The 144,179-nt window shown below is 37.7% G+C and overlaps 3 protein-coding genes and 3 long non-coding RNA genes across 6 annotated transcripts; 2 read left to right on the top strand and 4 right to left on the bottom strand.

Annotated features, from left to right (window-relative positions):
• Positions 1-11,070: 11,070 nt before the first annotated feature.
• LOC139128550 (uncharacterized) lies at positions 11,071-16,138 on the bottom strand. The gene is made up of 3 exons (XR_011551333.1): positions 15,959-16,138; positions 13,001-13,065; positions 11,071-12,691 (listed from the first exon to the last, which is right to left on the bottom strand). It is a non-coding gene; the product is annotated as an uncharacterized lncRNA (long non-coding RNA).
• Positions 16,139-31,156: 15,018 nt separating this feature from the next.
• Positions 31,157-31,994, top strand: LOC139128538 (zinc finger protein 426-like). Its single transcript, XM_070694302.1, has one exon. It carries the CDS (start codon positions 31,164-31,166, stop codon positions 31,992-31,994), a length of 831 nt encoding a protein of 276 aa, XP_070550403.1. The 5' UTR covers positions 31,157-31,163.
• A 23,831-nt stretch (positions 31,995-55,825) lies between these two features.
• On the bottom strand, positions 55,826-77,497 carry LOC139128546 (uncharacterized). The gene is made up of 7 exons (XM_070694310.1): positions 77,316-77,497; positions 74,188-74,457; positions 70,602-70,973; positions 68,791-69,162; positions 64,739-67,433; positions 62,512-62,676; positions 55,826-59,655 (listed from the first exon to the last, which is right to left on the bottom strand). The coding sequence occupies exons 1-7, from the start codon at positions 77,376-77,378 to the stop codon at positions 59,432-59,434; spliced, it is 4,161 nt and encodes a 1,386-aa protein (XP_070550411.1). The 5' UTR covers positions 77,379-77,497; the 3' UTR covers positions 55,826-59,431.
• Positions 77,498-78,092: 595 nt separating this feature from the next.
• LOC139128536 (uncharacterized) lies at positions 78,093-107,074 on the bottom strand. Its single transcript, XM_070694301.1, has 8 exons — positions 106,706-107,074; positions 98,674-98,746; positions 88,064-88,229; positions 86,495-86,687; positions 82,372-82,468; positions 81,567-81,604; positions 78,759-79,245; positions 78,093-78,301 (listed from the first exon to the last, which is right to left on the bottom strand). The coding sequence occupies exons 3-8, from the start codon at positions 88,180-88,182 to the stop codon at positions 78,093-78,095; spliced, it is 1,143 nt and encodes a 380-aa protein (XP_070550402.1). The 5' UTR covers positions 88,183-88,229; positions 98,674-98,746; positions 106,706-107,074.
• On the top strand, positions 94,128-97,987 carry LOC139128525 (uncharacterized). Its single transcript, XR_011551328.1, has 2 exons — positions 94,128-96,312; positions 96,770-97,987. It is a non-coding gene; the product is annotated as an uncharacterized lncRNA (long non-coding RNA).
• Positions 107,075-126,152: 19,078 nt separating the features above from the next.
• LOC139128549 (uncharacterized) lies at positions 126,153-131,209 on the bottom strand. The gene is made up of 5 exons (XR_011551332.1): positions 130,689-131,209; positions 129,707-129,780; positions 129,126-129,264; positions 128,791-128,863; positions 126,153-126,646 (listed from the first exon to the last, which is right to left on the bottom strand). It is a non-coding gene; the product is annotated as an uncharacterized lncRNA (long non-coding RNA).
• Between the last annotated feature and the right edge of the window lie 12,970 nt (positions 131,210-144,179).

The raw sequence follows: 144,179 nt of genomic DNA, 5'->3' as shown, positions 1-144,179 counted from the left end.
GACCAGGAAATCTGAACATATTACCCCTGTCCTTAGGCAACTTCACTGGCTTCCGGCATCCTATCGCATTGTCTTCAAGCTTTTGCTCCTAACCTATAAAGCCCTAAATGGACTCTCCCCACTATACATCAGGAATTTAATCACGCCTCATTCTTCATCACGCATTCTCCGTTCATCTGATCAATTTCTTCTGCACACACCTAGATGGAAGATGACTTCTTACGGTCGCCGCTCCTTTTCTTCAGCAGCTCCAGTTCTTTGGAATTCTCTACCCATTGACATTAAAACCTCCGCTAACATTAACATTTTCAAAAGACGCTTAAAAAGTTACATGTTTCAGAGAGCCTTTTTATGAACTCTTAGCGCCACTGAGCATTGGTATTTACCTTTGGATATTTGGCGCTTTATAAATTTGTTAGATAGATAGATAGATAGATAGATAGATAGAAGTATGTGGTACGTAAGAGGTTTGCACAGTGTGTACATCTAAATGTTCACATCAGGACACATAGTGATACAAATGAAATGCTATTTGTCTTCAAAGTATGTGGGAAGGGTTTTGCAATTAATGGCTATCTAAACGTTCACATCAGGACACATACAAATGAAAATCATGTACGTGTATTAGAATAGGACGTCCCGATAGCCGGCTCAGTTCGAAAACAGGAAAAGTGATTTCTCTGCAAGTTTTGTAAAAAGGGGGCAGAACCTTTACAGAACAACCTCACTGAACGCGGCACCTTACACAATACACAATATGGTGATTTTTTGTAGAAAACAGACAAAATATTTACGGCCGCTACCACTGCTGTTGCTGTCGGCCATCTTGTTTTATGTTCAAAGCTATCGTTTTAGATGACCAAGCTTACGGATTCTATTCCAGCAGCTATCATTGCTCTACCCAAGCTATCCTGCACGGTGTCAAGGCTGTGATTTTCATTTAAAAGCTACACTTTCTTAGGTACCCCTGAGGATGCACTATCCCAATAAGAAGAGTACATATCAAGTAGTGCGACTGTGGGAATTGTGCAGCTTATATGATTGTAGGTGTAGCATGGCTTCCGTTGTCTGTTGTCTTTTATCTCTCATCCTTTGTCAACTATATTCTCCTTCAAAGAAACTATAATTAATGGTAATTTACGTAATGAATTTATGCACCACACACTATCTCAAGGATTACTCCCAAATTTGCTATGCTAATCATGCTAAAAATTCGGTTCATGTGGTCGATATATATGCATGCATGCATGTAGGTAGGTAGGTAGGTTGGTAGGTAGGTAGGTAGGTAGGTAGTAGGTAGGTATGCTTACAAGCTTGTCTATTTGTGTATATAAATGTATGTTTTTATGTCCACAAGATCTCAGACCGCCCTGTGTGCACTGCATCTGTATTTTGGTGTAATCTTGCCACTGGTCAGATCGCAATGACATTTCTTTCGTAGTTTAGTTGATAGTTGATTTGTATTTTATGTGGATTTTGTTAAGTTTCTAGCAATGTTAAATTTTGAACTTTTAGGATACATTTTTTCTATTTGCCATCGTAATGAAACATTGTGTGACACCATCCGCTAAAGTATTCTTTTGAGGTTTCTACTGATGTTTTTATATTTATAATTTAATATATTTTTTTAAAAAATTCGTAATGAATAAGCAATTAGTACTGTAATGTTTATTATATCTGGCATTAAACATACTGTTAAATTCATTTATAAGTCATTGCAATTATTTAAAGTTTTCATGAAGGCTCCATTGAAGAGATTCATTGATTTTATTTACATATTTACATATCAAATTAGGATTTTTTTGATTTTTTGTTTTATTCACATGATTGTGATTATACTTTTATGTCCTTAAACTATGGGTACATAACTTTCGTTATTGAATACCAATACGACATTGGAACATAAGCATTTAGCATATGATGTACACACCTCCCAGGTTTGTGAAAACAAAGAATTTGGGAAAGAATCATAGAGTTTCCAGCTCAGTGAATTCAGTACATGTTCAATTGGATGACCTCAACACAACATTAGCGCACCCAGTCACCTAACGCCGACATCACAGTCAAATCCGTTCGGCCAAACCCCCTACCTTTGAAAAAGAATTCATGTGATTCAATAACCAAACAAAGTTGTTACTATTATTCTTACTGCGACCCATCAACAAACTAGATTTCATGAAGCACTTGCACAAACATACTTGCTATTACACATCGCAAACAAACTTGATCAAAACGATGACTACATTTTAACAGGAGAAACAGATTCCCTTGCTGCCTTTGTGTAATGCACTGAGAAACTTAACCATCTCAACTTTTAATACCTTTAAACTTAGTCAATCGTAAAATTCACTCGGTTTTCTTCTAAGCTCTGAAAACGATGGCTAGATGAATGAGGTAAGATGCTGCAATTTTTACCTTAACTCCTCTTAATTAGGGATAAGAGGGGTTTAACCTCAGAAAATGTGTTGCACGCATTATAAGACTCTAATTGAGATGATGAAGAAATAAAGACGGTGGGCTTAGATTCACTTTGACCACTTTGACCTTCACGTTTTCTTTTCAATTTGAAACAATCTGACATTAAATGGCCGTCTTTCTTACAATAATTACAAGAAAGTGTACCAAACTGTTTGCAAGAACGAGATTGAGACTTGGGATATGATGATTTGGGAGTGTTACTTGAACTCTATGAACTGTTGTCATTTGATTTTCTACTCTCCTTTTAATAATTCTTGGATGGAAAGGAGGAGTTAAATTTCCCTGCATTGTAACGATATGAAAAGGACTGGGATGGTTTGCTGAAAAATGAAGTTTTGTGGGTCAATGAATAATCATCAGCCAAACGTGCAGCAACTTCTAATTTATCTGCCTTTTGTTCATTGATAAATGTCTTGATGCCACTCCGAATGCACCATTGACCATGGACAATGGACCTGGTAATATGTTACCTTGAATGGAAATGATTATTGGACCAGTTTAATGTCATATTTTAAATTCCTCAATCATTAATGTCATATTTTAAATTCCTCAATCAAAACAAGTTGTCGTAATTTTTCGTATTTCTGACAGACCTTCACAGAAGAACACCAACGACCAAACAGTTGTTCTTTTGTTCGAGCAAATTCAACATAAGTTGATCTTTCGCCTTCTCACAATCCCTAAATTTCTGACGGTAAGCTTCAGGCACCAACTCATAGCCCTTGAGAATTAATTCCTTCACAAAATCATAATCTGAAGCCTGCTCTACTGACACCTGAATGTAAATGTCTCTGGCTTTACCCACCAAAGCACTCTACAAAAGCATAGACCAGGACTCCCTAGGCCAATTCAGACTCCGAGCAATTTTCTCAAAATGAGGAAAATATTTGTCAACATCCTTTTTTGAAAGGGGGAACCAACCTGAAGTGCTTTGTGATGTCAAAATTGTCTAAAGGGAAGAAATTCCCTTCCTGTCCAAGCTCTGAACGTTTCATTTCTAACTGTAGTCGATGTTCTGCCAATTGTCGTTCCTTTTCTTTTTCCTCTCTATCTTTCTCTCTTTGTCTATTTTCCATTTCTAATCTTTCCTGCCTATCTTTCTCTCTCTGTCTTTCTTCCATTTGTAATTCTATTTTCTTAAGTTCCAAATTTGCTTGTATTTCTAATTCCGATTTTCTGAGTTCAAAAGGTAGACTTGGGCTCGTAATTTTTCAAGGTGGATTCCTCAAATTGGCCTAAATGAACTAAATGTTTCGCAATATTGTACTGTATTTCCCTCTTGCACATAGACCTTTGGACTTCTACTTTCAGAAAATCGGCCAGTGCAATTAGGTCGTCTTTTCTCAGGGAATCAAATGCGTCCTGATCAAGGTCCTCAATTTCGTCTGGTTTGAATTCCGCCATGATTAATTTCGCTGAGTTCACAATATACAGTAGTTTGGAAAAGGCTGGCAAAATGCTGTAAAATGGCTCAAAATGTTCGTCTCCAGGACGAGCCCCCAATTTTGTTACCTGACAAAAAACGAACAAAAGGTGAACTCAGCAGTTTCCGTGTAAAACGACATTTATTGCGAAAATTAAAACAAACTGCTAAGTCAGGGATAGAATACAAACTTGAAACTGTAAAAGTGTACAGGCTACTTATCTCAGCTGGGACGGCAAAGCTCCAGTCTCAGAGTTGTAACAGTCAGTCGGAGAATGAACAGTCCTTTGGCTTGCAGGCTTGAAGTCCACAGTATAAATCCAGCGTGGCAGTGAAGATCTTGAAAAGTCTTGAAATTAATACTGCTGGAGTTTCCAAAGACTTGAAGTAACACGCAGGAGACACGATCCCGAAATGTCTGACTGCAAGCCTGCTGTCCCAGTGTTTATACTCATGTGGTTATATAAGAGCATACAAGAACAATCTAGAACTTTTATTGACATGCTAATTACTGTTCTAAAATTATCTCTCTCACACAACTAACTAAATTTCCAGAACATTCCAAACATGACTAATCGAATTCAAGTCCGTGAGGTCATGAAGGACAGTGACCTTGAGAATGTTCCAGACTAATTAATCACAGGTCATGAGTGTGGGGGAAATGACCTACATAACAATGGGGAAAAAAACGAAATTATAGATTTTTAAACAACAAACAAACCCTAAAACGGTGAAATGAGCATCTGAGTGCAAGTTTGAGAGTCCGAATATCTGTTCCCGATGCACATTCCACTGACAGTTTTCGCAAAAAGTTAAAAGTCTTCCAATTGCTTAAGGGCAAACACTCTAAGTAGTATTAGTGTATATTCACTATTGAGACGGAGGTTTACTGATAGTGAACACGGAGGGTGCAATGAAATAAATCGTGGTGTGTAAGTGGTTTGCTTTATCTTGTACGTTTGACCACGGTCCCTCTATCATAGAGGGACCGTGGTTTGACTGACGAAAAAGTCCGTTTTTTTATTGTGTTGGTTTATCGTGTCGCATAACGGATGGTGTAAGCTTGTACTCCAGTTTGACTGAATATACTGAAAACGAGAACTAAACTTGTCACTCAAATCCGAAAAAGGAGCGATGCTGAGTCTGAAACCGATCTCTTCAGCGGTGCCACTGTATCCCTCTCTGGACGAATAAAATCAGCAGAGGTACCAAACAAGATGTAGCAAGCCTAGACTTCTGACTCTAGTACCCTTCCCTAACCTCTCCTAGAATCGCGGTGTTCGACCTGAAAGCACGGAAATCAAAACATAAGCGACTGTTTTTGTGTCCACAGGACACAAAAAGAGTTCAGGGCAGAGTAACGTATACGTAAAAGAAAAGTACTGTTCTTTTCCGCATCTACCATATTGCCAACTATAACTCCAAGTACCTGTATTAGTTCATCACTTTGTGGGGTCATATGCGGACTGGCAGACTTACACTACATTACACTACCAATCAAGCGTCTTACGTTGTACAGATCAAATACCTGTCAAGTCATCGTTTTTGTACCAGCTTTGGGCAGATATGAACGCTGAAAATTGCAGTTAATTTGAAAAAAAATAACATAGAGCGGGGGGCGAACGGGCGTTGAGTCTCCACTTCAATAATGTTTTGAACGTTATCAATCGATTCCTTTATCGGAAATTGATACATTGATGTGTTACTCACTCGCATGTCCTCCTCAGCTCATAGTAGCACCAAACTTGGCCAAAGTGCGCAAAATATGTTATAACACACCTCATTCGCAGTCTGTGTTCTAATTCGCCAATTGATAGTCACGTGGGATGCGTTCTTTTTGTGCTGATCCACGTAAACGACGTCATCAGGCATCATTTGTCCAACTGTTGCCTGTCAGGCATCAGTTCTGAAAAATGATGCCCGCTGACGTCAAAAAAACATTGGCGCATGCGCCAACTGGAATTTAAACAAAGATGTCGTCTGCGGCCGAGCGAAACGATAGTCGAGAAATTCTCGGTTTATCTTACTTTCTGAAGGAGAACCAAATGCTCTGGTTTCCAACAAGGACTCGGAACGAACGAAAACGATAATCAAAAGTGCATTGAACGTTTTGCAGAAGATTTGCGGCCCTGTTGGGAAAAACTTTTTTTGCCGAACCACTTCAACATATTACATCATTCATGCGACAAGTTTTGGGTATAGTACGTTCTTATGCATAGCTACGGATGAGGTGTGTTATAAAACACACATTGACTGGCCATGCGGGCACAGCATAGTCTTTAACCCCTCGGGCCTGTGAGTCACCCCCCAAAACAGACTGTTTCCCTCGGCCTACGGTCTCGGGAAAAAGTATATTTTTGGGGTGACTCACAGTCCCTCGGGTACAGACGTATGCTGTTGCCCTCACGGCCAGTCAATATGTGTATACTGAAATATAAAATCAATACCAAAATTGTAAAAAGTGTCGACGATTCAATTTGAAATACAAGAAACAAACGAGTACATTGACTGCTACGGTATATACGTTAATATATACGGGTTATTTTGGAAATATTCATGACGTGACCTAAACACGCGAGCGGCACGCGAGCAGATTTCGATCGATATTCTATTGAAAATAAATTGATTAGTTCGTTGTCGTCACTAGCAATCGGCCGAAAGCGCTCTCAGGTAGAAAATATGTTTCGCGGAATATGAAGCACTCAGGCATACTTTCGTCCCGCAATGTACGTAGCAGAGCTGCGATTGGGATTGGCCATATATCGTCGGCAACGCCAGTCCAGCCTTTCCTAGCCTAGCCTAACCGAACCCTATAAGCGATAAAAAAACCAAACTCATTTTCACCCTACGCAGCGTTCTGTGAAAAAGAAACCCTCTTTTCCTTATCATACTAAGTAACATCTGACCGATATACTTACAGTTGCACTCTGATTTGCAATGGTATGCTGTATGACTTCACCGATCGATATCCAATACACCACCGCTCGGGATCGTTAGCTGCACTTCCGCTCTGCGCCTGCACGACCCATAGACATGTGTCCATGAATATACACACGTCTATGGGGCGCACGGTGGTGCGTGTCACAGGCCTTTGACTCAATGCAAGCAAACCGTCACTAATGCAACCAGTATGATACAGTACATAATAGTCAATGTAGCCGTTTGTTTCTTGTACTTAAATTGAATCGTCGACACTTTTTGCAGACAAATGCAACAAGTATAATACAGTATATACTGGTTGCATGAGTGACGGTTTGGTTGCATTGAGTGGAATGCCTGTGGTGTTGTCACGGGCAAAGCAGCATAGGAGTTAAACACCCACACTTCGCTGGTGAAACGCTTGCTGTCAATGCTTCGTTAGTTTTACAGCATGATAATGGGTGTTATCGATGTGCTTCGGAAAGTTCCGTGTGAAAATGTGCTGGTAGTATGCGCCTCGAAAGTGCAGTGAAAGACTTAAACCTTTGCTCAAAATTTCCTCAAAATATCTTCCAACCATTTTCTTTCAACAACGAAAAAAAAATCGGGGGTCACCGTTGAAATTTTGATACTGGAGAAACTAATTTCCTAAGATTTACCGATACTTGAAATTCAAAATGGCCGTCATCCCTTTGTTATTTCTGTGGAGAAAAATAACATTTTCTATTTTTGAAAAACTAAGGCGGTAAAAATCTTTCTTACACAAAGAGTTTTGAAATGAGCCCCCACAAGTGGTGGATGTGGAAAAAATTGTAGAAGTTTGAGAGTCCAAATATCTGTCCCTTAGGCACATTCTACCATTAACGTTGTTTTCAAAAGACAATGTTTACTTTAGTAACGATGGTTTTACAGTACTCAAATAAGTGACCGTGCTTGCATAAATAGAAGTTTGAGGACAGAATGTAAGGTCATGGGAGTATAGCCAATTGCCGCGCTTCACAAATAAATGGAAACAACAACCTTCCTGATCTACTGATTTAATACATCAATACAAACAAATACAGCAAAATGCCTGTGTCTTAGAATATTGCTCTTCAGTCACTATTTGAAACTAATGACATTTGATAATCTTTCATTGCTACAATACAATGTTACCTCTGAGGAGGACGGTGAGCTCAGCTATGGACTTAGTCATTTGTAAATGAAAACTCATCTATTGAATTCTACAGTACTGCTGAATTCAATACTGTAATATTGGTTTTCATTCAAATCCATGACTCGTAAAAATGCTTGTACGAAAAGTAGCCATCGATCACCCCCCTCCCAACAAAAAAAAATCAAAACACCGGCCTTCGCCCTGTAATTTCTGTCCTAACCCTAATCGGAACGCGCGACTTCGAATAGGAAAGTTGTGCATCTTACAGTTCATCTGTCATACACCGACACGGATGTCAAATTTTCTTTCATATTCAGATTTCAAGTAGACTGATCATGAAAGATTCAGTCGTGTGCGGGCGCTCCGGCGCAGTGCGACCTATGACCCTTTACTACGACTGAAGGCACACTGTACTTGGCCGGGGCAAACTCAGAAGAAAAAAAGTACCGCCCACAACTAACATTACAGACTGCTCAAATATGTAAATCATGGTAGTGTAATTTGAATATTCACTACGTTGGCTATTTACGTACATATAATGACAATAATTAGTAAACAATGTGGGCGGTCTTGTTACCCTACATACTTTCAATTAACTCGTTCCTATAAATTTTGCTGGAGAACAGAATTTCAACACTGTGCCTTCAGACCAACGTAAAGTTGGCGTTATCCTCATCCTCTTCCTCAGCCTCGGGGGTGAGGATGACGCTACAGCGTCAGCTTCACCGGCGTCAGATCTGATTATTCCCGAATGCGTCTGATGGAATGGTAAGTGTGAAAACGACTTTAAAAATGTGCTCCAAGTTTCATATCACTGTAAATGTTAATCAAAACACAGTGGGGTATGTATTTCATATTATATCATACCAGTATATTGATGGTGCAAATACAGCGATCTGATTGGTCGAGACGCGACAAGAACCGTGGTATATTGGTGATATACCACGGCTGGCATGCGCACTGGCTCTCGGCTTGAGGAAAAGTCCTTTTATGACGTCCCATGCCAGAATTTCAATATACTGTTATGATATAATAGCAATAAATTACACCCAGCGACGGTATACCACTCGATTTTGACCATTTCACTTCATATATGCACTCGCTATAGCTCGTGCATATATGTCGTGAACTGGTCAAAATCTCGTGGTATACCAACGCTGGGTGTGCTTTATTGCTTAAATTTTAGTAACCTCTCCTCTAATATCCGTTTCTCACGATAACGCAACATTATAACGCAACATTCTTAGCCCTTAATTTCCTTAAAGTTCAAAGGTTGTATGTTTAATATCTTGACTTTTCAGGCCTCAAGTCATAGTTTTACCAGTTAATTGTTTTATATGTCCTTTGAATAATTAGGGCTTTTATATCGCCTGTCATGGTGGCGATTTTTACACATTTCGGACCACGTATACTTTTTTGCACCAAATTTTGGAAAGTCTTAATGCAAGAGTTGAGAGGATACCAGCAAACACATCCATGGATCCATGGACTGAAAATTACGAACATTCAAATAAACTAGTCTGTATGAGATATTCTAACGATAAAATATTACCTGCGAACCAGTTTTACGATTCAAAAGAAAGCTGAGAAAGAATAGAGTTGTTATTTTCTTAAGTTTTGGGCGAATTTTATCATTTATCCGTCATCGGGTACTTCGGCAATCTTCGGATACGACGCTGAAGCTGACGCTGAGTAAAGTCATTTTCACTGTAGACCAGTACGCGCGCACTCGGAGTATGTCATGTGGTTGCAAGCCTGTCAACCGAGTACCAGTAGGACGTTCGCCCTCTATGGTCACCTCTCTCGTCCGAACATGTTATGCAGAGTTGCATTGAACTTACAAGTATTACTGGTGAGACGGCGTGTGTTTTGCCTGAAAAAATTCAATAATTGTTCTGTTTTGGTAGAGCAATTGGGTGTGAATTTATTAGAATCTTTTTTTTTTCTCTGATGGTGAAACAAGACAGGAACAACAGTGACACAGGATCATGTTTTACTTTCCAAGATTTTATTCATTTCAACAATTCAAGATTACAACAAGTAACAACACAATTTTACATAATCAAACTTTCTAAGGTTAACAAAGGATGAAGAGTGAATAAAATTAACGTTTTCCTGTGGTAAAAATCTTACTTAGGGAGTTGTAATTATTTACGACCTTGGGGGGAGTCTGGGGAATTTCATAGTATTCTGAAATTTCGAGTAAATACCATGCCAACCCAAATGCATTTGAGTAACCCAGTCTCTAACACAGAAATTTTGACTGATCCCTCCCCTCCCCTCCCCACTTAGACCAGTTAAATACCAAGACATGTATTTGTAACATTTACAAAACTACAGCAATAATACAGACCTTTCATATCCTGCTGGAATATCATCAGTTACCTCATGACAGTTGAAAAGGTGTGACCGGCAAAAGAAAATTCAAAGTCACAATAAAATGTAGATACAAAAGCTCATGCTGTAACCACTATCCAACCATATAGTATTGTTTACCATACAGTATTATTTATATTGGATGGGTATCATGACAAGGTTTCCACTAAGATATCTGACAGGGCAGAATTTGAAAGTACAGGAGAACAGTCAGGAGGCTGGGGGGTGGGGCAGTGTCAGAGGAGTTGTACCCTCTCGTGTTGAAAATTTGAGATTGATGTGTGCAATAATGCAGTATGGTGCAATATGAGAGATGTTATCAATTTGTGTAAAACTGTTAGAACACCCAACAGGGGACAAGTGTGAGAGGCGTGTCCCTCTGCCACGTCGGAAATTTTGAGAAATTAATGAGTTCAATGATGCAGTCTGGTGCAATATTAGGTTTTTCTATTTGTTTTTACTAAGTAAAACTGTCAGAACACCCCAGGGGAGAGGAAGTGACAGGGGGTCGCATTAAGAATTTTGAGAAATTGATGAAATGGTGCAATCTGAGAGGTATTTCAATTCATTTTGTACCAAAAATTGAGCAACCCCCTTCTTTCTTTCCAATTTTGAACAACCTCCTTGTAGCTTTCAATTTTTTGAGTGACTACCCTCACATTCCTCTGACCCCCCCCCCAGGCCCTTATGTTAAATTACTCTAAAAGACCCATAAAAATATTCTTGATGGCCTTTAATTTGTGAACAACATGTACAGTAAAAGTGGTCAACTTTGATGCAGTCTTGCTGATGCATTTTATGAGGCTTGAACTCACAATATCTACATTACTAATTCGTACTAGCTTAGCAGTCATTAAAACCCCTACAAATAGGCGTTTCAACTAGCAGCGGCCTGGTATCTCATGTAGCTGTACTGTGATAATGTTCAAGAGAATCCATAGGATAGCTAGGTGTGTGCCTCAATCAGGCAAAACAACAGTTAGCAATATAACAACAGTAATAAATATCAATTTCTGCAAGTCATTTAAAATATACCACCAAGGGCACAGTATTGCTCCTATCTGACAAACAAAAAGAGGTATTCCTATTTCCACTTATTCACTCAAAATACTATTGTGTTTGCAAAGAGTTTGAACTTTCAATTTTCATGGGCAGAATTCCGTTTTAACAGCCACTTTTCAATTTTGTAGATCAACAATAAAAATTTGATGGTCCTTGCTTGAAATGTTAAGATTTACTCAGAGTCAAGTTATATACAAGTTTGTTTGTGTAAGTAAGTTTGTGTGGTGAAGTTACCTGATATTATCATTCATCACTCATCTTATTCAATCTACACATGATTTCACTCGGCTGCCTTCATCTTTGTGAAGATTTACTTAATTAAGTGATACCATGACAGGTTTTTTGTTTATGTAACATAATGTTTGGAACTGATACAAATAAACTGGAGTCTGTTTTATTGGTAAGGCGCATCTTGCCATATGCCTTCTTGTGGATTGAAATCCCTCATCAGTGTATGGGGTTTCCTCCATGAAATATTTGCTAAAGTTGATCCACTACATAAAACATAAGCTCACAACTTTTTCCTAGATCATATTTCACTACAAATTGGCATCAAATAAAACTACATTATTTTCAGTGTCTTCAAAATTGATTTACAAGGTATTCCGGTTGGAATAGGTCATTCAAGCTTGCGGACTAATATATTGGCTCCAAAAACAAAAAATCATTGGTTCCCCCAGTTTGAAAAATGATTTGGCTTAGGTAGTCTCCAGGGATTTTTATAAGAAAATGCAAAGCTATCAGATAAACACCAATGAGACAAAAGCACTTTTTGACCAAAATTGACAAAAATTGCTCCAAAAATACAAAATTTTGCATTTTCTCACTGTATAAAAATATCTGACTTAAGTCATCCTAAGGACCTGTATACTGAATATCAAAAAGTCTGACAAGGAGTTTTGAAGAAAAAAAATAGATCTACAATGACAAAAATAATCTCAAAAATACAAAGTTGCATATCTTGGCACGATTTTACAAAATCTTATTGCTGCCATCCTAAGGGACATGTATAATCAATATTAATGTGTCTGACCAGAACTTTTGAATGATATTTTTGGTTAAATATGACAATAATTGCCTTAAAATTTAAGTTTTAAAATATTTCATAACAATATGAACAAATGTCAATAAGGTTATCCCTGCAGAACAGTATCTTTAGATTTCTGTGGCAATACTAGAGTTTATTTGCTTCTTCAAGCATAACCATTCTTTTCCTTGACATAATGTAAACTTCAGCCTCCTCCAACAACACAATTGCGATGTAGTCTACAACAAACCTGGGTGAGAAAAATAGAAATATAGATATACTATTAATACATTTTTGTATATTTCAAATGCTATGCTGACAAGCTAAATATTGATTTTTTAGCAATCTTTTTGTAGTAAAATAACAACTTACAGTGGACAAATATAAATAATGAAAATAATATCAAAAGTAAGCATTACAGGCCCTCTAAATTTTTGAGAGTTGTAATATATAACTTACACAATTATCCCAAAACCATTCACAGGATACAGCTCAAGTTGTAACTACAAAATGGTACACCAATGTGAGTAGCAACATATGAACATAATACCCTACTTACATTGATGTTTCTTTCACATTCCTCTTCCATCTGTTGTTAAGGCAGTGTCATATCATTCAAAGATACTGTCAAAACAAACAGAAATCCATTATTACATCAGAATGAATAAACACTGTTAACAGACGTTTCATATTAAAAAGTATTCTTTTCTTAATACTCTCTGTTTTCAACAGACATGCCATAAACCTTCAAAAGACACAGTTTATGTTTTACTTTGCATATAAAAATGATATTAGTCTTGCAATGGTTATGTATAAGTGGAGCTGACAACAGTTGCCCCAAATGGGCAGTGACACATATGATTTGAATAAATATCACTTTTAACATGGTCGTCATTTCCTTCTTTTGGCAGGTTACATCTGAACATATTTTACAGTACATGATCCTCATACAAATTAAAATGCCTCTTATTCAAAATGTAAGAACTTTATTGCCAATCAAAAAAAGTTTTTGTTTAACAACATTTAAAGAAAATAATGTGAAAATTTCAGAAAGTTTGACCAAGTCAGTATGGAGTTAAATTTTGGAAATCTTGAAATTGGAAGAATAGTGAAGCCAGAAAATTGGGTGATTTGCAAACATTTGCAAAAATTAACACTTCTTTATCAAGCAACCTACGACTGCTTGACAGCCTTGAAGATGAACCCAAATAATAATATTTTAATCTTGGGTTAACAATTTCATTAAATTAAATGAATGTCTACAAAAAAGTGATTTTGGTGCAAAATACCCTGTGTTGGGTGCAGCGCCCCTGAATTAGCAAGTTTTATACCACTGCAAAGTCTCTGTGCAACCAGGCGACACATTCTGACTCAGCATGATCTAACAGCAGATTCCTGCATAAAATTTTGATTTGAAAACTTGAATCACTTTTTATTAGCATGAAAAGAGCAAAACATAGGAGAAACTTAGATGACAAAGCCTTATAAGGAAAGAGAGATGTACCACATGACTCCGTGCAACCAGGTGACACATTGTGACTCAGCATACTCCTAAAGCAGGCGACTGCATAAAATTTTGATTTTGAATCACTTTGTAATAGTATAAAAAGAGCAAAACCAATGAGAAAAATTAGCATTCACAGCCTTAGCACAGTAAGAGAGATGCACCAGAGTGTCCGAGCAACCAGGTGACACATGGTGACTCAGCATACTCAAAATGCAGTTCCTGCAAAAAATGTAGATTAGACAACTTAAATCAGTTGGCGATAGCATAGAAAGATGAAAACCAATGAGTAAACTTAGAAGTCACAGCCTTAGCACAGTAAGAGAGATGCACCAGAGTGTCCGTGCAACCAGGTGACACATGGTGACTCAGCATACTAAAAATGCAGTTCCTGCAAAAAATTTAGATTAAACAACTTAAATCAGTTGGCGATAGCATAGAAAGATGAAAACCAATGAGAAAACTTAGAAGTCACAGCCTTAGCACAGTAAGAGAGATGCACCAGAGTGTCCGTGCAACCAGGTGACACATGGTGACTCAGCATACTAAAAATGCAGTTCCTGCAAAATATTTAGATTAGACAACTTAAATCAGTTGGTGATAGCATAGAAAGATGAAAACCAATGAGAAAACTTAGAAGTCACAGCCTTAGCACAGTAAGAGAGATGCACCAGAGTGTCCGTGCAACCAGGTGACACATGGTGACTAGCATACTCCAAATGCAGATTCTGCAAAAAAATTTGATTAGACAACTTAAATCAGTTGGCGATAGCATAGAAAGATGAAAACCAATGAGAAAACTTAGCATTCACAGCCTTAGCACACTAAGAGAGATGCGCCAGAGTGTCCGTGCAACCAGGTGACACATGGTGACTCAGCATACTCAAAATGCAGTTCCTGCAAAAAATTTAAATTAGACAACTTAAATCAGTTGGCGATAGCATAGAAAGATGAAAACCACTGGGAAAACTTAGAAGTCACAACCATAACACAGTAAGAGAGATGCGCCGGAGTGTCCGTGCAACCAGGTGACACATGGTGACTCAGCATACTCAAAATGCAGTTCCTGCAAAAAATGTAGATTAGACAACTTAAATCAGTTGGCGATAGCATAGAAAGATGAAAACCAATGAGTAAACTTAGACGTCACAGCCTTAGCACAGTAAGAGAGATGCACCAGAGTGTCCGTGCAACCAGGTGACACATGGTGACTAGCATTCTCCAAATGCAGATTCTGCCAAAAAATTTGATTAGTCAACCTTAATCAGTTGGCAATAGCATAGAAAGATGAAAACCAATGAGAAAACTTAGAAGTCACAGCCATAGCACAGTAAGAGAGATGCACCAGAGTGTCCGTGCAACCAGGTGACACATGGTGACTAGCATACTCCAAATGCAGATTCTGCAAAAAAATTTGATTAGACAACCTTAATCAGTTGGCAATAGCATAGAAAGATGAAAACCAATGGAAAAACTTAGAAGTCACAGCCATAGCACACTAAGAGAGATGCACCAGAGTGTCCGTGCAACCAGGTGACACATGGTGACTAGCATTCTCCAAATGCAGATTCTGCCAAAAAATTTGATTAGTCAACTTAATCAGTTGGCAATAGCATAGAAAGATGAAAACCAATGAGAAAACTTAGAAGTCACAGCCATAGCACACTAAGAGAGATGCACCAGAGTGTCCGTGCAACCAGGTGACACATGGTGACTAGCATACTCCAAATGCAGATTCTGCAAAAATTTAGATTAGACAACTTAAATTAGTTGGCGATAGCATAGAAAGATGAAAACCAATGAGAAAACTTAGAAGTCACAGCCATAGCACTGTAAGAGAGATGCACCAGAGTGTCCGTGCAACCAGGTGACACATGGTGACTAGCATACTCCAAATGCAGATTCTGCAAAAAAATTGAATAGACAACCTTAGCCAGAGATATATGAGAAATCGTATCCTTGTGTTACAAGCCTACGATCAAGAATCGAACAGACTACTATACTTGTACTCACTTGCTTCGAAATGGCACAAATGAAAACGTGCTTTGACAACCAGAGCTAGCACAAGGTATCAAGAATGCAAGGAATTACCCATGCTTGGACTTTCAACTCTGATCTTTGACATCGAAACATAACCAAATATGGGTGTGTCATAGCCAACAACCACATGACATATTTACAACCAGATGACAGGACTCCAAAACGCGCGTACTCCCTCTATCCATTTTCAGCGTCAGCTGGAAAGGTCACCTGAGGCTGAGGCTGAGGCTGAGGATGACGCCAACTTTACGTTGGTGTCCTTCAGTCTTAGTGAAGGCTAGGTCGCAGTGCGCTGGAGCGCCCGCACACAACTGAATCAGGCGTCGAAGAATGGGGGATTTTTCTGGTACGTGCGTCTCCCCGACTCAGAAAAACGCCGACATTGCGGAAAAAAACTTTGTCTACTAAAAATGTCAACACAAATGCCCTGCATAAGTATAAAATGTATCATGTAAGTCATTGAAAAAAATCGATAGTTATGTGACAAATTTCACCCTTTGAAACCCTTTTCACTTCTTAAAAGTATAACATATATCCAAGAATGTAGTAATTCAACATTGCTACATGTAGATCACTGCATAGACAACAGTGACTATAGCTCTGATTTCTTGACGACTGTCGAAATCGGCAACAGAACCGAAATCTACAGCTATAGCTGCAAATCTAGGAACTTTGCGCATGTGCAGGGATGAGATTGGCAGGGAATACAAACGGTACAACACCATTACTCTGATCGGGTCAGTCATTGCACGGCAGCTGTTGTTGGAAAGGGTCACCTCGGAATTCGTACCCCGAAATGCACAGAAGATCGATTTGGACGCTAAAAGGATAGCAGGTATGAATTTAGAGATGTAGTGGTAGCCATCGATGCTGCTTTACTGAGTGAAATGTGCCTTTTTGAAAGAGAAATCCGTCTCCTAACTCACGACAGCCATTTTGTTCCCAAACTTCCTCTCTGGAGTCTCGTGGGCCGTGGACACAGCGGCCTTCGCCTTGTAACAAATCACTAGCGATTGTGAGCATGAATCTCTTGTTTAAAGCTTGCTGTGAGCCAAACCGACCAAAACGGAGCCATGTCCATCGAAACGGGATCAAAGTACAAAAGATAGACGGCAAAGACGGCGAGCCTAATTCAAGCGCCACGAGCCACATGCCGCGAGCCAAAGTTCACGATGCACGATTAGCATGTTAAGCTAGAAAAAGGTGCATTTTCACTCCAATTTAATTCATTGATTCATTTTCATGGATAAATCAACATTCGGGCTTCAACGCCGCCTTCTAAATGCATGAACTGGTGAAGCGAATGTGTGTTTACGAATTCTACATCAAGGGGCATATGCAGAAAGGGACTCGAGAGAAATTATAGGGAGGGAGGGCCAGTATTTTTTCAAAATCACACCGCGTAAAATTGTAACATTAAAAATTTATCAATCAAAATTCTGTACATTAATTTTGTAGACCATATGGTAAGGTTACTATATTTCAAATATCTAGAAGATTTTTACAATATTATTTTTTAAGAATTTATGACCTTTGACCTGCCCTATCCCCCTCTGCAACTAAGCTGAGGCTATATCTTATCATACGTAAGAGTCAAAGACGGCTGGTGTCTATTGAACTGTGACTGGTATGGGACACTGACCTTCGACACTCAAATCATCCTGTACCTCACTGATTATGCACATCTGTAAATTTTTCCAGTCCCTTACCGGACAGCACATGTTGAATTCGTGAACACACATATCGCAGGTCACCACTTCATGTACATACAGCGTGAACTATATGCCCAATTGACACTAATTGTTTTTCTCCCAAGAAAAAGTGAACAAATGTAAAATGCTCTCCGGTCGCCCGATACTGAAGAAATACTAGCTAGCAGCGTACCATCTTTAGTGGTCAAACTGTGGTACGTCACAAATAAAACAATGGGTCTTTGTCGTATCCGAATCAATCAGAGCGCTGAATTTGTAAGTGCAAACTGGTATAGTGTTATGCAGAGTATGATGTCGGCATGCTTAGATATTGAAAATGGTCCGTTATACTGCATAAGTGTTAACGTAACATTGAGAGGGCTCGAAAATTCTCGCCGCCCGACGACCCGTGACAAGTGAATTTGAGTCCGGGCAAGTGAAAACAACATTCTCCCAGCCCGACGGACAAGTGAATTTCAATGAGGCCACTGTACGTACGCGCTGCCACTCTCTACTTCTTTGAGTGTACCGCTTTCGATATGGCCGCCCGATAAAATAGCTCTGTTCTGCTTGGTTAAAAAATGGCAAAATATTGACGTCTTTGCACGATCTTATGTTTTTTTCTTTTCATGAAATCATGTCACGATGCCTCCTCAACAGAAAACTGCAGCTTACAATAAGTTGTAAGGTGTTGAAACAATTTACCCTCCTTCCTACAAAGTGTATTGAAACACTTTACTCTCCTTTCTACAAAGTTACAAATTCCCTGGTAGGTGAAGCAAACATTGTTGCTGTTCGATACTACAATCACGGTCCCTCTCACTCCCTCATGGACGGACCGTGCTACAATACATCATGGACGACCATGAATACACTGAGGCCTGGCTTTGCCTCTGTGAGTCCCGCATACCGGTTGTCCTTTTTAGTCCAAGTTTTGTCTACTTTGCTTGAATCAAAGTTTGGCCTGCAATTTCTCAGTCTGATAGTAAAACCATTGTTTCAAAGAAACTTTCACAAACAGAGTCAGACTACAAGGGAAAAGGAGAAAAACTTGAGGTTTTCTGAAAGGTCAAATCTGGGTCATCTTATGTGATGTCATGAATGAAAACCCCTTAAGTACACAATTATGGTTCAAAAGAAACCACCTAGGGAGGTCTAATAGGTACAATCTTATGATAAAAGGTAATTTCTTGGTGCTTTCCAATTTGATGGCATTTAGCTTGACTGTACGTTTTAAATTAAATTTTATTAACAGTTGTGGCAAAGGGAAATTGTCAACAGTAGTTGCAGTAAGCATATCCATTTCAAATCATCACATTAATATTTCTGCAGATTCATCCAGTTTAATGATGTAATAGTGAACATCACTAGACATTTCTTGATGATATCAAAATATCAAATGAAAATGTTCCTGGGCTACAATGTTATCATTACATTATCATTACTCTTTAAAACATTGGGAAATGAATAGAACAATATCATTGTGTCTTGTTTCAAAGGATTTTGACCTGACCCTTTTTGTCTCAAGAAAAATACTCATGCTGAAGATGCTATTGAGCCTGCTTGATCACAACTATGACACAACACCACAAAACTTGTATACTACACTGTCACTATGCTACCGAATGCTTTGTTCTGCATGGAAAATTTGTATTTGTGTGGCTAACAAAACCACTTAAGGAGCTTGTTGTGTATGTATGATAAGTTGTCATACTGTGAACACTAACTCAATGCTGCAGGAGTATTCTGTATCTGTGTTAATAAGCTTATACACTTCACATTGCTACCTGATTTTTAGAATTGCCACCTAATTATTTCTTGTGGCAAAAGTTTACCACTAGAAATGAAAAGGTATTTCAATCCCTTCAATGTCATAAAGAACACAGATAATTAATGTAATTAAAACTAAACAAATATTTCTTTAATGTTAAAACTATCATGAACAACGTACAAAACATCTTGATTTGTAAAATTAGGACTCCTGAATGCCAAGAAAGCTGTTGCTACACTTGAGATCATAAACTGTTAAAAGTTGCTCAAAGTGGCTACAAGATTTTTGATTGGGCTAATGAGTTGGTTAATCATTTTGGTGACTTTAATTGGGAACCCTGCAGTTTATGCACATACCATGTGGTAGCAGTAAACTAAATGATACTGAAAGTTTCACATGGGCACAATTTGACACAACACCGGTGGCCTATTGTATACTTACCCTTAGTGCACCTACCTGACTTGCCTATTTAACACAAGGTACCAGGTCACGATGACACACAATGATAATGTACCGGTGTTGTTTTATTGAAATACATTACATGTCCCCCAAAAATTTAATTTGTCCCCATTAAGACCTAGTATGGGTCACTGTGTCCCAATGCTAGCAAAAGCTGGCTGAAACACTGTGCATGTATACATTACATAAGATATTATTTTGATACACAGAATAAGGACACAAATTTATCAGTAAGTTACAGCTACTGTTTCTTTACAATGACATGAATAAAACCATACGCATTTACTCCTTAAATCATCTGAAATTCAAGCCAAGTGAATTTTTCTTCCGGACAAGTGAAATTAAAAATTCACTTGCCGTATGGCAAGTGAATTTTTAAAAAAAATTTCGAGCCCTGCATTGTTCACAAAATCTATTGGTGAACAGCCGATATGTTAGATATTGACACAAGGGCACAAGGCAACCAATCACAGTGCCCTGAGGTGATCACTACATGATAACGAGACCTAAAAAAGGGGTCCAACCAATCAGTGAGCTGTAAGGAGACCTTATAGGACTGCAAACACTAATCACTGCTGCTGATACATCTGTCTAGGAGAAAAATCTTAGGTCAGTTTGAAACAGGACCATTTAGACGTGCTTTATAACCAATAAGACATTCTCAGTATATGAGTATTTTCTCTGGAGTTAAACAGTATCGTACGGCGTATTCTCGCTGTTCTGCACGTCTAGTTACTGACCGGAGGATGGTGCCAGTCGATTACAAGCTTGCAAGCTCATGTAAAAGCGTTTCCAGCTCTAATGCCCATTCGATATAATTTCAACGGCCGTTGTCCGTGAATCCACATGACCAGCACTATTCCGGACCAGTGCATGCTTTGTAACCATGTAGTGACTTGCGGTCGACTACCTTCAGACCATGGAAGTGAAACTGAATGGTAGTTTGAGTACAGGACTCAGAAGTAGTTGCTCTGACGTTTTGCTCTTCTCAGGCGTATGCAGCTTGCATGCAGTTACTGGTGTTCACCTTACAACGTATCAATTTGTAATCACCTCAACACAAACGTGACAGTTTGCTGAAGTTTATTCCTACATTGTTCTCTTTTCTGACATTTCTATGCTGACAGGCTATGGGCAAGTGTAAATGGAGGTACAAATGAGACGAAAACAATTGCGCCATAGGGCCTCTCCTCGGCTTCAGGACTGTTGCAGCTTGTGGTAGGCGTTTGAAATGCCCATTACAAAATGTGCTGTGTTGCACCAAAGAATGGTATATCCAAGAGCTGGATTGGTCGTCAAGGTCTGCATGAAAAGCTTACTGTCAAAATTTAACTGGAGTAAACAGTATCAGCAGGAGTGAAAAAACTGCAACACTGCGCTCCAGATCTTTCACTTCATGTATTTTTCACACTAGGATGATTACAGTGCTTAGCACTATAGTGTGATCGCAGGTCAACACTTATCAACTTTGGGTTTAAACGAGCCCTGCCTTCACCCCCGACACAAGATTTTTAGTCCCGAAGTCCGGCGGGGACTTATAGATTGGGTCCTGTCCGTCCGTGTGTCTGTCCGTCGTCCGTGCGTCCGTCCGGAGCTGTTTCTCAGACACTGCTGAACCAATTTTGTTCAAACTTGGCACATAGGCATAGCACTATGACCTACAGATGCACATCGATTTATTGTGCGATATGATTCAATATGGCCACAAGGTGGCAATATTTTTGCAATTTTTCATGTCTTTGAACCATAACTCAAACATCCTAGAACCGATTCTGTTCAAACTTGGCACAAAGGCATAACACTATGGCCTACATATGCATGTTGAATTATATTGCGATACGATCCAATATGGGTGTGAGGCGGCCATTTTGTTTGCGATTTTTCTTGTCTTTGAACCATAATTCAAACATCCTTGAACTGATTCTGTTCAAACTTGGCACAAAGGCATAACACTATGGCCTACATATGCATGTCGAATTATATTGCGATACAATCCAATATGGGCGTGAGGCGGCCATTTTGTTTGCAATTTTTCGTGTCTTTGAACCATAACTCAGACATCCTTGAACCGATTCTGTTCAAACTTGGCACAAAGGCATAACACTATGGCCAACATATGCATGTAGAATTATATTGCGATACAATCCAATATGGGCGTGAGACGGCCATTTTGTTTGCAATTTTTCATGTCTTTGAACCATAACTCAAACATCCTTGAACAGATTCTGTTCAAACTTGGCACAAAGGCATAACACTATGGCCTACATATGCATGTCAAATTATTTTGCGATACAATCCAATATGGGCGTGAGGCGGCCATTTTGTTTGCAATTTTTCGTGTCTTTGAACCATAACTCAGACATCCTAGAACCGATTCTGTTCAAACTTGGCACAAAGGCATAACACTATGGCCTACATATGCATGTTGAATTATATTCCGATACGATCCAATATGGGCGTGAGACGGCCATTTTGTTTGCAATTTTTCATGTCTTTGAACCATTAACTCAAACATCCTTGAACCGATTCTGTTCAAACTTGGCACAAAGGCATAACACTATGGCCTACATATGCATGTCGCATTATATTGCGATATGATCCAATATGGGCATGAGGCGGCCATTTTGTTTGCGATTTTTTCATGTCTTTGAACCATAACTCAAACATCCTTGAATCGATTTGTTCAAACATGGCACAAAGGCAAAGCACTATGGCATACATATGCATAGATCAATTAACCTTGTGATAGGAGCCAATATGGCTGCAGAACTACCATTTTGATGGAATTTTGTATGTCTTTGAAGCTTAATTCAAAGGTCATTACACCGATTTTGTCCAAACTAGACACAAAGATCATGCACTATGGCATACATATTACATGTCAATGTACTTTGTGACATATTCCAATATGGTTGCCAGATTGTCATTTTTCCCCAATATCGCTGCCAGATGGTCATTTTTGGATATCTTCATGTCTTTGAGGCTTAATCATATGCAAATATTCCTTATCCAATGTTGTTGAGACTTGGTACAAAGATAAAGTACCATGGCATACATATGCATGTCTACTAATTTTGTGCTATGATCCATATGGTCAATAGACAGCCATTTGATTTCAATTTTGGTGTGATTTTTTTATGTCTTTGAAACATAAACATAGGTCACTGTCCTTCGATGGACTGATTTGTTTAAACGTGATATGGCTGCATTCTTGTGCACATTAATTTGTTTCATTATATGATCAGAAATGGCTGATTACAACAACATACCCGATCCCATACCATTTCTTAAATTCCACCAAACCATGTGCATACATAACGGTATGTGCCATCATGACACTAGAGGCAGTAAGGGCATCGTTATGTGTGATGTAATCAAACGTTCCTTCAATGGTCATTACCGGCAGAGATGGGTCAATTTTATTGACCGTTCCTCAGATTACTTTATTATACAAGGCACAGGCCTGATGCACCCGTTGCATCAATGTCATTCCACAGCTACCTAGACCACAGCTACCAAGACACCAAAGATTATAACAAAATGGACAAGCGGGGACTGTGTCATCAACGATGACTTGTTCTATACAGTGTAGGCAAATGGATGGCAGTAATCGACCGTTTCTAGACATCTTTCAATTGGTGAAACAAAACCAGCAACTGCTCATTTGCAGCAATGTTAGTGAAAAAAGGTCAAAAGATAGCAATAATGTCCCTTTAAGTGCAACTTCCCGCACTACTTTTGTCCTTATTCGGAAAAGGATTTGTTGGCTTTTCCAGGATATGGGACCCAAAAACTTGCACACTGTAAAAATCAGCCTTGGTGAACTTTACCTTTAAGCTGAAGTTGTATCGTTATTCTCAGAACCATTTTAACTCGATCCATTTACACTGAGGATGAGGATGATTCTAACTTTGTGCAGGGTCAACAGTGGACAGTTAAAATGAAATTTATTTGAACTCAATGCCTCTCTGACACACATATATTTAATGTCCTCATAATGATGCAAGTGACCTATATCTGCTGGGGGTGAACCCAGATTTGTCTTCTTAACCTTTTATTTTTGTAAGTGACATTTGTTTGTCAAACTCAGCAAAAAGAAAATATTGTACATAGTTCTAAGTCAGCTTTGAGTATGGGAGTTAATTAGCATTATACAAAATGACAGCCTACTTATCACTTTTTTGTCTCGGAGAGAGGATTCAAATAGTACATTTTGTAATTTCAGTTTTCCTTTTTCCCACCAAGAATTTCCCAAAAAAAAAAAAAAAAAAAAAAAAAAAAAAAAAAAAAAAAAATAATATATATATATATATATATATATATATATATATATATATATATATATATATATATATTATATATATATATATATCAGGGCCTGAAAAATTTAATTTTTATCCACTTGTCCCAGGACAAGTAGCCACTATTTTCCTACTTGTCCGTAGCAAAAACTCACTTGCCCTGAAATTTTCTACCGGGTGGGTATAAAAAATAATTATGCTCTTACCAAGTAGTATCACAGAAATATATCTTTCATTTATTGCAGTATAACACACCTGACACATGTTTATACATGTTTAGATGTCTATCATGTCATATAAGCTTCAATAAAGGTGTTGGTTCACTTTGCAGATTTTTCAAATTCAAAATCTGGCTGTGTATTAACACGTGGGCCAGGCAATTTGTGACCCCCTACATGTCTGGACCTCTCACAACTCACTAGCCACCTTGCTATTGCAGCATCAGGATTGAAGGATTCAAGATCTGGACCTTCTGACATTACAAAAAGTTGTCTTTGAAAATTCTCTTGATTCATGGTGGTTCTTAATTCTGTCTTGATCACATTGACTTTAGAGAAACCCCTCTCACATGCACTGGTACTGGGGGAGATAGTAAACATATAATCAAGCAGCTTTTTCATGGGGTCACCCACTATGCTGACTGACTGTAGTACAAGTGAATAAACACTGAGAAGAGAGTTGGCTCTGAACCTCCTGCAGTATAATTTGAGGGCCAACCAATCTTTACAAACAGAATCTCTTTCAAACTCCTGTGAAGTATGAAGATACACAAGTATCATACATCAAATCATGCATATCATCATTTCCATAAACATATATTTCCTCAGTACCCAGTGGCCAGTTGTGGAAATTTAGACACTGAAGTTGTTTCAGTGGTGGCTCATTCAAGTTATCAAATCGGTCACTGATATAGTTTACAGTGTTATCAATCAAATCTGTATACTCAGACACTGTGTACTCAGGTGTCAATGCTTGACCACTGATTTCTATTTCACCAAACTTTCGATCATCAACATTGTAATTTTGCAAGAAAAACTGCATGTTATTCCCAGCAACAGATTTCAGAGCATTTAATCTGACTACAGTTTGTTCAAGTTTATAAGGAAGTTCAGTTATGAGCAAATCTTCAAGTTGAAATGCTCTAGATAGATCTGATACAATGGGTAGGTAGTCAAGCAGAAAGAACATCATCTTCAGAAACCGGGTAGAAGTAATTCCTTTCAAAACCCCTTTCCACGGTTTGCATCATCAGCACAGTTTCCGGCAGTGGCGTTGTGTTGTAGATAAAGTACAACTGATCTCAGATTTCGAGATATGGCTTTGACGGCCCTTTCTTTACTCGCTAGCCAGCGAACTTGTTTGACAGACGAGAAGTGCGCTAAATCTGTCTCAAAGATTCTCGAGATCTCGGCTAGTTCTCGGCGACGTTTCGGCGAAAAATGATAGAAAGAAAAAATGCCCTTCAGTATTTCTTCAAAGTCTGTCATTATTTTCAGACGTTTCGATGCATCTAAAATGGAAACTCGAGTTTATGAGCAACACAGTGAATTCCAACTACCGACGGTATTATTCCTTTGATTTTGGTAACAACTCCAGTTTTCTTCCCCATATTTACGGACGCGCCGTCAAAATTAGCGCAGACAAGGGATGGCGTCTTTCCGCTGTCGGGGTGAAGGTCCTGCATATTCAGATCGACTTCCGCGAGGCCTGTCACCAACGCATCGAACACTCCCTGAGACTGCGCATTCTCCACTTGGACAACGCTGACTTGTCGTGTTATTGGCAATTTCTCTTTTCCTACATAACGAATGTACGTTATTTCTTGCTCAACAACGGATCTATCGGTGCTACCATCAGCTAGTGCACTGACGAAATTTGCGTCTTTAATCTCTCCAGAAATCCGCCGTTTCAATTATCGGCGATAGACTTCATAAACGTTGTGCAACCGTGCGTATTTATGTAATTGTGTCCGAGCGGTAAACCATTTTTGAGTTGAACACGGCACAAGAACTCGAAATCTGAAAATGGCTTTCCGGCCTTTATGACAGCATATGCAGTATTGAACAAATATCTCAATTTATCCTTCTGTTGTGCGTCCATTTTCGCGAACGACTTGGCAATTGGTGTGTCGAGTACACTGCACGTAGACTGAACGTCTTCCACAGACGAGCGGAAAGTTGACTGCGTATCATTATATTACCATGCCCTGCCAGTCGCATTTTGATTTGTCGAGCTGAACCACGTGACTGACCACAAATACACAGTAATGGTCTGTTTACATGCCCGTGAATATGAATAATAAGATTAACAACTCAAAGTATTGTAACTTTACAGCTCAAACGTAAATCATAATCAATCACAAAATGAAAGGGAGCACTTGTAGGTCAAGTTGAGATACTTTTTTCTGAAAACATCTCAGGATTTGCCAAATTTTTACAGCGCGCGTGACTGTTCGTCGCGTATTGCTCAGTTTTTGGGGCCCAGTTGTCGTTCGCTCCTGAAATTTTCGGAAATTTTGACGGTTTTCTTGGGTTCGCAGATAATATAATGGAAATAACAGACTCCGCTCTGACCATTAACGTTTATTTGTGGGCGCGGGCTCGAGGAAAGCCAAATTAACGGGCTCGGCAAGCCTACCATTTTTTGGCTTTCCTCTCGCCCTTGCCCACAAATAAACGTTAATGGTCAGCGCGTCGCCCGTTATTTCTATAGTTTGTTGTCGGTAATATTGGCGAGTACAGGACAAATGCTCATTTGTGATATCGTGCGATTTCAGCGCGTCGATTCTAAAACTTGAAGTACCTCTCACTAAAGCACTGTTTTTGTCAGAAATATGCGGAAACTTTCGACAATATGCACAGTACATCGTCTCGTTGCCATCGTCGTAAGTCACCCATGGCCATGACGTCACCCACTGTTTTTGAAACTTACGTACACGTTTCTCACGGTCATATTTCCGATCTTTTGAAAGTTTTTCCTCGCTCTGTGGGCTCTCTTTCTCGTCAGTTTTCTTCCTCTTATTTCCGTTATCGAAAAGTTCTTGACCGATTTCGTTGCTGCCATCTTTACGGGTAACGGTAATTCCAAATCTGAAGAGACTCATCATGGAGACACCTTTGGCTAGAGACGATGCTCTTCTGAGCAAATGTTTGGCAAACAATGCGTTGCCGCCAAAATACGGCATTTCCCCAAATTGATACAGATTGATACAAAGTTTAGAAAAGAAATGTCGCCGATTTTATTTCACTCGCAGCTTTACGGTATGTTTTGACTCGGCAAGGTCATGCGTTGCCAAGCAATTTGATCATACTATTCAAATTACATGAACTTCAAGCTGTGATAACGCACAAAGTCAGACGACACGAAACTTGATCTTCCGTCTGCCTGCGGACAAGTAAGGGTCTTTTTTGTACTAGTCCGTATCGGAAATTAGTCTGTCCCGGGCATCGGGCTAGCGTAATTTTCAGGCCCTGCATATATATATACACACTGGTATATATTATATATATATATATATATATATATTATATATATATATATATATATATATATATATATATATATATATTATGTATATATATATATATATATATATATATATATATATATATATATATATATAATATATATATTATATATATATATATATATATATATATATATATATATATATATATATATATATATATATATATATATATATTCATTTGTTTGTTATATATACACACACCGGTATATATTCTATATATATATATATATATATATATATATATATATATATATATATATATATATATATATATATATATATATATATATATATATATATATATATATATATATATATATATTCATTGTTTGTATGACAGGCTAATTTGCATGACTTCAAGATAGTCTGTATAATGAATTATTCAACATTAAAGATCCATTAGCTGTAACTTTGGTCATTTTTAGTCCGGGGGGACTTATAGGTTTGGTCATGTCCATGTGTGCGTCGTCCGTCCGTCCGTCCGTCCATTCACGCAGATATCTCAGACATGCCCATTTCAATTCAATTTCTTTCAATTTCTTTCAAACTTTGCACAAGGATAGTTCCCTACCCCATACAGATGCACGTCGATTTGTTTCACAATGCGATCAATTCTGGCCGTGTTAGAGGACTTTTAGTTTTCACCTCCATAGACTCCCATGTATAAGGCAGTCTCCATAGACTCCCATGTATAAGGCAGTCCATAGACTCCCATGTATAAGGCCAAGAAAAATAAAAATTTAGTTTCTCATCGTATTCATATTGCAAAAGGATGCAGTGACACAGTTTTTAGTCCCCACTGATGAAGTCCAGGGGGCTTATAGATTGGGTCATGTCCGTCCGTGAGTCCATCTGTGAGTCCATCTGTTCACGCAGATATCTCAGATATTTTGACAAAATGTCACATGACCTTGGTGACCTTTGACCTCAAATATATATATTTGTCCATAACTCAGTAACCACAAGTGCTACACCCTTCATATATGGTATGATGGGACAGCTTATGACGCCACATATTGTACCTCATTAATTATGCACATATCTAATTTTGAGCGAGCCAATAGAGCTAGAGGTCTGATTTTTGGTATATAGGGATAACTTAGCAATACTTTTTTTTCAAAATATCACGTGACCTCGGTGACCTTTGACCTCAAATATACATATTTGTCCATAACTCAGTAACCACAAGTGCTACACCCTTCATATATAGTATGATGGGACAGCTTATGACGCCACATATTGTACCTCATTAATTATGTGCATATCTAATTTTGAGCGAGCCAATAGAGCTAGAGGTCTGATTTTTGGTATATAGGGATAACTTAGCAATACTTTTTTTTTCAAAATATCACGTGACCTCGGTGACCTTTGACCTCAAATATACATATTTGTCCATAACTCAGTAACCACAAGTGCTACACCCTTCATATATGGTATGATGGGACAGCTTATGACGCCACATATTGTACCTCATTAATTATGCACATATCTAATTTTGAGCGAGCCAATAGAGCTCAAGGTCTGATTTTTGGTGTGGAGAACTTAGCAATACTATTTTTTTTGTCAAAATGTCACGTGACCTCAGTGACCTTTGACCTCAAATATACATATTTGTCCATAACTCAGTAACCACAAGTGCTACACCCTTGGTATGATGGGACAGCTTATGACGCCACATATTGTACCTCATTAATTATCCGCATATCTAATTTTGAGCGAGTCAATAGAGCTAGAGATCTGATTTTTGGTATATAGGGATAACTTAGCAATACAATTGTTTTGACAAAATGTCACATGACCTCGGTGACCTTTGACCTCAAATATACATATTTGTCCATAACTCAGTAACCACAAGTGGTACACCCTTCATATATGGTATGATGGGAGACTTGAAGATGCTTCATTCTGTACCTCATTAATTATGCATACATCTAATTCTGAGCAAGCCCATAGAGCTGGATGTCTGTTTTTGGGTATATAGGGATAACAATAGGATAGAAATTTTTTTACCAAATGTCATGTGACCTCGATGACCTTTGACCTGAAATATACGTTTGTGTCGATAAATACGTAACCACAAGAGCTATGTCCTTTATATTTAGTAGGGTGGGAAACCTTATGACAACACACGCTTTACCTCATTAATTATGCACACATCTAATTCTGGGCAAGCGAATAGAGCTAGAGGTCTGATTTTTGGCATATAGGGATTAATTAGCAATACAATTTTATTTCAAAATGTCACGTGACCTTATGACCTTTGACCTTGATTATACATATATATGCATAACTCAGTAACCACAAGTTCTATACCCTCCAATTCTGATAGGATATTAGACCTTAAGATGTCACACCTTGTACCTCATTATTATGCGCATATGTATTTCTTGGCTGGCCAATACAGCTATAGGTCTGATCTTTTTTCCCGATTTAGAACCATAACTTAGACATGCCTCATGTGTTTCAAATTGGGAACAACGACATAAACCTATGTGCCCATAGATCTCAACATATACACTCCAGTGATACTTCTTAATGACCACATTTCCCTGCCCCATCAAGACTAATACTCCCCTATTACAAGTTGGGACTATGTCATTGTCAATGACGTGTTAAAATTGTGTTTGTACTGTGTATCATCGCAGTTTCTGGTTTGATCCCGGACCCATGGAGAAATTGCTAACATTTAGCTCATTAATATACCCTATATGAGTATAATCTGCATTGTTATTGTTTAAGTTTTATATTCAGGTCCGGATTAGAATACATTTATCAACAATAACAATGATCATTTGACATTCACAGGCTGTGTTGGCAAGCAGAACTCAGGGCATTGGTCATGATGATCGGATTATAGTAAAATTCTGTAGTTGATACATTGAAACAGAGGTGTGAAAAATTAGTCAAAAGTTACAGCTAATGTCACTTTAAAAACTGTCTCATTCTTTATACTATTTACACATGGACGTAATATTTCTTTCACATTTATTCCATTTATTCTTATACTTCAGAATATTCAAAAACATTTGTTGCAGTAGCGTCTTGTCAGCAAGATTAACCATCAAGGGGAAGCAATGTGCCGAAAACATGAGTCAGACAGCAACCTATGTTGAAACAGGAAAATCTCTCGTTCAAGCTTATGACAAGACTTTTACACGGAGAGAACATGAAGAAAGTCATTTGGATGGTGAAGAAAGGACATTTGTTTGTGAAGAATGTGGAAAGAGTTTTACACAGAATGAAGCCATGAAATACCTCACACTGAATCATATTTGTGAACAGCCGTTTGTCTGCAAAGTATGCGGTGAAGGCTATCAAAGCAGTAACTCTCTAAAAATCCACACTGGGACACATACAGACGAAGAGCCAATTCATCTGCAAAGTATGTGGTAAGGGTTTTGCACAGACTGAAAATCTAAATGTCCACATGGGGACACATATAAATAAAAAGCCATTCATCTGCAAAGTGTGTGGGAAGGGATTTACAAGGAGTGGAAATCTAAAAGTTCACATCAGGATTCATACAAAGGAAAAACCATTCATCTGCAAAGTGTGTGGGAAGGGTTTTACACACAGTGGACATCTAAAAATTCACATCAGGACACATACAAATGAAAAGCCATTTATCTGCAAAGTGTGTGGGAATAGTTTTTCACAGACTGGAAATCTAAAATTACATATGAGGACACATACAAATGAAAAGCCATTTGTCTGCAAAATATGTGGTAAGAGTTTTGCACAGCATGGACAGCTAAAGGTTCACATCAGGACACATACAAAAGAAAAGCCGTTTGTCTGCAAAGTGTGTGGGAAGGGTTTTGCAAGGAGTGGAGATCTAAATGTTCACATGAGGACACATACAAATGAAAAACCATTTGTCTGCAAAGTGTGTGGGAAGGGTTTTGCAACAAGTGGAAAACTAAAAGTTCACATGAGGACACATACAAAGGAAAAGCCATTTATCTGCAAAATATGTTGTAAAAGTTTTGCACAGCATGGACACCTAAAAGTTCACATGAGGACACATACAAAGGAAAAGCCATTTGTCTGCAAACTGTGTGGGCAGGGTTTTGCATATTGTGGGTACATAAAAGTTCACATGAGGACACATACAAAGGAAAAGCCATTTGCCTGCAAAGTGTGTGGGAAGGATTTTACAGCGAGTGGAAAACTAAAACTTCACATGAGGACACATACAAAAGAAAAGCCATTTGTCTGCAAAGTGTGTGGGATAGGTTTTCACAGACTGGAAATCTAAAATTACATATGAGGACACATACAAATGAAAAGCCATTTGTCTGCAAAAATGTGGTAAGAGTTTTGCACAGCATGGACAGCCTAAAGGATCACATCAGGACACATACAAAGGAAAAGCCGTTTGTCTGCAAAGCGTGTGGGAAGGGTTTGTCAATGAGTGGAGATCTAAATGTTCACATGAGGACACATACAAATGAAAAACCATTTGTCTGCAAACTATGTGGGAGGGTTTTGCAACAAGTGGAAAACTAAAAGTTCACATGAGGACACATACAAAGGAAAAGCCATTTATCTGCAAAACATGTTGTAAAAGTTTGCACAGCTATGGATACCTAAAAGTTCACATGAGGACACATACAAAGGAAAAGCCATTTGTCTGCAAACTGTGTGGGAAGGGTTTTCATATTAGTGGGTACTAAAAGTTCACATGAGGACACATACAAAGGAAAAGCCATTTGTCTGCAAAGTGTGTGGGAAGGGTTTTCAACGAGTGGAAGACTAAAAGTTCACATGAGGACACATACAAATGAAAAGCCATTGTCTGCAAAGTATGTGGGAAGGGTTTTGCAAGGAGTGGAGGACTAAAAGTTCACATGAGGACACATACAAAGGAAAAGCCATTTGTCTGCAAAAAATGTGGTAAGAGTTTTGCACAGTGGAAACCTAAATGTTCACATGAGGACACATACAAAGGAAAAGCCATTTGTCTGCAAAGTGTGTGGGAAGGGTTTTTCAACGAGTGGAGGACTAAAAGTTCACTTGAGGACACATACAAATGGAAAACCATTTGTCTGCAAACTATGTGGTAAGAGTTTTGCACAGCGTGGACAGTTAAAAGTTCACATCAGACACATACAAAGAAAAGCCATTTATCTGCAAAGTTTGTGGTAAGAGTTTTGCACATTGTGGATACGTAAAAGATCCACATGAGGACACATACAAAGGAAAGCCATTTGTCTGCAAAGTGTGTGGGTAAGGGTTTTATAACTAGTGGAGATCTAAAAGTTCACATCAGGACACATAAAAGGAAAAACCATATGTCTGCAAAAGTGTGTGGGAAGGGGTTTTCAACGAATGGAGGACTAAAAGTTCACTTGAGGACACATACAAATGAAAAACCATTCTCCTGCAAACTATGTTGTAAGAGTTTTGCACAGCGTGGACAATTAAAAGTTCACATCAGGACACATACAAAGGAAAAGCCATTTGCCTGCAAAGTGTGTGGGAAGGGTTTTATAACTAGTGGAGATCTAAAAGTTCACATGATGACACATACAAAGGAAAAACCATATGTCTGCAAAGTGTGTGGGAAGGGTTTTATAACTAGTGGAGATCTAAAAGTTCACATGAGGACACATACAAAGGAAAAGCCATTTGCCTGCAAAGTGTGTGGGAAGGGTTTTATAACTAGTGGAGATCTAAAAGTTCACATGAGGACACATAAAAAGGAAAAACCATATGTCTGCAAAGTGTGTGGGAAGGGGTTTTCAACGAGTGGAGGACTAAAAGTTCACTTGAGGGCACATAAGAAGGAAAAGCAATTTGTCTGCAAAGTATGTGGTCAAAGTTTGCACAGTGTGGACATCTAAATGTTCGCACACACTAATACAACTAAACAGCCATTTGTCTGCAAAATGTGTGGAAAGGTTTTTGCAATGAGTGCTATCTAAAGATCCACACCAGGACTCATAGTAATGAAACTCCTTTTGTCTGCAAAGTATGTGGTAAGAGTTTTACACAGAGTAGAATTTTCAAAGATCACATCAGGACACATACAAGTTAAAAGCCATTTGACTACAATATGTTTAGGAAGGGTTTTACTGCGAGTCGAAACGTTTAAGTTAACAGCAGTTAGCATATAAATGATAATTCCTTTGTCTGCAAAGTTTATGGTAAAAGTTTTTCACATGGTTGAAGTCTGTCATATCACATGAGTACTCACAGAAAATGAACAATTTGTTCAAAATCTTGATGGTAAGAAGTAAAAAGTCATTTTCTGCAAAATCGTAGGTAAGAAATTGATAGAGTGGCTGTTGTAAGTGATACATTAGGATCAGGGGTACCTAAGAGGTGTAGCTTTTGAATTAGAATGACAGCCTTGACACCATGTAGGATAACTTTGATGGGGAAACGATAGCTGCTGGAATGGAATCCGTAAGCTTGGTCAACTAAAACGATAGCTTTGAACATATTTTGATGTCGAGGGCGTAAAACAAGATGGCTGGCAGCAAAAGCAGTGGTAACAGCGGTAAATATTTTACCGGTTTTCTACAAAATATTACCACGTTGTGTTGTGTAAGAGTCCATGTTCAGTGAGGTTCAGGTCCGATTGATTACACTTCTGTAAAGTTCCAGAGTTGGTAAAGGCTCATCAAGATTTCAAAGTCAGCTTCAGATAAGTTTTGGGAAGTCTTAACTCTGGAAAACAGACATTGCCTACATTAATAACGAATACGTCTTTACAATATCATATACATTCTAATCCATGTGCATGTATTAGAATAGGACGTAACGATAGCCCGTTGAGTGATTTCTCTGCAAGTTTTGTAAAATGGGGCAGAAACTTTACAGAAGTGTAATCGAACCTGAACCTCACTGAATGCGGCGTCTTACACAACACAACATGATGAATTTTTGTTGAAAACGGGTTAAATATTTACCCCCGGTACCACTGCTGTTGCTGTCAGCCATCTTGTTTTATGTTCAAAGCTATCGTTTTAGATGACCAAGCTTACGGATTCTATTCCATCAACTATCGTTTCCCTACCCTAGCTATACTGCACGGTGTCAAGGCTGTGATTTTCATTCAAAAGCTACACTTTCTTAGGTACCCCTGAAGATGCTCTTGCCCAATAAGAAGAGTACATATCTAGTAGCTCGACTGTAAGAATTGTGTAGCTTATATGATGGTCGGTGTAGCATGGCTTCCGTTATTTGTTCTTTTGTCTCTCATACTCTGTTAACTATGCTCTCCTTCATAGAAACTATAATTAATGGTAATTTGCGTATTGAATGAATTTATGTCCTACACACTATCTAAAGAATTACTCCCAAATTTAATGAAGCCACCCATACACTCGAACTGTTCCATATGCTAACCATGCTAAAAAAATCGGTGGGTGTGGTCGATATGCATTATGCATGCATGTAGGTAGGTAAGTAGGTATGCTTACAAGCTTGTCTATTTGTGTCTATGAATGTATGTTTTTATGTCCACAAAACCTCAGATAGCCCTGTGTGCACTACATCTGTATTTTGGTGTAAAATCTTGTGTTATGTGTTGAAATACTCCTACAGTTGAAATGAAAATTGGAAGTGTCAAAAAATATGTAAAGAGTTGAATAAATGTAAAAATGGTAAAATGTCTAGAACTTAGATACCACTGGTCAGATCGAAATGACCTTTCATTCGTAGTTTAGTTGATAGTTGATTTGTATTTTGTGTGGATTTTGTGACATGATCCGCTAAAGAATTTCTTTTCAGGTGTCTATTGATGTTCTCATTAATTCTTTTTACAATTCATGATAAATAGCAATTAGTATTGTAATGTTTATTATATCTGGCATTAAACATACTGTTAAATTAATTAATACCTCGTTGCAATTATTCAAACTTTGTCATGAAGGCTCCATTCAAGAGATTCAGTGAATTTATATTCATATTTACTTATAACATTAAGGTTTTTTACTGTTTCATTTTATTCACTGATGGTGATTATGCTTTTACGTCCTTAAACTATGTCTACATAACTTTTGTTACGAAATACCAATACGACATTGGAACATAAGCATTTAGCAGATGATGTACACACCTCCTAGGTTGGCGAAAATTCAGAAGTTAGGAAAGAATCATTGACTTTCCAGCTCAGTGAATTCAGTACATTTTCAACTGTATTCGAACTAACAACACATCGCACCCATTCACCTAGCTAGCGACGATATCACAGTCACATCCGTTCGGCCAAATCCCCTACCCTTAAAGAAAGGTACCAATGGTATAGTTACCAAACTAAGTTGTTACAATTATTCTGACTGCGGCCCCTCCACACACACAGTAGAGTTCATGAAGCACTTGCCCAAACATACTTGCTTATACAGATCGCAAACAAAACTCGATCAAAACGATGACTACATTTTAATACGAGGCACAGATTCCCTTGCTGCCTATGTGTAATGCACTGAGAAAATTTACCATCGGACATGAACTCTCAACTTGTAATACCTTTAAACTTAGTCAATCGTAAAAATCACTTGGTTTTCTTCTAACCTCTGAAAACGATGGTTAGATGAATGAGGTAAGATGCTGCAATGTTTACCTTAGCTCCGCTACATAAACGTAGCAGAATTCATAAGGCCGTCTAGTGTACTGAAAATTATGAAGTTTTGTAGGTTGGGCAGCATACCTTAGTGAAACCATAATATGGTCTTTTTGAACAACTGAAATGCATTTTGGGATGTGTAAAGGGAGAATTTATGCCAATAAGAATACAATGCCTGCCTTTACACGAAGAGGGTTGTGGGATAGTATATTATGCCAAGGAATATGGCAAGACCCGTGCATATGAATTTACGACTTAAGTCTTTACTCAATACGATTTAAGTCTTTACTCACATGTTTAGATGTACTTAGGTTGTTTGCATACAAATGAAATAACATTGTTTTTACCATATTAATATCTACCACTCATTATGCACATTCAGTGCCATCACGTGCACGTGGCACCAAGGCCTTCAACATGCAACTGCTGATGTCTGACCTCTATGTTGAAACAAGTGTCATTCATTACAGAGTGCATTGTCCTGTTCCAACAAAAAGCTGTGTATATACTGACTGTGCCGTATAACTCTATCCGGTTTATTTTTTGACCTTAATCAAGCACCTGTCTATTCAAGAATATACTCTCTACCCCTCACTCTATTGTATGACATTTGCTTTCGGAGACAACAGTCTCCTTCATCAGATGTACTTGCAGAATGGACAAAGAAGCAAAAGGGCACATTTGGCCTTTTGCTTCTTTGTCCATTCTACAAGTACATCTGGTGAAGGAGACTGTTGTCTCCGAAATCTAATGTCATACTAAAAAAGTTAATCTACAGTGTGCTACCCTCAACAATATTCACAAGATTTAGTCAAGATCAACACGGCTCTATTGAAACTCACTGTATTGTGTGAAATATAGTAATGTAATTACCTCTGAATTCTGGTCTATTCTTATCGTATATCACTATTGATTGCCAATGAACCCTTCAGTATTACAGACAACATCAAGTTCCGAAAGTTGATCGTCCATTAAGTTGTTGATGATGATGATGATCATTATTACCGTTCACCATCTTCCTTCGAGGAATGGTCATCGAGAGATACAGAAGATACAAAGCAGCTGCAGCGTGGAGGCTCTAAGTCTTCAAAGATAACACCGTTTATATCTTATACAAAGATGTTACATACAGCAGGTGTTGTCCCTTCTAGTCAGTGCTTGGGTTTTTAAAGACATTTCCTGTATGCTATATGTACAGTGGTTATTTATACATAATTGTCATCTCATAATTCGTGCTTCTACCTAGTAATGACATATTTATGTCCAATGTTTATTTCAATGGCGAAAATCGTAAACACCAGAACAATTGTTTACTTGTTTGATTTCTCACGGTCGGTATTACTATCGTTCATTATTCACAATTCTGAACCTGATCATTGACCTTTATGTAGAATTGACGTCATTGACGTGGTTTTGTCAAGTTGACTCTGTATATAATACAAACTGATCAAAATCTTATGATATACCTGTGAAGGGGTTTCATGCTTATTAGCGACACTTCATCATATCTGCAGGAATTTTAACTGATAATTTTTGGTTCTGACATAACAACTAAGGGAAGTTTACCCCGCGTTATTTTTTATATATGTGGTAGCTTTTGCCTTACTAGACAGGAAATATTGGTTTTACCATTTAGAACTCCCGCGCTCATTTGAAAAACGGGTATAAAAAAATATAACAGAGTTCCATGATGGGAAAAATAATGTCGTCACATACTATATAGTTGGGACCGTTTCTCCGCTAGTAAGGAATTTCAACTCGTCTACGCTCACCTCAGGCGGTGCATATTTGCAGAACATTGTTTCCACCTTGGGCTCGCGAGCTTCTGAATAAATAACGGTTACTCTACCATTGTTAGTATTTCTTGTGTTATTTACTGTCAAAAGCTGATTCTAACATAAACCATATACTCCAGTGACCCGATAGTACGGGTTCTCCGACTTGAATATGGATATCTTGGTAGTCGGAATCAATCTATGTTAGTTTGAACCATGTTATTATCCTAACAAGCAAGTAAGCACGCTTCAAGTGAATCAATGCAGACAGTAGCAGAGAAGACGACGACTATTCAGAAGTGAATGCAGCGTGACTTTTTATTGCATGCCTCGTATGTCGAACGTCGCGCCCTCCAAAGAATTCAACGGCAACTCGTCGATGACGTCGCGGGCCGCACAGTCATCATTTGACTAAAAGTGAATCGGAGCTATTTTCAACTTATCAACTTTTGGATATAAAAAAATTGAAATTTCGTATTTTGCATAGGGAATCCGATTTTAGGAAAAATTGGCATAAAAAAGATAACCCGCATAACAGTAGTTTAAATATATCTATTTTTACGGATTTTCGTCTCAGATGGAAATGAAGTATTTATTATCTTTTGCCAATAAACCTAAATATTTTGAGTGAAAGCTGTGTAAGTGAGGCATGTCATAAAATCATTATAGCCCAAACAAGGTACTATGTACTCTCGGGGCACTCCATCGAAAGGCTTCAGGAAGATGGGTTTGACCCGCTCAACGTTGCATTCCTCCAAGTCATACCCTGTATTATTCTTAGTTACGTAACGGGTTGCCATTGTCTCTGCCTGAGTCAAAAGATGAGCTGGCTCTAACCTCACAGTGCAAACAGTTTTCTCACCATATTTCGCAACCTATCGGAGATTTCTGTCTAAAAACGCTTCAGTACGGCTCTTTGGATATTATTTAAATTTTAAGGCCTGAAACGGGCAGCCGATTCTCTTTGCTTTAGCATAGCACACCAAACACACAGCGAAGCGACGGGTCTGGTCCGTAGTTCAACCTTGCTTTTGCTTTTTCGTGTCAAAGGTTCTCTGTAAAAAAGTGCCTTTCTTAATGACTAAAATATAGGCAGTTTTTTGTTCACGTGTTCACACACGTGAGCATATGTCGCAGCGATGTCTGTCTGTCTGTGTGTCTGTCTGTCTGTGTGTCTGTCTGTCGGTCTGTGTGCTCGATATCTAAAAAACGGCTCATCAGATCGGAATCAAATTTGATAAATAGATTCAGTTCGGAAATGGCAAGAACTAAAAAGTTTTTGGTGTGTGTGGCTTGCTTACTTTTTGCTCATTTTAATAATTAATGATTTAGAAAAAAACGGATATATATTGACAACGACTGCGCACAATTTGATGAGATTTGCTAAAAATGTTGATCACATCAAGATATATCAGCTGTGAAAAAATTCAGGGATAACATAGAAGATAATGTATAATTTGCATATTTAATGAACTTTCTAATTAGGGAAATATATCTGATTTTACTTGATCAAACTTGACAAAACTTGGCATCTAAGTTGAAGATACTATGATTTATGTCCAATGTCCAATGAAGTTTTATTCATGTAAAAGGCCACCGCCCATCAAACTGAAATATACAAGTTATATAAGAAAGAAAATGTGGACACGTGATGCTTAAATTCATCAAATGTACACACAACACTACTTCTGTTGACAATGACTTACAATGACTTCAAATAATTTTCTCTCACAAACATTGCCTTATATATAAAGATTGACAAATTAAATATAATGTTAGGATTCTCTGTTGAAAGTAAAGATACGACTTTTTCTCTAGTCAGATTGTTATATAAATAAAAATTCAGGTAGTTAATCCCTTCAAAGTGTTGTATAAAGTGGACAAAACGCAAGAAAGTGAATCTCATCTTCTTGGACTGAAACACTTTGCTTTTCACAAAAGAGGCAAATTCTGTTCTGAACATCAATGCCTATGATTTAACATTATTGAAAGTCATTCAGCATTTTGACTTCATCAAACTCTTAATTTACATATTTCATGAACTTTTAAATTAGGGTATTTATTTGAAATGACTTGACCAAAATTGATTAAACTTGCTATGTGTATTAAAGATACTATAATATAACATTGTTTAAAGTCATTGAGCATCATTACTTTAGCCAATTCCTTATTTGCATATTTAATAAACTTTCCTAATTAGATATATATATCTGAATTGACTTGACCAAAGTTAATGAAACTGCAATGCTATGTACATTGACGATACTATGATATAACATTATTGAAATTAGTAAGTTTTACATCAGCCAATTCCTTATTTACATATATAATGAACTTCACTAATTAGGGATATATATCTGAATTGACTCGACCGAAGTTGATGAATCTTGCTGCATATATTGAAGATACTATAAAACAACATTATTGAAAGTCATTCAACTTTTTTACTTCAGCCAATTCCTAATTTGCATATTTAGTGAACTTTCCTAATTAGGGATATTTATCTGTATTGACTAGACCAAATTTGACGAAACTTGCTATGTACATTAATTATAAAGATACTATGATACAACATTGAAAGTCATTAATCATTTTTACTTTAGCCAATTCCTAATTTGCAAATTTAATCAACTTTCGTAATTAAACATGAGGGGATTGGCCGGCACAAACCATGTATCTAAGCTAATCCCCTGAACGCGGAAAATTTCCGCGTTACCGAATTAATGGTTTATGACTCCCAAGAGAGTAAATAAACTACCGATCAAGTAGGATAAAAGATCAAAATTTTTGTGAAAATGACACCACCAGTGATATTTGTAGAGCAATCACCGATTGACAGTCAGTTCACACCTCGAGTAAGGTATTTTTTCAAATGGAAATGATTTCGAACCTACAGCGTTTGTGCCAGGGAATCTTGGCATGTAAGGATATTTATCTGTCTTGACTAGACCAATGTTGATGAATTGCTTTGTACATTGAAGATACTATGACACGACATTATTGAAAGTCATTTAACATTGTTACTTCAGCCAATTCGTAATTTGCACATTTAATGAACTTTCCTGATTTGGGATATATACTTGGATTTAGAATTAATCTCTGGTGAATATTGTTCGTTATGTTGATCATAACACTTTCAATGAAGTTTCAAACGCGGCAAAGGTTCAACTTTAAACATAACTGCAATATATATTGAGAAACACGTTAGCATTTTCAGTTCATATCTGATTGATATTAACGATTGGCATCCATTTCTGTACAGCAATTCAGGACATCTGGTTATGCATAGAAAGTTACGAGGCCAGCCAAAATTCGTGTCAAAATCGAACTCGCGCGAGTAGCACTCGAAAGACAGCGCCTGCCATGGCCGTGCAGCGCACGGAGGGAGCAGCTCTACGGCATCTACGAATGCAATGTGGATATATTATGGATATATTTGGATATATATTATAGAAATAACGGGCGACGCGCTGACCATTAACGTTTATTTGTGGGCAAGGGCGAGAGGAAAGCCAAATATTAACGGGCGAGGCTTGCCGAGCACGTTAATTTGGCCTTCCTTGAGCCCGCGCCCACAAATAAACTTTAATGGTCAGAGCGGAGCCTGTTATTTCCATTATATTATCAGCGAACCCAAGAAAACCGTCAAAATTTCCGAAAATTTCAGGAGCGAACGACAACTGGGCCCCAGAAACTGAGCAATACGCGACGCACTGCCACGCACGGTGTAAAAAATGGCAAATCCGGAAATGTTTTCAGAAAAAAGTATCTAAACTTGACCTACAAGTGCTCCATTTTATTTTGTGATTGATTATGATTTACGTTTGAGCTGTAAAGTTACGATACTTTGAGTTGTTAATCTTATTATTCATATTCACGGGCATGTAAACAAACCATTACTGTGTATTTGTGGTCAGTCACGTGGTTCAGCTCGACCAATAACAAATGCGACGGGTAGGGCATGATAATATAATCGGATATATGTGGATATATTTGTACCAGATCAGTCACCTCGAAGACTTATACATTTCTTTAGATGTTCATATGCAATATTTATCGTTCTTAGAAAAGGAATTTGTGACATGGTTAGGGAAAACGTGAAGTGAGTAGAGCGTCATAACTCTTGTGAATTGAATGTACATTTTGTTGCAGTGCGAATAAAATATTTCAAAGGTATGTACATTGCCTGCTCGTATATTCCGCTATTGACTTGCGTAAATCTAAATAGACTTGCTCAAACGACCTATACGAAAGTTTGACATTCTTAGGAGCATCTTATACTTTGTGTCCAAAACTTACACGGAACAGTATCATGACCTCTCTCAATGACTGTTTGAATATTATGTACAGTAATTCATTTGTAAACACCTTCTCTGTCGTGTATGTCATGTCAGTAATGCAGTTAGACTTCCGTGGCTTATTTATGGGCGTAAGCAATATTAATTGACACCCTCAATATTAAACTCGCCAACAACATGTTCATTTGATTGAAATAAAACATAATTGTGAAATTTCGAAAATAATTATAAATGACATTTCGGAATATATATATATATATTATATATATATATATATATATATATATATATATATATATATATATATATATATATATATATATAATATTGTATTGGATTTACCCTTCACGACCCTAACTAGCCGATATTCAAAAGATCGCCCTCTATCTTTCTTAAAGGACAGTCCACCCAAAATTTCAACAGCTGTATACAGGTGTATACTTATGTCATAAAAGCATATATCAATGCTTTTTGCACAGAAAGAGCGATTTGTTGGAGTTATACACGAAAATAAATATCAAAATCAGGCAATATGGAGCCTTTTCTAGCTTACTGTACGCGACCATATTGTCTACTTCCTCCGCAAAGCATGCCGGGAGAAATACCGAGGAAGTCCCCTCAGATATAAACATACACATGTAAGTATTACGGATGTACCAATAATCGTGAGCGAGATTTCGATCAGGCATTATGTATGATTCGAAACTCTAAGTAAAAAAGGCCTCTACAAATTGTTGCGGTAGAGGTGGCACTGACACAAGTTTCAGAACTATAGTAGGCTACTGCACAAGTTTTTGCGTATTCGAAGCCATTTCCAAGAGAAGGACTTCGTCAGCAGTTTGACGATCCATAATCAAATAGGGATTAGCAAAATACTTGAAGATGATGCTGTACCATAAAACTACACTGGAAATCAAATGCATCGATGAAAAGGAGGACATCAAGGGCGATTGAGAGAGACACTCTCCGTAACAGAACAGAAATTTATAATTCAGAATATTTATGATTTTTTGTGTCGCCGGAGAGTTTTAATGTGATCACCTTTCTTACAAAAAGTTTACTTATCATCCTTGTTATTCTGAAGACGTCGCATTTGTATTTAAACATAATAAAGTTCGCTTGATGAACTGAATCCAGAATATTTTATTTTTGCTTGGTCATGTTTAATTGCATCAACGCAACTAGCGTCCAAGCGTCACAACACCGGAAACGATCCATATGTTGAAATGCGTTATCTGGAACCAGGACATGGGTGTAAAAGAGTTTGGGAAAACTCAACAGAGGGAACTGGACCAGAACTTTCATCAATCTCGGGAAAATTACCGACATGACAAAATATATGAAGTATTTCCTTCTTTTTAAAAATATGTTGGCACCTTAAAGTGAAATTATTATCGGGCCTTTGTGTTGTACGTTGATTTTTTCCACGAGGCCACGGCAGCAAGTAGCGTCGAAAAAGTACTGAGAGATTTCGCCACGTTTAATAAACAAGTAGCAGTAAGTGAAGTTCGTTACCAGTGCGGAAGTACAAGGGATTTTTGCAGAAAAAACTAATCCCAATGGCATGTATTTCAATACTTGGCCCAAAATGAACTGGTTATAAATGAACCAACGTTTTATATGAGCACACTTCTCGACGGTCGGACAACCACGCTATGTTGGATGGAAGTGAAAACGAGGCGCTCTGTTGGAAGATGTCCAGGAATTTCCATAGGTAGAAATCAGAGCGCATTATCGTAATTCCAATTCGCCACTCAACCGCAGCAGCACATAACGTCATTGAGCTAAAGCCAGGAAACTTTCAGTTCCAGAGTGGGAAAATGGAACCAGAAATTCGATATGTGTGATCAAAAATTGTTAGCGTTTCTCTCCTCAGTCAGTCCATTCAGATTGATTAGGGAGCCTCCAGTAATTACAGGTGGTGGGTGGGCCGGGGGAATTTCGCGCACACCTGTACCTTAAAACGTGACACTCCCCCTTTCGTCCTGTCTAAAATGTGACCCTCCCCCTTGTCCGACATTCTAGAACTTGACCCCCCCCCCAAACCACTGCGGTATTCTCCCAGGATTAACTGAAACAGTATCAGCTAATTTACATAACATTGGTTCAATTGTTATGTTAGGGACAAGTTACAGAGGGGAAGTCTGGTGTTTTTGAGGAACAGTCGCAATTAATCACGCAAGAACTTTGAAGAGTATATGGTATTTCATACACTTTAGGGGAGCGTCACCATAGTTTGCACAACTATTAGAAGGCAAGATGTGGCTGATTTAGTGCTTCATCCAAAATGTCAAATCACAATACATGGAGTCTATCAGGCAAATTATTGACAATTTTCCCCCTACAAAACATGCTTTATCAGTATAGTAAATATGTTTGATAATGTATTTAAATGTAGTTTTCTTGAATTGAATTAATGTTCTTGATTAGACTAGAGTGGTTACAAGTCTATGGTTGTGTAAGAAATTTGATTTTGGAATTTCACCGAAATGTTGATTCACTATGCATGGCGGTCTATGATGAAACCATGAATATTTTGTTTTCCAATACAAAACTAGGTAAACCTGTGCATGAATGTGCACTTGATTATTTATATTAATGGTTTTGATTAAAACTAGAGTGGTTATAAGTCCATTGTTGTGCAAGAAATTTGATTTTGGAATTTCACCGAAATGTTGATTCACTATGCATGGTGGTCTATGATGAAACTATGAATAATTTTTTTTCCAATACAAAACTAGGTAAATTTGTGCATGTATGTGTGCTTGATTATTTATATAATTTTTTTTTATTAAACTAGAGTGGTTATAAGTCCATGGTTGTGCAAGAAATGTGATTTTGGAATTTCCCTAAAATGTTGATTTACTGTACATGGTAGTCTATGAGAGAACTATGCACAATTTTTTCCAATATAAAACTGACAATATTTTGCATTTATGTACATTTGGTAATGGATATACACTTTTCCGTACGTTGCATATGTTTTTGATATCTTGTCCTTTATCAGTTTTAACTGTTCAAGGTGTTTAATGAAGGATACCACTGCATCTTCTTTGCCTGTGAAACTTGTGGATAATGTGTTCGTGTTTTGTTGGTGATTTCCTATTCAGGAAATATCACACAGACAATCAAAGTTTTGGCCATAAAATCAGCTTCTGTCAAAAGTGACCCTCCCCTCAAGATAGGTTTATAAAAAGTGACCCTCCCCCTTGAACTGTTTTCTAAAAAGTGACCCTCCCCAATTCCCCCGGCCCACCCCCTGTAATTACTGAAGGCTCCCTTATATCCCAGGAATGCTTTCTCTCCACTTTGCTATCATACGTGACTTTTTAATTTTGCCATATTTTCTCTCCCGATCCGTCGATCGGTACTATTTCATTCTTTTTTTTATGTAATTTCTCCCCACAACCGGTCGCATGGTCGTGAATGTAAAGTGTTGAATTTTTGCCGACATTTTTCTCCGAGACCGCTTGTAAAGTCGTGGCTTTCAGCTTTATGACTTTTTTCATGATTTTTTCTCCAACACCGGTCGCGAAGTCGTGATTTTCAGTTTTAGACTTTTTTTCAGTAGTTTTTCTCCATGACCGTTCACCAGGTCACGGCGTTCAGCTTTTTTACTTTTTTCTGTATTTTCTTTTCACGACCGGTCGCCCTGTAGTAGCTGTAAAGTGTTGAATTTTTCCCAACATTTTTCTCCACGACAGGTCGTGAGATCGTGGCTTTCAGCTGTTCCCCCTTTTTCTGTATTTTCTTTGGCACGACCTGTTGACAGGTCGTCATGGCTGTAAAAAGATGAATTTTTCCCGACATTTTTTCCACAATAGATCGTGAGGTAGTGGCTTTCAGCCTTTTTACTTTGTTCTGTATTTTCTTTCCACGACCGGTCAACATCTCGTAGCTGTAAAGTTTTGTATTTTCCGCCTTGACCGGTCTGAGGTCGTGACTTTCCCGTTTGTGACTTTTAAAATTTTGTATTTTCTGTCCGCGGCCGGTCGCCAGGACGTGGCTGTAAAGTGTTGAATTTTCCCGACATTTTTCTCAACGACTGGTCGTGAGGTCATTGCTTTCAGATTATGACTTTTATCAGTAATTTTTTCCCAAAGACTGCACCAAGTTGACAGCAGACAAACTGCGACTCAAATCCGAGTCCGCCGTCACTCTATTCCTACCTCCATGGCGGTTTCTAATTACTGGTAGCTCACGACCAGTTCAGTTTGAGTTGTGAGTTAAAGGAAAGTTTCAGGTGTATGTTTTATGACTCACGTTGAAAGGATGAATTAAAATTTCATTTTAATAGTGCCTTGAGAACATTACAGTGTGTTTGAAGTTTACTTCAGTGCCCCGGCGAACATGAAAATGTGCTATTGTATGTTAGATGAGGAACACTCCATTTAGAGTCGGACAGATGAGCCGTTTCCGGTCGTCCGCTGTGTCTCTCCTCCTCCCCCATGGGGAACGGTGCTTGAAATTATCTCGTCATTCGTTCACTTCTTTTCTATTTGTAATAAATTTATATTAACTGAAAAACTAGCACTTTGGATTGGCATTTTTCAATAAAAGTTCTTTGTTATAAAAAAAATTCTCAATATCTTTAAACGAGCGTTGCAATGGCCATGGAGCTAGCTCCATGCAGTGGCTAAACAGGCGGAGCAATTTCGTCATCCAATTATCTTCGGGCGTTTGAAATCCAACATAGTTTGTTGTAAAGTGATAATAGCTAGCTAGCTTGCAATGCTGATCGAAATGTTTTGCCCGAAAATACACCAATTTGGGGTAAGTTAGAGTTCGTTTCGTCCGTCACCATGCGATATCGAAGATGTGTTCAGGGGTTGCAATATCTGCAAATACTCCACTAACGCCACACAATTTCAAAGTCACGTAACAAACGCTATTTACACCATCAAACAACATTACTTGCAAATCCAAAAACCTGGTTTATCTAATCACATGCAACAGATGCAAAAAACAGTACGTAGGAGAAACTAAAACAGAATTTCGCCTAAGGTTCAATAACCATCTATCAACAATAAGACCCAAAACAAACACTCCCATCGCGATTCATTTCAACGAAAATCAACACACCATTCACGACGTTTTAAATAATAGTGATTATCAAAATAAATAAACACGATGACACGCTACGCAAGAAAATAGAGTCCATCTAGATTTCAAAACTGGGCACATTGTCAGCAAACGAACTCAACATTCTAAGCCAATTGTGCTCGACAAATAATTTAAACAACAATTGCTCACAGCGCCCTCGGACAGGCACTATAAATAACCATTACCGCCGATTTTGAAATGCCATTTTCCATCTGAGCCACACATAAACGGTAAGAATTGTCATACTCTATATCTTTTGTAACCTTCTACTTTACTCTGCCTATAAAGTACGTTCAGCATCTAATGAAGATCAACACTAGCCTTACATGTTCTGTTTTTGTCTGTAATTTCCTTTTGTAGTCATCTTCAACCTGATGCAGTCCTACTTTTAGAATGAAATATTCGAACGAAAAAGAATAAACATAAATATACAACCAGATCAGTAGACGTGTGCAAATGTATTCATCCGATATATATATATATATATATATATATATATATATATATATATATATATATATATATATATATATATATATATATATATAATATATATATTATATTATATATATATATATATTCATGTATACATACATACATACATACATACATACATACATACATACATACATACATACATACATACATACATACATACATACATACATACATACATACATACATACGTGAATGCAAGGAAGAGGTGGACCCTCATTTTGACACCCTTGTAAACCCCCCTTTGTGGAACCACCCTTTCCAAGCTAGGTACGAACAAACCTTTACCAGAAACATTATTCAGACATGGTACTTATTAATTCTATCACAAAGGATACCTTCAAATGTTAGTCATTCTATAGTTCGTAATTTCTAATGAGACTGTGGGACCAAATACGTTTGAACCTAATCTTTGTGGACCATGTGTGTAAAAACATGTATTTTGTTTACTGTATTGGTGCCAGATACGGAATATACTATATGGTCAGCATATACTGGGTAAAACTCATTATATATATTTTTTTCAGAAGCTCTAATTATGTATTCAGAGAAGTGGACAAAATTACATTGTGCTGTGAGGATCTATATATTCATCAGTTAGTATACTTGAACGTTGAAGTTTATTTATTTATTTATTTATTTATTTATTTATTCGTCACATTTCTTGTAAAGTTCCATTGTCTTTACTACATACTTGTTGATGTAATTCTTTATCCTATGGAACAAAAAAAATATAAATCTTGATTTACAAAAAATACATAATAGAACAGGAAAAAAAAGGTAACAATCGTAACCATATTTTACATGCTCGTAGAGCAGAGATGTGACGGGGAGCTAGAAATCGCTTATGTGAAGCTAATGTAAATCTGGCTCCCAAAAGAACAATAACATAGTCTGAAATACAAATGAAAAAGTAAAGTGGGCAAAACTTACACGAGGAAATCACGATTTATTGATAATGAAAGATTTTAGGGCATGCTTGAATTGTTTACGATGTGAAATATTCCTAATGGAAAGTGGAAGCCTATTCCAGATTTTAGCACCGTGATAACTGAAAGAAAATAGACCAAGGCGAAGTTTACATTTTGGTAATCAGAAAGGACGAGTTAGAAACTGATCTAGTGGTATATTTGTGAGTAGGCAAGGAAAAATAGTCATTGACGCTATGGGGTAGATTACTTGACTAAAGGTCATGAATGAAAATCCCAATCTGATATTCAAACTGCTTGTAAATGTTAAAAATATATAATTCCTTAAAGATCTGTTCACTGGGAGTAGTGGGTGACTTAAAGGTAATAATTCTAACTATCTTTTTCATAAGTTTGTGGATAGGGAGTAAAGCGGAATGGTATGTGCTTCCCCATATCTCCAAACAGTATGAAATATGAGGAAGAATAAAAACATTATAGAGCATAATAAGGATGTGTTTTGGAACTAAGTGTCTGAGTTTTGCTAATAAACCAATTTTTGGACTTATATTTGTACAGACTTTATTAATGTGATGTTTCCAGGACAAGTGGCTATCAATCTCTACTCCAAAATGTGAAACATGCTCAACCTTACTAATCTCATTTGAATCGATACTAATCTGTCCGTTTCTAACGTAAGAACTATGATAAGTAGAGAAAATAACATAATTTGTTTTGTCCTGGTTGATGGTCAAACTGTTATCTGAGCACCAGTTCACAATGTTGTTAAATTCAACGTTGGTATCGTTAATATCAAGCGTGTTACTTGTGAAGGAGTGGAAAAAATTAGAGTCATCAGCGAAGAGGTTGGAAGTGAAGTACGACGTACAATCTGGGAGATCTTTAATGTTAATAAGAAAAAGAATGGGCCCTAGAATTGATCCCTGAGGAACACCGTAGCCAATGGGACTAAGAGTTGAAACATAATTGCATGCACTCACATATTGTTTTCTATTAGTCAAGTAGCTCTTGAACCAATCACAAGCTGTTCCTCGAATGCCGTACAGATGGAGTTTGTCAATAAGAATCTTGTGATCAATAGTGTCAAAAGCTTTCTTTAGGTCTAAGTAAATTCCAAGCACAATGTTGCCGTCATCAAGATTGCGTAACATATCATTAACAACATGCATGGATAAGAGCCAGTTTGGAACTGTGGTTTTTCCTAAAACCATATTGATGGGGATGTATGTAGTATTGTAGTATGACAAACATTGATTTCAATCAAACATTGATTTCAATCAATCACAAAAATTTATATAGCACCATATCCCCCAATATTTTTCACATTCCCAAACTTTAAAACATTAGCGTATTTTTCTGTCATTCTTGACGAACATTTAAAAAGACTTGAAAATTCCACCAAAGGCTTACGTTTGTCTATATTTGACCACTATGCACAAAAGTTTTGAATAATATGTATGTACAAAATGTTTCTTATTGGTACTAGCTACACGAAATCATGTTATATAAAGATATAAAGTACTAAAACCAAATACAATGCTGTAACAATTACCAGTGGGTACTCCCACAGGAAGGTGAACGGATATGTATACTACCCAGTTGGGTCATTTCCCCCCCCCCCCCGGAGGAAATTCCCTAACATTTCCTTGTGTGGTGTATCTTAACTCTCATAAATATGTTTGGTGCACCCTCAATATGTATATGCACTCCTAAAAAGATATAACTAGTGAGTCCATGTGTATCTTAAGTCAGAAAAGATGTCCATGGTGAAACCCTGTGTATGTAAACTTAAACTCTCAGAAATGTGTTTAGTGCACCCTTATGTATATGCACTCCTAAACATATCTAAATTGTGAACCATCATGTAAGTTAAGTTAGAAAACACGTTCATAGTGAATCCCAGTGTACGTAACTTAAACTCTCAGAAATGTGTTTGATGCACCCTAGACTCTCCACAGTCGCTGTGCCTTGTTTGAGTGTACCGTGCCGGTGCGCTTTGCTGGCATTCGAAGGCTGAGAAAACGCGCCGCTAGACACAGCGACTGTCAAGGATAGGAATATTTATAAGTCAAAAAATACATCCTTATTCCTCCCCTATTCAGGCACGATGAAGCAATAAATGAACTGGACTCTTTGCTAAGATTGTTTGAAAGTGACATCAGCCGTAATACAGTCTGTGATTCAGTGATTGTAAAATGTATAACTGATTGGCCGATGCATTGAGTGCTATAAAGTTCCCAGATCAGGCAGAAATCTTGTCAGACGCTTGCAAGATCGTCCAGACCCTGTGGTTCGCATCGCGTCTCTGGAGGACGCGCGCATGTTCCAGCTGATAGACAAGGGAGAATGCGAATCGCAGGGTCTCTGCCAGACTAGACATGCACCCTTACATGTCTGTATATGCACCCCAAAAAATCTAAATTGTGAACCATTGTGTATGTTAAGTCAGTAAACATGTCCATAATGAATCCCTGTGTATGTAAACTTTAACTCTCAGAAATGTGTTTGGTGCACCCTTACATGTATGTATATGCACTCCTAGAAGAGATCTAAATAGTGAGTCCATATGTATGTAAACTCTCAGAAATGTGTTTGGTGCACCCTTATGTATATGCACTCCTAAAAAAATGTCAATAGTGAGTCCATGTGTATATTAACTCTCAGAAATATGTTTGGTGCACCCTTATGTATATGCACTCCTAAAAAGATATCAATAGTGAGTCCATGTGTATGTTAACTCTCAGAAATGTAGTGTTTGGTGCTCCCTTATGTATATGCACTTACAAAAATTAAGATACATATGGTGACCCCTTGTGTATGCAACACTTAGGGAGATGTGAATTCTGAATTACCCATTTGTAAATATAACCTGTACAGATGTGAATTGTAAACCATTACTTAGTTACAAAGTGATGCAACTGGTGAATTCTATAAACTAGAAGTTTATGATACATGAAAATTTACTGTTTAAACATTTGTACTTGAATGATTTTATATTGTGGTGTCAGACTTGTTATATCAATCTGTCTCCCTCCCTCCCTTTCTCTTTCTCGAACTACATAATTAATAGTCGTGCCAGCGGCTTACTGACTACCCATCAGAAGATTCATACTATACTATGAAAAAAAATGAAGTGTCCCCTCATGAGTGCTGCCATGTTTTTTCGAGCTCTATACAGAAATAGATACAAAACATGTAAACTACTTTTTGCTTACTCGCCATTAATGAAATAAATTACTGCCATCAGCTAGCAAGTTGTACTTTTAACCATGTCATAGATACAAAACATTGTTAGCATTACCTCTAAAAAATAAAAAGAGAGAGAAATTTATGCCTATGAATGAGGACATGGGATTGAATCTTCGATGCAGACGACGGAGTCAACAATTGTGCGATGAGCCAACTATTTTTGTTTGATTTTGGCATGAGAAGGAAACCTCGGCCCGGGAAAGGATAGGCAACATTCTGCCTGAGGAAAAATTCAAATGGTGAAAGCTTCCTTCCGTGAAATTATGATTTGGATAGAATGAAAAAAACTAACATCGCCAGAATTTTATCGGACTGTCAGTTAGCTAAGCTTATGTTTGTTACCATGTAACGGTCTGAAATTCAAGCTCGCAATTCAGTCATTGTTCATAAAATAATTCAAATGAACAAATTTTCGACAGTTTCATTAGATTATTCCAACGTTGCTATTTGTCTTACATCGAATTAAAGCAGCAGTGAATTTGAATGATGAAATGAATTTATGTACACGTGTCCTGCATAGCAGGTTTTGGGATTCGTCGCGCCAGCGGAAACACCAAGACGACTGATTCGATTGTATGTCATTGTATACAGTCTGTACAGATTACGTTTCTACAAATTTATAGCATACTATCATTGACCCCGTAAGTGATATTAAACTGTGCATCTTCAGATAGAAAGAAATTTCTAATCATAACGTCTGGCGTGACAACAAGGGCTTAGCCCTATATAATATTATATAAATTATACAACACACACACACGTGCACTTCTGAATCAATGAATACTACCACTCACAACTGTCTTTCATGATATAATAAAATACAAGTACATTAACAGACTGTGTAAGATCACATGATAGTGTTTTATTCTTTGTAACTCTAATAAACTGTTCAATGTTACAACACAAATGCGGCTAGCCGGTGTTATAAATGAAACCTCCTTGAATGACTTTCAGTCATCACAGTCATGTACAGCACTCTACAGAGTTTGTTGTCTTGTCTTCTCTCAGTTCCCATTTCATGTTCTCAAATTTGATACTGGTTTTTACTGATCAGAAATTATTAAATCCTATTACTTTACAGGATAGTATGAATCCTGGGTTTGATTTCAATACTGGATACAACTGCTGACAATTTTGAGGTTCATTCTGCAAGGGCTAGAGAGTATATTCCAAAGCAAAGTCATCATGAAACACCAGAAATTTCCTGTTATTACTAAACAATAATGAAAGGGACAAAGTTGCTGTCTTTGGCCTGTTTTTTCACATCAAGAATACAGGGAATACTTGCCTAAAAGTACATAGTATGTAAAATGATGTCAATGCAAGACCTCAAAAGCGATGAAAAGTGTCAGAAATTATACCCCTTTGCTGTATGAAATGAGATTTTATATGTGACCTCTGAACTAAATGAGTGACTATTTTACAACTTTCTTTCCGTGACAAATAAACAATGTCACAGCAGTGTATACAAAAGTGGTTATCTTCACTTACATGAATGGAAAGCCTAATCAAGATCACATCATAAACCAATATGAGATCTACATATAATGTTACAGTGTCATAAAGTCATGCATATTGATAGATCATGGAGGAATGAACTTGATTTTCTGGTATGTACCAGAAATTGTTTAACAGAATGTTTTAGCATGTCTGTCTATAAGCAGGGTAGGAATTGTGCACACTTCTCCAGTATTTGAGCATGTTTCAAGCAGACAAACGACAGAAACAACTTTTCATGTTGAACAAAATTCATGAAAAATCTCTCAAAAAAACGACTTTGTCCCTTTAACAAACATGAATGTTGTAATGAAAAGTGTTTCTCACTTTCAAACTCATTGCAGATTTTTCACAAATCAATATGCATTATTAAATAAAATTTTGACAACTTGAAAACACAAGTCATTGTCAATGACATAGTCCCCACTCCTAATTTTGATATCAGTTACAACAGAAATCAACATACATATGTATGACATAGATCAATGCCCCTGTATCAACTTTGAAAGAAATAAGTTGAGACATGTTTGAGTTATGGCTTAAAACAAAAAAAATCATAAAAAAATTAGCCACCAGACGGCCATGTATGATCATATCGCAACAGAAATCAACATGCCTATGTATGACATAGATCTATGCCCTTGTACCCAATTTGAAGGAAATCGGTAGAAAAATGTATGAGTAATGGCTTGAAACACGAAAAAAAATGGCCGTCAGGCTGCAATATTGGATCGTATCACAACAAAAATTGATATGCATATGTATGACATAAATCTATGCCCGTGTACCCAATTTGAAAGAAACCAGTAGAGAAATGTCTGAGTTGTGGCTTAAAACACAAAAAAATAAAAAAATATGGCTGCCTGGCAGCCATCTTGGATCGTATCACAACAAAATTCAAGATGCATATGCATGATATAGATCTATGCCCTTGTACTCAATTGGAAAGAAATCGGTTGAGACATGCTTAAAACACTAAAAAATCGTAACAAAATGGCCGCCTGGCGGCAGTCTTTGATCATATCACGTCAAAAATTGATATGCACATGTATAACAAAGATCTATGCCCTTGTACCCAATTTGAAAGAAACCTGTTGAGACATGTTTGAGTTGTGGCTGAAAACATGGAAAAATTGTAACAAAATGGCCACTAGGTGGCCATATTGGATCGTATCACAACAAAATTCAACATGCATATGTATGACATAGATCTATGCCCTTGTACTCAATTGGAAAGAAATCGGTTGAGACGTGCCTGAGTTATGGCTTAAAACACTAAAAAATCGTAACAAAATGGCCGCCTGGCAGCAGTCTTTGATCATATCCATCAAAAATTGATACGCACATGTATGACAAAGATCTATGCCCTTGTACCCAATTTGAAAGAAACCTGTTGAGACATGTTTGAGTTGTGGCTGAAAACATGGAAAAATTGTAACAAAATGGCCACCAGGCGGCCATATTGGATCGTATCACAACAAAAATCAACATGCATATGTATGACATAAATCTATGCCCTTGTACCCAATTTGAAAGAAATCAGTTGAAAAATGTCTGAGTTGTGGCTTAAAACACAAAAAAATCATAAAAATATGGCTGCCTGGCGGCCATCTTGGATCATATCACAACAAAAATTGATTTGCGTGTTTATGACAAAGGTCTATGCCCTTGTACCCAATTTAAAAGAAATCCGTTGCGATATGCCTGAGTTGTGACTTAAAACACGGAAAAATCGTAAATAAATGGCCGCCAGGCGGCCATATTTGAATGTATCACAAAAAAATTCAACATGCATATGCATGACATAGATCTATGCCCTTGTATTCAATTGGAAAGAAATCGGTTGAGACATGCCTTAAAACACACGAGACATGGCTTAAAAACACTAAAAATAGTAACAAAATGACCGATAGGCTGCCATATTGGATCATATCACAACGAAAATTGATATGCATATGTATGACACAGATCCATGCTCTTGTACCCAATTTGACAGAAACCTGTTGAGCAATGTTTGAGTTGTGGCTGAAAACATGGAAAAATTGTAACAAAATGGCCACCAGGCGGCCATATTTGATCGTATCACAACAAAAATCAACATGCATATGTAAGACATAAATCTATGCCCTTGTACCCAATTTGAAAGAAATCAGTTGAGAAATGTCTGAGTTGTGGCTTAAAACACAAAAAAATCATAAAAATATGGCTGCCTGGCGGCCATCTTGGATCATATCACAACAAAAATTGATTTGCGTGTTTATGACAAAGGTCTATGCCCTTGTACCCAATTTAAAAGAAATCCGTTGCGATATGCCTGAGTTGTGACTTAAAACACGGAAAAATCGTAAATAAATGGCCGCCAGGCGGCCATATTTGAATGTATCACAAAAAAATTCAACATGCATATGCATGACATAGATCTATGCCCTTGTATTCAATTGGAAAGAAATCGGTTGAGACATGCCTGGTTATGGCTTAAAACACTAAAAAATAGTAACAAAATGGCCGCCTGGCGGCCATCTTTGATCATATCACATCAAAAATTGATATGCACATGTATGACAAAGATCTATGCCCTTGTACCCAATTTGTAAGAAATCGGTTGAGACAAGCCTGAGTTATGGCTGAAAACACACAAAAAGATCGTAACAAAATAGGCTGCCAGACACCATATTGGATCATATCACAACAAAAACCAACATGCATATGTATAACATAGCGCAATGCCCTTGTACCCAATTTGAAAAAAATTGGTTGAGACATGCCTTAGTTATGGCTTAAAACACAAAAAATCGTAACAAAATGGCCGCCTGGTGGCCATCTTGGATCGTATCATGTAACCAATCGACGTGCATATGTATGAGGTAGGGTACTATCCTTGTGCAAAGTTTGAAAGAAATTGACCGCTAAGAAACTGTGTCACTGCATCATTTTGCAATATGAATATGATGAGAAACTAAATTTTTATTTTTTTTGGCCTTATACATGTGAGTCTATGGAGAACTTGCTTGTACATGCGAGTCTATGGAGAACTTGCTTAAACATGCGAGTCTATGGAGAACTTGCTTATACATTTGTGTCTATGGAGAACTTGCTTTAACATGCGAGTCTATGGAGAACTTGCTTATACATGCAAGTCTATGGAGAACTTGCATATACATGGAAGTCTATGGAGAGTGAAATGAAAAAGTACTCTAACACGGCCAAATTTGATCGCAACGTGAAACAAATCGATGTGCATGACGTAGGGTACTATCCTTGTGCAAAGTTTGAAACTGACCACGGCATGCCTGAGATATCTGCATGAATGGGCGGACGCATCAACGGACATGACCCAATCTATAAGTCCTCCCAGACTCCGTCCGTCGGGACTAATCAAAGATACAGTGTGTTGTCCATGTGCCAAGTTGACATTAGTCAAAACATTTACTAGCTTTAGCCATAAAATACAGGAGGCGAAATGCCCATCAGGTGCCGATCTTTGATTGTATTGTGAAAAAAAATGGCAAACTAGCAGTGAAATGCCAGTCAGGTAGCCATCTTGAATCCTATTGTGGAAAACAAAATGGCCAACTGTTAGCCATATATTGGATCTATCACAACAAAAATGACCAGGGCATGTCTGAGATACATGCATCTGCGTGAACGGATGGATCTGGACGCCAGACGCAAGGACATGACCCAATCTATGTCTCCCCCCCCCGACTTCGTCCTAACCTTATCCTTACAACACACTACTTGTTATGTAACTGTAGAATACCATGAACAAATTATAACACAATTTCCGGGCATACTGAAAATGGCTGACCTGGAAATATCTTCAAAGTAACAACAATTTTATAACAAGACTGCAGGTGAAGCTACATGTATACCTAGCTTTATGATATAGAGTATGGTAAAAACAATCTAGCGGCTCTCCATATTTGGCATGATTGTGATAAAAACGTTACTGTATGTATTTATTTTAAAGGGGAACACTGGGCCAGAAGTGAATGGGAAGGTGACAAACAACAGAGCCAGACTACAGAGCTGTTCACTTCTGCATAATCTGCACTCGCTGGCTCATTACCAGCCAACAAATCTGTATAATGTTTGATGTTTGATTTCGTGCTTCTCATGCACAATGCAACTAATAAAGGACACTACAAAAAGTGAGGTTTACAAAAATATACATAATTTCTGGCCCGTTGTTCACTTTTACGTTTTGAACTAAGCTGCCATTTTCATGACCTCTTCATACCCTTACATGCTGATATCTCTGTTGGTATATGACCTAATATTTTGTCAGTATAGACCTATAGGTTGGGATAAAATCCCTCCAATAACTCAAATTACAGCTGTTGTCACTGAATTTGCTACAGAATTGCCAGTGTTGCCCATATAATCACTCAAAATGTAAAGCGTGAACTTTCTTGGACTAAAATGTTGAATTGAAACAACCACAACCAGCAGGACGTAAGGTAGATCATGTAGAGGTCATGAAAGTGACTAGATCACATAGCGACTGTCTGCAACCTGACCACCATCAGTTCACACTTTTACTGACAGTGTTTTTGAACCATATCCAAGGTTAAGAAAATAAAAGGTACTTGTGTGTTGAATTTCAACCAAATTTTCCCCATGAACTATTTCTGGGAAATATTACACAAAAACAATAACACATTTTACCCAAGATGTGCTTTTTAGAAAACAAACAATGATACAAAGCAAATCTACTCATGTTTTGAACAAAGCCAGGCCTCTATTCTGTGACCCAAGAAAGTAGTACCTGATAACATGTTATAACCATGCATTGATCATGCAGATGCCATGTGATGATCATGTGACCACATCATATTAATCAAATTTCACCCATTAGCCAAATTACAAGACTGAGAAGTCAGGCTGACGCATGCCAAATTTTGGAAATTACAAACTGCATACAAACAACAGCGTTTATGGTTTTTGGATCATTCATCAGAAATCTCCCAACTAGGACTTACATATCATCTTGAAACTGTTACAGTAGTAAAACTATTTCTCACTTGAGAAGACTGGTGAAGATTCATAGTTGTACCATCCTAGAATATGGTAAAAACAATCTAGCAGCCAATATAGTGGAGCTCTCCATATTTGGCATGATTGTGATAATAATGTTACTGTATTTTAAGTTCTGAACGAAGCTTCATGACATCTACATGACCTTACATGCTGATATCTTTGTTGGTATATGACCTAATATTTTGTCAGTATAGACCTATAGGTTGGGATAAAATCCCTCCAATAACTCAAATTACAGCTGTTGTCACTGAATTTGCTACAGAATTGCCAGTGTTGCCCATATAATCACTCAAAATGTAAAGCGTGAACTTTCTTGGACTAAAATGTTGAATTGAAACAACCACAACCAGCAGGACGTAAGGTAGATCATGTAGAGGTCATGAAAGTGACTAGATCACATAGCGACTGTCTGCAACCTGACCACCATCAGTTCACACTTTTACTGACAGTGTTTTTGAACCATATCCAAGGTTAAGAAAATAAAAGGTACTTGTGTGTTGAATTTCAACCAAATTTTCCCCATGAACTATTTCTGGGAAATATTACACAAAAACAATAACACATTTTACCCAAGATGTGCTTTTTAGAAAACAAACAATGATACAAAGCAAATCTACTCATGTTTTGAACAAAGCCAGGCCTCTATGTAAATACTCAATGGCAACAGAGTTTTTTTCGTCAGAAATCTCCCAACTAGGACTTACAAATACATTAAGTGTGGTGCTGAGTCTTGTTTAATTTCTAACAATCCAGTTCCGGACATGGTCCTTGATGATGCGCCATGATCGGTTACGCAGAGCAGGCTCTTTTTGAATGGCTTGTATACATTCATCTTTCAAGGGAACTTTTCTTTCAGCATAATTTTTCTTGAGAGCTCGGTGAATCGCAGATTCCTCCTCAGTAGTCCACTTTTTATGTTGTTTGGGCTTCCTAGTAGAGGCAGCTGGAACAGTTGCAGCTGAAATAAACAAGGCCATATCATGAAAATCAACATTCAGTTAGTCTGACATTAACAATCCACTGAAATTTTCTTCATGCAATCAACCCCTTCTATCCACTGGTAGAAAAATCTGTATATTTAGGGTCTCAAAATCACTTTTTGTGCAGTTTACATGTGTATGTTCCTTCTATTTTATGTAGATTTCCAAAAAGTAAAATGGCGAAGAAAACAGGCTAAACACACGATTTTCTTGTATTAATTTCATGACATTGTTCACCCCTCTGAGACAGTGAGAAATACTTTTTGACCTACACATTGTAAATGTGCCAGGATGTAAAATTTACATATGTTTCCATGGAACCGAACAGATGGTCTTGAATCTGGCTAACATTTTTTTTAATTATACATTATTTTTGACAACTCTGACTGTAAATGGAAGAGTCATCAAAACTTTGTGTACATGTGTATATATAATTATATAATTTAATGTAGCTAAGATACCGGTACACCTAAAGGTATGATCTTACAATGTCCTTGTACCAAGTGCAAATCCTGGGAGTGTACAATAGATAAATGGCTGCAACGCTTGTTGACAAAGATATGTGGCTATATATGTTGTATCATTTAGCATGTGGGAAATGTTTCTGGTACATGTAGCTGTTAATTAATTGGACTCGGTACATGAAAATACTACAAAATGACAGCCACATTTGTAGGAGGTTAAGTGAACCTGTTGGAACAGTTACATTATAGCTACAGAAAACAATGGCCTAGGAAAAGGCTCACCTATCAACATGTAACAGCTGGCTTTTGAATGTTCATCTCATAAATTAAAGGCCATCATAAATCAGAAGGCAGATTCAGATGTGAAATTAAATATGATGAAATTCAAAAAGAAAAACTTAAGTAGGAAACAAGTAAGAAAAAAAGAAAGACCTCGAAAGTCAAAACAAAAATGAAAATGCCTATACAGCAACAGCAAGGCCTTTCTTCCTGTGGTTGTTTTCTTTGGTGACATCTTTTGTGAGAAACATAAGCACCTAAAAAGACACAAATTTTCCAGAGTATCTGATAACTTTTATCGAAGAAAACTGCATGTACATACGTGTACATGTACCTATCTGACACCATAACAAACATATATATTTTAATAGTCACATTTGATGCATCTCAGCACATCAACAGCTTATCGCTAACTTTCTTGAAAATCTGGATCTTTTGTTGTTGCTGCCTCAATTTCCTAACTTACTTGCTCCTAAAATTGGGCTATAGATTCTCAGTTAACTGTATACAGCGAGAGCCTTTTTTGAATAATTGTTTCAACTTAATGCGAATTTCTAGTAATTGAAAGGACCTTATACTGTAATTACTGACAGTTGTCATGTGTGACACCAATCTGATTAAAATTTGATGTGGTGATATGCTTCTTTTGCTTTATTTACCTCTACTTCATCATCTTAGCAATCTTTTGTTTAAATTATATTTGACTTCCGGGTTTACGCTTTCACAATATCTGACCTTGTCCCCTAGTGGCTCTTGTGAGATGAGAATAATATCAATCAGAGAGCGTCTCTCTCACACATGCAACAGTAGAACACTCTCTGATCAACTGAATGAATAATTCAGCCATTATTCTTGTCTCACGACAGCCACTAAGGGTCTACATCTGTAGGTCAGATGTGGTGAGAGCGTAAAACTGGAAGTCAAATATAACAACAAAAGATTGCTAAAATGATGAAGTAGACTGAGGTAAATACTGAGAGGAAAAGCATATCACCACATCAGAAATTTAATAAGATTGGTGTGACACCTAAGCAGTGCATAACCTGATCAATAGTTTATTTAAAGTTTTAGATTACAAGAAAAAAGAAAAAGAAAAGTTCATTTTTCCACTTTTTTTAACTATTTACTGTATATCTGCTACAATTGTGGAAGTTTCTTCGTCATTTTACTAATCAACTTAGAGAAAATGCAAAAAATGCCTATCTAATATCGAAAGCAAAAGCCTGTGAGAATAACTTAACTACACAGCATAAAAAGGGACCCAGACAGTAAGAGAAAGAGCTATACTTGAAAATACCTTTTTTTTTGAAACTCTCAGCTACTTCATGGTTGCGAATGATTCAATTGAGCAAAAAAAAAAATTATCTATATGCACATTTTGGATTGCCCAGAGATCATGTGACCAGAAGTTGATATTTGGAAATGTTTCTCTTTAAGAGCTCTCAGGAAATTATGGTTTTAGGGGTCTAGGAAAATTTATCACCTAATGCTTCAAACTTTGAATGTCTGCTGAGTACTGTATAACCTTACCCCTTACCTGAATATTAGTTCAATTATATTTTAGCAGAAGGAGAAAAATATATTTTACAAGGCTAAGTATACCACTACACTTCCTCTCATGACCTCATATTAACCTTACCTGGAGAATTATGCAGCAGTCAATGTAAACCCCCACCCCCCATCCCCGGGCATAGTGGGGGTCTTGGAAATTGGTCTTGTGAAATTTGTCAAATGCCCCACCCCCTGGGGCAAGACATTCTGGAAAATCCCCAACTAAAACAAATAAATCCCCCACATTTCCCCCACCCCATTGGGTGGAGCATTTCACGTCCGTGAAAATGTCTAGAGGGGTCAAAGCAATAGCCCCACCCCCTCGGGCATAGTTTCATGGCAAATATGGTCTAATCCCCCACATTTGTCCCATATAGCCCGAGGTCGGGAGGGGTGGGGTGGGGATTTACATGACTGCTGCATTATGCACGTACTCTCAATTTTATGCATGACAAAAATTTGAAAAAAAATTGCAAGGTAATTTGAACAATTACAAACCCAGTGACTGCACTTATAATATTAAGAGGATGACAAACTTACCTGACTTTGCAAGATTGTCAGCCATATTCTCTTGATCAATGATCAGTTCACTCAACTCCTGTGCTGGGTTGGCCTCTTCTATTACCCCTGGAAGGTTGATCACGGGCAAGTTTTCCCCAGGCTCTCCAAGAATCTCTTCATCTGGAGAAGTGTCATTTACCAGAACTGTAAATGAGAACAAGAGTGGTCTATACATTTACATGCATTCAAAATTTACAAATCAGATGCTTAGTAAATGTGAATAGATAAATTGAGCTAGAAATTTGTAAGTTTCATAAATTTGTGGGACCGAACCGAACACCAGATTTAAACCAAATTACAAATTAAATATTGATCAACAATCCTGCTTTTGTCTAGGATTTCTAAACTTTTAGCTCAATAAATAAAACAAAATTATGTCATGCATAATAGGTGTATGCTCTATTAGAATTTTATGTCAAGTTTTCTTGTCACTGCAAAAATCTTTGAGAATGAATCATATCATGATGACAATACTCAATATTCTTGTCTACAATGCATTCCATTATGTACCGACAGGGCTTGCTTGCCACATTTTTTCTTCTGCAAAACCACAGGACAAAACAACAATTTTGAAAGATATCTAATAATTAAGTCATTCCGTATTTCTCATTGTAAATGTCACCTACCGGTACATGTTCATTGTATTTTTGGAAAATGATTACTGATAATCTGAGGAAATGGAAATTGTGTTGAATGACTCATTGACAGCCAAGCACAAAGGTTCAGGTTGGCAAAACGTCTTTTTTGAATGGATCTGGGGAATTAAATTTATATTCGATCTTCAAAGATAATCGCAATACAGATTATTACTATACTTCAAACAGTATGAAGCAGTATTCCCAGTACATGTACCTAACAGGCTTATCTGATCAATTGTGAATTGTTTGCAAACTGTCTTTCTAAACATACTATAGTCTTCTTTCACAGTGTACCAGGAAGGAATTTATCATTGATATTTGTAATGTGAGAGTAAACACAGATTGAAAGTTTTTATGTAGACAATATCTTTTGACACAAAGGAGGAGGAGTTTTAGGTAAAATTAACTGTATCTTAAGTTTAGATTTTCATGAGCTTGATGCTGGACAAACTTCACCTGACAGCTAAGTTATGAACCTCAGTCTAGGGTGATGCGATTTTACACAAAGCTTAGATTCTAGATGTGTTCTTATGCATGTTATGTTAACTTGCTATCAATTACGGATGACAGATATAACCAAATCAAATCCTTACTAGAGACAGCCTGTCAACAAAACAGGAGGAAAGCATTCTAGCAAAATAGATCTTGTTGCCAAAAAGTTTGCACAAACTGGTTGAAAACAAGTTAGTACATGCATGTTCCATTTTCTCCATACCTATACCCCTACTGTTTTCATTGACAGAGGTATCCTCAAATATTTGATAGTCTAATTTTCTCTTCAGATTGTGAGGGTTAAAATGTCTAATAGTTACAGTACTCAACCGAAAGTAGCCCCACCCCCAATTTGCATGTGAATGTGTTAAAAAGTAGGGGAGGAGCTTAAATTTGGACGTTCCTGATGTGACCGAACAACGGAAGTAATTTATGCTAATTTATGCACACTTTTCTCATGACCTTTCTTGGGATAAAGTTATAATAAAGAACATTTTAACAGACTGGGTGTCTGGAGATTAGTATTTTTTCCCCAACTTCTACCACACTGTTTACGTTCTAATTTTTCTTTCTACACGTACACTCCCCCAACACCACTAATACTCGCCATTACACTACGCAAAGCATTTGAACGTGAATATAAACTGCATAAAATCTAAAATCACGTCATGGCGTTTCCAAATACCTGTCAATCATTTATAAAGTACGCATGTGGGATATGCAATTCATTTCTAGGGTAGTATGTGGCATGGGTGAAACTTCTCATTTCAAGCAACACTACCATAACTTTTGTAGGATGTTCCATTTCACAATCTGGAAGTGCACCTCAAACAAAATAAATAAACAATTCTTACCACGGAAAAGTTGTTGAAATTACCCCTTTCAGTCAGACGTATTGAGATTACATTTTGTTGAATGACAATTTAAACAGTTAATTGAGGTAAAGGTGATCAGGGTTGGAGGGTACTTATAATCGGTTGTTTTGCCCTCTTGAAAAGTGGTATTTCTGAGGGGGAGGGGATTACTTTCGGTCAAGTATGGTAAATTCAATGAACAACCAATGAATGTGAGCTTACCATCTGTTCCTATTTCATCTAGTGATTTTCCCTTGAATATACATGTATTTGGATCTCCTTGCTCCAGGGACAGAAGAAGTTTACTTATTTTGCACACTTGAAGGGTTGCCTGTGGAAGGCGGTAGTATTCTCTGTGGATGTTTATATTGTGTCCAAGGAAATCAGCAAGTATGTCCAATTCATTATTGTTGAGATTGAGGAACTGTGAGACAGTTGCAACATGTTTGCGAAGATTTGTTGAGGTTAGTCGTCCTGGACTTTTAGCTCCACAGCTGGCTGCATACAGTCGAAGACACTGGCTACCACTATGGCATCCAAGCGAATCATACTGACGTGCAAATAGATAGCGGTTGTTGGGATGCACCCCAGCTTCTGACCTCATTCTGCAGAGTAAGTCTATATAGTTCTTCAACTGGGGGGTTAGCAAAATTGGCACATTGCGGCCTCTTTTACCAGGAATCTCAATTCTTGTGAATTGGTTTAATAATTGTTTCTCCAAAGGAGATAGACATTTCATCACTTCTTCATCTTGATCCACAGACTTTTCACTGCTCTCCATGTATGTGGTGAGGAGCATTTGAGATACTTCCCCTTCACGTCTTCGATTGAATAAGATGACTTGCGCTAAAGTTGCTTTGCACATTGATGCCCAGGAGCCTTGTATCAAAGTCTTTTCTTTTAAGTTCTTCGATGTATTTCTCATTATGTCATCAATCCTATTGGTCAACTTCAAGATATCTTCTGTTAATGGTAACAGATTTGGTTTGTTGCATCTCCTTGCTTGAAGGGTATGTCCAGCATGAGCCGAGACTTTCCTTTCCCACTCAAGACGATAGAGTTCCATGAATCTGTTGGCCCTTTCCTCATCTGATTTGGAGTCACATTGGATGGCCTGACTTAAGACAATTTGAGCACAATCCTTGAGATAGTACCCACTCTTCAAACCCAGGGATGGAGTTGTGTATGTTGATGCTTCTTCGTCGAAGCCCGCCAAGGATCTCACTGCATGAATGACAGAGTTAAACTTTGCAGGATATATACAGTCATCCAATTCTTTAATACTGCTGTCAATCTGTCGCATTTGGATTAGGAGTCTTCCTAAGGTTCTGATTCGTTCAGACACAAAGCTGTTGATCTTTTTCTTATGTGCATTTTGTTCATATGACCTGGCAGCAAAGGTCATTATTAGCCGGTCATTTCTTGCTGCCAGAGTGACATCATCTTGTCTCATAGAGGGCAACACTTTTTCCTTCACCTGTCTACTTGTACTGTCTGCTACAGGTAGTAGGTATGATGCTGCTTTCTGGTACCTGTGACTTCTCTGATCTACTTTACTGGTCTGTTCTTTCTGTTCTTTTGCAAACTGACACGTCCTCCAGTGTTTTCCAATTGCCTTTTTGGAGTAAAATCCAAGACATGCTTTACATGGAAGGTAGTCTGTGCCAGACTTCAAAGAACTATGGGATGGTCTTTTGAATGGAACCACTTTCCCTCGACCAGTTTTTGTAACCATGTAGTTGTGATGGAAGTTTCCTTTGTATTTTAGTTTTTTCAGCTGTTTAATTCGTTCTGAGTAGTTACTTAAACTCAAGGCATAGGCCACATCAGTTTCCTTTGAGTGAATTCGTATAAAATGACGATACAGGTTACCCATTTCTTTATGGCAATAAACACAATAGTGCTTTCTGTCCCAAATCCTCTTTCCTGTTTCTGTTTTAGCTTTAGCTTGCTTTACTCCAATGGTACAGTGACTTCCTGGCCCTGATTGTTTGTGATGTTTTGATGATCTACTGGTAGCATGTTTTCTCATTTTCATAGCTTTGGATGGCTCATCTTGCAATGATTCTGAAAAGTCACTCATGGTATCTCCGGATTCTGAATGAGAAGGCTGATAATCTGGGTCATTGACACTGTTATCATCATCCTCACTACACACATGATCATCAATACTGTGATTATCATACATGTACACATTGTTGCTACTGAGAACAGCTACACTGTCAGCCCGACTGCCATCATTGTCTTCTATCATTGGAGTAAGAAGGTGTGGTTCACCACTTGGAACATCTGATTCATCATCATATGGGTGAACAACCATTACAGCTAGACGATCTGTATCATTTACCTCATAAGACTGCATGTTTGGACATTCTGGATCAGCTGGCCTAAGTTCCTTGCTCTTCTCAGTTACTGAATCACTTTTAGGGGACCCAGTATGTGATTGTGGTGGTAGACTTTTATGATGTCCTGATTTTTTTACACTGTTTTCAGGAAGAAATGGACAGATTGGTTTGGCGACACTATCATTGCCTTCCTTGCTAGGATGCGATGAAAGAACTTTCATACCATTTTCGTCCTTCTCAGAATCACACTCTGGATCAGCTGGTCTACCAATACCTTTCTTCATACAGGCTGTCACTTCTTTTGATTGCAATGCACTGTTTGATGTGTCGGGATTAAATACAGGACAACGGTCAGGATCTGCCAAGTTGTTTTCAGTGACATCAACAACCATATCTGAACAGACTGCACTTGTGACTATGTCATCACTGTCCATTGGAGACTCTGGGAAACTTTCTAGACCGGGTAGAACATCTTTTTTTTCAGCAGCATGATGTATGCTTCCAATGCCATCAGGAAGGCTGGTTGGCTGAACACCTATTTCATGTGGCACATCACTACATGTATGCATGCCCTGAATAAAATCAAATGAGAAATCAATTAGTCATACTTGTACATGTGTCAAGAATGTGTTGTGTTAGAAATAGGATCACACATGACGCAAACAATCTTTAGTTGTCTAGCACAAAAAAACCTGTTTTAGAGCACTCGATCTAGTCATAACATTTAAGGAGTCCCTAAGTTTGAACATTTACCTGAAGTTATTAAATGTAAATATTGCTAAACCGAGAATTATCAAGCACTAGAAGACTCTAAAAATTTGTCAATGGAGCTTGAGTCATCCTCACTTTTCATGGGACAATGAACACATACCAATTTTGAATACAATCAGTCAAATCATGTGTAAGTAATGGTTATGGACAGTTGTAAAATAAATGGCCGCCAGGCATGCAGCCATCTCATATCATGAAACAAATCAACATTCATATGTATGCTTTGGTGTGTAATTGTTGTGCTAAGTCTGAAAGAATCCACTCATGTCTGAGAACTAACAGCAGATGCACAGACAGACAGATGGATGGACAGATGCAGCCTAATCTATTATTCCCCATCCCTAACTTCATCTGGCAGGGATTAAATAGTGAGGTGCATAAGCAGGTCAAGGTTAAGGTAAAATAATCAGAGTCATTAGAAAGCTGCTTTTTATTGATAATATTGGTGAAGACACTTGATTTAGGACTGTACCTGATATAGTTCAAGTGTTAAAGGCAGAGCCTCTCTTTCAAAGGGCGCCAAGGTATCGCGGCGTTAATTGTGAAAGTGGACACAAAACAGGCAACACACTCCAGAAAATGCCACTTTTTAGTTTTTCCCGGCAGCAAAAACGCAGACAGACTGCCAAGCGGTCCGCACTAAGCTGCTGCCAATCAAACTCTGTGGTTATATTCAAAGTCTAATGCGACTGGAAGACAATTTTTTAGGAAATTCGAGCATTTGTGGTGGGGAATCAATGACCGTTGGTGATTTGAACCGACCGTCAATCAAAAGCTTGCATAAACTGTTTGCAGGATTAGCAAAATGTGACAAAAGGTTGAGAACAGTTTGTGAAATCAATGTTGTAAAAATCAAACATTGTACTGGCAAAGTGTTTGACTAGGAGGAGAACTCCACTAATGTGAGAACCTGGGATTGAAAAGTGCGCCTTTAAGGTGCAAAATTGGAATGTCATCTATGGTGGTCACTATTCCATTTTTTAAGAGATTTGTAAAATGAAGTGATTTGCACACTATATATAACATCTTATGTGTACATAGTAAACTTAAATTCAGCCCATGCATGTTGGAGATACAACTGAACATGGAGAGACCAACAGCTGGACGTGATCCAATATATAAGGCCCAAGTGGGGGTTCAAAAAATATGACACCTCACCTCAGTATTTTTCTCCTCCTCCTCAGAACGCACAGCATTTCCTTCACACTCTGGATCAGCTGGTCTACCAATACCTTTCTTCATACAGGCTGTCACTTCTTTTGATTGCAATGCACTGTTTGATGTGTCAGGATTTAATACAGGACAATGGTCAGGATCTGCTAAGTAGTTTTCAGTGACATCGGCAACCATATCTGAACAGACTGCACTTGTGACTATGTCATCACTGTCCATTGGAGACTCTGGGAAACTTTCTAGACCGGGTAGAACATCTTTTTTTTCAGCAGCATGATGTATGCTTCCAATGCCATCAGGAAGGCTGGTTGGCTGAACACCTATTTCATGTGGCACATCACTACATGTATGCATGCCCTGAATAAAATCAAATGAGAAATCAATTAGTCATACTTGTACATGTGTCAAGAATGTGTTGTGTTAGAAATAGGATCACACAATATTTTTTTTATGACATACATTATGTCTATAGCACAGATACAATATACATGAACACTTCTAAAACAAGTCATTGACAATGACATAGTCCCCACTTGTAATAGGAATATTAGTCTTGATGAGGCAGGGACGTGTGGTCATTAAGAAGTATCACTGGAGTGTATATGTTGAGACCTATAGGCACATGGGTCTATGTCATTTTTCCCAATTTGAAACAAATGAGGCATGTCTAAGTTATGGTTCTAAATCGGGAGAAAAGATCAGACTTCTGGCTGTATTGGCCAGCCAAGAAATACATATGCGCATAATAAATGAGGTACAAGATGTGACATCTTAAGGTCTAATACCCTATCAAAATTGAAGGGTATAGAACTTGTGGTTACTGAATTATGCATATATATGTATAATCAAGGTTAAAGGTCATTGAGGTCACGTGACATTTTAAAAAAAACAAAATTTTACTGCTAATTAATCCCTGTATGCCAAAAATCAGACCTCTAGCTCTATTCGCTTGCCCAGAATTAGATATGTGCACAATTAATGAGGTAAAGCGTGTGTTGTCATAAGGTCTCCCATCCTACTAAATATAAAGGACATTGCACTTGTGGTTACTTATTTATTGACATAAACGTATATTTTAGGTAAAAGGTCATCGAGGTCACATGACGTTTTGTCAAAAAATTTCTATCCTACAGTTATCCCTATATACCAAAAATCAGACGTCCCGCTCTATTGGCTTGCTCAGAATTAGATATGTGCACAATTAACAAGGTAAAGTATGTGGTGTCATATGGACTCCCATCATACCAAATATGAGGGGTGTAGTACTTCTGGTTACTGAGTTATGGACAAAAATGTATATTTGAGGTTAAAGGTCACTGAGGTCACGTGACATTTTGTCAAAGAATTTGTATTGCTAAGTTATCCCTATATACCAAGTTTGAAAGAAATTGACCAGGGCATGTCTGAGATATCTGCGTGAACGGACGGACACACGGATGGACGAACATGACCTAATCTATAATTCCCTCCGGACAGACTATAAATCATCTGAAGGATGTTGTGGCACAACTACAAAGGAAGTGAGGGATTGTCGGTTTTTGGCGCAATATGATTCTATCAAATAATTAGTAATGATCTATGGAAAAGATGTGGGGTTTTTCTAATTTGAAACAATATATAAAATTTAATATTTCAGGATATTGCTGTTTAGGAGGGGTGTTTTAGACCACTTACAAACACACACACAGTCACAGCCCATGCATGTTGGAGATACAACTGAACATGGAGAGACCAACAGCTGGACGTGATCCAATATATAAGGCCCAAGTGGGGGTTCAAAAAATATGACACCTCACCTCAGTATTTTTCTCCTCCTCCTCAGAACGCACAGCATTTCCTTCACACTCTGGATCAGCTGGTCTACCAATACCTTTCTTCACACAGGCTGTCACTTCTTTTGATTGCAATGCACTGTTTGTTGTGTCGGGATTAAATACAGGACAACGGTCAGGATCTGCCAAGTTGTTTTCAGTGACATCAACAACCATATCTGAACAGACTGCACTTGTGACTATGTCATCACTGTCCATTGGAGACTCTGGGAAACTTTCTAGACCGGGTAGAACATCTTTTTTTTCAGCAGCATGATGTATGCTTCCAATGCCATCAGGAAGGCTGGTTGGCTGAACACCTATTTCATGTGGCACATCACTACATGTATGCATGCCCTGAATAAAATCAAATGAGAAATCAATTAGTCATACTTGTACATATGTCAAGAATGTGTTGTGTTAGAAATAGGATCACACAATATTTTTTTATGAAATACATTATGTCTATAGTATAGATACAATATACCGTATTCCTCCGATTCTAAAAGCCAGCCCGTTTATAACACCTCCAGGATTATTTTATCGATTTGTAATTGGCCGTTAGTTCGTTTATAACACCCCCAGGGGGGTACACCCAAATTCTGACTGGAACAATAGAGCCATTGCCATGTAATGAGACAAGGATATCCGCGACACCTACACTGCTTATCAAAGTCACAAACAAGAGCCAAAGTTAAGTATCAAACCTCAAAACAAGCACACTATTGTAACAGTTGGCGTTTGGAACGTTTCAGCCGGGAACGGTTCTATTGTTCCTGGCGATAAAATTTCACTTGGATTTTGCTACTTGAATGAACATTAAAAGAGTTGGATTTTTGAGCACCTCGATCTAGTACAATGCCGTCTTTTTGTCACTGTCACTTCGCTACTGTCAAAATTCTTGACCGCAGACATCCGGGAACTTGCGGTTTTTCACGTCATTTTTGCGTCACACTGCCGTGAGAACAAAATATTGAAGTGTGGATTTTTCAACCTTTACACCAGTATTCAAAGTTTCAACATTATGTCAATGATAAACACTAAGTTCTGTCCTTTGTCACATAATTTCTGCATTGTTCACTGTCCTGAACAGTCAAATCCCAATTCACCTCACTCGCGTGCGTGAGGTGAAAGTGACGTCACTCCGCGGTCAAGAATAAGCAGATTTTTGAACATGTTGATCAAATACGAATCGAATATTTTTGACGCCATTTGGCTACCATAACAGAACATTATGATAGTATGGTTCTTGAACGTGTCGATCAAGTATGATTCGCTCATTTCATCACGATCAAACAACCTCAATTTACACTCACACAAACAAAAACAAGTTTGGGTATCGGTAGTTCTCTTTTTGGAGACTGCTGTGGCCCTAAAAAGGGCTGTTTCATTTTTTTGGTCAACGGCATGATTTGGTCTGTTTTACTGCATATGTACAGTGAAAACAGTACCTCGGACTAATTGCTTTAGCAGAGGTACAGCCGCATCATTCCCCAAAAACCGATGTGACATTTCTGTGCCATGCCAACTCTTGGAATGGATGAATGCTTTTTTCTTTGCCTTCAAGTAGTACTTCTAATTGACTGACAAGTCACGATCGATGATATTTGAAAGTAGGCGATAGTGTAACAGATTTCAAGATTATGCATGCTTTCGAAGTCTTGCGAGGGAAAAATACCCAACTTCATAAATGGCCCTATACACTTACAGTTAGAAAAAAAACGTGCATGTTCGTACCATGATCCGAACAGTTGATCATAGATGACTGAATTCCACATCAAGAGACATTTCATTCATCGATACAAGTAATAAAAAATACCGCAATTATACGGTGTCGCTCAAATTTGATCAGAATTGGTACATACCAGTATGGGTACCAAAGATCAACAATAAATGTTGTTTATCTGTTCAGTGCAGGAAAATTCTACATTGATGTTATGACAATGATTTCTGCACAGTACAACCAGAAAAACAACAAGAAATATTTAAACCAGAAAAACAAGAATGACAAAAGTAATTAAGGTCTGAAACTTTAGGTACTGAAGGTCAACTTTAGCAACATGCATAGCAGAAAGGCAGCTAGCCCCCCCTTAGTTTGACCATAGACGGTCTTCCTCCCCTCTACTGTCTATGGTTTGAGCAGGTCTGTTAATATGTAACAGTTCATAAACAATGACAGGACATGACTCAAGTCAGTGGACTAAGATTGTTTCAAGCCTGTTTCAGAATTTCGCTTTTTCTTACCTCATTTGCACATTTTTGACACTGATGTGTTCATTTGAACAACATCACATCTCAACCCCTACATCTACCTGTACACCAAATACTAAGACAGTAGCTTTGGCGGGATGGGAGCCTTTGTGTGTGACAGACATACATCCGCACATACCCACGAATATACAGACACTTAGACTCATCATATAAGCTCTTTTTGGTATTTATATATAAAAACCAAATATGAGCTAAAAAACTTCAAAGATATATTGCCAAAAGTCCAATTCATCAAATTGTAAGCAGATTGGCGTAGCAATCTTTCGTCTTGGCCAGCAGATGCTTCAACACTTTATCAGTTCGAGCCTGCCTGTTTGTAAGATCACATTTCGTTTCGAGATACGGTTAGACTTTTTGAAACTACCATAGGAGCAAAATAATAAAACTCACAACCTGTAATTGATCGTTTATTTTGAGGAGTACGGTAATTGAAAATCATAAATAGAAAACATTGGACGGACACCATCACACTGTATGCATGTGCTGAACAGAATTTTACCCTGACCTCATGCACTGACACCTTTGACCTATTGCGCGAATTGACCAATCACAGCCAAATGAACTTTAGGGACTTTCCCTTTACTCATTGTCTGACCATTGCGGCCATGCTATGGGGAGCTAGCTGCTGCTGGGGAGCGTACTTGTTGCAATGAAGTATCGTGGTGATTATCTATACACGAAATACGAAGATTTATTGCTATCGTATTGTTTAGCAAAAGAAGGTATGGCAAATACGCTAAATTTCGGAACAGCATCAACGCAGAGTCGATATCATAAAGTATGAGTTGTCTGCAGTGCTCATGTGACAATAAGAAAACATTGGCATAAAATTTACATAACATTACTTAATTAGCATAAATTAACTACGATGTTCGATTTCGCGGTGACATCCGTTTATACGACCCAACACATCTTTTCCGCCACCTTTGGTTCTGAAAAGGGGGTTTTAGAATCGGAGGAATACGGTACATGAAGACTTCTAAAAAAATCATCTCAACGATGTTGTGGCACAACTACAAAGGAAGTGAGGGTTTGTTGGTTTTTGGCGCAATATGATTCTATCAAATAATTAGTAATGATCTATGGAAAAGATGTGGGGTTTTTCTAATTTGAAACAATATATAAAATTTAATATTTCAGGATATTGCTGTTTAGGAGGGGTGTTTTAGACCACTTACAAACACACACACAGTCACAGCCCATGCATGTTGGAGATACAACTGAACATGGAGAGACCAACAGCTGGACGTGATCCAATATATAAGGCCCAAGTGGGGGTTCAAAAAATATGACACCTCACCTCAGTATTTTTCTCCTCCTCCTCAGAACGCACAGCATTTCCTTCACACTCTGGATCAGCTGGTCTACCAATACCTTTCTTCATACAGGCTGTCACTTCTTTTGATTGCAATGCACTGTTTGATGTGTCGGGATTAAATACAGGACAGCGGTCAGGATCTGCTAAATAGTTTTCAGTGACATTGACGGCCGTATCTGAACAGACTGCACTTGTGACTATGTCATCACTGTCCACTGGAGACTCTGGGAAACTTTCTAGACCGGGTAGAATCTGTACATGTGTCAAGAATGTGTTGTGTTAGAAGTAGGATCACACAATATTTTTTTTATGACATACATTATGTCTATAGTATAGATACAACATACATGAACACTTCTAAAATCAAAGTGAGACTTAAGAGGACAACGTAGCTAATAGGCATGACCCAGGACGACCACGAGTGGCCAAGAAATGAATTCTTGTTATTATGTAAAGTAAAACCGAGAACTTGTTGGATTTTACATTTCATGGAATATGGGGTCACCATGTGAATTTTTTAAAAGAAAAAGTCATCGTTGATGACACAGTCCGCACTTGTTAATGGGTACTTTTATTACAGGTCCTCAGAGAGGATAGAGTCCTTTTCATTAGGTCTATGATAAAAAAACTTTTGAATAAATTTGCTTGATACATGTCTGAGTTATGGTTCAGGACATGAAATAATCGTTAAAAAATGGCCACAAAGCGGCCATATTGGATTGTATCACAAAACAAATCAATGTGCATATGTATGACATAGGTCAATGTCCTTGTACAAACTTTGAATAACATCTGTTGAGATATGCCTGAGTTATGGCTTTGTACATAAAACAAGTCCCAAGACTTTGTCCACTGGGACTGAAACACCATTAACAAAATGAATCAAAGTCATCTGGCAGCCATATTGGATCATATTGTTGAAATATTTTATGTGCAAATAAAAGATACAGTGTGTTGTCCATGTGCCAAGTTGACATTAGTCAAAACATTTACTAGCTTTAGCCATAAAATACAGGAGGCGAAATGCCCATCAGGTGCCGATCTTTGATTGTATTGTGAAAAAAAATGGCAAACTAGCAGTGAAATGCCAGTCAGGTTGCTATCTTGAATTGTATTATAGAAAACAAAATGTCCAACTGGTAGCCATATATTGGATCTATCACAACGAAAATCAACATTCTCATGTATGACTAAGGTCTATATGTCCTTGTACCAATTTTGAAAGAAATCAGTTGAGACATGTCTGAGTTATGGCTCAAAAAACAAAAAAAAATTGTACCAATATGGCTGCTATGACAAAGATTTGTGCCCTTGTACCCAATTTGAAGAAATCGGTTCAGACATGTCTTAGTTATGGCTTAAAACACGACAAAATCATAACAAAACATCTGCCCGGCGGCCAACTTGGATCATATTACAACAAAAATCAATATGCATATGTAAGACATAGATCAATGCCCTTGTACCAAATTTGAAAGAAATCGGTTGAGACATGCCTCAGTTATGGCTGAAAACACAAAAAACTCATAACAGAATAGCCGTCTGGCGGCCATCTTGGATCATATCATCATAACCAATGGACGTGCATCTGTACGGGGTAGGGTACTATCCTTGTGCAAAGTTTGAAAGAAATTGACCATGGCATGTCTGAGATATCTGCGTGAACGGATGGACTAACGGACGGACGGACGGACATGACCCAATCTATAAGCCCCCTGGACTTCATCCGTGGGGACTAAAAACTGTGTCACTGCATCCTTTTTGCAATATGAATACGATGAGAAACTAAATTTTTATTTTTCTTGGCCTTATACATGGGAGTCTATGGAGAACTGCCTTATATACATGGGAGTCTATGGAGGTGTAAACTAAAAAGTCCTCTAACACGGCCAAATTTGATTGCATTGTGAAACAAATTGACGTGCATCTGTATGGGGTAGGGTACTATCTTTGTGCAAAGTTTGAAAGAAATTGACCATGGCATGTCTGAGATATCTGCGTGAGCGGATGGACTTACGGATGGACGAACGGACGGACATGACCCAATCTATAAGCCCCCCAGACTTCATCTGTGGGGACTTAAAACTGTGTCACTGCATCCTTTTTGCAATATGAATACGATGAGAAACTAAATTTTTATTTTTCTTGGCCTTATACATTGGAGTCTATGGAGAACTGACTTATACATGGGAGTCTATGGAGAACTGCCTTATACATGGAAGTCTATGGAGAACTGCCTTATACATGGGAGTCTACGGAGGTGTAAACTAAAAAGTCCTCTTATACGGCCAAATTTGATCGCATTGTGAACAAATTGACGTGCATCTGTATCGGGTTGGGTACTATCCTTGTGCAAAGTTTGAAAGAAATTGATCAGGGCATGTCTGAGATATCTGCGTGAACGGACGGACGCACGGACACACGGATGGACGCACTGACATGACAAAATTAAGCTACAAACATCACTGACCGGGCCTAAGCAATCAGCCATAGGCAGGATTTAAATAACAGTCACCATACATGTATGGTGCACTATGCCGCCAAACCTCAGCCCTGTACCTCATTTAGTACTTAAGATAAATGAAAGTAGCTAAAAGGCCACAGAAACTAAGGCAAAACATTTTGTCCCATAGTTATTCCTCTCCACCAAACACCACTTTAATTTCTAGAAATTATATGTACTCCCCCCCCCCCTCCGTTAGCCTACAATGAGGTTTGCACATAATATCTATACACTATAATCTCTATACCACCATAAGATATGCACATAAATAACGAGGTATAGCAAAAGAAGGTCAAGGTCAAGAGCAATAGTATCAAAAGCACAGCAAATACTTAGAACACAAACACAGCATCATTCAGGGCCTTATAGAATAGCCAGAGTGAGTTTTATGCACATTTAATGGGGTCCATCACAAAATATATACTATCCAATATACCGGTATAAGGCCCAAGTGGGGGTTCAAAAAATATGACACCTCACCCAAAATATCTAAGTGAAGCAACAGTGCTATGTTGCTTCCAAGTTACAAGGGGGAAAAATGGAGATTTTTCTGCAAGGTATCTGCACAGTTAATTAGTTGAACACACTAAAATTTGACTGCACCTACCTTCAAGAAGATTTCAAGGCATTCTCTACTATCAGGTCTTCCACCAGGGTCAGTGCCAAGCATTTTCTCGATCAGTGTCTTGAGGTTGGGGAAAGAGGATATACAATCGATGTTGTAGCGACCTTCTATTACATTTTTTCTGAGACCATTTAAATCAACATAATACGGATACGTTGACTCAAAAGGGTGGTGTCCTCTGCTCATGATGTGAGGGTTTGTTGGTTTTTGGCGCAATATGATTCTATTAAATAAGGAATTAGTAACGATCTGTGGAAAAGACGTGGGAGTTTTCTAATTTGAAACGATATAAAAAAGGAGGGGTGTTTTTAGACCACTTACAAACAAACACACACACACACACAGTCACATACTCAAACACAAAGACCTCAGTATTACATGTACGTGTAGTGTTGATGTATTTGACAATTCTTCTGACTTAAAAATTGGTACTGCATCTGCTTAAATTTTGAAGTTAGAACTGTTGAACACTGATAAAATTTGTGAGAAAGAGACATAATAGTAGCAACAGTAGTAAACGTTCAAAGGAGAAAATTTAAACAAAATCCCGTACAAAGCAGTGGAAGACATCTTGAAAGTTTTTTTTACAGATCTGTAAAATTGGCACTTAATAATACTAAGAGACTGGCAAATACAGGATACATGTACATGTATATCGGACATTAAGGTGTCAATTACATGTACTTGAAAATTTAAATTGCATGTTCAATTAAAAGAGGTACTTCCATATATGTATCATAGCTCTTGTGTCAGTATTTCTCATATACAGAAAAGTGTAAATGTCTCAATTTTTACCTGGATGTCAGTTGATTTTTTATATTTAAAGCTGCATCCAGAGAGAAATGACTTGCATGTTTCCGGAGCCATCCATGCACAAGTCCCTGCAATTGCCGTTGTTAGTGTAGTGCTCCCAAAGTTGAGATGTTTGCTAATACCAAAATCACTGATATTTAACTTCCCAGAAGTATCTAGGGAGAGGAAAAATACATTGTCAAATATAACATATATCAAAATCAAATGAGTATCAAGGTTGTTTACTATAATTGCATTTGACTCCTTGTAGAAACTTTTGATCATTTTTTTTTTAATTGCTGTACATAATGTTCCATTTGTGCCATGAAAACCAACATTATGCTTCATAGTATTGTGAACAAGTCATTACAGTACTCTGAAAATGTTAACTACATATTAAATTAACAACTTGCTGACTCTAATGCTCACAGACTGGACCTCAAATAATAGTAGTAAATATTAAATGCTTTTGATATATTCTAAGTGTCACATTAAAACTTTTTAAACGCATCACATGTACCTGAAAAAATTAGTTTGGTTTATGTTTCTGAATTCATCCGTCTTGTACACTTACAAAAGTTAATCCTGCTAAATTATCTGTAATAATAACTAAGAGCAGCTAAGATAACTCACCTATTAGAAGATTCTCTGGCTTTATATCTCGGTGTATGATTCCCATCTTATGAAGTTCATGGAGACCAGTCAAGAAGTCCTTGCATAAAGACAGCAACCGGCTTGTGTCTAGGTCAGTGACTGGCAAATCACTTGAAATCTTGTGATTAACAAGTTCAGCCAAATTACCTTCACAAAGTGGGGTAATTAAGTAGGTGAAATCGTCATCCTCCTCTTCTCCTATCTGAGGCAGGATATTACCATAGGTAGGTTTGGGTACAGTTTTGTCAGATAGAAATCTGAATATCTTCAATTCATCATCTTGTACAACATGACTTTCAATGCGTTTTATGGCCACTGCATGTTCTTTCTTATACAGTCCAATGAAGACTTTCCCCCTTCCACTTGCGATTAAACCAGTTTTACTATTAGCATATTTAATAGTATTAACAACTTTTAAATTTGATGTATTTTGAAGCATTCTTATTTTTTCACTCCATCTTCCACCCTGAAATAAAGTAGAAGGAGCAAACACAATTATATTGATAACCGTGTATGCATGCATGCAATAGAGTTTAATAAAGTTCAGTACACTTGTAAATTCAGGATATTGTCATTGAGTGTGAAAGACTGAGAAACCAGGATGGGTATATTGGACACTTTCAAATGAGTATACCTCTACTGTGAATCAAATACAAAAGTTTAAAACTGCCAAAATTATATATTTTCCAAAAGCCTTGAAAATACCGATACGGGGAACACAATCACATCTTTGCATACGATCAAATATCAGACAGTTTGACAGGCAATCAATGACAGATCTACAAATCAGTTTTCCCATCATCTGCAAACACAGTGGACCTTGCCATCCACGATAAACACCAGCATTAACAAGTCATCAATAGATGACACAGTCCCCGCCAATTCAATGTTTTTTAAATCTTTGGAACATTGACATTATTATTTTTGATATAAAATTGAGGATTTTCAACCAAGTGGTCATTTTTTACCGTACCACAACAAAAATTCATGTGAACATGTATGTCATGACCATTAGCTCTGTGCCAAGTTTGAACCAAATTGGCTGAGGCATGTCTGAGTAACCTCAAAATATGAAATTTACATAATAAAATGGCTACCAGACGGCATATTTTATGTCATATTGAAACATAAATTCATGTGTAGATATATGTCATGATATATTAGCCTTGTGCCAAATTTGAATCAAATTGGCTGCGGTATGGCTGAGCTAGGGCTCAAAATATGAAAATTACATAATAAAACGGCTGCCAGGTGGCCATTTTGAATCATATTAAAACAAAAATTCATGTGGACAATTTTTACATATCATGATATATTAGCCATCAGTACCAGGTCTTGAAATAAACTGGCTTAGGCATGTGGGAGACACAACTCAAATTATGAAAATTACATAATAACATGGCTACCAGACCGGCATTTTGAATCATACTGCAACAAAAATTTATGTGTGCAAATATATCATAATATAATATTTTATAGGGCTCAGCCATTTGTGTCGCGCCAGGGGTTAAGATTGGCAATGTTATTTGTATTTATTCATGATAAAATAGAATTAATTGTCACTTCATATACGTTTGTGTGACAACTATGCCCCCAGTTTCCCTCTGATGAAAGCAGTTCACGTCCGTACACGACGTCAAACCCTGCAGCAGTGCAGGTATAGATTCTCTGGAATGTGTAAAAATGTTGGACAAAAATTGGCAATTTCTACCATGATAACAGCCTATTGTGTTAAACAAGGGATGTATTATGCCATCGTTACCATTGCAATGGTAGCCGCACTGCCCACCTTCCACTTGCAAGCTGAGAACTAGAGCGTTCCGTCTAAAAACTGGCAATTTTTGAATCTAGTTATTGACACGGGGCGCTTTTCTAAAATTCAATCCCAGCATTCTTTGCGTGTGCCCCCGTTCGTGTGCACGACAATTTTCTCCCATTTTCTATTTTTTATGCATGATATTAACAATATTTTGTATCAGCGACAAGGTGGATAATAACCCTAACTGCAGTGTTCTGCCAAGCTTTTGCATCAGTGGGGTCTGAGGGCCCATGGAAGCTCAAAAAGTGGGTCGCTGTTGAAAAAAGGGGGTCATTCTCAAGACAATTATACACTTTATTACGTGCCATACCCGTGTTGTTGTTTCAAAGTTCGAACTCGCAGATTCCATGAGTGCTGCGGTTTTATGGTCCTACCTACAGTCTACATGGCGAGTAAGTGTACTCGTTCGGAAATTCATGTTGTCTCAGGTCATCGTATTTCGTTTATTATTATGCTTTATGCATACTTTGCAAGTCATTTGGTTGTTTTCGGCATCATAGTGGAGCCAGCTGAAATCACATAACCTTTTTTCATGAAGACGTCGAACATGCCTCAATAAAGGCTGAGTTTCCGATGCATGGCTGCTCGATGTTTTGAGACTTGTGGTAAGAGTGTTGCTTAGAGCCAACAGGTTGTGAGTTCTAGCCCCATCGCCGCCGTTTGTGTCAGATTGGCTAAAGTCCTTGGGCAAGACTTGAACCACAATTGGTACATTGCCTCAGTACACCCGTTTGTAAAGTGGGTAACTGGCTGACGAGTGGTCTTTAACTCTGTAGCGCTACAGCTGCAGGCAGGGCTGTTTGATCCCCAGGGAGTTGATTAAATTTATTATGAGTGCTCCAAAGTCTGGTCAATGCCAGGGATAATAATACTGTGTAAAGCGTGATGATCTCTTAGGACGATTAGCGCTATATAAAATCTGATTATTATTATTATTATTATTATTATTATTATTATTATTAACTTACCCTAACAGGATATGGCCCACATGGAGTAACCTGGTAACCTGGCAAAATGGGAACAAATATACAGATGAATGATAATTCAATATCTATGACTGTACACACAAATGCAAAAAAAATGTCAGTGACAAGAAATTGATATTACAGTAACTACACTCCACAGTGGTATTTAGCTACTGTCTGGAAATATCCTGGCACCTGTAGCTCATTTTAAACTAAATAACAAACATTTTATCACCCAAAAATTTCACACTGATGGACATTACTGGACAAATATATTTAATTCAAGAATATAACAGAACCCCATGGACGCATTAGTGTAAGTGTGGCGTACTGCTGGTATTTGCACGAGTGGTTGGGTTGTGCTCTGCGGCTGTATTTTCATGAGCGCAGCGAGTGAAAATGCAGCAGTAACAACCCAATCACGAGTGCAAATACCAGCAGTACGCTACACTTGCACTATCGCGTCCATGGGGTTCTGTTTTTATTACATACATTTCATGAAATCGCATGAAAAAAGAGAAATCTGATTGACAAAACGGCAGACAACACTATATGCTTGCGCGTGCGCATAGGCCCGAATAGAACTCATTTGCATACAACTGTGTAATAATTTTGGTATTTCCACTGCTCAACAGGAAAAGTAATAATACCCAACGTACGCACGCACACAAGTGGAAGTATTCTGCAGTACGTATGTAATAATATATGGTTCCATAAATTCTTTATTTAAAAGCCAAAATTGAAAATCCCAAGTTGCAATTATGTTTACAAGAATCATACATACTGTACAGGTACATCAATCACTCACCTTTTAAATGCCAAAGCTGACACGCTTTTTTTTCATCTTCATAAGTGAACACATTGTCACAAATGTCACACCTGTGCCTTTCATCCCTTGCAGCTTGCTGATTTCATAATCAAATAAGAAAGAGACCAAAACATAATGTTAGTAAAATCAATGACAATACATGTAGCTGAGACAAATAAATTTCATCAATGTCACATAAGAAATTTCACCAAACTACCAAAGGCCCAATATTTTGGGTAAGATTTAAAGATTAGTGACCATCACTATATTGCATATGCTTTCCTGATATTTTTATGGTAACTATCTACACGCCTTTGTCAATCTATGATTAGTGTTCATCAATCACATTTCTGTGAGTTTTACCATACAGAAGGATTCACCATGGACATCTTTTCTGACTAACATACCCAACAAGATTTCATCAAAGACATTTCTGGCGAGTTTACATACACAGGGATCCACCTGCATGGACATCTTTTCTGACTTAATTATCATATATACAATGTACACAATTATTCACCACATAGTATATAACTATATTAAATATATTTTTTAGGAGTGCATGTACACAAGGGTTCATCAACACATTTCTGAGAGTTTAGTTTACATAATTTATTACCATGGACATCTTTTCTGATTTAACATACACAATGTTTTACTATTTGTATCTTTTTGGGAGTGCACATACATTAGGGTGCGGCAAACATTTCTGAGAGTTTAGATTTACAGACACAGGGATTCACTATGGACGTGTTTTCTGACTTAACATACTCAATGGTTCACTATTTAGATCTTTTTAGGAGTGCATATACAGGGCTCGAAATTAACGTTTTACCCTGGTAGTCCACTTGGGCTACCATTTTCTGAAGTTGGTAGCCCAGTGGCAATAGCTGGTAGTCCATGAATATTTTAGTTTAGGGATACTGTACTCGTCCGTGTATAAGCCCCCGGTTCAGCAACACAAAATAGAAATATAACTAGGGTCTTCTACTCGAGAAACCCCATGTTATGTGTCACGAACGCTTAATTTATGCTAATTTATGTACATTTTGAACACTTTCTATCACTTTCAAAATCGGCTCACACATCCAAAGAAATTGTAACTTGAGTAAAGAACAACAGAAAAAAAATATTCCAATGATCTTTATGAACTGGCATGCCTTGTTACAACCGAGTATCTCTATACAGAACGTAATACATTGATACTGATCGACAACCATGATTTCCAGGCTTAACTGACACATGTGTTTTATATCGCTGTTTCAAATTAAACTGATTACACAATCTCTGGATACAGAAGTGACAGTCAATAAGAAAGAGACCAAAACATAATGTTAGTAAAATCAATGACAATACATGTAGCTGAGACAAATAAATTTCATCAATGTCACATAAGAAATTTCACCAAACTACCAAAGGCCCAATATTTTGGGTAAGATTTAAAGATTAGTGACCATCACTATATTGCATATGCTTTCCTGATATTTTTATGGTAACTATCTACACGCCTTTGTCAATCTATGATTAGTGTTCATCAATCACATTTCTGTGAGTTTTACCATACAGAAGGATTCACCATGGACATCTTTTCTGACTTAACATACCCAACAAGGTTTCATCAAAGACATTTCTGCGAGTTTACATACACAGGGATCCACCTGCATGGACATCTTTTCTGACTTAATTATCATATATACAATGTACACAATTATTCACCACATAGTATATAACTATATTAAATATATTTTTTAGGAGTGCATGTACACAAGGGTTCATCAAACACATTTCTGAGAGTTTAGTTTACATAATTATATTACCATGGACATCTTTTCTGATTTAACATACACAATGTTTTACTATTTGTATCTTTTTGGGAGTGCACATACATTAGGGTGCAGCAAACATTTCTGAGAGTTTAGATTTACAGACACAGGGATTCACTATGGACGTGTTTTCTGACTTAACATACTCAATGGTTCACTATTTAGATCTTTTTAGGAGTGCATATACAGGGCTCGAAATTAACGTTTTACCCTGGTAGTCCACTTGGGCTACCATTTTCTGAAGTTGGTAGCCCAGTGGCAATAGCTGGTAGTCCATGAATATTTTAGTTTAGGGATACTGTACTCGTCCGTGTATAAGCCCCCGGTTCAGCAACACAAAATAGAAATATAACTAGGGTCTTCTACTCGAGAAACCCCATGTTATGTGTCACGAACGCTTAATTTATGCTAATTTAGGTACATTTGAACACTTTCTATCACTTTCAAAATCGGCTCACACATCCAAAGAAATTGTAACTTGAGTAAAGAACAACAGAAAAAAAATATTCCAATGATCTTTATGAACTGGCATGCCTTGTTACAACCGAGTATCTCTATACAGAACGTAATACATTGATACTGATCGACAACCATGATTTCCAGGCTTAACTGACACATGTGTTTTATATCGCTGTTTCAAATTAAACTGATTACACAATCTCTGGATACAGAAGTGACAGTTTTGTGAAATTTCAGCATCAAAACCATAAAACTTGACACAAGTACGTCTTGTATGCTGCCGATCAACAGCATAGTGTAAACTGGCATGCAAAGACTGCACACGGAAAAGCAACTCAATATTCTAATATCAAACGCTCTGCATCTTGTAAAAACAACAACATAGCAGTGAAAATTGTAATAGTCACCAGAAAAAACTCTTCACAGATGAAAGGATAATTGCTTCAAACAAATGAAACTGCATGTTGATTCATGGTCCCTCCACAAAATTGTGAAGAGACCGCGAATCAACATGCAGTTTCATTTGTTTGAAGCCGTGGTTGATTGCATTTAGCTCGTCCCACAGTTACGGACATCGCACGTCAAGTATTTCATCTCCCAGGCTTTGGTAGTCCGTGTGGGCTACCATTTCATGGACTTTGGTTGCCCCAGGGAAAAGTTGGCAGTCTGTGGACGTGGTACTACCGCTAATTTCGAGCCCTGATATACATACATGTAAGGGTGCACCAAACACATTTCTGAGAGTTTAAGTTTACATACACAGGGATTCACTATGGACGTGTTTTCTGACTTAACATACACAATGGTTCACAATGTAGATCTTTTTAGGATTGCAAATACATACATGTAAGGGTGCACCAAATACATTTCTGAGATTTTAAGTTTACATACACAGGGATTCATATGGACGTGTTTTCTGACTTAAGATACACAATGGACTCACTATTTAGATCTTTTTAGGAGTGCAAATACATACATGTAAGGGTGCACCAAACACACTTCTGAGTTTAATTTACATACACAGGGATTCACTATGGACGTGTTTTCTGACTTAAGATACACAATGGACTCACTATTTAGATCTCTTCTAGGAGTGCATATACATACATGTAAGGGTGCACCAAACACATTTCTGAGAGTTAAAGTTTACATACACAGGGATTCACTATGGACGTGTTTTCTGACTTAACATACACAATGGTTCACAATTTAGATCTTTTTAGGAGTGCATATACATTCTGTAAGGGTGCACCAAACACATTTCTGAGAGTTTAAGTTTACATACACAGGGATTCACTATATGAACCTGTTTTCTGACACAACATACACAATGGTTAAAAATTTAGATCTTTTTGGAGTGCATAATACCTACATGTAAGGCTGAACCAAACACATTTATACATACATGGGATTTACCATGGACATCTTTTCTGACTTAATATACATGAACAGATCACATTTAAACAAAGTTGGTATTTACGCTAGGACAATAGATCATTTTCAGTTAAACATTTCCCAACTGTACACCATGACTATTATGCCCCTACTAAATTATGAAAACATTCCAGCAGTTTTGGAACTTTAAGCTCTTTTTAATACATGTAACACATAGCACACACACACACACACAGACTGAACTCAGGCTTTATGATGCCTACAGCAGTTTCGTTTTGTGAAAAACTGTGATGACTTATAGTCATGCAGCAGCAATTGTGGGTACTATTGGAACAAACCGGTTAGTTTTGAACATATCAACATCACAGTTTGATTACCTTGTATCTAATTTGAGTAGAATCAGTTCAAGCCAATGATGTTTGTATGAAATCAATTTAGCAGATTACCTTTCTCCATGGCAAGTCTAATCCCTCTCCATAGTTGTATAGTACCTCCTCATTGATGAGTATGTCTCTATTTGCAAACAAACACAGATGACTGATTCCTGCTTCATCAGTAACTTTCCTTATAATGCTATTTGGAGTAACATGGTCATCATTCACAAATCTGGCCACTGAATCTGCTCTGGTTGCATCAATCCTAGGTAAAGTAAAAATAAATGTGTTAAAACTTCAATTATCTTGGACCAAAACAGAATCCTGTGGAAAAATTATTTTTCCTTCAAAGATGACCTAATGTAATCTTGAGACAAAGATAACAGGTAAGCATCGATAACACTCACAGCCCTTGTGGTAATCCTGTGTCCCAATACCAACTTTGAATGAGATGTGTTCAAGCATACATGTATGTCTGGGTTATGGCTCTGGACATGGAAAAATCACAATCAAAATGGCAGACTGGCAACCATATTGGATCATATCACTACGAAAATTGACATGCACATAGTACACTGTCCTAATACCAACTTTGAATGAGATCTGTTCAAGCATGAGTTATGGCTCTGGACATGGAAGAATCATAAATTAATTGACATGCATGCATTGTATGTATGCCATTGTGGTCCATACTGCACTTGTGCCAAGTTTGAGAAAAATCAGTCCAGGCATGTCTGAGAAATGGCTCCGGAGAGGCAGATACACGGACGGACGGACGCACGGAAGTCAATATAAGTCCCCATTCCGGACTTCGTCCAGCGGGAACTAAAAAGCAAGGTGATCATCAGCCAGCCATATTTCATTACACTGTAAAATCTATAAAATGATTGTACTCAGGTCATGAAAACTGTAAATGTATCATAAAGGCATTTGCCACAGATTTGCTAGAAATTAAATAGATACAACTTTAAGTGGCACAAGAGGAGTTATATCAAATAACTGTTACACCAGCATGAAAACCTGTGCATGTTCTTAAAATGGCCTTAGTTACAGGAAAATGTGGAAAGTGCAGCAAAAAACTGAAAAAAAAAAAAGTGATGTGACAGGTGAAAATAATTAATAATATAATATATATTATAGACCGAACATGGGAATTTATTTGGCAAGGGCGGGTGAACATATGCCCGAGGTAACGAGCATGCCTTCCCGACATTATTTTCATAATTATCGTTGCCATTTTCGTGATATCGGGAGGAGAAAAAAAAAGTTGATCAAAATACAAAGCTTAAAAGCGTATGAATATTATTTCATTTAAAGTGAAGCGGTTCCTCGGTGTTTCGCTCTGCCAGTACCAATCGGCCACTATAGACGAATGATCTGGAGGAATTTTAAGAAAACTTTGCTATTTCACTACGTTCGACGATGTTAGATAGATTAAATTTTAATGCGTTCAGAAATAAAGTATTGTAAAGCAAATGCGAAAGTCTTTTTTGTGTGGTTTCACCTCGAAAATAGTTCCGGGTCTTCTTGCAGGCCAGTGATGAATTTGCAGCCCGCTACGTCATAAAAAAGTTTCCATAGAAAGCAACGCAGCACGCTGCGAGACGTTCCATATGTGAGGCATGTAATAATGTTACTTACGCTACTGATTTGCCTTTGTCCTTGAAGAAAAAAATGTATGAACCTTCTTGTGTTTCATCATATGTTTTTTCCCTTTTAACAGCTTCTTTTTCTGAAAGCCGTTCCCCAGAGTACCACATCAAGTAGTCACCTTTCTTGAACTCTTTCGCCGCAAACACACCTTTGCCTGAAGGAAAATAAATCAGTGTTGTAGAGACTTGGCTAACCAATAAACATTTAAAATTTCAATAAAATCCTCATCTTTTGTCACAAAATGGTAAGCTTCACCATCACATAATTTAATGTAGCAATATAAATAAAGTTACATTATGGTTGAGAATAGCCATGGATATTTCCAAAATGAGAAATTTTGATAATATGTAAAATTGCCTCGCCTACGGATGCAAGTCAGACTGAGCCTGCTAACATTCATGACACTGCTTTCAAAAAGAGTTTGTAAAGAAAATATTAACATTTTGAATCCATCAACATCACAAGAGTAAATCAAAATTTTAACAGCACTCCGGAAACCTCTATCATTGTTTCTCATCACTCACATTGTGCACTTTTAGCAAGAAATCCGACACTGAAAGTTGTTTGTTTTAGCCATGCATGCCCCCATTGCATCATGGGCAGAAGTGATGTTGAACAGCTCTATAGTCTCATGGTGTAGTCTCTCGAATTCCTATTCACTTACACCCATGATGCAATGGGGCCCATGGCTAAAACAAACAATTTTCAGTTTCAAGTTTTGTAAAGTTACAAGGAATATTCAAAGGGGTATATGCCACCCTTTGGTTTGCAATCCAAATCCAGGCTCTCATCTACATTGTACCGGTATATGCAATGTAATCCTTGACAGACATGCCATGCTTATTAAACCATACACCAAACGTTTAATTACTATCAGTAGTAGAGTGAATATATGAAACATGCCAGATGATTAAAAGGTTTATTCCATCGCCAAAATGTGTGAAATGGTTAGACTGTTCTCCTTTCATGTCAATGCTTTAGGTGTTTTACACACAATGAGGCAGGGTTATCGGGTGCAAAGCACCCAGTGTTTGCGCTTGTCTGTGCCGAGGATAATAAATGGGCCAGCCATAGTGCAAATGAACATCGGCTAAGACGGATGAAACTTAAATTCAAAAAGCATGAAGTGTGTTACACTGCCGATCGCACAGACAACGGCCATTTTATACAACGGACATGGAGTATACTCAACGAAAGGCTCGGTGTTGCATCTTTGCCAGCGGGCACTCAGTCAAAGCATCTATACTATAGGCAACTGGTTGAACTGCCGTTGCCACCAATGTCTCGCACTGGTAATGATCTGAAGGTCAGGAAAAGTGATTTCGATCAGAAGTGGCTGAAATGGTACGATTGGTTGAGACAAAAATCAGATGCAAAAATGTATGGTACTGCCGCGTGTTCAGATCGTTGCGTGTCCCAGTTAGCCATTTCGAGATCTGTGTACGTCAACATGACGTTGAAGCCATGTGTGTCACCTCATGCCATGCAATCGTAAACTTGCATGGATTCGTTCGATTGACTTTGAGAAACAATTGCAGTGTTCTGCCGAGGCCGCGGCCTTGCGCCATTGCCGCAAAAATAAAATTGAAGACCCCAAAAAATCAATCATCGGGTCCGGCAGGCGCAGCACGCCGTCAGTCCCACTAAACTTTCGGTAAAAAATACACCTATTTACGTACTATACGCGAAAGGCCAAACGCGGAAGTAGACATTCCACGCTGCTCATGCGTGCATGCTGCTCGTGAGAACATGAGACGTGTTGCTTCCATAGCAACCTTCAGTGATTTTTATTTGCATAATCGTGAACTAGGTTTTCATCGGCGGCTAGATTCAAGTCAGCCAGTCAGCGTCTCTGTTAAATTCAATGCCTCACAGTACTCTCTGGCAGTGGAAAGGAAAATTGCTTCCGTGAATAAATCAAAACATAGAGGCAGAACAATTCTTAGTTTTTTTGGACCAATTCCGCCCTAAAAAGACAAATCCAACAACCGGACGAGTGAAGACAATACGATCGAACATGACATCGTGTCTCAGCTGTTCACATCCTCGGAAACTGAAAACCAATGCACGCCGCTGCCATCCACATCGGAAACGCATGTCAGAAACAGAGCAGTCTCAAAACATTGAGCAGCCATGCATCGGAAACTCAGCCTCATTGAGGCAGGCCAGTGTTTCCGTTAATGCGAAATCCTGCGTATTTTACGTAAAATTGTTCTGAAATACGCAAAATAAATCATGACTGCGTAAACTACGCATTGAGAAATGCCCCATGACACGACGTACTTGCCGCACTGCATGTATTGCATTGTATTGCCTGAATGTGGTTCAATGCGGGACAAAATTAGAACATATGCACCTGCTTGCAAGTGACATTTATCATGATATTGCAACATTTTAGATTTTAGCAGACCGCAGCACTTTATGCAACATTGTATTTCATCATCACAAAACGTCACGTCAATCAGTTCTGTACAGACAATGGCACTACAGATGCAAAAAATTCGAGAATCGATCGAGTCTACGTTGTTGGTAACACAATACAGTTAATGGTCATTACGTCGCATGTTATTTGGAAAGTCTTTACGGCCTACGGATGACCATTTAGAATCTGTCGGGTTGCATTCTTGAGAGGTCCCGCTGGACTTTGAACAGTATCTGCTTTTTGTTGGCCCTTTGAAAACACTAATTTCACAGTCAGAAGGTCTTTTCTTTGAACATGAACTCATTGGGCTGCTCAACGATCATATACGGGACTTGCATCATCACGGCATGGCAAGCATTCAGCTACACCTTGAAGCCCCAAAGGTTGTTGTTTTTTCTCAATAGAGCATGCGCATTACCGGAAACCCCAAGTTTTACAGAAAAGACTGCCCAGCTCACTTCAGATACTGATTCGTACGCATTTTGAATACATTTTACGCAAATAAAAACTCAGTTGCGTAAAATCATACGCAAGTTTTGAAATTGTCACGCAGGCATGTTCGACGTCTTCATGAAAATTTGTTACGTGATTTCAGCTGGCTCCACTACGATGCCAAAAACAACCAAATGACTTGCAAAGTATGCATAAAGCATAATAATAATCGAAATACGATGACCCGAGACAACATGAATTTCCGAACGAGTACACTTACTCGCCTTGTAGACTGTAGGTAGGACCATAAAACCGCAGCACTCATGGAATCTGCGAGTTCGAACTTCGAACAACAACACAGTTAGGCATGTAATAAAGTGAGAATGACCCCCTTTTTTCAACAGCGACCCACTTTTTGAGCTTCCATGGGCCCTCAGACCCCACTGATGCAAAAGCTTGGCAGAACACTGCAATTGCACTTGATACAGTTTCAAAACCCATGACCCGTTTTACAATATTCAAGCATCATGAAATGAAATAAAAAGGAACTGTGTGAGCTAAAATAATCATTCGTGTGAGCATCTGAATACAGCAGCTATGTACGTACGGTACAGAATAGGTTCAAAGGTCGCTTGTGTTCAAGTGTGCTCAATATTATGCGCGGCGGCCGACGCTGCGCTGTTGTCGAAGTTTCGTACGTTTGTCGAAGTAGAAGTCGATGCAATTTCAAATCTTTTTCTTGAAAATACCTGGTATCAATATTTTCGGGCTTTTCTTTATTATGAATTTAGTTTTACTGTAAAGTCAACATATTTCTCTGCAGGCATGCTCTGCTGACTACGAATTGTAACTGTGTCAGTGCAATATTCAGTCCCGTATGAACTTGTCCATGTAACTGTTTTGCCATGGACGTTTAAAACAGACGCCCATGGTTTTAGCAATCTGGCTACAGGCAAACTTGTAGTAACAGAGGACCACATAAAATCGTCCGATTTTGAATGTTGTTCTAGAGAAAACTGGAAGATTTTGAATGAAAATATGGATGTAATGTATGAAGTGCTTAAAATGCATAAAAGATTTTACTTTATCCTTTAATTGTGGGAATTTTTCTGATGCTATGGAGTGATGCTGTGCTCTCGCTGTCGTTCGTAACGTTCGTAAATTACGAACAAAAATGAAAATTTACGAAAAAAAATACATGCCCGATCGGCCAAAATTTTGAAGCCTGATTTTCGGTCAAGATTATGAATTCCGGGGAAATACTGTCATATCTCATCTTTCAAAAACTACTCTGCCATATATCGGCGCATCGAGAATGGTAATAGCTTTGGACTTTGACCTGTGCTAACATGAGCATGCGCGAAAAGGTTTCAAGATCTCCGGGTCGTGTACTCAGATACTGGTGTGCCATGCATTACGGTAGTTTCGAGATACCCAAACACTCACATGCTGTCAACTTTCCGAATGGACGGTTGAAGCGGATCGAGGGAAGCGGGCAGTTACAAATGCTTCAGATAGATAGTATCCTCAGCTGGGAAAGAAAGTTGGGCATAAATACGGCACCTGATATGAAAAAATTGGAAACAATGAAACCGCCGAGAAGAGATCAAGACAGTCAGCCGGAAAGACAGTCAAACTGCAGTCCGGACCGCGCATGGTTAAATGATGTACCATACCGCAAAGTGTTTGTCTGTGCATGGAGGAGGTGGAAACGAGCCGGAAATCTTAGCCGGAAATCTTAGTTGTCATAGATTGGTCATTTGACGATCTGCAGATTGATTTTTTTTTCAGTGAACTTGCCAATTTTAATAGGTTTCCTTCAAAATATTTTACAAGAAGCTGTCTCAGCAAATGTTATGAATACTGATAGTTTTCTTAGATGATCCAAAGACAATGCTGTGCTCAGTCCCAAGACGAAAACGTTTATCCAGACAAAAAATATATATAAATGACGATCATCTGCAGCGTTTTAAAAGTATAACTGTCTCTAAGAAATCATTAGCAGGATCACCAGTCTCAGTTTGCGTACTTAAATTTGCTGTTAGAATGAGACAAAATTTGTGCGAAACCACAGACTGCCAAATGTTCTGATCAGTGGTTGTTTTAAAAGAATTTTAGAGATGAACATGGCATAATGACTGCAGCTACCAAGAGGTACCACCTAACACCTATGGATGACATGCATACTTTCAAAGTAACAGAGCTTTCCAAATATGAAAAACTGGGCAGAGATTTTCTAGCATCTAAAACTTGTGCAAACACTGATAATATTAATGACCACTTCATATATTAATATATCTGTACAAATACAATACTGGAGTGCATGCATGGTGTGAAAATAAATTTGCTGGTGTAAGAAGAGTAGATGTTATCGTTAATTTTTCCACCTCTATAGCTTATCCAGTTTGTGTAGAGATAGTTGTAATAAATTCAGTTGAATATTTGTTTTTATATTTTGTCAGAGCTCTAAATATTTGATATGTCCACCAAAAATAGAGGTTGAAAACGTAACATGAAAATTACCAGTGAAACATGCACTGCTCCTGGATATACATGAACGGGTATTTGATTTAATAATTTGAGTTAGAATGCATGAATATACCTAGATTAGAGTATCATCTTCGTAGATTTCAGCATAACTTGCCAAAGGCGATTTTTTTACGCATGAAAATCATGTTATGTGCGTCACTCATGGTGTCCTTTTTGTTACGAACATAACAACAGCATTTTATTACAACTACTAGCCTAGAAATAATTTTTCAAATCAGGATTCAAAAATTAGATGATATGCACTTAGGATATTTACATCAGTTTATAGTATTTTACCACTTGCCGAAATGAATGAGTTTGAACGGCTTTAATTTCAATGAAAGCCATGGTGTCCGTTTTGTGACGAACGTAACTCTTGACGTCCAACCCTATTTAGCAGGTACGCTTCGGCAAGCTTGATCTAATTTTAGAAACACCAACCAAAGACGCAACATTCTGACGTCACGGTATTAGGCCTACTACACTGTACTTGATTTGCGGGAAATATTTGCGCTGTCTACGGTGTCCTCAAGTTCATTCGCGTGTAGCGTACGTTACACTGAAATTTGCTGCCCATTCGAGTGGAGGAAATACGCGTTTGTTGGATATTTTCCAACATCGTACCACACTAAAAGGTAAGATGAAATATTCAAGTACAGTAACTGAAATTATTTCTTTCATGTTTTTGAGTCAGTGGACCGCATTTTTTGAATGTTTTACAGGGTGGTATGGCCGGGCAGTAAATCATAGGTTCACAGACATGTAGTCTCCGTGACGAACGATGCGAATTTCTAGGAAACAGTCAGTGGTCCCGTAAGATTGATCAATAATGGGGAGGATTTTCTTGCTCGAATGTTTGCTCTTTCATCATATCTTATTTTCTTCTGCCTTCCCTTATTTTTTGAAAATTTCGGTATGTCAATACGCTCGTAATTTGGACTCCAGAATTTGTAAACAAAGGCGACCCGGCAGTAGTGTCTGTCATGACGAGCGTTGCGAATTTCTAGAAAATGATGCCACTTGCCAACCAAATTTACTCACTCTGCATTTTTTTCATGTTTGAATCGTAGGACTTTGATCAGACCCATCATTTGTTTTAGTTTGGCAATTGCTTCGAAAAATACAAATGTTTCATGTACGCTCGTAATTGGGACTCCAATATTCGTAAAAAAACTTTGCTTCCGTTGTGACGTACGTCGTGATTTTATATTAAAAATGTCAGTAATACACGCATAAATTGATTTGTCGTGAAGTACTTTTTAAATTTTTATCTCGTCTTTGTTATAACTTATTTTGAGATGTGGGCTTCTATGCAGGTTCGAATTTCATGCAATTCCGTATGTTCGTAATTTGGACATCAACATTTGTCAAAAAAAATGGCTTCAACCATGACGAACGTTTAGATTTCTTGAAAATGGCTCTCATACCTACAAAACTAACTAATACAGGGGTATTTTTTACTATTTTTGATGTGTACTCTGTCAGAAACTGGGCATTTTGTATTTTGGAGGAGTTCGTTTGGTAATATCGGCAGCTGTGCACGCTCGTAGTGTGGACTCCAAACTTTGTAAGCAAACGTGACCTCGATCTAGTCTTGTCATGACGAACGTTACGAATTTCCTTAAAACGACCTATAGATTTTATTGAATTTGATTACGTTGCAGTATTTTAAAGCTCGAGTCTTGCCCTTTCATTCGACTGACTGTTTATCATTTTTGTGTTCGTTTTAGAAAAAAATACGTAGTTATGTACCCGTTCGTAAATTGGACACATGCAAGTGTAAAACAAAATGGCGTCCACTATGACGTACGTAGCGATAAAGTTTCTCGGAAACTCGGCGATAAGGAGACCCATTTGGTGATTGATACTGGAGCTTTTGTTCTGAAATAATTGTTTAGTCGAAAGTACAAATCTGATTGAGATGGGGAGTTCGTCTTGTAAATATTAGTAGTTCTGTAGAAGGTCGTGACTTTGAAGTTGGACTCTACAATTTGTAAACACGTGACCATGCTACCTTGACGAGTGTAGTAGAAAATGACAACAAATTCACCAAATCATACTTACGTACACTGCTGGGTTTTCATGTTTTGAATATATCCTCTCATATCACTCATTTATTTATTGTTTTTATTTTCATTTTGAAAAAAAAATCCATAATAATGTAAACTTGAAATTTGGATTTAAGCATTTGTAAAAAAATGTCTTCATCGAGATAATGATTTAGTACACAGCGTTGTACTCTGTAATAAGTCTTCGTGGTTATTGAAATAACAATGTTTCCTTATGCTGGTAATTTCAGAATAATTCAGAAATAATTGTTCAGGATTTAAATCATGTATGCAAAGAGACAACACCAACCTGAAGGATAAAATAACATTGATAGATAGATTGACAGACATAGATTCACTCATTCACATACTCATAGGACAGTAGATTTTTATGTAACTGCAGCGTCAGTGACATTTTTCTCACAATAATACTGAAATGGACTGATATTTGTTTTCAGAATGGAATTTTGGAACTTGCAGCGGTGACCCTGCTCAGCCCCAACACTTGAAATTAAACCAAAAAATGTGGCAAAGACACCAGCTGAAAGGCAAAGAGAATACCGAGCAAGGTTAAAATCTAATCCTAAAAGTAGCACCTTTATTTTGTTTGTAACAGTGTAATTCAAACCATAAATGTACAGATTTGTGGGAAGGTTCATGACTTCCCAGGAGTTAAATGCTACGGTTGACTTCTCAATTTCTCAATTACCACATGCTTCCTAAACTCCCTTGTAGGCACCACTAACCAGAATGAACATAATGTCAACAGTGGTGAACCCACTCTCCCTATGGAGAAACTGGAACAGGTTTGTGTCAAATGATGTTTTGCAAAGGTTGGCTGCCATGGCGCCTGTTGTTTTGTGCTTGGAAGGCAGATCGATCCTTCTACCAGTATTTGCTCCTACGTTACATAAACCAACCAGGAGACCATTGAAGTAAATTTTGTTAAATCAAATCTGGTTAATATTTTGCGAAATGAGTTTGGAGTGTTACACAGACAGACCAAGTAAGATGCTTTTGGAAGAATCTTTGAAATGCTCAGATAATTACTTGGGATGCATGTCAGTTTGCTGAGGTTGAATATTGCGTACTGATAAAAATTGGCTGTGATGTATCTATCTGGCAACTATTTTCTTGGTAAAGCTTGCAAGTAAAATACTCTGCTTGAGAGACTTTTGATGAGCAAAATTCATATACAAATGGCAAGATGATCACTCTTATTTTGGCAGTGTTAACATTAGTAATACTTCATTTCATTTTCAGGTCATACAGCTGTTCCAGTTTTATGCTGTATACTACAGCAAAACCTACTATATTGGAAAGCCGACAGCCATTCAAGATGGGCTCTTTGTATTCACATTTCTTCACAAGATGGGAGCAAGGGAGTTCGTTTGGCCAAATCGAGAGGACACTGATAATATCAGCAGGGACAGAATTTTTGGGGGACCAATCCCCCTCATTGGTCAGGGATTAAAATTTCAGATTCAAAGACAAACTTTGAATGAACTCCAATGTCAATATAAGAAACTAAAAAAACAGCTGAAGTAGGGTAAATTGATGACGTTTGATGATATTTATGGAACATTCATTTGACAATGGTGTGATATGAAACTTCTTGTTGTGATTGTCTCTATATTTGAAGTATTTCTTGAGAGTATTAACATGTTTGTTCCTGCCCTCCGCAGGGGGTTTTGTTAATTAATTTGTATATATTGGAAATTAATGTAAAGTTGTGTTTGCTCGATTCTGCTTGCAGAGGATGTTTTAATTCACTTCACAGCAAATTGCTGTGCTTGTGTTTTGTATGGTAATTTGGTCTGTCCCGGGTACAGATGAACCCAATCTTGAGCTGAGAGCACCACACACACAAACAGGGCATGTAATCCTGTAATTTTGATGAATTTAATGTAGATAAAATATAATTTGAACATTTGTTTAGAAAGTATGTGTTTGACCCCAGTTGTAGACAAAATACGAGTTTTAAAGGACTTTGGTGTCCTATGTGTGTACGTAACAAATGTCTAAAAGTTGTTATTTCTCAAATATCTCTAATTTTTGAACAGTGACTTAATGTTCCTCTTGAAACATACCAATGCCATGCATTAGATGCAGCTTGTTGTAGAGTTCATAGTTCTATGAAAATGCTTTGCTGACATTATGTTCCATGTCAGTGTTACGTACGTCACGGTGTCTTGATATGTCACCGAAGTTTACTATTTGAAATTTTTCAAAAAATGTGACATTTTTGCAGTTGACTCTTAAATGTTCCAGTAAGTGTTCTGAGATCTGTTTTCTACAAAATGAGTACTATTATTGATGATCTGGACTGGGAATGGACACCATGTTACATACATAACGTTTTTTGTGTATTGTGATTTATGCCAGACAACTCAGTTATGAACCGGACAGTTATCTCCCTTTCTTCAGTTTATTGTAGAAGGATATACAGAGGTCAAAATAAAGTGTTGTTCATTGAAATTACATGTGTTTCATTTTACTGCTTCGTTGTTACACTTTTTGTTGCAGTAAAGGGAGTTACACTTTGTGTCACAATATACTTGAAAATGTTATGTTGTGTAATAAAGATCGATTAATTGAATAACATTCATGGGCCGGTTGACCAAAATGACACACTTTATTGAAACAAGGAAGAAGTTTCAATGTTACAAGCACTCATGACCCATGATGTACTGTGTTATTTAATGGATCTTTTCAAAATGTGTATTAAAATATGAGTGTTCATTGTCAAAAAAACTAAAAAGGAATTTTTCACTTTCCTTTGTCTATAATGAAATCATTCATCTATACCCTTAACATCATTTATTGAGTACCAGAAGTGCTTGTTGAAAATGGGCTGGCTCAGCATTACATAATTTGTGCTTACTAATTTATTTTGAACCAAATTCGTAAATTTACTAACAATTTCGAAAGGCCAGGGAGAGCACAGTGATGTGTGTATTGCATAATTAACATAAATTTTTTATGCACCTTGTTATGCAAATTAGCCGACCCCGTTTCAGAAATTTCTGGGGAGAACACAGACAGTGCTCACACCATTACCGTGAACTTCAAACCTTAAAGATTTTTTCATGAAAACATACTTTTCATGATACCTCTTTTCATTTCCAACTTGCTAAAAATTTCACAAAGTCTCAGTGGTGTCTCACCTTTAACACTGTTGATAAACCGTATTTCAAAACAGCCTTCTCTGGGGATGTCAACACGTTTCCTCAGCCTTGTCTGTAAATAATATGAAAAAGTTCATGGGGTAATCAAATACTCTGAAAACTTGAAATTGAGAGCTGGGTTCTTGCAAACATGTTTCTAAAGTGAGATACAATATGTAATTGTTACATTGTCTTTGAAAAAATGATACAGTTTGCATCTACAGGGAGACAAATGAAATTTGAACCCCAACATAGATTAAAACACTGTCATCATGTATAATAGCTGTGGACTCAAATAGCTCTGGTTGATCCAACACATGTCTTGCACATGTGGTTGATAAGAAAATTGGATCCACAAACTTCCAGAGCTACACTGATGTACATCATTTATAACTGACAATTTATGACTACAACACATAGTTTCGTGAAAACAGGTTCTTTTTTCATTGAATTTGCTTGGAACTCTCTGTAAAAATATATGGAACAATCATGTACAATATGATACTCGGGCAATATTAGTAAGATTGAGGTAAACATTACGTAACCATACATACAACAATTGCAATACTAGTAACTCCGAATTCAACTTTTTTTTCAAATTTAAAGTACAACATATCAATGATTTCGATGCGACACTTACACCCTTCTCCTTCCTGTAGTAGGCATTTCAGTCACGTGACCGTACAGTGGCGACACGCACTGCACGGTAAAGCTGAGACGAATCCAACCGTTGTAAACATCGGTTTAAGTGCCCCGCAAGCTTAATTCTGAGGTAAAAACACCACTAAATAAACAACAAATATATCATCATACTATATCTTAAAGTGGTTGGGTTGGGAATGCTCGAGTAATGTGAAAAACGGAAGGCGAAAACAGCCGTGTATGTGTCTTTTCGGCATCGCGCAGCACTTCCGGGTTGTATTCAATTACGTCACTGGCCGTGGAGATTCGATCTCGCCGTTTCGCGGGGTTTCTTTTCTCATGGTCACGTGGTATCGAGGTTTTAACGGCATATTTGCATAGCTTATCTCTAGAGCTTTCGAACGGTACATGACCCGGCCTCGACGTACCAAATTGCAGTATCCTACAATAGGTAAGCCACATGCCGCCTTACTTTTCACAAAATTTGAGCCGATTCGGACCAAAGGTCGCCGCTGTAAATAAAATTTGATGTTTTTTGAACAACGTCATTGAGTTTTTTCCTTGAAATAAATGTGCATTTAGTCCGGGTTCGGATTTGAACTTCGCGGGTAGAGAGCGAAAGCCAACATCCGGGCATTTCTTTACATTTCCAATATGGCGGCGCCCATTGAAATCCAAAGAGGCAGCTTTGTTTACATTTAGTTTGAGCCAAAACACGCCTTGTAAATTGTACTTGACGTTGTGAATTTATTCTGTATTTATTTCAATTCATTTTGTGACTGTTTGCTATTTAAAAAATCAGTCAACAGTTTTTATTTTTAGCTTGAAGTTATAATTTCTTACTGTTTATTGTTTATGTGCAGGTTGTTTTTCCTGCAGTGATGGAGTTAGAATAATCATTTATAAATTGTAATTTTTTTTAAACATGCAGACATTGCATGTACCATTATATGGCCATTTGATGAGTATTTTTTTGTTTTTGTTTTTAATTTTCAGTTGCTTTTGAATGAATGAAAAGAGTGGTTATTCAAGTTGACCGTGAATTACATGGAATTGACAGCTTCAGCATGGGAAGTGCATTCTCCATCATTTTGATAACCTTCCTTGAATTGTTCATTGACTTAGCAATGAAATAAAAAGTACACAGTTGTTTTAATACTTTATTTATTGTGTTTGTTGGTTTTCTACATTTGCATGAGTTGTTGTGTTTGTTGTTGTTGTTGTTTCTAAAGATGATTTAGACAACATGTTAGGTAAAGTTCTTCTCAAAATGGTTGCCCTGCAATGTAGTCTTTCCTGTTTTCGTACAGTTGACAATGGAGTCTGATAGTTTAAGCAACCAGGCTGTGTATGACATTTTCTGCGATTTGAAGAAGCAGCATGTCCCACTTGTTGTAAACTTGAAGAAAACCCTCTGTGAAAGATCACCAAAATTTCTTGATAGCACAGCACATGAGCGGTCACTCCTGAAAAAGGTGGAAAGATTAGTAGATAAAGTTAGCAGAATGAAAAGAAATAAACAACATGATGAACTCTTCAAACTTATGGAAATGCCATTCGACGTACCAATGAGTAAAACAAATGAGGAGAGGATGAAAGAGAGTGCAGTAACAGAAAAAGAACTTAAAATAACTGAGCAATTGATAGATGAAAGACGAGAGAAAAAGGAGCTTAAGCGATCTTTGCAGGAGATGGAGGGTGAGGTAGAGCAACAGCATACATTTATTATCGCACTGGAGGAAAGATACCGTCATACACTTGAAACTGTTGCAACAGTATCAACCCAAATACACGAATTAATGCAAAGTGAAGGAAGTGTCAATATGCAGCAGCATATGGCACACCTTCAGGAAGAAAAAGAGGAAAGTCAGAGAGAATTAGAAACTTTGAAACAGAAGTTAAGTGACGCTAAAAAGAAACTAAGCAGCACAAAAACCAGAAATCTTGTAAAAAAAATAAAATCAAGAGACCAGAAAGTAGAGAAACTTCAAACCGAGAAATGTGTGGCTCAGATGCATGCTGATGAAAAAGAGGTCCAACTACAGAAATTAAAGGAAGAACTTGAAAAGTTACAAGAGCAAGTATTAGACTTGACAGAAAAGAATAAGAACCTAAAACAAAATCGCAGGGCTTTGCAGAAAAAACTGAGCTACGCTCGTAAACCAAGAGTGAACATAGAAGACAGCTATGAGAATGAAATAGAGCAGCTGAGGAAAAAGGTGACAGAACTGACCAATGAAAATAATGAACTTGAAAAAGTGGTGGTCCTCCTAGAGTCCCCAGAGGTGTCCACATTCCAGGATGGTAGATACACTGATGAAGTTAGGGAAGTTATTATGGAGCTAATGAGTTATAACGTCAGTATGAATAAGGTGAACAGTGTCATACGCACTGTGCTGAAAAAGCTGGCAAATAAAGATGTCGGCAGACTACCATCAAATGGATTAAAGTCACAACTGCTCGTGGAGGCAAGGCACTTAGCACAAATCCAAGTGTCAGAGGCTATGTTGGAGCATGGAACTACAGGTAATTAAACACACTTGTAAATAATAATGATGTAAATTTGCAAGAACCATCAAGACACCTTGCCTGAAATACCATTGTCTCAGAGTTTGACAATGATTAATCCCTGAAAAAAATTGACTTCCTCACAAGATTTCATTCCAATAGCGACAGTAATGATATGGCCAACACTGATTACTGTGTAATCTTCAGTGCATCAAATCGTTGGGGCATAATGAGTAATTTACCTTGTAAGATTATCTTACAAGGTAAATTACTCATTATGCCCCAACTATTTCTTTGATGCAAAGATTACACAGTAATCAGTGATGGCCATATCGAGGCTGTCACTATTGATATGTATATTCTCAATCATTTGGACCGGATTTCAATCAACAAAAAAGATACTAAATTCAACATTATTCATCTGTGTGTGCAAAATTTATATGTGAAATTCATGATGACCCTCTCTGTATTCAGGTTTAACTGGTAACTGTCTCCATGGTGATGGTACGTCGAAGTTCCATAAACATTACCAGAATTTCCAAGTTACCCTCTTGAATGGCAAAACAATGACAGTTTCCCTCCAGGAACTTGGCGCAGGTGACACCACTGCAATCACTGAGGCGTTCAGCTACAGTATTGATCAACTCGCCGATGTTGCCAGCAATAGTGGAGAAATGAAAGAGCTTGTTGCAGCCCAACTAATCGCAAGCATAAAAAATACCATGAGTGACATGGGACCAACCAACCCGACCTTCAACGTTCAACTTGAAAAGTTGCGGAAAGATGTCTTGCCAAAAGTCTTTGAAAAGTGGGATGAGTTTTCTAAGGAAACCAAGGATTCAATTTGCAACATGGGGCATTTCTGGTGTAAAATGCATCTGGTAGTAAATTTTGGAAGCGAAGCGGACAAAGGGTTGAAAAACTTCGAAAGGATTGCATTTCAATCGCACAAACCAGTATATGCCTTCACTACCTCCGAATCTGGGACTGTCCGCTTAATCCGAACGGCTTGTAAAGCCTTTCATCATCATGGCAGCGATGAAGCTGGTGTGGCAGGCTACATGAAATCATACTTACTTGGTAAAGGGGACGCTCTGCAGCTCGCTAGTTTTCGTGGCAATCGGATCAATATTGTTTTTTACAATGCCGGTGCATTATATTACCATAGGCGTCATGTCACCCAGTTCCTAGATCAGTGGCCGAATCCAAACAACCTCCTGTGTGCAGTGATGGAAGATATCCAACAGAAGCCACACGTTGCAGGATTGAGAGCTTTAGGCCTCATCGACAAAATCATCACAGGACCGTTCTGGAGACTGTGTGAGGCCAAAGCAAGCATCCTGGACCTTAACACCCACCTTCTCCAGATGCAACTCACCCTGCAAAGATGGGCAAAGGATGCCACCTCGCTCCTGGAAGGAGAGTGCCTGTTTCCAGATGTTGAAATTCATAAGGACAAGATCTACGATGAACTTTTAAGAGACACCGGTGACCCAGAGCTTGACTGCTTGACGCAGCAAGCTCTAGAAATTGTCATGCACTCCATACTGCTTGTTCTGGAACGGCAGGCCGCTGATCAGCTGCCAGGCGGGAAGTACTACACACCTTCAAAAGCTACTCAGGAGCAGGCAGCAAATGTTCCGACTACCAACCTCTTGTCCGAACGCGACTTTGCAGTGCTTGATATGTTAGTGCGTCAAAAGCCTGCTGCTACAGTTATGGCTTTTGAGGCACTAACAATGTGGATGCATAATGGTACATCACAATGGTTGGCTGAGAAGACGACAGAAGAAAAATCAGTGTTACTGAAGGAAGCCAGAGAATGTGCTACAAGAGTACGGGATACATTTAAAGAACGACAAGCCCTATTGAAGGAAAAGAAGATGGAAAATTTAACCAAGAAGCAAAAGAAACAGGAAGACACAAGAATACGGCAGCATACTAAGAAGATCAAAATAACAAATAAAATTACACTGAAAGGGAAAGTGTGGACCACTCCAGGTGAGGTTGAACATGAGCTTCAGTTACTGGATATGACAGAACGAAGGGAAGCCGTAATAGACCAGCTCAACTTTCAGCACCATGTTTTAGGAGCAGCAGGACCAAGGCAGTTGTTCAACCAGAGTAAGACCATACACGGCAAGCGAGTGCTTATTCCTCTGGAACAGCTGACAACCAATCTAAAAGAAATCCTCATCCTCAATCCAGTTGATAAAACCACCGATGAAACACCACAAAATACCATCCATAGGAATCCAGAGGAGAGACACTCACTGGTTGAACAGGAGAAAGAAAAACTGGCAAAGAAACTACGAGAAGCCCGAGAAAGGCGCAACATTCAGCAGCAAAACAGCTTCTCCCAAATATGAAGAAAATCCGGACAGTTTGGTCACAAAAAAGTGAAACACAAATGTATTGAAGAGGGTCAGGATGCTATGTGGTTTGATGGAACAGTGACAGGCATAGTTAAGAGAAACCATTCAAAGCCAGCACAGACCAAATTCTCCATCGTATATGCAGAGGACGCCTCTGAAGAATGGACCTTTCCTTTGCTTGTAGACCTTAAGAACGGGGACTTACTTATTCTCGATTAAGAGTCAAAGAGAACTGACATCATAAAGTGTGGTTTAGCCATTGAGCGTCATAGAGCAAAACACTGTTTATTTCAAATACTTACCTGATGAAACCTATGTGCAAAAGTATAAATGTAAGTTTACGGTACTCTTAGTGTGAATGCAGACCTCATGCAGTAATATAAATATTACACTTACCTTTGTAAATATCCCTGGGGAAAGCTGTTGACAAAAAATAAGGATTTGAATATCAATTTACTCATAAAGTACAATGATTGCTGGAAGTCAAACTTAAAATTAATCACAAGTAATTCACAATATGTCACCATTGTAATGCTTCTGAAAAATGAATGAAAATGTATGTATAAATCTCAAGGTCAATCCATCAATCTTTCAAACATTGCATAAAAAACATGGTCCTCAATGTCAAACTGTAACTAAACAAAATGCTGTGAACAGTATTTTCCTTTTTCTCTCTGTAAACACAGCATTTTAATAAGTACTTACCTCGTGTAATCTGTAGGGAGAAATATTAGTTTCTCTTACTGTTAAAGGGACAAAGCCAGCCATTTTTCATGAATTTTGTTTGATACTAGACGTTATTCATATTGTTTGACATGTCGAAAGATAATGAATGGGTGACCATGCATATATTCGACCTCGGTTTTTAGACATGATACATGAAACCAACGCGAGAAAGAATAAATGGTCATGATCATTTATTCATTCTCATGAAGGTTTCATTTGTCTAAAATGGAGGTCGAATATATGCATGGTCACCCATTCATTATCTTTCAACATGTCAAGCAATATAAATAGTGTCTCGTATCAAACAAAATTCATGAAAAATGGCCAACTCTGTCCCTTTAAAGCACTGTATGTGCAGTTACGTTAATTTAAAACTTACCTTAGTGAACTGTTTCATCAAAACCTGTTGAGAAAAATGTACATTTGAGTCATTGTCAGTGTGAGCTGAAAGATGAATTTTCAATTGATTACTAACCACAATGAAATATCGCCATAGCAACGCAACTCTAATAGGAATGACACATTTCAACATGAATGAATTTGATACATTTTAGAGTGATTTCGTGTTAAAACTGATTTATTTTATTGTAATCTACTAAAACAAAGTAAAATATGATTCTTCAATGTAATTTGTTTGGTTTCCATGGTAACACATAATTTTCTGTTTCAAATGCCCTCTGATGATTCAAGGGATTATTAGGGTTCATAAATGTAAGCTGTACGGAATTTCTAATGCTGAACTATGTGATAATAAGTCACTGGAATTGAGTTACGTGAATATTATCGCCAAACAAATGCAACAATGTTACATCACCATGGTAACGCATTCGCGAAAAATATTTTTCATATCAGTAAAATATTGAGCTTGAAAAATTGCACATGTGTTGAAAATTTCAACTTATATATGTGAAAACTAAGAAAGTTACATACCTTTTTATTTGTATTTTGATGTCTTTACAGGTGAAAACGGTGCCATATACCTTGCCCTGCTTATCATATGATTAATCTATATTAATTGTCTGAAATCTAATACCACACCTTAGAAACTGAAATTGCAATAACTCCGGAAGTAATTCATCAATCTTTTCCAAACAAAAAGCATTTTGCTTCCTACATTCTGTAGAATTCATTTATGCTAGATATATGCAGGAAAAAGAGACTTTAAAAATTGACCTGAAATGCCTACCTGTAGCAACAATTGTACCATTTGTTGTTTTTACATTTTGTTTACTATAGGTGATTTTCTATGAGGTTTTTACATTATTTAAATCGTCTGTCGTTGTTCGCGAAAAATAGCACAGTCTGTACTGCATCTCTGATCTCTGTATTCAACGTGCCCTTTCACATATTGGTTAAACTTTACGCCACAGAATTAACTTATTTTCTTTACCGCGAACATCCGGGAACTTGCGGTTTGTCACGTCATTTTTGCGTCACACTGCCGTGAGCACAAAATATTGAAGTGTGGATTTTTCAACCTTTACACCAGTATTCAAAGTTTCAACATTATGTCAATGATAAACACTAAGTTCTGTCCTTTGTCACATAATTTCTGCATTGTTCCCTGTCCTGTATAGTCAAATCCCAATTCACCTCACTCGCGTGCGTGAGGTGCAAGTGACGTCACTCCGCGGTCAAGAATATGTTCCTTCCAGCATGGATGTACAAAATAGACATCCATGCTTCCAGCAAGGAGGTTTACAATGTAACCGTTCGTAAATATAAGTTCAGCTAACTTTCATAAGACTGTTTTTTCTTTTTTTGTTTGTTTTCTTTCGTACCTGATGCACTATGATCCGATAGCTGCCATTTGAACCGTATAACTTCTGCAAAGTTCCATGTACGTGTTGACGACATGTTGAGCATACAATACTACATGTACTTTGATGTGGTGGTGAGGCCCGGGAAATGAGCGACGTACTTCACGGCACTCCGCGCCGTTTTCTGGTACAGACGCCCAATGGCATGGGCCCAGCCGCTGTGTGCTGACAAACACCATTGAACGGTTTGGGTACCACTGGCACAGACGTAGACACAGCGACCGAGGCATGGCCTACGAATCTACACTTTCACATGTTTCACGCATGCGGTCATTTTAACGCTGCATTGTGGGTAATAAATAAAGGTCACGGGGTCAATCGTCCCAAACTCCGCGCAGCACAACAGATGACTCCGGCGTTTACGCAAATGCAGAGCCGCTCCTGATTTCGCATAATTGTTTATATTTGCTGAAATAAACCACAGTAGACGACTAACGACTAACGATTATATTTATTTTGTGTGGTTTGTTGCAAAAAAAAAAAACGTCAGTGGACAACAGAGAGTCCAAGCTGACTGTATTTTGGTAGTAGTATAAGTAGACCATTTCTTTCTCAACCAGTACATATACATAGGCCTACCGCTAGAAATCACCCAATGAAAGTTTGGTGTCACAGCAATCATAGCAAGTTTTCCTTTAATTTGTCGTTTTCTTCTCAAAATTGGTAGCCCAATAAAGTGAAAGACTGACATTTTCACAGGCTAGCAATAGGCTGCACACAAGTACGTCCGTCCACAGCTCAAATTTCAAGAAGTTGAACGGGTATGTTTTGTGGAATTCACCCCAAATGACTTTAACTTGCGCGTTCTGTGGCTCATGTACAACGAACAAAATGATTTTGTACAATTTGAGTCGTCATCCTTTGAGTCTAAACATGTTCACAAGAACATTCATGAATGCAACTTGAGCTAGACACTTACCTTCACAGATAATTTAGAAAACATTTCTGCAGGTGCAGCAATCAAAGCGGGTAAATCACTGACAATTCTGTACTACTGGAGATTCCTCAACCCTATGGAAGCTGATGTGGTAGATGCACAGTTGATTTTCTGAGAACTGTGAACATATTAAGAAATTTGACGGTGACAATAAAATGCATCGGGACCGCGGTCATTTATGATTTAGCGCAGCACATTGATCAACATTTCGCGGGTCGCAGGGTCGAATTGTGGTCAAATTTGCGGGTCAGTTTGCTGGTCGCTATAAGCAAGTTTTCAGTTGATAATGAACATATTATAAACAATAATTATCTTTGCGTCAGGTTATGAAGAACAGGTATAGGGTCTATAACTCACCAGAGAACCACAGACAGGCGAAATGCAGTCATGTTCAAAGTGACTCGCAACGAACAAACAACCTTTGAAAATTGTTACAAAGTAGCGACACTGCGACACTCATGTTACACGCTGTCACTACTGCGAGCAGCTTGCGAGTGACGGCCTGCAAACTCGGCTATATTTTTCTTCGACACGAAGTCTCTGCCTGTTTCACTGATTACTATCATGTAATAGTGTATATGAACGGGTTTTTTTCTGGGACTATTTGAATTATAAAATGGAAGTTGTAAGGAGATCTGAGTCAATTTGGTCATTCAATAAATAGTTCTCTAACAGCAAATTAATGAATAACAAAAAAAAATGCATGAAACATGGTTAAAATGTAATATAACGCACAATTCTTGTAATAATCTCCCTTGAAGTCGATAAATTAAATACGATATATATAGAAAATTGTTAGCGATTTTGTTTGCATCAAAACTTAGTTTTTGTTGTTCTCGTCGATCAAATCTGTCGCCAGCTCTGATATGTCCACCCATTAGGCAGGAATAAACATCTATTTCATCTTATTAATTAATCTATTGTTTCCATCCACAGAACCAAATGTAAAATAAACAAATAAAACATCCACTATGTTCAACACATTCAACATCCACTATGTTCTCTAAATGTTATAACTATAATATATGCCCTTAGTATATGACGTTTTGGTGTTTTGACATTATGTATATTTTATTTAATAAACAACTCACAGGGCCCTGGCAACATGAAAACTACTTCGAATCCAAAATTGTAGCCCACAGTGACTTTAGAAATCTGAAAACTAGTCACACAGTAGTGTCCTGCACTGGCAGACAGCCATCCTCATCACATCCTACAACTATATCTGGACAGCCACAGTGCTAGTGAGCTTTGACCCGCAACCAGCAGTGACAGACAACCCTAAACCCGCAAACTAGTTATCGAACGTTGAGCAGTGGTTTGCAAGATTGTAAGGTTAACTAAACCACACTCGATAACTTCAAAATATCATAAATTTTTAGAGGGTCGCACATGATTTGTATAAAAAAGTCAAACAGTACAAATTTGTATTTCAATATCCATTCGGCAGCAGACAGACATGTTCATATTAGAATTTATCAATCATCTAACGATGAAGGCATACTAGCGCGAACTTGCACTATTTTTCACCCCACAAAAATGTATAAATTGATAATAAAACTAGTTTTCACCACATAGCATTTATTACTGTAAATTTACAAACGTTGTGCACCATTAACAGTTCACATGGCAGGTAAATCTTCTAATTACATGGATTGAGACATTTACAGTCACTGTGTGGTTAACAAAGGTATTTTCAATGAAAGAAAAATGCAACCACAAAATAGTGCAAGTTCGCGCTAGTATGTCTTTACATAAATTGTTTTTGTTGAACAATAGCATCATAGTTCTATCTAGAGCTGTCAATTTTGATCTGACGTGGCCGGGGCATATACATATATGAGCTCACAATCCAGATATTTTAGCATTGAAATTGTACACATATGGTTTGCTTTAGATTAGAAAAAAGTCAAGGGTCATCTGTTTTTTAGTCAAGTGAAGACAGTGTCGATGCAATAATATCCTTGTTGAAAACTTTTCTGGTGATGAAGTTAAACAATATCTTAAAGAGCGGTGTTGAGTTTTTGAACCAAGTTGGAGATTATAAACTTACTTGGGGTGTATTAATTTATTTATTTATTTATTTTTATTTAGACGACCTTTACCACCACAAATGTACCAGCAAGTCCAATGACATTCTTCTTTCTTTAATACCAACAAGTTGCCCTACTTCTAATTTGTGTGTAACAGCCTTGCTCCTGTTTTGAACGAGTCATGCGCCAGCGAAAATGGAGATTTTGTTATGTTGGTAAAATTGAATTCATTCACAGGTCTACAAGATATAAACATCTCAAAACTTCATTCACTCTTTCACATTATACCTAATACAAATGAGTTGGACAGAATGAAACATAAACGTGTCATAAAACTAACCTGTTAGAGGTTTGATGATGGTTGTCCCAGCCAGAAAAATACAATCCCAGCTGGAAAGTGTCTGAAGCCAAACCAGACGGGCTGTCTGCAATTTATGCAAATCAGTCAGCAAAAAGAGAACTGGCTAAATTTGCTAACTTTGTAGCCAAATTGCATGTTGCCCCAGCCACACACTAGCTAACCAGCCAGCCAATCAGATTGAATACACTCGTCATGTACAATATTTCATCACATGGGGGCGATCAACCGTGTGTATCCTCTCTGGCCAAAATTCTGGCTGAAAATACACACGGTGTGTATTGAAACCCGTAGATACCTCGCCATTGTGAATCCGGCTGAAAACGAAAATATCACCTATTTATAACTCTAGGAGTGCGATTCTGGTGGATTTCTATTGTGGCTCCAGGTGTATGCACCACCGTTGAAAAAGGTTCCACCAACAAGTGAAAGTATAACATAGGTGGAGCCACCTCTCATAAACGTTTCAGAACATACATACATACATACATACATACATACATACATACATACATACATACATACATACATACAAATACATCTGCCGGGGCTCGAACCAGTGCCTTTAGCATGTGATACACCTGTACTCCACGAGAACAAGTTGCAGAGGATGGAATATGCCATATGAAGTTTGGGATGGAAATGCTAGCGCGGACTGATTGAATTATACTCTTTTTAACTTAGTCAATGCCGCAATTACAAATCGTGTGTGTCTTGTGTTTGGTGATTTTGACGTAGTCACTTTTCTGGTATATCACACGTTGTTCATCCTTGCCAATTATTTATACCTTTTCGACATGATACAGCAACTCTGTAGGTTTCAGTTGACGTGATGCGACCATATGTTTAAGGTAGAAAGAGCAATACAAAACCCCCCTTACAGTGACCATTGCATGCTAAAATATACAGGTTCATGTAAGCAAAAGCGTCACATTGCTTGATCATTGCTGTACCCCAGTGCTGTTTGTAGAGATGCTAGAGGTCTGTAGCATGTAACGCTGTGCGCGCTTGAGTTTAACACGGTATACAATTCTGTATATACAAACCGTCGCATACCTTACATGCAAGTGTTTAGGTCATTCAAATTTTATGCCGCATACTATTGAATCAGGGATCATATCACGTGATGTCAAGCGTGACACATTGTGGTTGTGGCAATCTTGTTTGCTTCACTTAAATTGGGGTTGTTATGGAGAGTGACGTAAGAGGTGAACCTCCGAAAATAAAGGCTAAAGCATACTTACCATTTTTTGTTTGTCTAATTCGATAGAAGTCAAAGGTTGCATTAGCCAAGTCATGTGGCTGGTTTCTCTGTGTGTGTCTGAGAGAGAGAGAGAGAGAGAGAGAGAGAGAGAGAGAGAGAGAGAGAAAGAGAGAGAGATGGAAAGTAGTTCCCAGGGCCATATGCATTAATGAATTTTATAGCAGTAAATATCAGGTAAAATTCCATTGACTACGACACAGTAATGCATTGGTATTGGAAAGCCTGATTGTAAATACGATCAGTTTCAGGTTACCTACTTGAAAACATAAAACTATCGACAGTCTTAAGGAGCAGACACTAATCTTTGGGGGTATTTATAGGAAGATGAACTTATTTTCTCTTACCTTGAATACTCCTCTTTCTCTTCACAACGCGAATAATCACCACGATTATCAAAATGATATTGCCTCGTGCCAAAACCAGAATAATTATAACGATTGTGTGTGCAAATGAGCGAATTATTACCTTGACACTGTTCAATGCTTCTCAGTACAATTGGATATTTATCAGATCAACGTCTGTAGCAAGTTTCATCAAATTTAACGCTGTAATTTTGGAGTAATATCACTAATTACAAAGTTCATTAAATATGCAAATGAACCCTTAATTAACTTCACACAAGTAAATTCTCTACACCACAATTAGATATCTGTCGGATCAGTATCTGCAGCAGATTTCATCACATTTGGTGAAGTTATTTTTGAGTTATATCACTAATTACAAAACTTCATAAAATATGCAAATGACCTATTTGTTAACTTGACACTGCAAAATGCTTCTCAGTACAATTAGATATTTATCAAAACAAAATCTGTACCCAATTTCAAAGACTTGGTGCCGTACTTTAGAGTTATATACCTAATTACAAAGTTCATTAAATATGCAAATGAACCCTTATTTAATTTCACACTACTGAATGCTTTACACTACAGTTAGATATCAGTCGGATCAGTACCTGCAGCAGATTTCATTACATTTGGTGAAGTTATATTGGAGTTATATGACTAATTACAAAACTTCATAAAATATGCAAATGACCTATTTATTAACTTGACACTGTGCAATGCTTCAAAGTATAATTAGATATGTATCACATCAATATTTGTTGCAAGTATCATCAAGTTTGGTGCAGGAATTTCAGAGTTATCTCACTAATAACAAAAAATCATTATATATGCAAATGAGAAGGTAATTGACATGACACTCACAGCAGCATCATAATGTTCTGAGATTGTCATCTGTGAAATGTTTCATGAAATTTTGTGCAGTATTTCTTTGATATATTTCTACTGTCATTACCGTCTCCATAGGGAAACCATTGTACGGAAAAAAACGATATTGCATAACTTCATTAATATGCAAGCCACACTAACCAAAATCTAATCAGTTCTTGCAAGTAGCATATGGAACCTGTGTACCAAATCTGACTTGAATCCGTTCAGGCGTTTTTGAGTTATCGTGTAAACAGACAGACAGACACACACACACACACACGGACAGACAGACAGACATCGCTATGACAATAGCCCACGTGTACACACGTGAGCTAAAAACAGTATCCTCGATTAGAGTCCATATTTAATGGGGCAAGTGTCATGACGCACTGAAAAAAAAATTCTCATTCATCCACTTAGAAAGTTGACGTGACGTGTATTATAGCCAAGTCATTACCTTGTCTTGTTTTATTACCGATGTCTTCACATCTGCAAGAGAACATAAATAAACCTCTAACATAGATTAATTAAAGAGACACATATGAGTGTATTTGTGTCTCGGTCTGAGAAATAACAAAAAATAACGATTCGCCTCGGTTCATTAATCAATCAGAGGGGTCGCAGTCAGAATAATTGTAACACGTTTGGTCGGTTATTGAACCACCTTTTAAAGGATGGGGATTTGACCGTGCGGTTTTGACTGTGGTGTCTTCGCTAGGTGACTGGGTGCCGTACGTTATGAGTTCGAATCCAATCGAAAGTCGAACGAATTCATTACATTTGGAGTAATTATAGTATTGAAATAAGCATTAGAACATGTGGAAATGATAAGATATGTGGTGGTTTAATCAGTACAATAATTGGGTATTCTAATTGTAAATTGAGAACATAACACGCTACAGGAATAGCTGCCATCCTCTGAAACCATCATCGTCGCAGTCGCTTAATTGTCGTTTGAATCTAAAGAGAGAGGGCGCGAGCAAGATACATTCAAATCTTAACAAGATTACCGCAAATGACATATGTACAGCATTTTGAGATTACGAAGCTCTTTATAATTTTTTCCACAAACCAAACATATCGGTAAGGACCTGCAAACAAATCTTAAAAAGTTTGATTGAGAGTTATTACATTACAGAACGTGACAAGAAGGCAACACAATAGCATCAAGAGCACACGGTACTAGCTGCTAATGTCATGAAAACAGCAAAAAAAGTGTGGATAGTAATTCAAGAAAGAAAATTGGAACAAATAGAAAAATGAAGTTTACCAGTGTTTTAATAATCACACTTTAACCATTGCAGCTTTAGTTAGTGTACATGAAATTATAGATTAAAAGCCTTGGTATTTAACATGAATCTACTGAGCAACAATAATCTTCATTGTATAGTGTGCAGAGAAGTCAGACAGATATTCGGACTCTCAAATTTCTACAATTCTTTTCTGATATACCACTTATGGGGGTTTCATTTTAGAGATCTTGGAAAAAGAAAAAGTTTAACCGTTTTTAGTTTTTCGAAAATCCGAAATTTTACTTTTCCCCATAGAGTAAGCTCACTGATGGCAGCAATTTTGAATTTCAAATATTACAAAGTTTTAGGCACTTTGTTTCGCCAATTCCAAACTTTGCACCATGACCCCTGATTTTAATCGTTGATTTGGTGAGCGCATGGTTGAAACTTTCATTGGGGAAAGTTTGAGGGACAGTTTAAGTCTTTTACTTTCGAGTTACATACTACCAAAAGTAATTTTCTACTATCTTGATTAATACACATAATGACGTCATTTGTTTTGTATCTGTCGAACATGCAAAGCAACGACACTGTGTAATATAGGTGTACTGACAAAGAATTATGTGGAATTCAAGATATATAGAAGGCCAAATTTCGTGATTTTTTTTTTGAGGCTGTGGTCGTTTCCCGTCATGGATTTATTATTTGTACTTTATTTCCTGCATATGCCAACAAACAATGAAGTAAAATCGAGTTATGAAAGAACAGCGTGGTGTGTATCATCGTACATTGAATCGAACAGGCAGCGAGATCCGATCATTAAGAAACAGTTCCATTGGAAGACAAATCGTCTTTATGTGTAGTTTATAACAACGTGAAATAACAGTATACATTAAATTGAGAGCGAGCGACACGGACACGTGAGGTTTTTGCCTACTTTAGCATTCCATGATCACACTCGGTCTGATACGATGGCGTAAATGCAGAAGTCAAAATTCAAAATGCAAAATGCAAAATTCAATACTTGAAAACGAAGCTTCGCAGGTGGTCGGATAATTATGATGACTAGTTTTCCATAATTGGTATGAGTTTTAAATCAAAGATTGCCTCCTTATTTCATAATTTCGATATCCAGCATTTGTTTGTGATCTTGGCTGTGAAACGTATTACTCTGGCGACCAAATAATTACAGCGGCATGGTTGAGTTTGTGATGATATGACAACAAACGCACAGGTTTGTTGTGTGTTTTATTTGATAGCCCATAATTGGTAAAATACTTCCTTATAGTCAATATTGCAATCTTCGCAGAATACAAGTGATAGGGATATAGTAAGCCTTCGTAACCGTAACAGAAAAAAGTGTTATTTTTCCAGTTGACCATTTTGACCTAATACTGTATATGAAAACCAAGTGTTCAGGGAACTAAGGTTTCATGGAACTTGTTATTAAACTAGTAATATTATATGACAAGTAAATTATACTGCCTCATTCTTCTAATCCCTGCTAAATGGTGAGTGTTCGATAATTAAACGTCAACTCAAATGATGCAAGCAGCAAAAATTTATGAAAAAAAATAAGAGTTCGAAAGTTAGTTTAACAGTTCACGCAACTTGCATCTTTTTTGCAAAAAAAAAAAACAAACAAAAGAATATTAAATGGTTAAGCCCTGTATATTTTTTTACTTGGGTCATAACATTTTAACGAAGAAATGTTTACACACCATGCCAGTCAAATATCTTCTTTCTTGTGATCCCTATGTCGTGTATCTGGCCCTGAAGTCAGGAGGTCTCTTCCTAGCTCCGTCCTGAACTTGACTTGCAAGTTGCCAGTGCAGTACATGAAGTTGGTGCAGTTATGAAGTAAAACTGCCTGGGTATTTATATTCTAAAGGACCGAGGTGTAAGTCAACACCACAATGGAAAAAGAAGAAAATGAGACTTCCTGTTCCACAACAAATTTCGCTATTTGATTTATTCCAAGCATAGTGGACAGCGATGTCTTTGCATCTCCTTACTTGTTTCATGTGAGCAATGCGTAGGTGCTGGATTTCTAGCCAATTCGTGTTTAGTTCTCTACCATCATTAAACACAATCTTAAACAACAATCACGAGAAGAAATTTGACGATATTTTTGTATTGCTCCTTCGATTTTGACATAAAATTCGGTTGGCCATAAAGTCCCACGGATTGTTCCCTGAATATAAGGTTTACATATACAATGTTAGGAAAAATGGTCAAATGGAAAAATACCACTATTTTCCTCGAGGGTTACGGTGCCTTGCTATGTCCCTGTCACTTGTATTCCGAGAAAATCGTAATATTGACTATAAGGAAGTATTTTACCCATTATGAGCAACCAAAAACCATTTGAGTTTGTTATTCTAATATCACAACTCATCTATGCCACTGTAATTATTTGGTCGTTTCACGTTTACGTTTCACTGCCAAGATCACAAACAAATGCTTGAGATCGAAACTATGAAACTAGGAAGCAATCTTAGATGAAGAACTCAAAACCCTTATGAAAGACTTGCCATCATAATTATTCGACCAAGATTGCGTCTGAGAAGCCTCGTTTTCAAGTATTGAATTTAGCATTTTGCATTTGCATTTGAATTTTGCATTTTGAATTTTTAATTTTGCATTTCGCATTTAGAAGAGGTCTCTCGGCCATCGAATCACTATATTGTTTCAGTTCACTGTCTCTCTTTTCAACAAAAGCAGGGATCATCCAGAATCGCGCTTAATTTATTTTGGGTTAAAAAATGTCATTCGATGTCGCAAGCTTCACTGTCGTCAGGACGAGAAGACGTTTTGGAATCTTGCGCTGTTTTGTTAACAGATGGAACCTTTACCGGTAGCAGAGTGCGTAGTAAAAGGACTTGAAGTAGTCTAGAAATGAACGCTTGTCCGTAATTGGATAAAATGTGGTTATGGACAGTACATGAGTACGTGATTATTTCGACTATTTCTTTGGAAGGCGTTCATATATTTCTTGACGTGAACGTGCTCAGACCATTACCTAAAACATTATTGCATAAATATAGGGGCTCTTCTCCCATAGCGTTACACAGGAAACGTGGCTCGGGATTGTGTTAATTATTTTAGTACCCCAAAACTTATATCCCGTTTATAGTTTTTGTAAATCTTGTAAAATGCTCCGTTGTTTGGTTATTTAAACCTTATTAATATGGAATTTTATGCCGCTCTTAACACATGTACATGAATTTAACACTTCAGTTTCTTGTTTTGAGTCAACTTTATGCTGTTGGAAAGTTAATTAATTTATCTGTGCATTTTTTTAATTGTAGTGGCGACATAAACAAAGCCACTAAATTAATATAAACACAATTGTGGTACTTTTATTTAAATAATAATAAACGATTAAAATGCTGCCTTAAATTCTTATTTAGAAAAGTCTTTATAGAATTGTTCCTTTTATCTGTCAGTTCCAAAATTATTTGAATAATACCAACGGCGAGTTTTCAAACGCTATCGCTATCGTTCGAGGTAAATAAGCATTGGAAAGTGTTCGAAAATGTACAGTTTCCAACACCAAACATACATTTTCACTTTTGATCGTTCTCCTTCGTTTAAATTTTCCTTTATGTTATCATATTTCCTCCACAAACCGGAGAAAGTTCCTAATATTTCACTAAAAAGTCCTTATTATCAAACATAGTTCATCACCGTATCTTTAATGACTTTTTCAGAGTGTGATGATGGTCCATAACGAGCAATGAAAAGTCAACTGTGTGTGATAAATGTTATGTTAGGTGAAGACCTGGACCACAATACTAAGACTATGTTGACCCTATCCTGTATTTTGTTCAATGTTTACTTTTCGTTGTCACCTAACCGCAACACTTGTATGTCGATTTCCATTAAATAATACAGTGTTAAACGAAATGCACGCGTATTCCGAAATAAATCTCATTGTCGCTTCCACACAGACTAGGACTTCAGTACATTAATGCATTATTTTTTTACGTTTTGCTTTGTTTTGTTTTGAAGTACGCGTCAGCAGCGGCATCGTTGTTGCTAGAATCTGAGTAAAGTTCTTGAATTATTACCACAGTGTGAATACCGAAAACATCGTGCCATGACCTTGCGGTAATGAGCACATATAACCGGGAATATTTTCCATATTTAGGAACCATTATTCTTGTAAGAAAACCAACATTTGTCGTTCACAAGAGCAGGAAATAACTTTTCAGCATGGACTATTACGCAGACGATAAATATGGAAAGCTTACTATCTAGCAAAACGGTAATTGCAGCACATGATGTCATTGCTTTCACACTGCGATTGCAATGAAAGACTTTGGTAAAAACTGTTCGGCAAGAGCCTTTGACATATAAACAAGCAAACAAACACTATCCAACCAGAAACGGGTATGTAGCGAAGTCAGCCAATGATAATTTAATAAAATCATCGTACGCCAAACCTGATTAGAAGAATAAAAACTCGATATCCCGTTAAACTTTGGACGACGAAATATGGCGTTCAAGGAAAAGTCTGTTTGTTTTTGTTTTGTTTTGTTGGGTTTTTTTTTCAGTTGTAAAATAACAGAACAACAAAGTGAATATAGGCACTTCGCACTCGAAATATTTGCATTCGGGTTTGTTGTTTATCTGTTGTCCCCGCTCAGGATAACTCGTGCCAGCACTTCCGTAGAATATACAGCAAACCTTCTAAAAGACTTTGCAGGACCTCATGTTTAAGGTGATCGGTCCTACACATGCTTGTTGATAATACCGCTTGTCATGTTGTTGTTGTAGCAAGAGCAAATACTTTTAAATAGCCGTTGAACACATTACACGACACAATATCGGACAACTGTTTGTCATTATTTTCATTCTCTTCTGTTGTTTTTTTCCATTTTTAGGTGCACATTGTTTTTTTATGTTTCTGTTTGATTATTCATTATGCTTGGTTTGAAAACTCTTTGGCCTCTCGGACAGTTTGCCATGATAAAACTGATGCAACTTGAAATAAAGGCAGCGTGAAATATATTTTTCGCCAGATTTAGTGAGTTCGTTCTTCTCAAGAATCAACTAAACGTTAACCATGCCGTCACATAATCCCTCACTCTGAAGGTCTCGTGCGTTTCACAATTCTCTGTTGAAGGAGCAATTTCAGCGAAGGGACACGTTAGCCCATTGTGAAAAAGACGAACTGGTATATGAAGAATATATGAATACATAATTCATAATGTAAATAAATGTGGTCACTACTTGAAATCAAAACGAAATCGCAAAAAAGTAATATGGAAACACTCTCTATAATATTCATAAGGAAGACAAAGAGAGCATCAGGTAACATGCATAGTATGATTGTCGCTAAGCAAATACAGGAATCCGAAGGCAAACTAAAATGTATCCCGTTCGAATGCTCTTGAGCTGCAATGAAATTTATCTACTCTCTAGACCGTTTGAAACCAAAATTCACAAAATATTGTAAATGAGGGCAAAAGAGGCCAGAGACAGGGGAGGCATTCAAATATTTATCAGATTAAAAACCAAAGTATATGAACATGTTTACGTGTCCTATGATGATTATCACTGATGCTACCATTGAGTTTAAGGTTTTCCTTTAAAGGATATTGTTAAAATATTACGATATTGTTAATTTTGGGGAAACGAACTAAGTGATACAACCGAATGCAGACACAGGAAATATCAAATCAATTCAAATAAATAAGTTATACTATTCAAACATATAAAATGGGTACATTTGCAGGAATTCCGGGATCTCACATTGCTGACTGATGTTATCCCGGTGGCTGTAAAAACAATCGTTGTCTAAGTGCTTTACCTCAAACACAGGGGCGTTCTTGTCCCTCGTCTCTTGCATTTTTGCAAGAGGCATTTTTTAATCGGCAAGGTAGGTGTGTTGGCCCCTACTTAATTATTTCACAATGAATGGAGCCTCTAGTCTCTTTCAAAGTCTATTGAACCATGGTTAGCTATCATCGTAATGGGAGCCAAAGTTCGTTGACAAGCAGGGTAAACAATGCTAAATACATCTTAATCCATGTTACCGGGTAGCTGATAACGGACTCGTACATCGTACTCTGATTGTCATCATTATTCTATTTGTCTGTATTAACGTTACAATCTGGAGCATCAAGGTACACCTGATATCAAGTGAATTAATCGACAGAAAATCAATAAAAACTAGTTCACTGCTTTATCAACTTAGAGCCGTTTTTCTCAACTTGATTACCGTAATGGGTGTTCTTATTTTGTTCAAATGGCCAAAGTACATGGAAAAGCTAACGGCCCGAACGGTTAAATATCGACCACATCGTATAAATGATACAGTTTAAATGTCTAACGCGTCCGACCGGACTTATTTGCAGCATTGTAGAAATGTACAGCCGGTCAACGTTGAGAGCATCATGATACATTAAAGCCGTGTATCGATAACGTCAATTTAAATAACGTATCAGCGTTTTGTAATAAAACGCGTTTTGTAACATTAGTTAACGCATTTTGTAATAATTATAGACATCCGCTGATATTGTATGTATTTCAAAATGATTTGTGGTTTCTGAATACGTAAAAATGTAGTAACATATAATGATATCGAGATTATATCTCACTACCAGTGCTAGGTTATCATATTAACGCCATATAAAGGGGTCTGAGTTGACAATCAAATGCAATTAAAGACAGAATGAGATTTATTGTATGCGATTTATAATTGAGAAAACAAACTGAGAAAGTTTTAGTAGGTTTTACATACAGTACTGTACTTTTACATACATTACTGTACTTTAAAAAGGCAATATACTGCAGACCTTTCTGCATTTTTTCCTCTTCAATGTTACTGTTGGTGGATGAAAGATGAAGGCTTGGAGATGACATGCAATGATCAGAATATTATAGAAGACAGCGACATCATCAATATTGACAGTGTTGTGTTCTAAAACTTAACTTTATTATACTAATGATGTACATACAACAAACCAACCTTATCCAGAAATGATTCCCTAATGACATTTTTAGAGTTTCGGACTGATTTTTAGGGCGTTGCTACATTATTTTTACTTTTTTTACTAAAGAAAAACAATAAATATTGTTTTTGGTTACAATAAAATTGTGTATTCTTATGTTTTTGGACATATATTGGATGAAGTTTGCAAAACTCGAATAATTAAATTCTGAATTTTGCAAAATTATTGTAATGTTAGTGTACACTGTTATTTGAAACGAAGCTTTATTGGGTTCATAAAAATGATGTTACAAACATTTTCTTGGAACCATCAGTTGTAGAAAACAGCATCTAATATACATTTAGACATAATTGCGAAATGGTGAGTGATAAATTCTTTAGACTGTCGTCAGAAAGAGAAGCAATACGTGAAAATCATTGTAAATTTAGAATACTGGTGGCCATTTTCAATATTTAATGAGGTCATGTGATCAGTATTTGCATATTTTGGGGCAATTGTAATACTACAATTCCAAAAATATCTTGTAATTGTGGACAAAGTTTGATAAATTCAATAGTCAGATGTTATAAAATAGGATACCTTGACCTGTCTGACCCCTATTCAAGGGCGCTGTGTGTAATTCTTCACTTATGAGTGAAGTGAAGACAATCTGTGTAAGTTTTATCAAATCTGTGTAAAGTTTATCATTTTATATAAAGTTAACATCAAAGTCAATGGTCATTGGACTTTAAAATGTGATTCAGCATTTGGATATGACACAATATCCATTATTTTTACTGGAAAATTGGAAAACATGTAAAATAATGATAAATTTATATTGTTGGCGACCATTTTGAATACCTAATTAGGTCACATGACCAGTATTAGCATATTTTTGGGACAAGTGTGTCATTGTCATTCAAAATATACATACTTACTGTGGGAAATATTTCATAATATTAGGTGCTGGATGTTATGTTACATTATGCTTTGACCGACCTAACACTTATACAGAGCCTTTGTTTACATTACACTTAGCAGGTCAAAATGATACAAAATATCAGTGTGTTTTTCAAAATTTTTGTCACAATTTCATTTCAGTCCATGCTGACGTGATAGAAAACAGGTTTGGTGATGAAAAATGATGAATTAATGAGGAATTCCTATGAAAATAAAGAAATATGTTGAAAAAATACAATATTTTATATATTGGCGGCCATTTTGAATACTTAATGAGGTCACGTGACCATAATTTGCATATTTTTGGAACAAGTATTTTATGGTGTTTCCAAAAAATAATGGGATGGGGACAGTCTTTGTTATTTAAGAAGTCAGACGTCATGTTAGATAGATGGTACTTCCAAATGTCAACTCCACCCCAGGGCCTTGGGGTGCAAAGGGTTAAAGTGGAAATAACGTACGAAAGGTTGCAGTATTCTAAGCAACTTCTATACGTATGATATGTGTTTCTCCAAAGTTGATTGTCGATAATTTACGGTAATAAGATGGGAGGGACACGTTAATATGTCAATGCTGACAGCTGATATTCATCAAAATATACTGATATAAACACTGACGTGAAGCAGTCAATTAAAATACTGAATGATAATTTATTTTAATCATCCCATAGACAAGGACAAAATAAAGCTCTATCGACAGACCAGCCACTTTTCCTTGTATGTAAAAGGTGACAATTCATATCTACTGAGCCATGGTTTTGTTTTCTCAGATTTATTTCTTTCCCGTTGTGTTCCTCCTTTGAATCTACGCTAGCGCCCAATGGTAAAATTTGTCTAGCCAACGGCGAAGATAAGCTGCCCAGCAATACTATGATTAAGCTAAATTTGATTCGCTATCCTACTGATTATACCTGCCAAATATCTGCAATTATCATTAAATTGTAACAGCCATAGAAAGACAGACAGAGATAGATAGATAGATAGATAGATAGATAGATAGATAGATAGATAGATAGATAGATAGATAGATAGATAGATAGATAGATAGATAGATAGATAGATAGATAGATAGATAGGTAGACATCAGGCACTCTTTCCTCCCTCCCTCCCTTCCTCCCTCCTACCCACATAGCTGCATACATACATACATACATACATACATACATACATACATACATACATACATACATACATACATACATACATACATACATACATACATACATACATACATACACAAACATACATACATACATACATACATACATACATACATACATACATACATACATACATACATACATACATACATACATACATACATACATACTCAACAGGTCAGATACACTTCCGCTTTAGTAGCTAAACAAGTCAAATCACTAAAAACATCAAATAATTCTGCTATTTAGTTTAGTTAAGTTTAGTTAAGTTTAGTTTTAGTTTTGTTTACTTTAGATTACTTCAGTATAGTTAAGGTTATTACGAAAATAACGCGAAGAATGTATAACGACACATACATGTAGTCATTAGCGCGCGTTTAGCGCGTCGAACGATGCGTTGCACAAATGTCTGAGTGCTTACTTTGCAGTCTTTTCGTAATAATTATTTTATTCATCTCCTTCTGACGTCGCGAAGGTCGGACGAATTCTGATCGCATCGTTTAGATGTCAAAGGAAAGTTTCACAAACGGCGATTTTCAGAAATTCTCTCGGATATTTGAGGAAGCCATTAGGCCGATTACCTCACAGCCATGATATAGCTGAATGATCTGGGCCTGACCTACACTTTGACAACTGTAATTACCACGATAAAAAATTGCGTTAAAAAGACTGATAGCTTGTGGAATAAAAGAGTTTGCGTAGCGCTGGCTACCGGTGGCCTACCGTTGGCCTCCAGCCAGTCGTTTCAGCAGATGTCGTTACGATCTCAATTTCCGGCCGAAAGTCACATCGGCATCGTGACCTAAGTCGTTTCAGCATCCCTGTTTCGATTTTTTGTTTTGTTTTGTTTTTCTTGTTGTTTTTTTTAGGGGGGGGAGGGCAAACTTATCAGTCATTGACTGACTAGTCGTATTCGTAAGCTTGATTGACCTTTGCCTTCTTACCTTTACTTTTACGTGCATTTGATTTTTTTCTCCAACGGATCCGCCTTCAAGCTTTTGATTTAGGCCTATCAGCGGCTAGTGCTATCGATAAACTTGTGTCACAGAATTGAAAATGATGTGAAGATATTACTGTGTTTTACCATGTCCCCTGTAAGAGAGAACATGCCAATGTTGACACTATACGTTTTAGAGCTTTACTTTGTAACAACTTTAATCTTAGGCTTTGTAGGCAGTTCATCGAGGTAGCCTGTGAAAAATAGATGTCGCGGTGCCGAAACGACTTACGGTAGAAAACAGAGAGGCCGACACGAAACGAAACGGCTTAACGAGAGGCCTTAACGACTTTATGCCGAAACATCTAGAAATTTTGCCCGGAAATAAATGTAAAATACGTGCCAGGAGGGACCGTGGCCAGTGGACCTTTTTCAGGAATTTCCCAGTTTTCACTAAAGCGCCATTATAAATTGACGAAAGTCCATCATGTGTTTTATGATAATTGCTTATTGCATCTCTACGTATGTCTTTCAGGTTGCGGTATTTTGTAAGTATATCATAGTTCCCAGCGATATAAACATGATAGTGCTGGTTTGCTCACAGTGGCAAGAAAATTCATATCATGCAATTGCAGATTCCATCGCGAAACATGAGGTGTCAAGAGGTGAGAACTACATTTACACACAAGTACCAGATACACCTCCATGCTGTATTGTATTTCACATTCAGAACAGGCGTGATCGGCGTTTGCGAAGAAACGCTTTGCGTTGTTCATGTAGTTATGTGTTTAGGGACTGTCGTTGTACATATGATTGTCAAATTGATAAATTGATGTATAATTAGCGACATTTTCTATAGAATATGTATTCTTGGCAGCTATTCTATTCATTCAAAGAGATTTTCAGGGGGATAATTCACTTACCGTACCGGCTTACTGTCACTCACAACTTTTTATCCTGTTCGTCCTGTAAAACATCGGAACATCGTTCCGTCGCAACTTACTGAAACCACGGTATTTAGTGGTTCACTGACCTTCGAAAACAGGAACAATTGTTTTCGAAAGTTTGCGTAATATGCCTAACTGTTTTTTTTCTATAACACTACCTTAACTTACACTAAATTTTTTTTTTTCGCATTTCAAAAATTACTAGTGAACTTTCTTAATTTTATAGTTTTTTGTGCGTCCCTATTGACCAGCCAGCGTTTTTGAATGTAAGTTTCGGGAAACTTATTTTAGGCTCAAATCAAAAGTAGCACGCGCGCACCTAAGGACCTCAGTAGGTAACGACATCGTCCAATTACTGATCAACGTCCAGCCAGAATTATTGCCACTTCGACCCTGATCATTCTGACCGCCAAGCTGTTTGTGTAAGCAGTCAATCCATGGCTAATTACAAATCAAATCAGAGTGGGTTGAAATGATTCAAAGTTAAGTACATGTATAGTTATGAGGTAAAGAAGGCGCTAGGCGATAATGCGTGCTGGTAGACACTAATGAAAGCCACGCTGCCGTGCCTCGGAGTGAGAGTTAACACGTTCTTGAACGTACTAGTACACTGCAATTTTTCTGGTTTGCCGGCCAGCTAAATTCAAGCCAAAAATAAACCGGCTTGTTTGTCAGTAACGGATTGTTTCGAGTTGTGAATTTTGGCTTATATTTGGCTTTCTGGCATGCCAAGTCTGGTTTCTGTGCATGCCAGTTTGGGTTTTGATACGGCATATATACATGCCAAGTAAAGATCACTTCAGCTTGCCAGTAAGCCAGTTAGTACTGAACAATGGTTTACAGGCAATCCACTCTTATATGAACTAGGCTTGCTAGCAAGCCATGTTTTAAGATACTGTGGCTTGCCCATATACCAGATAATGCTGAACAGTAGCTTATTTTTAAACCAATCCACACTTCCATGGATCAATAGTAAGCCAATTCTGGTTCCATCTGGGTTGAAGATAAGCCAATATTACTGCAATGTGGCTTACAACAAACCAATTTCTGACTAATTATGGTTTACAAGCAAGCCACTATAAGGATTCCTCTGGTTTACCAACAAGCCATTACAAGCTGGCTTGCAGACATGCCACTCTAGGGCTTTTGTATGGCTTGCTGACAAACCAGTTCAATATTGGCCATATTGCTGGGGGAGGGGGGGGGATAATTATGTCTGACCATCCTTCAAATTTAAAATGGATTTCTTCAAATTTTGCAGACACAGGGGAGGATTATCATCCATGGAATGGCCTATTGGGTCCTCTATGTGATGGAGCTACACAAAGCAGGACTGTAAAATATCTGAAACACAAACAACAGCTGAAATAGTTAGAAATCCTGCATGCAAGCTACATTAAAAAAACAACAACAACAATCATCAAAATTAATTTCAGATTAACATTTATTGCAATTTACAAGAAATGAAACAGTAATTGTTGCAACATAATTAAATCTAATACTTACAAGGGTATACTCACTGAAAATGACATTCTTATGAATGCTACTTGTAAGATCATACTGATAACATAATTTGATGTTATAAAGTTTACCTCATGCATCTGATGCAAATTGCTAGCTGTTTCACCGGGAAATCCCCTGTGCATTACAGACCACTCATAATTGTCAGCACATTTAGTTCACATCCCAGCTTTGTCAAGCCAGAAGTACTCTACAAATTAACAAGTTCCTTTCAGACATCTGATGTAATTAAACTTTGAGACCCTAGATAACTAAGCAAACCCAGCATAACATTGTCTCTTTCCATGCTGCAGAAGATTACACCTTCAAGAAACAACACGAACTGCTTGCTCCTTCATAGACGAGCATACCTAAACAGGGCTGCTGCTTTGCATCTCTTCCTCAGAGTTTTCCAGTATCCTGAATGTAAAAGATGTAAACACTTTAAATTTGAGGCACAAGGTTAGATCATGGTAAAACACTCAGTACCAAGCTACCAGTACAATGAGGGCAAGGCCTATCTACTGGTATGTTTAGGGAATTTGTGCAAGTATATTGGAATGTTTATTGGCAGCATTCTAAATTACAGTCATGTTCTTAAACACATATTTGACTGCAGGTACACTATTATCAAGTCTTTCTTGTGCACCAATAATCTGACATGACTACTCAGGGTAAAGTCTCTTAGCATGAAAAAAGAGCTCTTACAAGTTATTGTCAATGTCATAGGCCTTGCTGCATCACTGCACTTGCAAAAATGTGTAAAACTATGGTTTGAATGTCATGATAATGAATTTTAAATCCAGAATATCAAAATGAATATATTACAAGGCAAGATATGTTAGAGTCACAGTGCAATGTGCTTTTGAGACTTGCAAAGAAGCTGGAAAGACTTTGAGAAAGCATTTTATCACTCTGGCTATGCAACAGCCATAATTGATGATATACTTCACATGTATATAGTTTGAAATAAGTAAGTGAAGCTCCATTAACTGTAACTACTGTTTATCATCTACACTTTCTTGGACTACTTTCCTCAGCATACTAAAATGCCAAGTATTATGTTTGTAAACACAGCCTGTATTTTTATCATTTTTATAATTGACAAATGAATTCTTGTCCAGCCCTAAATGAAATTTCAACAATAACATGCTACATGTTTAGCTACTCAGTACAGTATGTACATTGTACATACTGTACTGAGTAGCTAAACATTGAGGATTTCATTATGCTTCAATGACTTGAATGGGAAACTACAGTTGATAAGCAGAACAAAAATGCTGGCAGAAAGCCCCCAAGTTGTGGCTAATGGAGATCCGAACAACAGAACTAAGCCATAATCTACCAAGTAAACATATGATTCATGTGAATGAGGGTATGGTTGATGGTCATATCTGCCTTTTATCTTGAAATAAATTGACAAATGCAGATTCGACATGGCCATGTCCTTGTACAACATCCTAGCACAGCTTTGACGAGCACTCTGTGTACCACCCATATACCTGACAACACTGTAGCAGGGGTAATTTTATACACATCCAGATATAGGAATGTGTGCTGTATGTATGTGACATGCCTAGCACTATATGCATGTACCAGATGTGCTGATCACCTCCCTCTACCAGGACCTGTGTTCAGCATTTGAGGCACAGTGAAATTTTCAGCTGTGAATTTTCAGCCCCTTTTTACCCTTGTCACATAAAAGCTTACTTCCCTGTACCAGCCTTATTGTAAACACACAGTGCAATTGTGCCTATGCAGACATTCATGTACCAGTTATGTTGGAATTTCCCTATTACAGAACTGTACACATTGCTTCTACAAGGTTGATTTGGAAGCAAATTTTGAAGCTCATTTTTTCAAACCCATGTTACGGTACATGTACTATTTGCAAAACTATTGTACAGGACTGTTGACACACTAGGTACATGGATGTGAAATGCAGCTGTGCTACTTATTTTTCTGACTATACTACACTGAGGATATTATGTTAATAGCTGGTAGTCTATGTAGCTTCCAGAGCTGGTACAGGTATGTGCACATCCCTGAACCAGCCCTCAGAATGTAAAAGGGCTGTGAGAGATTTCCAGTGTAGGATTACACGGACGTCGTTGTACTGAATCTGACAGAAATTATAAATCCAGCATGATGAAAACTCCATCAGCTGTAGCCATTGGCAATTTCCAAGTAGTTTTGTTGTGTGTATATAAGTTTCTTGTTCTACTTCTTAAAGCATAATGAATGTCTAACATACAGTATCAACCCAGTTCATATGTGTACAGCATGGTTATGTTAAAAATCTAATTTCAGTCTGGAATAGAATTCATTTGTCAACAATAACAATGGATGTTAAGCATGTACACAGTACATTGTCAAGCAGAACACTGGTATTCAAGAGACTGTTATATAGCTATCAAAACTGCAGTTTGTACACACAACAATGAAGATTGAAAATTGCTAAAACTTACAGCTAATGTCAGAGCAAACTAGTCAAGGCACATTATGTGCCTTGACTAGTTTGTACTGAATCACAGTAACAATTTTTTTCAACAAGCAATACTTACGTCACAACTGTTACAATTTTTCCAACTGCAGTTTTTCCACCAAAGACACTTGAGAACCAAAAATGTTTGATGCCTGTTTAAAAATAAGGGAAATGGCAAATTATGTTCATAAACCAGGTGCAAGCAAATGGCTCCCCTCATAAGATTGATTATAACAATAAAAAGTTTAAACAGGTCTGTCTGTTGTGTGACCACGACAAAGATAATATGTCACAGATATGTAATAACAGCTGAAATTTAAACAAAACCCAAAGTGTTAGTGTACTATGTGGAAATATGAGGAACATTCATGCCTGATGTAATTATTATCACTGCACATAACAATACTTGATCACCTTTTATATATTCGCTCTTTGAATTCCATATCTGAGGGCAGAGTCTTCATTCTGCTTACACATTGTACACAGAGAATCCATTGTTAATTTGTGGAGCTGAAGGCATTTTCTGTATCGAGTATGTTATGTCCTGGACAATCTGTTGAAAAAGAAACAAATAATTATCTATTACCGGTTAGTGGAAGTCAATAGTCACATTTGTACAGGAAGTTATTTGCTGGAAATGAATGACTTTAATATTTACCCATCTTGAGTGACAAGATGGCTCACAAAATTTGTGTAAGCAATGTTGAAGGACCCAAGTTCAAATCATGCTGTGGAAACATAAATTTGCCTTGAATAACAGAATCAACCATTACATCTTTTTGGCCAAAGGATTTGTGAGGTATGTGTCTGTATTAAATCATCTAAGTTGCCAGTTTGAGGTTATTATCAACATAACAAGAAATATATCATCCATGAAACAGTATGTTTGTTATTGAAAGAATGGCATGAGGATACCTGCAAATAAGCTGTGGCAAGTCAGTTTGCCTGAAATAACACAGAAAGGTAGTGTGAAACAAATGTGCACTTTTACTCACTTTTTCTGGTAAAATGGGGCATCTCTTTACTGTGGCAATAGCTCTTGTTGCAGCTATTTGTTGGTGTCTCCGTCCTATATAATAATGACAAAGGGTTATTAAATGCAATTTTCCTGTGAACTGATGGGTGACAAATTTAAATGATTGCCATCTTTCCGTTCAGGATGGACAATGGCAAGGGGTTATTAAATGTATAGTGGACTATGGACGACGTACACCGGGCGACGCATTCATGATCTACCTCCCTCAAAGATAGCCCTGCGTACAGGTCTGTGTGTTCCCGCGTTATAACTTACGGCCTCCGCATAACTGGGGTCTCTGCGGTCCGGATGAGGACCGCAAGGAAAACGCTGTCTTTTTGGACGAAATTCTGCTCTATCGGGGCAAAATCCTTTTCCTGCCTACCTTAACCTCCTTACCGACCCAAGGAAAGATGCGATTAACTTCTCCTAACATCCGAAATCGCTCGTTTTCTGAAACATAACGTACTCGACAAGTTGTTTACCCACGGGGATCGCCATTTTGAATCTCGCTGCAACAACCCCAGTTATCTCCATATAGACCGTTGCAGAGCTAGCTAGTGGTGGAGCCTGGAGGCCGTATAACGCCGGGAACACACATACCTGTACTCAGGGCTACTCTTAGAAAAGCTCCTCGTCGCTGACCAGCTGACACAGTGGAGCTAAGAAAACGCATTTGATTATTCACCGAGCATGGACGATTTCGGGGAAACACATCATTCGCGGTCGTGAAAAGCCATACAAACACGATAAACATACACCCGTCCATGGTGTAGCGGTATGTCGAAGACAATGGCGAATAGTTGTGACAAGGAAATTTTCACTTTTTCCGACAATACTCAAACGCATGTATGTTACTTAAAAATGGTTCAAGCTAGCCGATATGCTTTGAGGAAAAAATAAGCGCGGTTTAAATCAATGACTTTGCAAATCTTCCACAGAATACGCAAAAACAAGCTTACGTTTGATTTGTGCCGGCTGTGCATTCAAGACGTCGGTTGCAACTTGCATCTGATCATGACCCGTGTATATGTGGTGGCGAATAGCTATCGTTGAGGTACATAACGAGTTCTTGCTTGCGAAGTAATTCTTCATCGGCGACGGAAGCCATTACTGTCGACTTGTACCGGAGAACGGAATCGTAAGCGCTGATACGATCGTCAGTAACGCCTCGGCTATGTACGGTGCGAAGGCCAGTGTAATTCGGATTTTTGGCGGGCGCGGTATCATATCAGTGCCACACAGGAATTAATACGCAACTGCCTAAAGTGAAGGGACGGGGATTCCAATAGCCAGCGGTCCCTTTAAGAGTACGATCAATCAACAAGTACTATAATTCTTACATATGTCACGGAGATATAATATCTATGACGAAGTTTAAACATTGGCTTGGTGAATCATTGTGTAAAATTGAACTATTTTAAAGTGCAATGTTACAAAGGGTGAAAGGACGGTCAAAGGTTAAGGACTTCCTCCTTGTACGCTGTTTTGGTAATTTGAACGACCGTCTGAATATCAGTTGCGTTTGCTATGCTTGTGTATATTTTTGGCACATTCAGGGGCATAGAACATCCATTTCAAACATGTCCTTATTAATAAAATGCCGCGTCGGACTTGTCCCAGGATCAAGGCTGTGGCCTGGCAAAAATCCAGGATATGCCTACAATCCGGGCCTACAGGTAACAATATCAGTCACGTGACCCTCCGCCTCGGACATGGCACGGCGAATACCTCATGAAAATTAAACTTCTTTCGTGCAGTTAAATAAGGGTTGTTACTTACTAAAATAATTATAATTTGAAAATATACGTGGTTTTAGTTCAGGACAAAGAGTAACAGTGGTCTTGCTTCTCGCGTTTTGACATGAGCGTGGGGTGAATTTGGGTGTGCATCGTGACGGCCGCCATAGGCGTCCGTGGCGGCCATTGTTCCTGACCGGGTTTGTTTACATTCTTGGTGTTTTGCACCCGGCCTTCAAGTCGTCATCCGGGGCTCGCCTCACGTCACAGAATTATGATAATTAGTTCAAAATTGCGCCAGATCTCCAGCTTTCAGCCGATACCCGGAACAACATCGTACGTCCAGATTTTCGCCGAATTTGACGGGTAAGTATTTTTTTCCGTATTGTTTTAGCAATAACTCGACATTTAAACAACTTCTGTCGACCTTGATTATGAAATTTAATATGTGTTCTCACATTTTCTGCAAATATTATGGAAGATTATTTAGCGATTGCCAGCGGAAACCCAAGTGAAAAATTCCTGTGTGTGGCGTTTGTTACCATGGAGCAAAAACAAATTGAGATTCGATTGTCGAAAGAGGGCGCTTATATCGATTCTCGTCCTGTTTTTCCAGTCAAAATGAGACTAATTTCACTCAAAGTTGAAGCTAAAGGAAGCATTTGTAATTGCTTTAAACGTCTATGTTACTTTTAGGCTGTAAATGTAAATTTATACGACCTATCATAAGAAAATTTAAACACGAAGTGCGCCCCCAACGCCCATCCACCAGTATCGTGCATGATGTATGGGCCAAGGCTAAGCTGCAGGTACATGTGCTTTTGAAGCTATAAATTTTATCAAACTGTACATATAGGGGCATATAAAATATATAGTCAATCAAAATGAATATCACTCAAGTTAAATTCAAACCTATTGAAATAGACTACACTTAAGAAACTTTGATCGAGACATTACAAAAATATATTTTCTCACAATTGTCATAAAAAATCAATAGATTACTGATGTTTGACTGTTACAAAATTTCAGGTTTTATAGGACAAAAATACAATGGATGAGGCTAGCACTAGTGTAGGGATTTCAGCAGCAGAGATAGGTACAGGTAGTGATAGGGTAAGTTTAGAAGACAGGGCAGATTTTCAGGTGAGTAATGATGTAGGCAGTGTACAGGAAGGGCAAAATAATAACAGAGAAGTTTTATTACAGGAGGATAAAATAACAAATGAAAACATATACAAAATCTTCAAACCACTAAAAGGTGAACAGCATGGCAACTACCCTCGTGGCAGTCAAACAAGAGTTCCCATCATTCAAATAGTAATCATCACATAACCGGTCACTCTACAGAAGATTAAAGGCATTTATGAAACCATAATAAAGCTTAAGAGGAACAAGAAAGAAAACACAACTCCAGCAATTCCTCTCTGCAAAATTCTTCATCCCTGTGCACACCACCACTGCTAACAGAGACACCCTGCTAGTGGTAGAACTGAGAGGGAACAACAACTTGCCTCTTGCCTAACAAGGAAAGAAGGGGAAATTCGACAACTGAAGAGGGATGTTGCACAGAGCGAAATTGAAAAAGAAGAATTCAAAGCACAGTATCACGACCTTGAACAGGACTACAATGCAACTATGGAAGAAATGGAGTATGTAACAGGAAAACTCAAGCAGTTAACAGAGGGTTGCCATGCAGAAAACATACAAGATGCACATAGTTCACTGAAAATAAAGTATGATGCCCTGACCAAGAAACTTGACGAACTACAAGAAAAGCTATGTAGGAGGAGCAGTGACAACGTGAGAAATTTAAACAAAAAACTGAAGAGGAGAGATGATCAGAAAAAAACAAAAAGATGCGTTAGCGAACCAAGCCAATAAGATCACTGACTTAGAAAGAGAGAAGAAAATGGCCGAAGAGAAGTGTAGACACCTGGAAATGGAGTGCGAATCACATCTGGACACTCTAGGTGAAGAGCTTGACTCCCTGCAGATGGCAGTGGCGGAAGTGGCCATATTAAAAGCAGAAAGGAGGAGGATGCAAAAGCAACTCAGCTACCATAAATTGAAAAGACCTGGGGACAGAGATGAAAAGGAAATAAGCAAGTTAATAGAAGATGTAAAACAACTAAAACAGGCTAACCTGGAGCTACAACAGCTAATTAACTTGGTACAGGACGATGATATTGTGACCTTTCAAGATGGCCGTTTCACAGATGACATCAGGGAAACCATCATGGATCTTTTATCTTTGAATGTCAGCATGAACAAGGTAAATGATGTCATCAAGGTGGTCCTTAAGAAAGCTTGCCGGAAAGACGTTGGAAGATTGCCAAGTGCAGGAGTAAAATCAAGGCTGCTGATTGAAGCAAGATGCCTCGCACAGCACCAGGTAGTAGAAGCCATGCTCAAGTCAAGTCCACACGCACCAACTGGAAATGTATTGCATGGTGATGGCACATCGAAATACCACCGACACTTCCAGTCTTTTCAAGTCACCCTACCAAGTGGACAAAGTTTATCATTTGGAATGAACGAGATCTCTAGCGGTGACACAGCTACAATTATGACCAGCTTTACACAGTCTATAGATGATTTAGCAGAGGTACTTTTCAATGGAGAGAGCTCAGACACCACCAAGGAGCACCATGCCGCCAGATTAATTACCAGCATCAAATGCACTATGTCTGATCAGGGAGCCGTAAATCCATGCTTCAACAGACAGCTAGCCGTCCTACGAGAAAATCTGCTTGCCAGGTCCATAGAAGATTGGGACACACTGACTCCTGAAAACAAGGAGCAGATGGTAAGTATGGGTAATTTCTTTTGCAGGATGCACATATTGGTAAACTTCGCCACTGAGTGTGACAAGACTCTCAAGATCTTCGAAGGAATTGTCAGCAGCAGTGAATCAGTAAGATCATCGCACATTTTTCAGACTTCGGAAAGTGGTGCTGCTCGGCTAATTCGTACCGCTGTCAAGGCTTTCCACCCACATGGTAGCGAGGAGGCTGGTGTTGCTTCTCATTTTAAGTCCTATCTACATGGAGTTGACGACAGTCTTAAACTTGCAAGTTACCGAGGAAATAGATTCAACATCCTGTTCTATGACGCGGCAGCATTGTATTACCATCGGAAACATATTAGTACATTCCTGGAGAAATGGCCAAATCCAAACAACCTACTGAAGGCTGTGCAGGAAGACCTCCAGTCAACAGTCAACTTAGCAGGTGTTCGTGCCCTGGGAGTGATCGACAAAATCATCACAGGTCCTCTCTGGAGAGCAATAGAGGCAAGTGACAGCATATTAGATGTCAACAGCCATCTCCACCAACTTCAGATTAGTCTTGAAAGATGGTGTAAGGACGCATCTTCTTTACTTGATGGAGAGCCAGCTTTAGATGTGAGATTCCAATTCACAAGGATGAGCTCTACAATGCAGTATTCCATCACTGCACCGATGACACGTCACTTCAAAACCAAAATGATGTGGAATTCGATCAACTGACCATACAAGCATTGGAGATGTTGTGCTATTCGCTGTTACTGATCCTCGAACGACAGGCTGTTGACCAACTTCCGGGAGGTAAGTACTATGATCCACCTCAGTATGTTCGAGATATGGCTGCCAATGTTCCAACAACGAATACGGTAAGTGAGCGAGACTTTGGTCTTCTTGATATGTTGATGAGAAGCAAGCCAGCAGCCACTACACTAGCCTATGAATCTCTTATCATGTGGACCAACAATGGTACAAGGACATGGCTTGACAGTAAGACACCCAGTGAGAAGGCCAAGCTGATGCACAATGCAAGAGTCAATGCACCCAGTGTACTTCAAAAATTCAAGGAAAGGAAAGCGAAACTGATAAGAGAAAAGCACAGTATCCTGATCCAAAAACAAGAAAACAAAGAAAAGAAGGAGATGAAGGACCAAACCAGGAAAGAAACCATCACAAACAAGCTGGTTAGTTATGGGGGAGTTTGGAGAACGGAAGAGCTACTTGAAGAACAGCTGAGAGGTCTACCTGAAACAGAGAAAAAGAAGGCACTTCTGAGTCAGATTGACTTCCATAAAACTGTGCTGAAGTCAAAGGGTAATAAACAGCTTTTCAACCATACAGAAGTTTGTCCAATCAAAAACAAGAGGAAAGACCTTACTGTACCAACATTGAAAAGTAATCTTCTGGAAATTCTCCGACTAAATCCGGTTACTGCCTCCACCACTACATCTGTCCCATCTGGATCTCCACTGCCACAACAACTCAGACAGACTGCCATTGATCAGGAAAAGATTAAACTTGACAGAAAGATCAAGCTTGCAAGAGAAAAACGGATGATTGCAAATGTCAAGAGCAACTTCCTTCCTTGTTGAAAAATCCAAGTACTCTGGTAGGACAGCAGGTAAAACACAAGTGCATTTCAGATGACACCGAAGCAACCTGGTACTCTGGCAAGGTAATTCGTCTAACAAAATCAAATGACAAGGAACCTCTGAAGACCCTATACTGTGTACAATACGATGAAGATGATGATGATGATGATGGAGAATGGGTATTCCCTCTACTTGAAGATCTGAAAAAGGGAGATCTATTACTTCTGTGAAACAAAAAACACAACAATTCCAATCTAAAATAGCAAACAAATCCTCGTGTAAAAAAACAACGCGTCTGAGGCCGAGAAAAACTTCCTGTTTAATGGGCACATTGCCTTCTACTGTTTGAGGGTGGTGTGGAATTTTTTGCGTTTCTTTTCAGTAGCATTAAAACATTTGTGTTCAAGAGTTGGCCTAGCCTGTCATAGTGTAAAGTGACAGCGATGGCACTCACTATTTGTTTATTTCATGGCAATTTATCTCAGGTGCCGAGTGTGAGTGAAGCGAAACCTATTAAACAGATATTTTTCTTGCTTCCTGACAACAAACAGAGGAAAGCCAGAATTCATCAGAAGATAGGGACAATATCAAAATACAACAGTCTGGAAACATCAAATATTCCTCTCATCTCTTTGTGACACTCCTCGATCCTTTTTAGTGTACACATGCTTCTCTTCTCTTCATAACTCACACCATCTTAGTCACTTCAAGTACAACATCGCAGATGACCAATCAAATTCTTGTGACAGGGCATCATCAGACTCAATAAAAACACTAAAATTCATCAAACAGAAGCAAAGGAAACAACACAATGTGAAAGGAAACACAAAGCAACAACAGCACAGGAGACACACCATATAAATCAAGAATCAAACAAATAAATCAAGAACATCAAAGACACTTAAAGAAACCAAAATAATAAAAGGAACACAAAATAAAGTGAAAGGAAACACAAAGCAACAATAGCACAGGAGACACACGATATAGATCAAGAATCAAACACATATAGCAAGAACATCGACAACACTTAAAGAAACCAAAATAATGAAAGGAACACAAAGTGAAGGAAACACAAAACAACAGTAGCACAGGAAACACACGATATAGATCAAGAATCAAACACATATAGCAAGAACATCGACGACACTTAAAGAAACCAAAATAATGAAAGGAACACAAAGTGAAAGGAAACACAAAAACAACAGTAGCACAGGAGACACACGAGTACAGATAAAGAATCAAACACATATAGCAAGAACATCAACAACACTAAAGAAACCAAAAAATGAAAAAAATGTAAAACAGGAAAAACTAAAAAAAAATTTAAACCATAAAAAATCTGAAAAATATCTGGCAAAAATAATTTTGTTGTAATAATTATACCGGTATATATGTTTGACCTGTTTACAAATCATTTATCAAGTATTTTAATGTTTTTTTTATGGAACACCATCTAAACTAGTCTATTTTTTTTACAGGTATAGGCAAAGACTTAATGGTAAAGAGCTAGTAGCTGTGACCTTAATGGCTGTTTCACTTTTTTAATTTCAACTACAGCTTCTTGCTCGACTCCCCAAATCATGATGAGACACAGTGTGAGCTTGTCAACTCAGCTTGTACATGTGTAGACTGCATTGTTATTGTTGATAAGTGAATTCTGGTGCAGACTAGAATTCAATGTCAACAATAAAGTGCATTTTACAAATATACATGCTGCGTTGGCAAGATACATTGCTGGTGGTTCAACATGCTTCGAGGAGTAGCGCAAGAACTTGCAGTTGACCTACAAAACAAAAATAGTGTACAGACCATCTAAAGTCACAGTTACTAGCCCTTTATAGAAGTCAGAGTCAAGAATCTCCATCATCACCTGCAGTTTGCTGTTTTAATGACCAAGAACTGATCAAAGTTCTTGGTGGTGTAGTTTTGATTTTCCATTGTCATTGTGTTGCCAAGTAATAATAAAATCGTATGCCGAGCATACAGAAACCTAACGGCCCTTTTTAGGGCCACCACATCCTCCAAAAAGAGAACTACCGTTACCGTTACCGTTACAAAGCATTATTTTAATGTAATAAAATCTATGATTTTTAATGTCTAAGTTGAAGTTTGTATAACATAAACACGTTATCATGTGTTACCAATATTACATACAACTTTATATTGCAATAGTATGAGTTAAGGTGCCAAAATATTGTTACATAGTTACATTTCCATGGAAACATGTTTAAATTATTTCATCCTTAAAGTACTTATGTGACAGATATTAATTTACACAGAGGCGGATCTGCAAAGAAGCTTTCTGAAATTACATACTGTTATTGCTTTATCTTTTAATCTGTCGCTAAATTGCTACATTGTTGCATTTCCATGGCAACTAATATTTCGGCGTTCCTAAATGTTTAAGTTGTTGACAGTATGCAAAACTATGAAAAAATAATTAATGAAAGCATTTTATGATAATAATTAGTACCCAACAGAATTTTAGGGATGTTTGGGTTATGTCAATTGCAACAATGTTGCATTTCCATGGTAACATGCTTTTCAGCCTTTTTTGATATGAAGTGCATTCATTTTCCGATAAACGTTCATGGTCATATAGATTTTTCATGTAGTTTGCTGAAATTCCTATAATAACAGTATACTATGGGCTCTTATAGGTGGATTTTACTGCAACAATGTTGCGTTTCCTTGGAAACATCATGTTTGACATCATAATAATAGCAAAATTCAGAAAGCCCATGAAAAGTTGTGTGTGCATGGAAAATTTCATCACAAATGAGTGTGTAGAATTGTAGATATTAAAAATGAAAGTGAAATTTATTTATTTACAGTGCCTTTTGCAGTGCCATGGGAATTCAATCATGTAATATAATACTTTCTCACCTGTTTGTTTATTTGTATAGGGATTAATAAATGATTAAAAATTCTCTAACTTGAGAACCAAAAGTCCAATTTCATCGGGGAAAAAAGCATTTTGCTTCTCTCACTGTGGTCTATTCATTTTTTTCACTTTTATAGGCCAACAGTGCATTTGAAAAATTGACCTGAAACTGTTACTAGTACAGGCTACAGAGAATAGCATTGATCCCGATTTCAGGCTTGTATTACTACTGCATGCGTGCATTCGGCCAAAGTTTGTTGTTGTATGCGTGACTCACGGTTGTGGTAGCTTTAGTCTGAGCTGTGAATTATTGTGGTTGTTACTTCCGTCATTGTCTTGGAAAATGTTGACAATCCGACGTATAAGCCTTAGGCCCTACATTTATTTTTGCATGTCAATGAAAGAAAAATGACGTCATTTGATATCAACGCTTTTTATTGTCAATTATATCCTTCAATTTGTTTTGATATTTATGTGCCCACAGATTTGAAGCAAGTCCATGTCTTTTGCTCAATTGAAAACTTCACAAAATTGTATCGCCCAAAATTAAAGCTAATCAATCTGTTGCACTGAATGCGCATGGTCCTCCCTATCGTGCGAAAGGCCTGTCAAGTCGTGACGTGATGTAAAATTCTGGTTTAGAAATTAGCCAGTGACTGATGATGACAATGGCTTGAAAACAGGCCGATTAATTTCATAAACTTGAATGGTTTAAACTCAAACCATGCCCACAAAGCTGCCACTTGTGGTTGGCTTAACGATGAGCCAATGAATTTGTTGTATATAAACAAACCAACGATGCCAGTGGCTCAAATTTAAACCGATAAATTATATTGTCAGGGGCTTAAAAAGAAGCCATTCGGCTTAAATTTATACCATGACGGGCTTGATAATAAGCCACCAATGTATTGGTATGAATACACGCCATCCATACTCTGTGTGGTGGCGTGACTTCAAACCATAAAAACCTTAGTGGATTTTGGGCAAACCGAACTTCTACACACTGGTTCACCCGCAAGCCACCTACAAACAAGTGGTTATATTCCAAGCCAGAAGAATTTGCAGTGTACCTAGACTTAGCTTCGCCTTAAAACGTGCGTTAACATGAAGAAAAGGAGTGAAATGAGAATTTCCCTTGTTGGAAGTGACTAAAAAGGGGAATCAATGTGGCCGCGGCAAAACTAGAGGTCGAATAACTCCTGTCGAAATGGTCAGGGTGTCCAAGTGAAGCTGGCTACCGTCAGCCTTTAGTTACTGGGAAGACTACATATTTACTGGGAGACATTCTGTGCTAAAATTGACAGAGGCCGCTCCGCTATTAATGTTCCTTTATATATGATTGGGCATACTACCAGAACTAAAAGAGTGTGATCATAGTAAGGCACGTAACCGAAGCGATTCATACTTCCTGTGTGTTACCCGAGCGCGTTGCTTATGTATTGACAACGGACAGTGGTGACAATTGCCCCGTCTGTCCAATGACGCCACTCGCTAGCAACTTCGACATAGTTGAGTAAGGCTGCGTTCACAAAAAAACGATTAGGGGGGGGGGGGGCTGGAGGAATTCAGGGGGGATTCGAAAATTTTTGGGTAGTAGAGGGGGGGGACTTGAAAATTTTGCTCTACCTGTAGGGGGGGACTTGAAAATTTTTGGTTCCCTTTTGTGTTTACATTTTCCTATTCCAAGTTTTTGTAGATAATTCAATGAAAAATGAATACCATTTTTAATGTCATCATAGTAATAATTTAACAAAATTTAGAACCATTTTGTCACATTTCATGACTTGTATCTCGAAAAAATCTACATGTGTGGTTTGTCGTAAAAAACAAACTTTAGCCTCCTAACCTGAGCAGAAGCTGCAACTGTTAATGATTTCTGCAATATTTCTATGAAATGGAACAAATACAGTTTCCTGCTATCTCCCTACAGCATGCGCAAACACACAATATTTAGTTTGTCAACAAAGCCTGTATATATAAATATAAATACGTATTTGGTGATAATTTAATTGGAGTCCAGGCTGACAGTCAGTTGTCAGTGTTTTAATGCATGGTACACATATATAGGCTGTGATAGCATTAGCTGAATACTAGACAATTCAACATGCTGTAGGGAGTAGAACAAGAATGCAGTTGTAAAACTGAACAAAAATATTGCCAAAATTATCAAAGTTAATACAGCTACTGCCTACGGGTAGTGTCACTATCATATACTCTCCTCTCTGCAGTGTCACTGTCACTGCATACCTGACAGTGCAAGAGATAGCTCTGACTCTGATGTACATGCAGAAGAGTTTGGGTCAAATGATGCTCATGACAGTGAAACATACTTGTACACAAGATCAGGCCAGAGAGCAACACATGGAAGAACACATAGAAATATTTGAATTCTGGCATATGAGAATAATCAAACTCATGTTGGCTTTTAGACCAATAAATCTAAAAAATTCACTGATGCATTTAAAGAACTTGCCTTGGGAATATGACTATAGAAAGTGCTAAAACAGGTTGTGTTGAACACCTGTGAGCGGAAACGGCGCTATATATGTTTATTTTTTCTGCGCTCACATCCTTTACAAATATGCGGGCCTGTGATAGTTAGGGGGGGGACTTGAAAATTTTTGACCATATAGAGGGGGGCATTTGAAAATTTTTGGGGGTACTTAGGGTGGGGATCTGAAAAAAAAATAAGATTTCAATCGAAATTCCTCCAGCCCCCCCTAATCGTTATTTGTGAACGCAGCCTAACCCTGCTCGAAACCATATTTTCTATCCAGTTTTAGCTCCGTAAACCACAAAAGTGCATGTTAAAGACAACGTAGATCACTATGTTAGCACTATAGTTGAAAATTGCAACGAATCACCCTGCGGAAACGTGCATTTGGGCGTATTTGTAGATTCGATGTACACGGCCTGTAACAGCTTAAGTGAGATTTAGGATGTGTAAGTTTCTGCCGGTCACACCCCTAGGAAATATAAGCTGGCTTAATTGACGGGAGAGGACGCGGATAAGGCGCGTTTACGTTAGCCTATAAAATCGTAAACGCCCGATTTCATACAGTGTAACTTGCTAAGTTCACTGTCAGCGATAAAGAAAAAGTCGATGCATGTTTTATCGTCCCATTATCACTGTCATGCTAGCTGCTCTTAGGACACTTCGAATAAAATATAAAACAATGAGAATGACGCAAAGGCCACAAAATGGAACACCAGATATTCGTCGAAAATCTCTGACTTGTGCATATATATTGAAATATAGTATAGTAACATGTATAAATTGTTAGTAAGGGACGCTATCGCCCATATATATTACAGGTTATGGTTTGCCCCTTCCTGTGTATACCAGCACAGCGAGGTATACAATACAGCAACATTCAACCAATTCGATATTAAATAGATTATTGAAAGACTACTGGACTCCGAAGTCCTAAAAATTGTAGTATATAAACATGTGTTTTTGATGACGGTGATATTTATCACTTCGCAACATGCTCCCCGTACTCAAAGGAAATGATCATATCAAGTATATGTATATTAAGTATTCGGTCAATGTGAAGAATGTAATCAATATTAATACTGTCGCAAAGATATAGCAGCCAATTTGCTGCCACTTATTGATATTGTATTAATGTGTAAGATTTAGAAATTAATATATTTCTATGGCTTCAGGTGCAAGTCTGTAGACACACAGTATATGTCTGCAGTCAGCTTGCGTCGATAACCTTTACAAGGAAGGCAAAGAGTATATCAGGCAGCATCTGCAGTATGACGTCAACTGCATGCAAATACTTGGACACAAATGAATTAATTTTTATGTCTGTTTCAAAGCTGTACAGTAATATGATTACGGATAAATAGTTTAACATTTTTTGAGTATTTTAAATAAACACATTGAATTTCTTTGCAAGACATCTGACAAGGGGCGTCATCGACTGATTCTTGTTGCTCGGGAGGCAGTAAAATTGATCGTTGATAAGCACCTAAAACGCAGAGGGCGTTCGTGCCCTGATGTCAAATATTTCACAAGAGACAATTGATCAGCCCGTTAGGTACATTGGCCCCTACTCATTATAATTTCAAAATGAACTCCCCGATTCTCTCACAAAGTTCGTTGTACCATGGTTAGATATGGAGCTAGTTGTGAACCAAAGTTCGTTGACAAGATGGATAACAGAGTCTTTACATGCCCCCGACATTTCCCCGGTAACTAATAATAGACGCGTGCACCGTACTTTGAAGGTCACAATTTCTCTGTTAGTATTTAGTAACGCTGCAATGGAGTAGTACTGTCATATTAAGGTACATCTCGTCAAAAATCAATAACATTTGTATTCATCCTTATCAACTCAAAGTTGTTTTTTATCAACGTTGTCCTGATTACAGTGACTGGTAGTGTCATGTTGCCCTAATTACAGAAGTATCTGAAAAACTCACCAACACAAATGGATAAAATTTAAACAATGTATGTGTTAATGACAGAGTTTAAAACTTGTACCGGCCGCCCGGGACCGATTTTTAACATTGCAGAAATGCAGTGCTATTCAACGTTGACAGCGTGGCCATTAATTAAAAGTATGTTTTGATAATACCAATAAAATTGCATTCTAAGTTCAAAGTCATAGGTAGGAAACAGTTTATATCAATTTTAACTTTCCACTGTCAGCGTAGTTTTATCCTGCACTTTATCCTTTATGTTATGAAGGTATGATAAATATTAATAGATAGACTTCATGTTAAAGGTACACGTTTGAGGACAAATTGTATATGTTAGCAGACAAAATTTCTCGTTAACCTTTCTAAGGAAAGCAAAGGAGCAAGATATCGGCAATGAGTATACTGTGACATTGGCTCCAAGCAAATACAGGAATCCAAAGGCAAAACAATTACAAGCCTGTTTCATCGTTGTACAGCATTACTACTTATCATAAATAGTGCATTTGTGGACTTTTTAAATACAAATGATGGTTTTCTTTGCAAGACGAATGACGCTTCAAACACATGGCTCATGTTGTCAGGAAGTTTGTCAAATCTGTCGTTAATAAACATTACCGCAAACACAGAGGGCCTTTTGGTCGGGCTCCTCTATCTATTTAATAATTTCACACTCGCTAAAGCATCGACACTCTAACAAAATACGTTGTATCAAGGTTACCTATAACAATATGTTGATCCAAGGTCGTTGACAAGATGGATAAACAACGTTAAACATGTCTCAATACATTTCCCCGAGTACCTGATAAGAGGACGCCTATATCGAACTCTGAAGATAACCATTGTCGCTATGATGTCTACGCTGTGCAAGCAAGAGCAATACTATAGCATCACAGTACAGCTGATATCAATTGAACAATTCGAGAAAAAAATCGATAGAAATTGTTAACTACTTTAGCAACGACAACGTGTTTTTACAAGCATTGTCACCGATACGGTGACTGGTATTTCTTATGTTGTTGTGA

Source organism: Ptychodera flava, unplaced genomic scaffold, assembly GCF_041260155.1.
Source record: "Ptychodera flava strain L36383 unplaced genomic scaffold, AS_Pfla_20210202 Scaffold_58__1_contigs__length_828623_pilon, whole genome shotgun sequence".
Lineage (NCBI taxonomy): Eukaryota > Metazoa > Hemichordata > Enteropneusta > Ptychoderidae > Ptychodera > Ptychodera flava.
The sequence above is the reverse complement of the archived record's forward strand: the minus strand, read 5'-3'. Positions and strand labels throughout refer to the sequence as shown.

Excerpts from the sequence above, each read along its gene's own strand:
- LOC139128538 (XM_070694302.1), top strand. The coding sequence starts at position 31,164 with ATGGGGACACATATAAATAAAAAGCCATTCATCTGCAAAGTGTGTGGG.
- LOC139128546 (XM_070694310.1), bottom strand. The coding sequence starts at position 77,378 with ATGCTTGGCACTGACCCTGGTGGAAGACCTGATAGTAGAGAATGCCTT. Across the intron at positions 69,163-70,601 it reads AGGAGGAGAAAAATACTGAG|GGCATGCATACATGTAGTGA; the intron begins GTGAGGTGTCAT and ends GATTTTATTCAG. Across the intron at positions 59,656-62,511 it reads TGACAATCTTGCAAAGTCAG|CTGCAACTGTTCCAGCTGCC; the intron begins GTAAGTTTGTCA and ends TGTTTATTTCAG.
- LOC139128536 (XM_070694301.1), bottom strand. The coding sequence starts at position 88,182 with ATGTGGTACTCTGGGGAACGGCTTTCAGAAAAAGAAGCTGTTAAAAGG. Across the intron at positions 86,688-88,063 it reads GACAAAGGCAAATCAGTAGC|GATTGATGCAACCAGAGCAG; the intron begins GTAAGTAACATT and ends TACTTTACCTAG. Across the intron at positions 81,605-82,371 it reads TCAGCTTTGGCATTTAAAAG|GTTACCAGGTTACTCCATGT; the intron begins GTGAGTGATTGA and ends CCATTTTGCCAG.